Source organism: Salmo salar, chromosome ssa14 (genome assembly GCF_905237065.1).
Source record: "Salmo salar chromosome ssa14, Ssal_v3.1, whole genome shotgun sequence".
Lineage (NCBI taxonomy): Eukaryota > Metazoa > Chordata > Actinopteri > Salmoniformes > Salmonidae > Salmo > Salmo salar.
Genome location: NC_059455.1, coordinates 77,018,275 through 77,132,289, shown reverse-complemented (window position 1 = coordinate 77,132,289; position 114,015 = coordinate 77,018,275). Strand labels below are relative to the sequence as shown.

The 114,015-nt window shown below is 43.6% G+C and overlaps 7 protein-coding genes, 2 long non-coding RNA genes and 1 pseudogene across 22 annotated transcripts in view; 5 read left to right on the top strand and 5 right to left on the bottom strand.

Annotated features, from left to right (window-relative positions):
* LOC106570327 (lysophosphatidylcholine acyltransferase 1) overlaps positions 1-3,148 on the top strand; it is a 38,886-nt gene extending 35,738 nt beyond the window's left edge. For all 4 annotated transcript variants that reach the window (XM_014142524.2, XM_014142523.2, XM_045694815.1 and 1 more), the window contains 3 exons: positions 720-818; positions 1,010-1,151; positions 1,422-3,148. In XM_014142524.2, coding sequence (XP_013997999.1) covers positions 720-818; positions 1,010-1,151; positions 1,422-1,600 — 420 coding nt within the window. In that variant the 3' untranslated portion in view covers positions 1,601-3,148. The remainder of the gene's footprint in view (positions 1-719; positions 819-1,009; positions 1,152-1,421) is intronic.
* LOC123726799 (uncharacterized) overlaps positions 1-4,200 on the bottom strand; it is a 14,072-nt gene extending 9,872 nt beyond the window's left edge. The window contains exon 1 of the long non-coding RNA XR_006758946.1: positions 3,992-4,200. This is a non-coding gene — a long non-coding RNA (uncharacterized lncRNA). The remainder of the gene's footprint in view (positions 1-3,991) is intronic.
* Positions 3,871-21,010, top strand: LOC106570326 (large proline-rich protein BAG6). 4 transcript variants are annotated; one of them, XM_014142520.2, is made up of 24 exons: positions 3,871-4,073; positions 4,399-4,486; positions 4,673-4,790; positions 5,351-5,562; positions 5,758-5,829; positions 8,997-9,119; positions 9,235-9,431; positions 9,577-9,706; positions 9,997-10,203; positions 10,416-10,674; positions 10,940-10,999; positions 11,145-11,467; positions 11,645-11,753; positions 11,865-12,223; positions 12,648-12,930; positions 15,504-15,673; positions 15,832-15,885; positions 15,965-16,067; positions 16,227-16,351; positions 16,609-16,797; positions 17,039-17,251; positions 17,434-17,541; positions 17,876-18,022; positions 19,807-21,010. In XM_014142520.2, the coding sequence occupies exons 2-24, from the start codon at positions 4,406-4,408 to the stop codon at positions 19,903-19,905; spliced, it is 3,741 nt and encodes a 1,246-aa protein (XP_013997995.2). In that variant the 5' UTR covers positions 3,871-4,073; positions 4,399-4,405; the 3' UTR covers positions 19,906-21,010. The 4 variants fall into 4 exon arrangements, with proteins under 4 accessions (XP_013997995.2, XP_013997996.2, XP_013997994.2 ...); XM_014142521.2 differs by having other exon boundaries at positions 3,962-4,165; positions 12,699-12,930; XM_014142519.2 differs by having other exon boundaries at positions 3,962-4,165.
* A 233-nt stretch (positions 21,011-21,243) lies between these two features.
* LOC106570325 (uncharacterized) lies at positions 21,244-28,360 on the bottom strand. 3 transcript variants are annotated; one of them, XM_045694812.1, is made up of 7 exons: positions 28,137-28,360; positions 26,109-26,338; positions 25,280-25,984; positions 25,099-25,187; positions 24,755-24,955; positions 24,539-24,608; positions 21,244-24,395 (listed from the first exon to the last, which is right to left on the bottom strand). In XM_045694812.1, the coding sequence occupies exons 2-7, from the start codon at positions 26,196-26,198 to the stop codon at positions 24,210-24,212; spliced, it is 1,341 nt and encodes a 446-aa protein (XP_045550768.1). In that variant the 5' UTR covers positions 26,199-26,338; positions 28,137-28,360; the 3' UTR covers positions 21,244-24,209. The 3 variants fall into 3 exon arrangements, with proteins under 3 accessions (XP_045550768.1, XP_013997993.1, XP_045550769.1); XM_014142518.2 differs by having other exon boundaries at positions 28,133-28,354; XM_045694813.1 differs by lacking the exon at positions 28,137-28,360 and adding an exon at positions 27,442-28,126.
* A 3,588-nt stretch (positions 28,361-31,948) lies between these two features.
* Positions 31,949-49,805, top strand: LOC106570323 (ATP-binding cassette sub-family F member 1). 2 transcript variants are annotated; one of them, XM_014142517.2, is made up of 24 exons: positions 31,949-32,248; positions 32,860-32,906; positions 33,040-33,111; positions 33,519-33,645; positions 33,778-33,809; positions 33,954-34,055; positions 34,515-34,571; positions 34,905-35,003; positions 35,154-35,222; positions 35,489-35,563; positions 35,685-35,774; positions 40,832-40,954; positions 41,637-41,823; positions 42,009-42,148; positions 42,400-42,548; positions 43,063-43,146; positions 43,314-43,438; positions 45,215-45,327; positions 45,425-45,599; positions 45,682-45,756; positions 45,842-45,912; positions 46,034-46,235; positions 46,380-46,517; positions 48,924-49,805. In XM_014142517.2, exons 1-24 carry the CDS (start codon positions 32,179-32,181, stop codon positions 49,088-49,090), a joined length of 2,589 nt encoding a protein of 862 aa, XP_013997992.2. In that variant the 5' UTR covers positions 31,949-32,178; the 3' UTR covers positions 49,091-49,805. The 2 variants fall into 2 exon arrangements, with proteins under 2 accessions (XP_013997992.2, XP_045550766.1); XM_045694810.1 differs by lacking the exon at positions 34,515-34,571.
* A 1,237-nt stretch (positions 49,806-51,042) lies between these two features.
* On the bottom strand, positions 51,043-59,097 carry LOC106570324 (uncharacterized). Its single transcript, XR_006758944.1, has 5 exons — positions 58,940-59,097; positions 55,732-55,893; positions 55,440-55,535; positions 52,822-52,885; positions 51,043-52,669 (listed from the first exon to the last, which is right to left on the bottom strand). It is a non-coding gene; the product is annotated as an uncharacterized lncRNA (long non-coding RNA).
* Positions 59,098-61,095: 1,998 nt separating this feature from the next.
* Positions 61,096-67,024, bottom strand: LOC106570333 (28S ribosomal protein S18b, mitochondrial-like; annotated as a pseudogene). The gene is made up of 5 exons (XR_006758669.1): positions 67,006-67,024; positions 66,183-66,280; positions 65,892-65,960; positions 65,673-65,739; positions 61,096-61,854 (listed from the first exon to the last, which is right to left on the bottom strand). The product of XR_006758669.1 is annotated as a 28S ribosomal protein S18b, mitochondrial-like (transcript).
* A 475-nt stretch (positions 67,025-67,499) lies between these two features.
* Positions 67,500-81,650, top strand: LOC106570322 (serine/threonine-protein phosphatase 1 regulatory subunit 10). 3 transcript variants are annotated; one of them, XM_014142516.2, is made up of 17 exons: positions 67,500-67,604; positions 67,790-68,086; positions 72,618-72,726; positions 72,917-73,003; positions 73,173-73,360; positions 73,595-73,678; positions 73,792-73,932; positions 74,181-74,289; positions 74,596-74,720; positions 75,236-75,357; positions 75,503-75,821; positions 76,185-76,431; positions 76,549-76,624; positions 76,868-77,104; positions 77,330-77,459; positions 78,900-79,271; positions 79,512-81,650. In XM_014142516.2, the coding sequence occupies exons 3-17, from the start codon at positions 72,620-72,622 to the stop codon at positions 79,685-79,687; spliced, it is 2,520 nt and encodes an 839-aa protein (XP_013997991.2). In that variant the 5' UTR covers positions 67,500-67,604; positions 67,790-68,086; positions 72,618-72,619; the 3' UTR covers positions 79,688-81,650. The 3 variants fall into 3 exon arrangements, with proteins under 3 accessions (XP_013997991.2, XP_013997989.2, XP_013997990.2); XM_014142514.2 differs by having other exon boundaries at positions 75,503-75,842; XM_014142515.2 differs by having other exon boundaries at positions 67,790-69,722; positions 75,503-75,842.
* Positions 81,651-88,305: 6,655 nt separating this feature from the next.
* LOC100136469 (anterior gradient-2-like protein 2) lies at positions 88,306-91,272 on the top strand. 2 transcript variants are annotated; one of them, XM_014142492.2, is made up of 8 exons: positions 88,306-88,388; positions 88,835-88,967; positions 89,269-89,332; positions 89,623-89,675; positions 90,049-90,125; positions 90,334-90,397; positions 90,553-90,636; positions 90,961-91,272. In XM_014142492.2, exons 2-8 carry the CDS (start codon positions 88,844-88,846, stop codon positions 91,008-91,010), a joined length of 516 nt encoding a protein of 171 aa, XP_013997967.1. In that variant the 5' UTR covers positions 88,306-88,388; positions 88,835-88,843; the 3' UTR covers positions 91,011-91,272.
* Positions 91,273-91,902: 630 nt separating this feature from the next.
* On the bottom strand, positions 91,903-97,152 carry LOC106570321 (tetraspanin-13). Its single transcript, XM_014142513.2, has 6 exons — positions 96,900-97,152; positions 95,561-95,728; positions 94,866-94,946; positions 94,345-94,458; positions 93,938-94,048; positions 91,903-93,729 (listed from the first exon to the last, which is right to left on the bottom strand). The coding sequence occupies exons 1-6, from the start codon at positions 96,960-96,962 to the stop codon at positions 93,655-93,657; spliced, it is 612 nt and encodes a 203-aa protein (XP_013997988.1). The 5' UTR covers positions 96,963-97,152; the 3' UTR covers positions 91,903-93,654.
* Between the last annotated feature and the right edge of the window lie 16,863 nt (positions 97,153-114,015).

The window sequence follows — 114,015 nt, the reverse complement described above, 5'->3', positions numbered from 1 at the left end:
CTCTCTCTCCCTTACTCCCTCTCTCTCTCCCTTACTCCCTCTCTCTCTCCTCTCTCTCTACCTTACTCCCTCTCTCTCCCTCTCTCTCTCCCTTACTCCCTCTCTCTCCCTCTCTCTCTCCCCTACTCCCTCTCTCTCCCTCTCTCTCTCCCTTACTCCCTCTCTCTCCCTCTCTCTCTCCCTTACTCCCTCTCTCTCCCTCTCTCTCCCTTACTCCCTCTCTCTCCCTCACTCTCTCTACCTTACTCCCTCTCTCTCCCTCACTCTCTCTCCCTTACTCTCTCTCTCTCCCTCACTCTCTCTCCCATACTCCCTCTCTCCCCCTCTCTCTCTCTCCCTTACTCCTCTCTCTCTCCCTCACTCTCTCTCCTTACTCTCTCTCTCTCCCTCACTCTCTCTCCCATACTCCCTCTCTCTCCCTCTCTCTCTCTCTCTCTCTCTCCTTCTCTCTCCCTCTCTCTCCCTCTCTCTCCCTCTCTCTCCCTCTCTCTCTCTCTCTCTCTCCTCTCTCTCTCTCTCTCTCCCTTACTCCCTCTCTCTCTCCCTTACTCCCTCTCTCTCTCCCTTACTCCCTCTCTCTCTCCCTCTCTCTACCTTACTCCCTCTCTCTCCTCTCTCTCTCCCTTACTCCCTCTCTCTCCCTCTCTCTCTCCCTTACTCCCTCTCTCTACCTTACTCCCTCTCTCTCCCTCTCTCTCTCCCTTACTCCCTCTCTGAAGCATGGAGATGGTCAGATTGACATCAGGGAGTATGTGATAGCCCTGTCTGTGGCGTGTCAACCCTCGAAAGCCATGGACACCCTCAGGCTGGCCTTTGGGGTGAGTGACAGGCAATGAAGCTTTATAACAGTTCCTATGAAGCACTATAAGAACCCAATGTCTACTCTTTGAAACCATTATAATATCTTTGTCTGCTCTTATAAGGCATTTATAATAGAAATGCCTAGACAATATATAAAACGTCTGCTATATAAAACGTTATAACTGTCCTATGTCCTGACCCTGGTCAGATGTACGAGGCGAAGGAGGACAGGGCGATCGTGGAAAAGGATCTGGCATCCATTTTGAGAACGGCGTTGGGAGTAGCAGAGGTTGACGTCACAGAGTTGTTCTCAGCGATCGACACACTTGACGCGGGGAAGATCACACACGGTGATATCACACACTAACGCCCTTTCTTGCTCTAACGCTCTCACTCGTCTTTTCTTACTAGCATTGACTTTGCTGATAGTTGCTTTATTGAGGAAAATGTTTACTTGCTATGATTGTGATATGTGGTTGTTTCACCTAGCTACTTTAAGTTGAATGCACTAACTGTAAATCACTCTGGTTAAGAGCGTCCAACTAACGGGATCACGGCCAACACTGTAATTACAATCTCTCTTTCGCTCTGTCCTTCCCTCTCTCCATATCCGTCTGTAGATGACTTCTGTCGGTTCGTAGAGCAGCACCCAGACTTTGCTCAGGAGTACCTCCTCTCCTCCAGGACAACCCCCTCTACCCCCCACACAGCCCCCCTGGTTAACGGCTTCAGTGTGGACCATTACGACATGGAGGAGCAGACCTGCAGCCTCCCTGGACAAAAGAGGAAAGAAGACTGACTCAAATGGATCTATCTACTGCCAATCACACAGAGAGAGGAGGAGGGAGGAGGGAAAAGATGGTGGGATAGAAGAACGATCGGGAGGTCCTGGGCCTCTATCAAACAAATCTGTCTTTTACAGTTACTATATCTTCTATGTTACTGTGGCCCGTATGTTCTACCAGAGAGGAGGAGGAGGAGGGAGGGAGCGAGGGATAGGATATATTGAGATAAGAAGGGGTGGATAGACAGAGGGAGAAAGAGAGAAGTAAGAAACTATTAGGTGGATAGAGATTGAGACTGTGAAAGGGAGAGATGGAGGGAAAGATGGGTTGGGTATGTTGAGGGAGAGATTTGGTTAGTGAGAGAATATGATGGAGGGTGGAGACAATCTGTTCCTCCGGACACCATCTCACACCAATACTCCCATCTCTGGTTTTGTCTGCTACTGTTTTCAAGGACTTTGTATGCTTTCTGACTTTCCAACATGAGTTAAAGGACCTGGACACCTCTGAAGGTCTTCTGAGTTCATCAAACACTTTGGCTATTTATTTTCAAAAGGGTTTTACTTTTCTGTTATGTACAGTATAGGTATTTATTTATTTCCTTTTTATCATAATGACAATGAAATGCACACTCTGGTAAGATGATTCATATTTTTTTTCAAGATAACTTTTATCAGGTGATTTAGCACCAAACTGAGCTGAGCTTAATCACTGCCGTTCATAACGAGACTGACTGAGATCAATTGGATCGAGCTGAAACTAAGCATCTCACTGCCTTGCAGACCATAGCAACTCACAAGACAAACTGTTAAAATGGGTGAATATGGGACCAAACTTAGACTTCTTATTTTTAAACCACGTTCACATTGAGCTCCTTGTTGCCTTTTAAATTGTTTTAAACATGTTAATGGTTGTTTTAATGTTGCTTGAGTGAAACATCCCACAGCTTAAGTGTATTTACTTTCATAGGCATAAACACTGGGGTCTCAAAGATGAACATTTGTTGTTTTCTCTTTTCTTATTGGAATGAACAGAGAACAGGAGTTGGGTTCCAACTCAAATGGCACCCTATTCCCTAAAGAGTGCACATTTGGCTCTGGTCAAAAGTAGTGCACTATATGGGGAACAGGATGCCATTGGGGGACACATTCAGATGTTTACCTCTTTAAAAAAAAACATTAAAAAAAATGTTTTATTGCCTTTCTCATATCACTCTGGAATGAAGTTGACCTTATACAAATATATATATAGGACCAGCCCACCCTGCTGAAATCCTAACATTTACCGTTATGCAGGGGGCCATCATCAAACTGATCTGGGATTAGTTCTGACTTTATGATAAACCATCAATCTGTTCTGGCTTTTTGTGCTGGTGGTTTTGTTTTGGGAATTCTCTGCAGTTTGACTTTAAATTGACACCTTTTGTATGTTGTACATTTGTGGTATCTACATCTTTGAATGTTTGAATATTCATTTTGTAAGAAAGTGAATTGTAAATTATGAATACCTATGCAGTGCTCATCGCTGCCTTTTATGTTGAATTAAATCATGACATTTCTACAGCTGCGGCGTTATTCTTTATTGCCACTAGTGGGAGCTGTGGAAATACATAGATATTCAGTTTATTAGATGGTGACTATTCTATGCCTTTGGCAAGGATGATTGGAATAAAAAATGTTTTAAGTGTGTGTATATATATATCCATCTCCGTAGTTAATGGTGACTTTCACTCCCCGCCAACCACCCTACATCTGGACTAATTTCAGAACACAGGAAAGGTGAAAGCAATGTCTGTGGAATTTGTTCTCAACTGTCCAGTTATTTCCAATCAGTGTATATGGCCTCTTGTGTTCCCTCTCCTCTCACACCCTCTTTACACAAGCTGAACATTGTGTCATGAAGGTAAGGTTAACACTGTGCCCATTAACACACACCAACCATCCTGGCTTCAGCTAAAAATAGGCAAGATTAAGCTCAAGCTGGGATGAGAAAGAGGTGAAGAAGGAGTGAGGGATGAATAGAGGGAACACTGTGCTCCAAATCTAATTCCCAAGGGCCAGAGGAAGGAAGTAAGGGTCTTGGAGAGATAGAAAGAACATTAGGAGGGAGAGCATACAGTAGAGTACATTAGACACACAGTCAAACTGCATCGGTAAACTGATAATTGGTCAATTTAGTTTAACTGTAGTCAGTTATTACACTCTTTCTCTCACACTCAGACTCACACTAAAACAAACAGGCATTTAAAATGGACACTCGCATTTGGTGCGTCATATGGGTCCTTGCCCGAATAGGTGGTGTCGCACTTTTTTTTTGCAACTATTGAACGGAATATGAACTTTAAATATTTGAAGAAAAGACAAAGTACCTATTTGCTCATGTAATACCATTGCAATTTCACCTACCGTGTATTCCGTTGGATGCAGAGAAAGTAACGGAATTGCCGTGCTTTGACATTGAACGAAGACAAAGAAGTTCCTCTGGGAGGTTAGCTGGCTTCCTGATAATTCCATTTGGATTAGCCAGCTATAATAGCAAGCTAACAACAACCCTGATTCAAGTGAAATTACCCAAAACAGGTACCGTACTATGGTACAGTACTATTAACGATCTGGGTACCAATCGACTTTGTAGCGGGCGGGGCAAATCAAATTGTATTAATCACATACACATATTTAGCAGATGTTATTGCGGATTTAGCGAAATGCTTCTTAAACGTTTTCCGTAATGAATACAGCCCATTTGTCTTCATGGGTGAACATTTTCTGGGAGAAAATAAATTTGCTGACTGTATTTCTCTGTGCTCGAGCAGAGAAACCATGGAGGAGTCAGCAAACACCATAGAGGTCACTGTGAAGACCCTGGACTCCCAGAGCAGGAGCTACACTGTCCGCAGGGAGGTAGGCTGTGACTTCCTGTTGTTGTTGTTGTTGTCTGCTTCGGTCTTAATCTGAAATCAAACGGAACATATCAGTTTAGATTCCAGGCTACTCCTATGTGGCCTATGTATTGTACACTTATGAGTGGGAAATATATTTATTCAGCTCTGTACTAGCAATGTAGTGAGCCTTCAACCTCTCCCTCAGTTGACAGTGAAGGAGTTCAAAGGACACATAGCTGCATCAGTGGAGATCCCAGTGGACAAGCAGAGACTAATCTACCAGGGCAGAGTGCTGCAGGATGAGAGGACACTGAACGAATACAGTGAGTAAAAAAGCCAGCAACTATTCTATTCAAAGGACACAGTAAGTAATATACTACATACATAGTCTCTGCACTGTTGTAAAGCAGCAAAACAGTTAATATTGCTGGACATCTTGTGTTATTGAGAATGTACATGAGAGCACCTTGCTCCAGTAACCCCCGGACTTCTCTTCTCTCCCTGTCTTTTCTCCTCTCTTCTTCTCTGCCCTCCTCTCTTCTTCTCTGCCCTCCTCTCTTCTTCTCTGCCCTCCTCTCTGCTTCTCTGCCCTCCTCTCTGCTTCTCTGTCCTCCTCTCTGCTTCTCTGTCCTCCACTCTGCTTCTCTGTCCTCCACTCTGCTTCTCTGTCCTCCACTCTGCTTCTCTGTCCTCCACTCTGCTTCTCTGTCCTCCACTCTGCTTCTCTGTCCTCCACTCTGCTTCTCTGTCCTCCACTCCGCTTCTCTGTCCTCCTGTCATCCTCTACTCTTATTCTCTGTCCTCTCTCCTTCTCTCTCCTCTGTCCTCCACTCTCATTCTCTCTCCTCCACTCTCATTCTCTCCTCCTATGGCCTCCTCTCAGATGTGGCTGGTAAGGTGATCCACCTGGTGGAGCGTGCTCCTCCTCAGACCTCCCAGTCTGGCGGTGGGGGAGGAGGAGTGTCCTCAGGGGGAACAGAGGGAGGTGCCACCACCTCCACCCAGGGAGGCCCCCAGGACCGCAACGGGAACAGCTACGTCATGCTGGGAACCTTTAACCTGCCCGTCAACATCATGGACCCTCAGCAGATACAGGTGAGTCAAGGTTGTGTGTTGGTGTGCACTGTGCAGCTGTTTCATAGTCTTTATTCAGAAAAAATATTGAGCACCAAAAAATGTATTGAATCAAACAGTTTTAATCGGTACCAAATGTGTCTGTAGGATTTGTTGAACATCGAGTGTATTAACAATGAAGTAATACAAGTGTAATAACTGTGGTTTCCTTGGAAGATGCAAGTGCAGCAGATGATGGCAGGAGTGGGAGAAGCAGGAAGGAATACCAGAGTCAGCACCAGCACTCGAGTCAGTCTTCCTTATTACTGTCATATACAGCGCCTTCGGAAAGTATTCAGACCCCTTGAATCTTTCCACATTTTGTTACGTTACAGCCTTATTCTAAAATGGATTCAATAAATAAAAATCATCAGCAATCTACGCACAATACCCCATAACAACGAAGCGAAAACAGGTTTTTAGAAACGTTTGCAAATTTATTAAATATAAAAAACAGATACCTTATTTACGTAAGTATTCAGACCCTTTGCTATGAGACTCGAAATTAAACTCTTACTCTAAAACTCTTACTCTAAAATTGATTAAATAAACATTTTTCATCAATTTACACACAATATCTACACACAATGGTAAATTCAATTGATTGGACATGATTTGGAAAGACACACACCTGTTTATATAATGTCCCACAGTTGACAGTGCATGTCAGAGCAAAAACCAAGCCACGGGGTCAAAGGAGTTGTCCGTAGAGCTCCGAGACAGGACTGTGTCGAGGCACAGATCAGGGTAAGGCTACCAAAAAATGTCTGCAGCATTGAAGGTCCCCAAGAACACAGTGGCCTCCATCATTCTAAAATGGAAGAAGTTTGGAACCACCAAGAAGTTTGGAACCCGGCCAAACTGAGCAATCGAGGGAGAAGGGCCTTGGTCAGGGAGGTGACCAAGAACCCGATGGTCACTCTGACAGAGCTCCAGAGTTCCTCTGTGGAGATAGGAGAACCTTCCAGAAGGACAACCATCTCTGCAGCACTCCACCAATCAGGCCTTTGTGGTAGAGTGGCCAAATGGAAGCCTCTCCTCAGTAAAAGGCACTTGACAGCCCGCTTGGAGTTTGCCAAAGGGACCTAAAGGACTCTCAGACCATGAGAAACAAGATTTTCTGGCCTGATGAAATGAAGGGAGAAATGAAGGGTATTCCATGTGAGAAATTGCCAAGAAACTGAAGATCTCATACAACACTGTATACTACTCCCTTCACAGAACAGCACAAACTGGCTCTTACCAGAATAGAAAGAGGAGTAGGAAGGAGTAGTACACAGCGTTGTACGAGATCTTCAGTTTCTTGGCAATTTCTCGCATGGAATAGCCTTCATTTCTCAGAACAAGAATAGACTGACGAGTTTCAGAAGAAAGTTATTTGTTTCTGGCCATTTTGAGCCTGTGATCGAACCCACAAATGCTGATGCTCCAGATACTCAACTAGTCTAAAGAAGGCCAGTTTTATTGCTTCTTTAATCAGAACAAACGTTTTCAACTGTGTTAACATAATTGCAAAAGGGTTTTCCAATGATCTATTAGCCTTTTAAAATGATAAACTTGGATTAGCTAACACAGCGTGCCATTGGAACACAGGAGTGATGGCTGCTGATAATGGGCCTCTGTACGCCTATGTAGATATTCCATTAAAAATCAGCCGTTTCCAGCTACAATAGTCATTTACAACATTAACAATGTCTACACTGTATTTCTGATCAATTTGATGTTATTTAAATGGACAAAAAAAATTGCTTCTCTTTCAAAATCAAGGAATATGTATACGCATAGATATCTGTCTATTACATTACTATTAGGGTATGTTTATGATCTGTCTATTACATTACTATTAGGTATGTTTATGATCTGTCTATTACATTACCATTAAGGTATGTTTATGATCTGTCTATTACATTACTATTAGGGTATGTTTATGATCTGTCTATTACATTACTATTAGGGTATGTTTATGATCTGTCTATTACATTACCATTAGGATATGTTTATGATCTGTCTATTACATTACCATTAAGGTATGTTTATGATCTGTCTATTACATTACTATTAGGCATGTTTATGATCTGTCTGTTACATTACTATTAGGGTATGTTTATGATCGGTCTATTACATTACTATTAGGTATGTTTATGATCTGTCTATTACATTACTATTAGGATATGTTTATGATCTGTCTATTACATTACCATTAGGGTATGTTTATGATCTGTCTATTACATTACCATTAGGGTATGTTTATGATCTGTCTATTACATTACCATTAGGGTATGTTTATGATCTGTCTATTACATTACCATTAGGGTATGTTTATGATCTGTCTATTACATTACTATTAGGTATGTTTATGATCTGTCTATTACATTACCATTAGGATATGTTTATGATCTGTCTATTACATTACCATTAGGGTATGTTTATGATCTGTCTATTACATTACTATTAGGGTATGTTTATGATCTGCCTATTACATTACTATTAGGTATGTTTATGATCTGTCTAGTACATTACCATTAGGGTATGTTTATGATCTGTCTATTACATTACCATTAGGGTATGTTTATGATCTGTCTATTACATTACTATTAGGTATGTTTATGATCTGTCTATTACATTACCAGTAGGGTATGTTTATGATCTGTCTATTACATTACCAGTAGGGTATGTTTATGATCTGTCTATTACATTACCATTAGGGTATGTTTATGATCTGTCTATTACATTACCATTAGGGTATGTTTATGATCTGTCTATTACATTACTATTAGGGTATGTTTATGATCTGTCTATTACATTACCAGTAGGGTATGTTTATGATCTGTCTATTACATTACTATTAGGGTATGTTTATGATCTGTCTATTACATTACTATTAGGGTATGTTTATGATCTGTCTATTACATTACCAGTAGGGTATGTTTATGATCTGTCTATTACATTACCAGTAGGGTATGTTTATGATCTGTCTATTACATTACCATTAGGGTATGTTTATGATCTGTCTATTACATTACCATTAGGGTATGTTTATGATCTGTCTATTACATTACCATTAGGGTATGTTTATGATCTGTCTATTACATTACTATTAGGGTATGTTTATGATCTGTCTATTACATTACTATTAGGTATGTTTATGATCTGTCTATTACATTACCATTAGGGTATGTTTATGATCTGTCTATTACATTACCATTAGGGTATGTTTATGATCTGTCTATTACATTACCATTAGGGTATGTTTATGATCTGTCTATTACATTACCATTAGGGTATGTTTATGATCTGTCTATTACATTACTATTAGGTATGTTTATGATCTGTCTATTACATTACTATTAGGGTATGTTTATGATCTGTCTATTACATTAACATTAGGGTATGTTTATGATCTGTCTTGTTTGTAGAGCAACGGTTCAGTGGATGTGCATATCAATGTTGACCAATCAGTGCAGAGCGAGCCCAGGATGAGGCTGCAATTGGCTGAGAACTTGCTAAGGGATACCCAGTCTCTGATCCACAGACTGGAGGTACAGTAACAACTCGCATACTATGCTATGTTATGCTATGCTATTATTCTATACTATACAGAAATCAATTTTCAGTGCCTAATTTACCTTTTAGACAACATGTTTGTGTTTGCAGGGACAGCCCAGTGGTGTTCCATCTCAAGCCGAGCCGGAGACATCTCAGTCCACCTCCTCTTCCTCCTCCTCATCGTCTTCCGCTACAGCTGCCACTGCAGGAGCATCCCAGCCTATGGACACCTCCCCTCCTGCTCCACCACCTCCCCCTCCCACCTCCTCCAGCCAGACAGAGGGACCACCCCACCCCGGGCCCAAGTAAGTGCTCAGGAGGTCACAGCGTAGTGTTTCAAATAGAATCAAAACGCATTCTCCTGTTTCATGCCTACTGAACACACACCTCTTTCTCTCTCTCTCTCTCTCTCTCTCTCTCTCTCTCTCTGCTCCTCTACTCCCTCCCCAGCCACCCCAGCCCAGCAGCGCTAGTGGAGGTGTTGTCAGAGGTGAGGAGGGTGGAGGAGAGGCTTCGTCCCTTCATAGAGAGAACTCACTCCATCCTTGGGGCTGCCACTTCAGCAGACTACAACAACAACGTAAACACTACGACTCCATTATATTCCGTTGCACAGCAACTACCTATTCAACCCGTGCAACACATTATCACACTGTTTTTACTTCAAACTTAAACTCCTGTTACATATTCGTCCTTTAACTTCAATGGTGTCCATGAGAAGAAAAGTTACAACATAAACTGCGCCGCAGAGTTTAGTTAGTCTTTTTGAATAGGTCAGTCACAGTGCTGCTTTGCATGAGTGAAATGGACCCCCAAACAGACTTGAATAAACCACATGTGAATCAATCGCCACTTTATCTGTCTTCACAGACCCAGGAAAGAGAAGAGGACCAGCACGTTCTCAACCTGGTCGGGGAGTCTCTACGTCTCCTTGGCAACACCCTGGTTGCCCTTAGTGACCTACGTTGTAACCTGGCCACTCCTCCCCCCCGTCACCTCCACGTGGTTCGGCCCATGTCCCACTACGGCTCCCCCGTCCTGCTGCAGGGTGGTATGCCACACCACACCCCCATTCCGGTAGGTCACTGTGTGGAGAGATTCTTCCACATATAGTCTCAGTCATTTTAGCACCAGGTTCTAAAACTAAACCTCACTGGTTGGTGGATTCAAATTGAAATCACCTGCCATTCATACCTTTTACCAGGATTTAGCTGTAGGTCTTTTCAAATGTAACTTTGTACATGCGCACCATTTTCTTCGGACGTTACTAACTTGACTTGTGTCTTCAGATAAACCTTGGAAACTTAGGAAACCTGGGGAACCTTGGAAATTTGGGAACCACAGTGACCATGACGTCCAATGGGAGGCATGCAGCCGAGGGCTGGGCCCAACCCTCTCAGGCTCCTGGCCAATCAGAGGGCCAGGCCCCGCTTCCACAGCCCAACGCAGCCAATCAGCAGCCAATTCAGGGCCAGGGGCCTCCGCATGTGATCAGAATCACCCACCAGACCATGGAGCCTGTGGTAATGATGCAGATGAACCTGGATGGTGAGGGAGGGGACACCTTTGTTATTTTCTCTCTCTCTAGCTCTTGGCTCATCTTGGAGTTGTCATGCCCTAACTGTCTTTCATGCGTACCAAATAATCAGTACATTAGATAAAACCGAGAGAGACTGTAGTCATTGTTGATCTCCTATAGGAAACGTATAGGTGTATCTGAGGAGAGCTGGAATGTAGCAAAAACTTGCATACCCGAGTATACATATTCAGAGTTGTAAGGTAATGTCTTCTCCCTGGTTGGTCTCTCTCTTAGAATCTGGCAGCGGCCCTCAGGTCCAAGGACAACAGATCCCTATGGGTACTGGACAGCCTGGTGAGTGCTTTTGACTCCTACATCACACTATGTTCGTTATGGTATATACACCAGACCCCTATACCACAGTCTCTGAACCACCAGTCCCTAGGATGTTGCTGACCGTTATATTAACTATTTATCTCTGTACTCTCTCAATCTGAAGGTGCTACTCCAGTCCAAATCGCAGGCCTTCCTCCAGAGTTCATGCAGGCCATCGTCCACCAGATCTCTCAGCAGGCTGCTGCCATGGCAAACGCTGCTGCCACAGGTCACCCCGGGCAACCAGGAGCAGGCATCCCCAGGACCAGCCCCAGCTCTGACCCCTCTGCCCCCCCTCACCCTCACGGGCCTCTGCCCCCTGGAGCCAGGGTGGTGATCACGCACCCCTCCTTCTCCCCCCACATCCCCCAGCCTGTGGGCACCAGGGGCACCACCATCAACCTCAGGGCTTCAGTGCCCCCTGCTGGCGGGCAACAGAACCTTCAGGTGAGGAGAGAAGTCTGTGAGGAACGAGTTTGGTCTCTTATGTCCTTGTGCTGTTGTACTTTGACAGGGGTGGCCAATCCTCCTGGAGAGCTACTGGTTTTGCAGACTTTTGTTCCGGCCCTGCTCTAACACACCTGATTCAACTGATCTCTTCATCCATTTCTTCTCTTCTTCCAGGGCACACCTCTGGCTTCCTCTCCCCTAACTCAGATGATCAGTGGTCTGGTTGGACAGCTACTGATGCCTGGACAACAGATGCCTGGACAACAGATGCCTGGACAGCAAGGTGAGTGATTGATTGGTTGATTTATTGATTATTATATTGGGTGAATGATAGGTTTTATTTTGTAGTGTTCAAAGAAAATGGACAACAACTCAGAAGTCTTCTCTTTCCCAGTTCCTCCAGGTGACCAGACATCCACCAGCTCCTCCTCAGCCTCCCACTCCTTCTCTTTCTCTACCTCCTCCTCTTCATCCTCTTCTGCCTCCTCCTCCTTCTCCTCCTCCAATCCTGTCCCTCCCCACGCCTCCTGTGGGGCGAACACATCTGGCCAGACCACCACCCACACCACCAACACCACTTCCATGGGCCAGCCACCGGAGGGGGTCGCCGAGGCCAACCTAGCCCAACTCCTGGGCTCTCTGCTGGGTGGAGCTAGTGGGCCAGGAGCCGCTGGTTCTGGAGCTAACCCACACATCACTGTGACCGTACCTGGAGTCCCAGGGTTCTTCCAGGGAATGTCAGACTTCATCCAGGTGAGAGAGAAAATTATTGAACCATATTGGTAACTCTTATAATCAATGTGACTGAAAAGTAACTCTTAGGTAATAATTATGGAATTACTCTTATCACGCTGTAATAGAAATTGAAGTAGTCCTAATTAGTATTAGTTGTAATTAAAGTAGTCCTAATTAGCAATTAGGCCGAAGTTGTCTGAATTTGTCGGAGTTGTCGGAAGTCTGCGAAATTTATAGAAGTCTGAATTAGTCAAAGCTGTCATCATTAGAAGTTGTTGTAATTAGTAGAAGTTGTTGTAATTAGTCAAAGCTGTCGTCATTAGTAGAAGTCGAAGTTGTGGTCATTAGTTGAAGTAGTCGCAATTAGTAGAAGTAAACTCTAGATGACTGTGCAACAAAGTGTCACCCAGTAGTTACCCAATAGTTCCTCTCCCATTTCTAGGCTAACCAACCCATCTTCTCCCGACCCTCACCCGTACCCCCACCTGGCCAGGAGCCTCCCCCTGGCCAAGGCACCCCTACCCCCCCTCCCCAGGCGGCCCCTGGGGGTGGAGGGGACCCATCACTGAGCCCGGAGCTGTTTACAGGTATTGTCCAGGGGGTCCTCTCCACCATGATGGGGTCTCTGGGGGCTCCGCAGGGGAACGGGGAGAGCATTGCTCAGTTCATCCAGAGATTGTCTCAGACCACCAACCTCTTCACACCTGGCTCTGGGGACGCTGTCGGTGAGTCACTGACAACACTTAACTGTGGTACTTGTCTTTCTTGCACTCATACACACTTGTCTTTTCTTACTACCACCAAAAAGATAGCGCCTATTTAGACGGATTTACTTGTAATAATGGGGATATGTGGTTTCCTTACAATATGAGCATTCAACTTAAATAGGTGTCTCTGGTTAAAATCGGCTGCCAAATGACTAGAATATACAGTTGAAGTCAGAAGTTTACATACACTTAGGTTGGAGTCATTAAAACTCGTTTTTCAACCACTCCACAAATTTCTTTTTAACAAACTATAGTTTTGGCAAGTCGGTTAGGACATCTACTTTGTGCATGACACAAGTAATTTTTCCAACAGTTGTTTACAGACAGATTATTTCACTTATAATTCACTGTATCACAATTCCAGTGGGTCAGAAGTTTACACACACTAAGTTGACTGTGCCTTTAAACAGCTTGGAAAATTCCAGAAAATGATGTCATGGCTTTAGAAGCTTCTGATAGGCTAATTGACATAATTTGAGTCAATTGGAAGTGTACCTGTGGATGTATTTCAAGGCCTACCTTCAAACTCAGTGCCTCTTTGCTTGACATCATGGGAAAATCAAAAGAAATCAGCCAAGACCTCAGAAATGTTTTTGTAGACCTCCACAAGTCTGGTTCATCCTTGGGAGCAATTTCCAAACGCATGAAGGTACCACGTTCATCTGTACAAACAATAGTACGCAAGTATAAACACCATGGGACTACGCAGCCGTCATACCGTTCAGGAAGGAGACGCGTTCCGTCTCGTAGAGATGAAAGTACTTTGGTGCGAAAAGTGCAAATCAATCCCAGAACAACAGCAAAGGACCTTGTGAAGATGCTGGAGGAAACAGGTACAAAAGTATCTATATCCACAGAAAAATGAGTCCTATATCGACATAACCTGAAAGGCCGCTCAGCAAGGAAGTGCTCCAAAACCAGCATAAAAAAGCCAGACTACGGTTTGCAACTGCACATGGGGACAAAGATCTGTCACAATCTTCTTCGTCAGATGATAAAGAAAAATCATTGTCGGACCAAAACGCAGCAGGGTTATGTGCACTCATCTTCTTTTATTAAATTGGCAAAGAAGGAAAAACCAAAATAAACACGTACACAAAACACAATGACGAATAACAGGCCGGTAAGGCATAAAAGCTATACCTAGCACAATCTCCCACAAACTACAAACACATACCTAATTATAGGACTCTCAATCAGAGGCAACTAGAAAACACCTGCCTCCAATTGAGAGTCCAACACCCAATACCTAAACATAGAAATACTAATAGGAGAAAGAACATAGAAATACAAAAACATAGAACATAACCCAGAAATAATAAATCAAACACCCTTCTAAACAAACCACCACCCCGAACCACATAAAACAAATACCCTCTGCCACGTCCTGACCAAACTACAATAACAAATAACCCCTATTTCTGGTCCTCTGGTCTGATGAAACAAAAATAGAACTGTTTGGCCATAATGACCGTCGTTATGTTTGGAGGAAAAAGGGGGAGGCTTGCAAGCCGAAGAACACCATCCCAACCGTGAAGCACGGGGGTGGCTGCATCATGTTGTGGGGGTGCTTTGCTGCGGAGGGACTGGTGCACTTCACAAAATAGATGGCATCCCTGTGGCTCAGTTGGTAGAGCATGGTGTTTGCAATGCCAGCATGGTGTGTGCAACGCCAGGGTTGTGGGTTTGATTCCCACGGGGGGCCAGTACCAAAAAAAAAAAAAAAAGAAATGCATGAAATGAAATGTATGCATTCACTACTGTAAGTCGCTCTGGATAAGAGCGTCTGCTAAATGACTAAAATGTAAATGTAAATGGAGGAAAATGATGTGGCTATATTGAAGCAACATCTCAAGACATCAGTCATGAAGTTAAAGCTTGGTCGCAAATGGGTCTTCCAAATGGACAATGACCCCAAGCATACTTCCAAAGCTGTGGCAAAATGGCTTAAGGACAACAAAATCAAGGTATTGGAGTGGCCATCACAAAGCCCTGACCTCATTCTATAGAAAATATGTGGGCAGAACTGAAAAAGCATGTGTGAGCAAGGAGGCCTACAAACCTGACTCAGTTACACCAGCTCTGTCAGGAGGAATGGGCCAAAATTCACCCAACTTATTGTGGGAAGCTTGTGGAAGGCTACCTGAAATGTTTGACCAAAGTTAAACAATTTAAAAGCAATGCTACCAAATACTAATTGAGTGTATGTAAACTTCTGACCCACTGGGAATGTGATGAAAGAAATAAAAGCTGAAATAAATCATTCTCTCTACTATTATTATTCTGACATTTCACATTCTTAAAATAAAGCGGTGATCCTAACTGACCTAAAACAGGGAATTTTTACTGGGATTAAATGTCACGAATTGTGAAAAACTGAGTTTAAGTGTGCTTGGCTAAGGTGTATGTAAACTTCCGACTGTAAATGTAAAAAAAAAAAATGTTTTGTGATAGCGTTCTTAGAAAAGTGAAAGAAGACCAAAGTGTCTTAGTTTTTGCTGAACATATTCTTTGACCTCATCTCTCTGCAGGGTTCTTTGGGGACCTGTTGTCCCTGGTGTGTCACAGTTTCTCCATGGTGGACATGGTGTTGTTACTTCATGGTAACGCCCAGCCAATCAGCCGGATCCAGCCCCAGCTCACTGAATTCTTCAACCAGCACTACCTGCAGGGTCGAGAGCCTACTGACGCCAATATCAACGTGAGTATCTCTGCTCTACTGCCAGCTGCTGTTTTGATGAGAAGCATGACATTGGCACAGTATCCTCTCCATTTGCAGTGAACTTTATTAAGGCCAGTGTTTGTGGCATCTCACCTCAAAAGATTAGAAACTGAAGCTGCTGTGTTTTGTGTTTTCAGGCAGCATCTGTGGACCTCATCAATGATCTGGAGGAATACATAACGGAGAGCTTTGTAAGTCTCCCTCTAACTATTAAATTGTCACTATATGTTGATAATATTGTAATAATACTGTACCCTGTCTCTCTCTCAGGCCACAGTGACCGTGAGAGAGGGAGTGGACATCATTCAAACCAACATCTCTTTCCTTAGACAGCAGTTCACCCGCGTGGCCACGCACATCCTACGCTGCACAGGTAAAACACTCAAACCCCTTGTGTAAAATACAGCTCTTCTATACTGGGTCCTACACATTGTTACCAAACTGCTTCACCGGACTACTGTCAACCCTAGTCTAGTACCAAACAGCAGCAGTAAATGTGTTGTTGGTGTTGTGTGTCTCTACCTCTCTGCAGACCAAACGTTTGGCCCCCGCCTGCTGCTGCTCTGCACCCAGGGTCTGTTTGAGTGTCTGGCTCTCAACCTTTACTGTCTCCGAGGGGAACAGAGAGCTCTCACCCAAGTCATCAACCACCGCATCGTTAGTACACTCCTCCACTACTCTATCCACTCTAATATTTGATAGACTTGAGTGTTTCCCAACCCGGTCCTCAGGACCCATAGCCGGTCAACAACATTTTCCCATTTCAGTACAAGCTAGTTGCTAAACTAGTCAATGAAAGAATCAGTGGAATCCAATTGTATCTGGTAGGTTGTGGGTTGAGTCCTGGTATATCTGCTTGGTGTGTATGATGTAAAGATCTATACATGTTTTCTCTCTCCTCTCTATGTCCACAGAGGAGGATGTCAGCAGAGGTCAACCCCAGCCTGGTCAACTGGCTGACCAGTATGATGACCATGAGACTCCACGTCATCCTGGAGCACAACCCAGTCACTGAGGACCACATCCAGCACTATGTCATCCACACACGGAGCGCAGAGCCTGGGGCACAGGCTGGACAGCAGACAGACACACAGAGTGTGGAGGTGTGTGTGTGGAGGTGTGTGTGTGGAGGTGTGTGTGTGTGTGGTCAGTCTTTCCAGGTGTTGTTATCTGAGGGTTATAAGGACACTGCATGCTTGGGCTCGCCTAGAAAAACATCTGGTAATACCAGGAAATCAGTAAGGAACACAAAGTTTAGACAGCTTTGAGGACATGGTTATCTTTGTCTTCAGACAGTACAGCTGACCTTAGTTAACCTCCTCTCCTCTCTCTCCCTATCTCTAGATGGATGAAGGTCTGTCCCCGGCCCCGGCCACCACAGCAGAGGAGGCCATGGCTTCATCAGGGAACAGACAGGAGGTCGGAGGATCCCCCGGGGTGACCACCCCCTCGCGGAGAGCATCGTCAGCGGAGACCAGAGGAGCTGTTGCCATGGCAGCAGGAGGAAGGGAGGAATCTGGAGGAGACGTGGAGCCCTGGGCAGCTGCAGTGCCCCCAGTAAGGACATAGGACATATGCTTTATTGTTTAGGGGTTAAGTGCCTTGCTCAAGGACACAATTACAGGAGATGGCTTCTAGGATGCCTGGAATTCCCCAGTCAGACATGGGATTTGATCTTGTGACTGTTCGGTTACAGGCCCACCTGTTTAACCACTGAGCTGTGTGTTTGGGTTCATCAGGAGTGGGTTCCTATCATCAGACACGACATGCTGTCTCAGAGGAAGATGAAGGCTCAGCCCCCTCTGTCTGATGCATACCTCCACGGGATGCCTGCCAAGAGGAGGAAGGTGAGCTGTCCATCTGAGCTGTCCATCTGCTTAGAAACCTAATGTGCCATTGTAAATTAGAATTATTTGTCATGAGGACACTATGCCCATTAAGTAATACTGGGCAAAGGAATATTCTCAACAGAAAGTCTGTAGTCTGGATACCTGGTTATTCTAACAGTGTTTCTATAGGAAGTAAGAGTCAAACATTTTGATACGGAAGAGGAGATTTAGCATTTATCATTGGACAATTTTGTGTAATACCTCCCAATTTCAAAACATATTATTCTCCTGTTTCATGCCTACTGAACACAGCTCTGGTTAGTGTTGACCTGTTGTTACCCCCCTCTCGCAGACCCACCAGGGTGAAGGCCCTCACCTGTCCCTGTCTGAGGCAGTGAGCCGGGCGGCCCGTGCTGCAGGAGTCAGACCTGTCACTACCCCAGACAGCCTCCAGGGAGAGCTAGAGGAGCCAGAGCTTCAGGAGGCCTACCAAGAACAGGTAAACTTTGGCCAGTGTTGCTTTCTGGAGGATGCAACATCTTCCCAAATCCAATCACATGTATAGTGCATTCGGAAAGTATTCAGACCCCTTGACTTTTTCCACATTTTCTTACGTTACAGCCTTATTCTAAAATGTATTAAATTAGGTTTTTTTCTTCATCAATCTACACACAATACCCCATAATGGCAAAGCAAAATCTGAAGTATTCAGACCCTTTACTCAGTACTTTGTTGAAGCACCTTTGACAGTGATTACAGCCTCGAGCCTTCTTGGGTATGACGCTACAAGCTTGGCACACCTGTATTTGGGGAGTTTCTCCCATTCTTCTCTGCAGATCCTCTCCAGCTCTGTCAGGTTGGATGGGGAGAGTTGCTGCACATCTATTTTCAGGTCTCTCCAGAGATGTTTGATCGGGTTCAAGTCCGGGCTCTGGCTGGGCAACTCAAGGACATTCAGAGACTTGTCCCGAAGCCACCCCAGCGTCGTCTTGGCTGTGTGCTTAGGGTCGTTGTCCTGTCGGAAGTTGAACCTTTGCTCCAGTCTGAGGTCCTGAGCGCTCTGGAGCAGGTTTTCATCAAGAATCTCTCTGTACTTTTCTCTGTTCATCTTTGCCTCGATCCTGACTAGTCTCCCAGTCACTGCTGCTAAAAAACATGATGCTGCCACCACCATGCTTCACCGTAGGGATGGTGCCAGTTTTCCTCCAGATGTGACGCTTGGCATTCAGGCCAAAGAGTTCAATCTTGGTTTCATCAGACCAGAAAACCTTATTTCTCATGGTCTGAGAGTCCTTTAGGTGCCTTTTGGCAAACTCCAAGCGAGCTGTCATGTGCCTTTTACTGAGGAGTGGATTCCGTCTGGCCACTCTACCATAAAGGCCTGATTGGTGGAGTGCTGCAGAGATGGTTGTCCTTCTGGCAGGTTCCATCTCCACAGAGGAACTCTGGAGCTCTGTCAGCGACGATCGGGTTCTTGGTCACCGCCCTGACCAAGGCCCTTCTCCCCCGATTGCTCAGTTTGGCCGGGCGGCCAGCTCTAGGAAGAGTCTTGGTGATTACAAACATCTTCCATTTAAGAATGATGGAGGACACTGTGTTCTTGGGGACCTTCAATGCTGCAGACATTTTTTGGTACCCTTCCCCAGATCTGTGCCTCGATACAGTCCTGTCTCGGAGCTCTACGGACAATTCCTTTGACCTCGTGGCTTGGTTTTTGCTCTGACATGCACTGTCAACTGTGGGACCATATATAGACAGGTGTGTGCCTTTCCAAATCATGTCCAATTAATTGAATTTACCACAGGTGGACTTCAATCAAGTTGTAGAAACATCTAAGGATGATCAATGGAAACAGGATGCACCTGAGCTCAATCTCGAGTCTCATAACAAAGGGTCTGAATACTTATGTAAATAAGGTATTTCTGTTTTAAAGTGTTAATACATTTGTAAAAATGTCAAAAAAACTGTTTTTGCTTTGTCATTATGGGATATTGTGTGTAGATTGATGATGAAAAATGTTTATTTAATCAATTTTAGAGTAAGGCTGTAAAGTAACAAAATGTGGAAAAGTCAAGGGGTCTGAATACTTTCCGAATGCACTGTACATTAGTAATAACCTCAAAGTAAGGGCAGAACAACAAAGCATTTGAAAAGTATATGAACCAGGCCTAAACCTAAAACATGTTGGGCTCACATTCACTCTGAAACAGCAGGGTGAACGAGACTTTAAAGCGTGGCAACGTGAGACTGACCAACCCTAACCTTGACTCCTATGTTTTTCAGGTGAGGAGTGACATCAAGGAGAGAGTGAGAGATGACCCAGAATTCAGCTCCCAGCGTTTCCCCAACACGCACCGGGCATTTTCTCTAGACGACTCCTAAATATTATTGGTCCTCAGGCCTGTCAACCGCTCCATCTTGTCAATCACATTTTCTCCCTGGATGACTCCTAATCTGATTGGTCACCACACCTGTCAATAATCCTATCTAGCCAATCACTCACAACCATGATGTATCCAGGGGTGTGTTCATCATCATGCATCTCAACATCACATCTGGAATCATGTCAGCTCTATTCATGAAATTTCTATCTTCAACATTCTGTAACACGCCCCAGATTCGATTCTGCAACATTCCCTGTGGGTCTGTCATGTCCAGTGAAGAACAAAGAGAAAAGAAAACACAAGAGTCTTGACTTGCTTAAATCCTGCTTTCGCATTGAAATTACACGTATTTAAAACCGAGAAGAGCTTTACAACCGGTCTGTCATCTATCAATGGAAAATGTCAGTCTCTCTGTGGTATCTCCCCTAAAGCACCGCTTTCTCATTCCAACAAACTCATTTCTAACCGGTTGTCGTCATCTGTATGTCCGGTTGTCCTTAAGGTTTTGCTGTAACTTGTAAATTAGCACAAATTGTACATTGTATTAAGAACGTGATGTAATAATATTCTAGTGATAATGCAACAGCTATTCCTTGTTAAGTAACGAAAACCTTCCGTAGGCTTTTTTGGGGGGCATTTAGTTTGGTATCCTGACTAGAGATGAAAGAAGCACAGATAATGTTTGGCCTGGTTGTTGTCTGTTGTCTGGCCTGGTTAAACCAGACTGAACCGTGCGAACAAGTGAAACAGTGGTGAGCGCAACATTGTCTGGTGTAACCGGGCAACATATTTACATATTTACTTTCAGGATAGAGGATGGTTTAGGTGTTAGGGGTGATTGTCATGTCATCAGTGATATTTTGTGTTTAGCTATTTTAAAGTGAGTGTGAATACGGGGCTCAATGGTGTTTTAGCCATAATTATGTTAAGTTGTAATAATAACTGCCATAATCAAGACCATGATAAAGATAAGTCTCGTTTTATGCCATTGTATTTCTTTCTAGGCGACCACGGCTATCATTTCTAGAACCTGACTGTTGTAAAAAGTTGAATGCTATGTAACTTGTGAACATTGCTTTAAAATAAATTGTCGATGTCGAAAAGCTACAGAAAATTCCTCGAGGAACCACACGCACTTCTACACTGTAGGGCTAACTTTGGGAAATAATGGATTTTTTTAAATATATTTTTTTTCAACAATTGGTTGACTGACTGAGCACTCGGCTCTTGCAGAAATGTAAATATGATTGAAGTTGTCAGATAAGTGTCTGGTGCGGTCCTTTTGAGGTGCTAATGTTGGGTAGGATGATATGACTCAGTCAAGAACAGCATCAGATACATTTATAATCACTAGATCGTTTTATTCACACATACATTGCCAGGTTTCACACAATATGTTGAGTTATTGCAACAACAAAAACGTTTGAGTCAAATCTTAAAGTAGCGAAACACACGGCACTAGACGAGAATGATCCATTCATTTTTTCCATTACGATTTTTGTACTGATTGAATTTTACTGTTACTAAAGAGTTAGGTAACACGTTACTTGAAGGGGTTAAAACCTTAATGAAAGAGATCGTAACAACTTTACAAGTGTTCCAGTATCATTCATAACAACCTTCATAACTTATTTATTCAACGTCATTCATGAGGTGTTATGAATGTCTTACGTATGCCCCCTCAAAGTAAAGTGTTATTGAGTATTAACGGTCATGCTAGATTTAACACATGGCATGCTTTGTCACCTAGTTTAAGAAAGCATATGTATTGTAGTCTCAAACACACACATTATCATGTTGAGTGAAACATATTTTATCAACGATGCAGATGCAAGGATGAGTCGCATTCTGATGACAGGTACTCAATATTCTACACATACTCCTTTTTTTGCAACTTATAATAACCATTAAATTAAAAGTCAACTGTCATTCCAATCAAGAGTATTGTTTACCGTTCAGAAAATAACAGAGAAGTGTCAGTCCCGAACAGGCAAATGCACATGTTTTCAAAAACCTGACTCCAGAGTGCTATATACACTATATATACAAAGGTATGTGGACACCCCTTCAAATTAGTGTATTTGGCTATTTCAGCCACACCCATTGCTGACAGGTGTATAAAATCGAGCACACAGCCATGCAATCTCCTTAGACAAATATTGGCAGTAGAATGACCTTACTAAAGAGCTGTGACTTTCAATGTGGCACCGTCATAGGATGCCACCTTTCCAACAAGTCAGTTCGGCAAATTTCTGCCCTGCTAAAGCTTCCCCAGTCCAGTGTAAGTGCTGTTATTGTGAAGTGGAAATGTCTAGGAGCAACAACAGCTCAGCCACAAAGTGGGAGGCCACACAAGCTCACAGAATTGGATCGCCAAGTGCAGAAGCATGTTAAAATCATCTGTCCTTGGTTGCAACACTCACTACCGAGTTCCAAACTGCCTCTGGAACCAACTTCAGCACAATAACTGTTCGTCAGGAGCTTCACGAAATGGGTTTCCATGGCCGAGCAGCCGCACACAAGCCAAAGATCACCAAGCGCAATGCCAAGTGTCGGCTGGAGTGGTTTAAAGCTCTCCGCCATTGGACTCTTGAGCAGTGGAAACACATTTTCTGAAGTGATGACTCACGCTTCACCATCTGGCAGTCCAACAAACTAATCTGGGTTTGGCGAATGCCAGGAGGACGCTACCTGCCTAAATGCATAGTGCCCTCTAAAGTTTGGTGGAGAATGAATAATGGTCTGGGGCTGTTTTTCATGGTTGCCTTTGTTCCAGTGAAGGGAAATCTTAACGCTACAGCATATGACATTCTAGACAATTATGTGCTTCCAATTGGGGAAGGCCCGTTCCTGTTTCATCATGACAATACACCCATGCACAAAGCAAGGTCCATACAGAAAATGTTTTGTTGAGATCGGTGTGGAAGAACTTGACTGGCCTGCACAGAGCCTTGACCTCAACCTACACCTTTGGGATGAATTGGAACGCTGCCTGCATGCCAGGCCTAATCGCCCAACCTTACTAATGCTCGTAGCTGTATGGAAGCAAGTCCCCACAGCAATGTTCCAACATCTAGTGGAAAGCCTTGCCAGAAGAGTGGAGGCTGTTATAGCAGCAAAGGGGGGACCAACTCCATATTAATGCCCATGATTTTGGAATGAGAGGTTCAATGAGCAGGTGTCCACATACTTTTGGTCATGTAGTGTATGTCATGCAACTGTGTTGCAGTGTCAGGGACATGAGCTGAGGTCAGGTCAAACATGAACTGCAAGCCAGGCAGTCTGCAGCTGTCTCCTCTCCCTGACAGCCAGTTAGCCATCCAACATGGAAGGATATTAGCCGTTTCCAACCAAGGTACAAATGGGGTTGAGTTAAAGGTACAGCAATGAGGACATGAGATTTAAGGCTCTTCAAAATAAGAGTCTTATGAGATTGACATGTACACTTCAAAATAAGTTTGTACAGGGACAGAGAGACCGACACAACATCATGCATTTGGTTGCTTTATGCCACCTCGATGACTTTCCACTGGCACACAGAGATCAGAGGGTCTGTTAGAACAAGGCCCACATTGAGTCATGGCAGGCCATAGATAATAGACTACTTCAAATGGCTATATGGAATGGGGTCTAATCTCTCCATATTAAGACCCCCTGGCCTCAATAAAGGGTTTATTGGGCTGTGTGCAAACTGTTACATCAACAATGCATTCACCAGTGACAACTGTATTCAAAGGAAACCAGTGACAAATGTGTGCCCAGTTCCCAGGCACGCTTGACTGCCCCATAGGCTGAGGACACATGAAACACAAAATGACTGATTCCAATAATGATTAATCGATTTAACTTTAATACTAAGCTTGCATTTTTTTTTTTTGCATTTAACAGTGTCTTCATGTAATGTAGTGAAAATAGGCTTGTCCAATAATATATTCCATTTAGCAGATACTTTTATGAGCAGCAGGCTATGTGCAAGGTGAGCGTGTAGGCCCAGAGAGAGGTTCAACATCCCACAAGCAGTCACTCAGTGCTGGGCGATCATTTGTTTGTGCGTTAAGGTACCAACTCAACTTATTGGAAAAACTGAAGTTCTGGATTGCATATGAACTAAAATATTAGCAGCTATTCTATTGCTGTGGGAGTCCAGAGAGAGAACAGGTTTGGAAAGGTTTATTTTAATGTAATTTTTTTCCAGAGCAGGCATACAATAGGGGGAGATTGTACGGGTGATCAGGGATAAACAAGTTTTTTTCTGGACAACATTGATTGCACGTTTCCCTCTCTCTGTGTGCGTTACTCCTTTCATGGTACACACATGCTCCTTCCTCTAGACCCTCCTTTCTCTCCGTCTCGGCTCTGTCGGAGGGAGGAGAGCAAGGGGGGCAGGAGGTTGAGGGCCGGCCGGTGCTCCTGGACCCCCAGGGCCACAAGGGCCCCCGCTAACAGAGTGGTCACCCTGGGCAGGATGGGCGGCTGGGCCTTCATCATCTGGAAGAAGACGGGAAAACAATACTCAGCAAGTTTGACGTGATCAGTTCAGGCAAGGCAGAGAATCTGATTATATTTCTCAGCAATTTGTAGGCATGTCCATTTCAGAGTCAGAGGAGACAGTACACAACAGGGCCACTCACTTTTTCCACTTTGTGACAGTGTATGAGTCCATCATGGCCAAGGTAGAAGGTGGAGAACGCATCATATGACCTGTTGAAAGACTGTGTTTACTAGAGTATGAATGATCAAAAATAATTCACAATGAAGAGGAACACTTACAGAAACACTATCCATTCCAATACATTTCTATCTGAACATTGTGTAAAGACGAAAAGATCCCAGTCAGGTTTCTGTACCTGTAGAGGTCAGTTTTGTCCTTGCGGTAGAATCTCAGCAGCAGAGAGAGGAAGGGCAGTCCTCTGACCCTCCACCTGGCCTTGATGGTCCCGTCCTCTGGGTGCTTAGTCAGTTTCAGTACCTCTAACCGGGCCTCAGCATAATAACAGAGACACAGCAGCCTCCACAGAGACAGGCTCAGCTGGTACAGAACTCTGCCCCTAGAGGACAGAGACAGTATAACTATTATAATATAGACCTATTATGGGGGTGTAAATGTGTGTAGTTACATATGTATAAATATCAGGGTTCGGGTCAATTCCATTTCAATTCAGAAAGTGAACTGCCATTGAGTAGCATTTACCTGGTCTTGGCATTTAGAATACAGTTGACGAACTCGATATCATTTGTGTACATGGTGTAGTCATGACTCTTCACAAAAAAACTAGGAAGCTGCAAATCAAACAAATGATCATCAATACTAATAACTAAATAGCAGTGTATGCCATCAAACAGCCATCTCCTAACAAACAAACCCTTCTTACCTCAATCCTCAGCTTTTCATACATCAAGGCCAGTTTCTCCTCATCCTCCCTCTCTTTGTCGCTGTGTCCCCCCTCCACTGTCTCTCTCTCTGTGTAGCTACTATACAGAGAGGTGTGGAACAACAGCGACAACTCTTTCTCTAGTCCAATCATATTGCCCGATTTGTCCCCGTAACCAGGCAACGGCTCCATTCCAGGACAGTGGAAGCAGTAAAACCTGGATCCAAACATAAATGGAGCAGGACATCCTTCCGTCTCAAACAGGCGTCGGAACGATCCTCTCTCCCTCTTTTCTGCATCATCATGCAGCCATTCTCCCTCGTTCATCTTCGTCATCCCAACGCTGATGTCGTCCTCTCGGCTCCCATCCACAGTGGTCATGGGGAAGAGGAACTCCACGGGCCTACTGAGTCCTCTCGGAGCCAGGATCTCACTTAATTTAGTCTGCCCAAACAGAGGCACCTCCGCCAGGGTGTGCTGGTCATCACACTCCCCAGGGACAGGCCGCACCAGCAAACACAGGCTGACAGTCTCCTCCCAGGCCTCGTCCAGGCCCGAGGGCCTCTGGCTGTGGCTGGCATGGTGGAAGGGGTGTGACAGGGACGGCTGCTTGATGTTCTGGTACCTCAGACTGTTGGGGGGAACCAGGGCCCATGATGCGCTGCTGAGAGGCCGAATCTGTCCACTCCACTGCACATCCAGCACCTGCAAATTCACATAGGACAAGTAAAGATTTTACATAAGGTGCTCTTATATAGCCTGGTCCCAGACTTAGATCCAGCCTTGCATTTATTCAAATTATTAATGTAGGCCTGTGTCAACACAATACCTGTGCAAGACTCCAGCACTGTTGCTTGACTGGTTGCCTGTTGCCATGGCTCCTCACACACAAGGCGAGGGCCCCTCTACATGCAGCCATTCACGACAGGGGGGAGGGAGGGTGTAACCCCAGTCACCAGGGGACACCCCAGACAGTCACCAGACCACCATGCCACAGCCACCCAAAGGAAGGACCAGCTCTTTATCTTCTTGGTCCCCTCTCAATCCCAAATAAGAAACCTAGATAAGGGGGGGCAGTTGAGGGTGAACAGTTATTTTTAGACCATCGTCTCAATGAAATATCCATATGATCATATGGCCTGGTGTGTGAATGTGTTGGCTCCTCAAGGAACAGTTGAGTTCATGCGTAGGTTGCTAGGCTGTAAATCAAGACCTATATGACCTTCATACTACTGGCATTCACTGCTATGCCAGACAGGTATACATACGGTACACATAACACATACATGCATGCCTATAACCATGACGAAGGTCAGATCTAGCATCCATGGAATTTCACAGATGGGTTTTGTTTTTAAATACTAAATTCTATTGAGATATTGCCAAATGGAAGAGAACCTGAATGAGGTGATAGTGATTCAAGACACATTTTTAAATGTCCCTGGAGTTTGAGTTGTTCAACTTTAAATTCCATATTTAACTGAATTTTCCTAAAACTTTTTGCCAAATTACCATAAATTGACAACACAGACCTTGGAAGTGCTCATCTAGGAGCAATAGATTTGAAGCATGTCCGTCCTCTTTACGTTAAACTTTGACCCACCCCAGTAGCCCATGTCCAGTGTTGCCAACTTAGGGATTTTGTCGCTATATTTAGCGAGAATTCAGACTCCTCTAGCGACACATTTTTAAAAAAGCGACTAGTGACAAATCTAGCGACTTTTTCTGGTGTTACTGGAGACTCTGACGTGAAAGCACGTATCGTTCCTACTCTTCTCAATGAGCAGCGGGTGCTGCCGTGGGCACCAACCCCGTCCCAAAGCACTCAGGCGGCCCAGTCCTCACGCAGCAGTCCCTCCCAGCTGCAGTCAGAGCAGGAGATGTTCACCCCTCCGCATCCAGACTGCAAATTAATCGCGCATGCGGAAAGCCGCTGCTGGCTGATCCCGCCCTGGCTTACATTCAGGGCGGGATGTAAATGTAAAAAACTAAAATAAAAAATTTAATAAAAAACTAACTCAGCCAGAGTGTCTCTTTCGGGTCACTTTTGAAGGTCCCAAGCCCAGATAAAGGAGGGTTGGAATTGTGACATAAAAAAAAAAGAATCGACAGAAGAAAGTTCATTTATAGTTCTAAACATATTTAGGGTGTTTTTTACTCACTTTTTGTCTCTCCCACGACGTTATTCCTCTCTCTCCTACAGCTTCCATCACAATTACATGCACATGGCCAATTTCCTTACTGAAGAGTTGGCAACACTGCCCATGATGACAGTGAGTTGTGGAAACAGCAACCCACGAGATTGTAATTGATACTCAGACGTCTCGTCTTTCCAATAACACAGTAATTTGGTACATTTACTCGATAACTACAGTAGCGAATATCGTGATGTTTCTTCTATAACTATAGAACCGTTATGTTGATACATGACATAGAAAAACCGTACATACCTAACACTGCAGCGTACTGCTTGTCATTAAGACAAGCGATATTTACCAATGATTGCAGTTTATTCTGCCTCTGCAATCAGTTGTTCTGGCAGTTACAATATTATGTTGTAACATTTCACATTCTAGACTTTATTAAACGTGAACTGACATTCAACCTCTGGTAGCCGAGTGGATTGGTTGGACGATGAACAATCTAACAGACACAACCGGAAACAAGTGAACCATGCATCAACGTTGATGTTATGTATGGAAATACAACATTGATTGACAAATATAGGGACCCCTCAATGTAGTTATAAAACGCACGCCAACGTTCTACAACTCGCTAACTTGTTAGTTGATAAGCTATCAGCTAGATCACATGTCAGCACAACATTGGGTTAGCTAGTAGCTAGCATGTTACCTGCCTGTGTCAGAAGCGAATTGGATCGGAATTGCGATGAGTCAGTTTAGCAAGGACCAGATGATAATCCTCCAAATCGGGTATTTTACTTTTGATTTCCCACGTAATGTTACGAACTTGGAAGTTATCAAATGTTACACAAATGTCATTCCATTTCCCAATGTCCTTGTCCAGCAGCAACACGCCTCACGCAAGCGTAGGAACGTTTCTAGAAGAAGGAAAAAACGCCCACACGTCATACACCGGCGTAGCGCCGATTGGTGGAGAATGCAAATTTCAGTCGTTATCAATAAAAGTTATACAATCATTACATTATCAGCAAGAAAATATATATTTATATATTTTTTATGATATAATAGTATTAAATCGAAGTCTGCTGTGAACATTTTGTAACTCTAGACTACCTTCTTTAGCTACATTTTTTAATGAAATTTAACAAACAGATTACCGACCATTTCGAATCCCACCGTACATTCTCCGCTATGCAATCTGGTTTCAGAGCTGGTCATGGGTGCACCTCAGCCACGCTCAAGGTCCTAAACGACATCATAACTGCCATCGATAACAGACATTACTGTGCAGCCGTCTTCATCGACCTGGCCAAGGCTTTCAACTCTGTCAATCACCACATTCTTATTGGCAGACTCGACAGCCTTGGTTTCTCAAATGATTGCCTCGCCTGGTTTACCAACTACTTCTCTGATAGAGTTCAGTGTGTCAAATCGGAGGGCCTGTTGTCCGGACCTCTGGCAGTCTCTATGGGTGTGCCACAGGGTTCAATTCTCGGGCCGACTCTCTTCTCTGTATACATCAATGATGTTGCTCTTGCTGCTGGTGAGTCTCTGATCCACCTCTACGCAGATGACACCATTCTGCATACTTCTGGCCCCTCTTTGGACACTGTTAACTAACCTCCAGATGAGCTTCAATGCCATACAACTCTCCTTCCGTGGCCTCCAACTGCTCTTAAACGCAAGTAAAACTATAAGAACATGCTATTCAATTGATCACTGCCCGGACTTGCTCGCCCGTCCAGCATCACTACTCTGGACAGCTCTGACTTAGAATACGTGGACAACTACAAATACCTAGGTGTCTGGTTAGACTGTAAACTCTCCTTCCAGACTCACATTAAGCATTTCCAATCCAAAATGAAATCTAGAATCGGCTTCCTATATCGCAACAAAGCATCCTTCACTCACGCTGCCAAACATACCCTCGTAAAACTGACCATCCAACCGATCCTCGACTTCGGTGATGTCATCTATAAAATAGCCTCCAACACTCTACTCAACAAACTGGATGCAGTCTATCACAGTGCCATCCGTTTTGTCACCAAAGTCCCATACACTACCCACCATTGCGACCTGTACGCTCTCGTTGGTTGGCCCTCGCTTCATACTTGTCGCCAAACCCACTGGCTACAGGTCATCTACAAGTCTCTGCTAGGTAAAGCCCCGCCTTATCTCAGCTCATTGGTCACCATAGCAGCACCCACCCGTAGCACGCGCTCCAGCAGGTATATCTCACTGGTCAACCCCAAAGCCAATTCGTCCTTTGGTTGTCTTTCCTTCCAGTTCTCTGCTGCCAATGACTGGAACAAACTGCAATAATCTCGGAAGCTGGAGACTCTTATCTCCCTCACTAGCTTTAAGCACCAGCTGTCAGAGCAGCTCACAGATCACTGCACCTGTACATAGCCCATCTGTAAACAGCCCATCTATCTACCTACCTCATCCCCATACTGTATTTATTTATTTATCTTGCTCCTTTGCACCCCAGTATCTCTACTTGCACATTCATCTTCTGCACATCTACCATTCCAGTGTTTAATTGCTATATTGTCATTACTTCGCCACCATGGCCTATTTATTGCCTTAACTTACCTAATTTGCACTCGCTGTAAATAGACTATTTGTTTTCTTTTGTTCTACTGTATTATTGACTGTACGTTTTGTTTATTCCATGTGTAACTCTGTGTTGTTGTATGTGTCGAATTGCTATGCTTTATCTTGGCCAGGTTGCAGTTGCAAATGATAACTTGTTCTCAACTAGCCTACCTGGTTAAATAAAGGTGAAATAAAATAAAAATAAATATGAAACTTTTCAAGCAATTTATTGAGAAAAAATATTATTATGTAATACTTATCCTAACCATTAAACAAAATTATTATTTCACTATCAATTCCTTTTTCACTCACAAGAGACTACAATTGTGTGACAAACCTACTGGTGGCGCTGTGAAATATTGCTTCTCTATCACTAACGAATGAAACTCGGTGGTGCCAAAGATGATGGATATACTGACAAGATACTAGTGTCCACGCCCTGACAATGGGAGTCGTCCATAAAGCGTCTCGGCGGGTTGTCTAGCTCCCGCCTGTCCTTTCTTTGTATTTGTGGATACATTTCATTGTTACTTTTTAAATATTCGAAGAGGGTTGTTGAAGTCAACCGCCTATATTTAATGGAGAGAGTGGCAGAATACATGCCCGCTGTAATTGACCCAAGATTAAGGAAAGCTTTGACTATGTACAGACAGTGACCATAGCCTTGCTATTGAGTCAGACCAGGCTCTCAAGAGAAGACAGGCTATGTACACACTGCCCAGAAAGTGAGGTGGAAAATGAGCTGCATTTCCTAACCTGGCAAATGTATAACCATATAAGAGACACATATTTTCTCAGATTCCACAAAGAATTTGAAAACAAATCCAATTTTGATCAACTCCATATCTATTGGGTTTAATACACAGTGTGCCATCACAGCAGCAAGATGTGTTTAATGGCACAGGCAGGGAGCCCAGCCAACAGCGAGTTGCAATAATCCAGACGGGAGATGACAAGTGCCTGGATTAGGACCTGCGCCGCTTCCTGTGTGAGGCAGGGTCGTACTCTGCGAATGTTGTAGAGCATGAACCTACAGGATCGGGTCACCGCCTTGATGTTGGTGGAGAACGACAGGGTGTTGTCCAGGGTCACGCCAAGGCTCTTAGCACTCTGGGAGGAGGACACAAGGGAGTTGTCAACCGTGATGGCGAGATCATGGAACGGGCAGTCCTTCCCCGGGAGGAAGAGCAGCTCCGTCTTGCCGAGGTTCAGCTTGAGGTGGTGATCCGTCATCCACACTGATATGTCTGCCAGACATGCAGAGATGCGATTCGCCACCTGGTTGTCAGAAGGGGGAAAGGAGAAGATTAATTGTGTGTCATCTGCATAGCAATGATATGAGAGACCATGTGAGGATATGACAGAGCCAAGTGACTTGGTGTATAGCGAGAATAGGAGTGGGCCAAGAACAGAGCCCTGGGGGACACCAGTGGTGAGAGCACGTGGTGCGGAGACAGATTCTCGCCACGCCACCTGGTAGGAGCGACCTGTCAGGTAGGACGCAATCCAAGCGTGCGCGGTGCCGGAGATGCCCAGCTCGGAGAGGGTGGAGAGGAGAGCAGAGGAGAGAGAGTTAGCTTTAGCAGTGCGGAGAGCCTCCGTGACACAGAGAAGAGCAGTCTCAGTTGAATGCCCAGTCTTGAGCATGGTGTGTGCATTGCCAGGGTTGTGGGTTCGATTCCCATGGGGGGCCAGTTCAACAATGCATAAAATGAAATGTATGCATTCATTATTGTAAGTCGCTCTGGATAAGAGCGTCTGCTAAATGACTAAAATGTAAATGTAAAAAAATTTGAGTTTAATGTTTACACCATTCGATTTTTTTATGGACCAAATTCGACACTCATTGACCTCCATACGAAAACTCCTCGCTTGCTGAGAGAAAGAAACGAAAGAATGCCTGCTAGAGAAGACAGATTTTTGGCCGAGTTGGGACAATGATGTGTTTATACACGTCATTGAGTTAGGCCTCTCGCTTTGCTTCTTCCTCTTTGGTGGTGCTCTCGCTTCATCATGTAGAGAGAAGTTCTTAGGCCGCATGTGTTGTGACAAAACACTTGCGCTTCACTGACAGCCACACTTACCACTGCTTTTAAGTTATTTTAAGACAGATTCAGGTATTTATCTGTTAATATACGTATAAATAAATAGACGAAAATGCCCAAGAAAGCAAAAGAAGATGCAGAATGGGAAGGAGAAGAGGGAGCAGCCCCACCAGCGGCGGCAGGTAGCTAATTGTTAGCAGCTAAGCTAACGGTTACAACTGAATCCTTTCCAGCCACTGCACCACAGTTGTTAACGTTAACTATTGTGCATCAATGTCATATTTAATTAACAAGTAGCTGTCCTGGCTGTCATATGATAGGGCTTATTTTGACAACAGTGTGGCATTAGCGATGGTTAACTACCTAGAAACTACGTTAGCTAACTTGCTATCAATGTTTTGAAAATGATGCAATGCCATCTGCGTTCCTTGTAATTGTCAGACAAATGATTCCTTGTTCTCTCTACTTGACAGTCAAGTAGAGACACACTTCAACATGTAAAAGGGGTCCTTTGTGGAAGAATAATCAACACAGGGTCATGGCTAGTTATGAATTTCTCATTCATTGAAGTCATAAAGGCTAGGTTAGCTCTGTCATAGCTAACATGCATTGTTAGAAGAACTGCTGTGTTGCCAAAAGTCATTCTGAAAATGCGCTAGCCCTCCGCTTCCCTTATAACGGGCTTTACCTCCCCTCTGGCTCATTCAGACCCTCTCTTTTGTCACTCAGTGCATCCATATGTTGATGACAAACTTGCTAATTTTGTTACCTACATTTTCTCTCCCCTCTTCAGAAAAATCAGTAAAGAAAGGAAAGAAGGATAAGAAGGGGAAGAAGAGTGTGAGTATACCTCTTTTGGGGATATTTTGAGTAGATTGAATGAGGTGACAAAGAAAACGTAATTGTCGATGTGTGAACACATTAAACAAAATGTATCAACATTTCTCACTGACTGTCACACACTCTCTCACAGTTCTTTGATGAGCTGGCCACAGATAACAAAAAGGAGGATGGACCTATGGCGAAGGAGACTCAAGGAAAGCAGGTAATTGTTTTCCTTGACTAATACAGATGATCATATAGGTCATTTTCAGTTGGATTACTTATTTTTGCAATACTGTATCAATAACACGATGTCCAGTGATATGTTGTCATTAATAGGTCCACCTATTACATAATTGTTATGTTTCTTCCCTTCCCACCTAATTTGCTCTCTTGAAAGACAGAAGATGAGCTTGACGAGGTTGGGGAGGTAGCCACTACTAGCCAGAGTGGTAGCTAGCTTGCAGTATTGAATCTCCAACATAGAAAATCATGATATATATATATATATATCACATTTTAAAAATCGTGCCCTATGTGTTTCGTGTGGTCCCTCCCTGCTAATACCTAACCCTAGTAGTTATCATGTAAACCATCATGCCCATCTAATATAATCTCTCTTGCTCTCAGCCTCAGAAGAAAAAGAAAGACCGGCGGAAAGGTAAAGGTGGAGAGGGAGACGATGATGATGACGAGGATATGATGGAGAAACTGAAGAAGCTGTCAGTGCAAGCCAGCGAGGACGAGGAAGAGGAGGGTAAGTTGACTGCTTAGTAAGTCTGTCAAACGTAAATGATGTATACATTTCAAGCTGGAAATGTGCGGAGTTGATAGCTTAGCTAGCCTTTCATCAACTTCTTGCTCTTGCTTCCTCTCTCTCTTATTTCAGTTGTGGCCCCCAGAAAAGGCAAGGGAAGTAAGGTGAGTGTGTTGTGCATGCAACAGTCTTGATCACTATATCTACAGTCTTTGCAGATTTGATCACTGTCCTATTCTATTACATTTTGAGGGGAGACTACGCTATAATCCACCTTTAAATTGTATTTGTTCTTTTTGTTGTCTCAGGCCGGGAACATATTTGCAGCTCTCAGTCAGGGAGACAGTGATGGTGATGATGGAGTGGCTGGAGGGGAGGATGATAATGATGAAGAAGAGAGACGGATGAAGGTGTGTGGGGTTTGCTTCTTATGTTTATGTATCATGTTCTCTGACTGAATGTTGATTCTATTGATACTTTTTGTTTCAGAGGTCCAGGCAGCTCTAAGAATGTGTTTGTTTATTCATTAATCCATCCCTCCTCGTATCGTTCCTTCCTCTTCCTTTTCTACTGTCTTCTCTTTTGGATTTCATCACACACACACAATAAGACCTGCTACACATGTTCACATCCATATGCTAAGTTATTCCTAAATCATTACCTTTTTTTGCATTTCATCTACATGCTTTGGACAAATTAGCATTGGCCAGAAAGGTTGGGGCTTGCAAGGCACTTAAAATCTAATGATTTGAATCAAGCATGTTATTTTTCTTCATAATGACATGGTGCTCTGGTGTAAGGACATGTCTAATATGAAGGAACTGGTGTATCTGTGTGCGTGTCCGTGCGTCTTTAATACTTTAACACAGGAGGTTGAGAAGGTGCAGAAGGGCAAGAAAAAAGATAAACCTAAGCCAAAAGCAAAGGTGGGTGATGGAATGTTTCTTCTCCTTCTGCACTCTCTTTTCATTCCCTCTCCTTTCCCCTTTCTTCATACCCTTCACCCCTGTGCCTGTCTGTTTCCCATCCAACAGGCTTGATAACAGAAGGCAGCACATTTTAAATGTTCACTAACACATTCCCCTCTCAATCCATTCTCTTTTAATCCACTCTACTCTTTGTTTGACGTCTTTCTCTTTGTACACCTCATATCTCCAGATCTAACCCACTGAGATACTCAATACAATAAAATCGTGTGAGTCTGATCTCACTTGTTCCCAGACGTGGAGCCTCACTCTATTTTTACTACATAATACCAGGCTCCCTCCGATGATGAGGCGGAGGAAGAGAAGAAAGACAAGGATGAGAAAAAAGCTGTGAAAAATAACAAGAACCCAGAGGCTAAAACAGCACCCAAGGTCAGGCTTCTGATTGGCTTGGTGGAATATTGCTTATACCTATCAAATCATTTTAGATCTACTGGAGTACTTAGAGAGTATTGATTTGGGATTCAGCATTATGTTGAGAACTAAATGAGAAAGATCTCTCCTTTTTCTCTTCCTTTGTAGGCAACTGAGGAGGAGGAAGCAGAGGAGGAGAAGCCCCAGCCGAAGAAAGGCAAGAAGGAACAGCCCAAGGTGAGTGAAGAGCTCTCTGGTGTTAACAACACAAACTTTGTTTAAAACTGTTTTCCTTCTGGAATGTAGGGATGGCATTCGATTGAAAAAATAATATTGGGTTAGCGACGTATAGTGTGACCAAGTCCCAATACCCCCACTTGTAAACTGTCAAGAATGCAGGCCAATATAATGCATGGCTACAGTGTATGGGTCACAGTTCCACTTAATGTCTTGTCAAGGTAGTTTCTGTAAAACCATAATGCTGTGTGACTTGTCCCATTCAGAGGATGAACAAACCTGATCGCCCGCCTCGCAGCGAAGATGAAGAGGGTGAAGACGATGAAGATGACACAATGAAGGTGTGTTTTTATAGTCTAATCTGAGTCTGCTATATGGAAGGGTCATACATGGCATGTACAGCCACCATAGAACGTCTAACTCACTGTCTCTCCCTCTGTCTGCATCCCTCTCTACTGTCAGTGTGCTGAAGATGTGATCGCAGAGCAGGAGAAAGGTGACGACCCCTTTGCCAACATGAGCAAGAAGGAGAAGAAGAAGAAAAAGAAAATGGTAACCAGTCTATACATAAACTACAGGTCAAAAGTTTTAGAACACCTACTCATTCAAGGGTTTTTCTTTATATGAACTATTTTCTACATTGTAGAATAGTAGTGAAGATGTCAAAACTATGAAATAACATATGGAATCATGTAAAAACCAAAAAATTGTTAAACAAATCGAAATATATTTGAGATTCTTGAAATAGCCACCATTTGCTTTGATGACAGCTTTGCACACTCTTGGCATTCTCTCAACCAGCTTCACCTGGAATGCTTTTCCAAAAGTCTTGGAGTTCCCACATATGCTGAGCACTTGTTGGCTTCTTTTCCTTCACTCTGCGGTCTGACTCATCCCAAACCATCTCAATTGGGTTGAGGTCGGGTGATTGTGGAGGCGAGGAGGTCATCTAATGCAGCACTCCATCACTCTCCTTCTTGGTCAAATAGCCCTTACACAGCCTGGAGGTGTGTTGGGTCATTGTCCTGTTGAAAAACAAATGATAGTCCAACTAAGTGCAAACCAGATGGGATGGTGTATCGCTGCACAATGCTGTGGTAGCCATGCTGGTTAAGTGTGCCTTGAATTCTAAATAAATCAGACAGTGTCACCAGCACCCCCACACAATAACACCTCCTCCATGCTTTTACGGTAGGAAATACACATGCGGAGATCATCCGTTCACCCACAGCACATCTCACAAAGACACGGCGGTTGTAAACGAAAATCTCAAATTTGGAATCCAGACCAAAAGACAAATTTCCACCTGTCTAATGTCCATTGCTCGTGTTCTTGGCCCAAGCAAGTCTCTTCTTCTTGTTGGTGTCCTTCAGCAGTGGTTTCTTTGCAACAATTTTACCATGAAGGCCTGATTCACACAGTCTCCTCTGAACAGTTGATGTTGAGATGTATGTTACTTGAACTCTGTGAAGCATTTATTTGGGCTGCAATCTGAGGTGCAGTTAACTCTATTGAACTTATCCTTTGCAGCAGAGGTAACTCTGGGTCTCCCTTTCCTGTGGCGGTCCTCATGAGAGCCAGTTTCATCATAGCACTTGATGGTTTTTGCAACTGTACTTGAAGAAACTTTCAAAGTTCTTGTTATGTTCCACATTGACTGACCTTCATGTCTTAAAGTAATGATGGACTGTCGTTTCTCTTTGCTTATTTCAGCTGTTCTTGCCATAATATGGACTTGGTCTTTTACCAAATAATCTTCTGTATACCCCCCCACCCCACCTTGTCACAACACAACTGGCTCAAAAGCATTGAGAAGGAAAGACATTCCATAAATTTACTTTAAACAAGGCACACCTGTTATTTGAAATGCATTCCAGGTGACTACATCATGAAGCTGGTTGAGAGATTGCCAAGAGTGCAAAGCTGTCATCAAGACAAATCAATGTTTGTCACGTGCACCGAATACAACAGGTGTAGACCTTACAGTGAAATGCTTACTTACAGGCTCTAACCAATAGTGCAAAAAAGGTATTAGGTGAACAATGGGTAAGTAAAGAAATAAAGCAGCAGTAAAAAAGACAGGCTATATACAGTAGCGAGGCTATAAAAGTAGCGAGGCTACATACAGACACCGGTTAGTCAGGCTGCTTGAGGTAGTATGTACATGTAGATATGGTTAAAGTGACTATGCATATACGATGAACAGAGAGTAGGAGTAGTGTAAAAGAGTGGGTGGCGGGACACAATACAGATAGCCCGGTTAGCCAATGTGCGGGAGCACTGGTTGGTCGGCCCAATTGAGGTAGTATGTACATGAATGTATAGTTAAAGTGACTATGCATATATGATGAACAGAGAGTAGCAGCAGCGTAAAAAGAGGAGTTGGGGGGGGGGCACACAATGCAAATATTCCGGGTAGCCATTTGATTACCTGTTCAGGAGTCTTATGGCTTGGGGGTAAAAACTGTTGAGAAGCCTTTTTGTTCTAGACTTGGCACTCCGGTACCGCTTACCATGCAGTAGTAGAGAGAACAGTCTATGACTGGGGTGGCTGGGGTCTTTGACAATTCTTAGGGCCTTCCTCTGACACCGCCTGGTATAGAGGTCCTGGATGGCAGGCAGCTTAGCCCCAGTGATGTACTAAGCCGTACGCACTACCCTCAGTAGTGCATTGTAGTCAGAGGCCGAGCAATTGCTGTACCAGGCAGTGATGCAACCAGTCAGGATGCTCTCAATGTTGCTCTCAAAGCTGTAGAACCTTTTGAGGATCTCAGGACCAATGCCAAATATTTTTAGTTTCCTGAGGGGGAATAGGCTTTGTCGTGCCCTCTTCACGACTGTCTTGGTGTGTTTTGACCATTCTAGTTTGTTGTTGATGTGGACACCAAGGAACTTGAAGCTCTCAACCTGCTCCACTACAGCCCCGTAGATGAGAATGGGGGCGTGCTCGGTCCTCCTTTTCCTGTGGTCCACAATCATCTCCTTAGTCTTGGTTACGTTGAGGGATAGGTTGTTATTCTTGCACCACCCGGCCAGGTCTCGAACCTCCTCCCTATAGGCTGTCTCGACATTGTCGGTGATCAGGCCTACCACTGTTGTGTCGTCTGCAAACTTAATGTTGGTGTTGGGGTCGTGCCTGGCCAGGCAGTTGTGGGTGAACAGGGAGTACAGGAGGGTACTGAGCACGCACCCCTGGGGAGCTCCAGTGTTGAGGATCAGCGTGGCAGATGTGTTACTACCTACCCTCATCACCTGGGGGCGGCCCGTCAGGAAGTCCAGGATCCAGTTGCAGAGGGAGGTGTTTAGTCCCAGGATCCTTAGCTTAGTGATGAGCTTTGAGGGTACTATGGTGTTGAATGCTGAGCTGTAGTCAATGAATAGCATTCTCACATAAGGGTTTCTTTTGTCCAGGTGGGAAAGAGCAGTGTGGAGTGCAATAGAGATTGCATCATCTGTGTATCTGTTTGGGCGGTATTCAAATTGGAGTGGGTCTAGTGTTTCTGGGATAATGGTGTTGATGTGAGCCATTACCAACCTTTCAAAGCACTTCATGGCTACGGACGTGCGTGCTACGGGTCTGTAGTCATTTAGGCAGGTTACCTTTGTGTTGTTGGGCACAGGGACTATGGTGGTCTGCTTGAAACATGTTGGTATTACAGACTCAATCAGGGACATGTTGAAAATGTCAGTGAAGACACCTACCAGTTGGTCAGCACATGTCCGGAGCACACGTCCTGGTAATCTGTCTGGCCCTGCAGCCTTGTGTATGTTGACCTGTTTAAAGGTCTTACTCACGTCGGCTACGGAGAGCGTGATCACACAGTCGTCCGGAACAGCAGATGCTCTCATGCATGCCTCAGTGTTGCTTGCCTCGAAGCGAGCATAGAAGTGATTTAGCTCATCTGGTAGGCTCGTGTCACTGGGCAGCTCGCGGCTGTGCTTCCCTTTGTAGTCTAATAGTTTGCAAGCCCTGCCACATAAGACGAGCGCCGGAGCCGGTGTAGTATGATTTAATTTTAGCACTGTATTGACGCTTTGCCTGTTTGATGGTTCGTCGCAGGGCATAGTAGGATTTCTTATAAGCTTCCGGGTTAGAGTCCCGCACCTTGAAAGCGGCAGCTCTACCCTTTAGCTCAGTGCGAATGTTGCCTGTTATCCATGGCTTCTGGTTGGGGTATGTACATACAGTCGCTGTGGGGACGACGTCCTCGATGCACTTATTGATAAAGCCAGTGACTGATGTGGTGTACTCCTCAATGCCATCGGAAGAATCCCGGAACATGTTCCAGTCTGTGATAGCAAAACAGTCCTGTAATTTAGCATCTGCTTCATCTGACCACTTTTTTATAGACTGAGTCACTGGTGCTTCCTGCTTTAATTTTTGCTTGTAAGCAGAAATCAGGAGGATAGACTTGTGGTCGGATTTACCAAATGGAGGGCGAGGGAGAGCTTTGTACGCGTCTCTGTGTGTGGAGTATAGGTGATCTAGAATTTTTTTCCATCCGATTGCACATCTAACATGTTGATGGAAGCTTGGTGGAACTGATTTAAGTTTCCCTGCATTAAAGTCTCCGGCCACTAGGAGCGCCGCCTCTGGGTGAGTGGTTTCCTGTTTGCTTATTTCCTTATACAGCTGGCTGAGTGCGGTCTTAGTGCCGGCATTTGTCTGTGGTGGTAAATAAACAGCCACGAAAAGTATAGCTGAAAACTCTCTAGGCAAGTAGTGTGGTCTGCAATTTATCACAATATACTCTACTTCAGGCGAGCAAAATCTAGAGACTTCCTTAGATTTCATGCACCAGCTGTTGTTTACAAATATGCACAGACCGCCCCCCCGCCCCCCCCTCGTCTTACCGGAGTGTGCTGTTCTATCTTGCCGGTGCAGCATATATCCCGCTAGCTGAATATCCATGTCGTCATTCAGCCATGAAACATAGGATATTACAGTTTCTGATGTCCTGTTGGTAGGATATTCGTGATCGTACCTCGTCTAGTTTATTGTCCAATGATTGCACGTTGGCGAGTAGTATTGACGGTAACGGCAGCTTTCCCACTCGCCTTTTCCGGGTCCTGACCAGGCATCCGGCTCTTTGTCCTCTGTACCTGCGCCGCTTCCTCTTGCAAATAACGGGGATGATGGCCCTGTCGGGTGTTTGGAGAATGTCCTGTGCATCCTGCTTGTTGAAGAAAAAATCTTTGTCTAATCCGAGGTGAGTGATCGCTGTCCTGATATCCAGAAGCTCTTTTTTGCCATAAGATACGGTGGCAGAAACATTATGTACAAAATAAGTTACAAATAACACCAGAAAACCACATAATAGCACAATTGGTTGGGCGCCCGTAAAACTGCTGCCATTTCTTCTGGCGCCATTGTCAGGGTGGCTATTAGAAGAATCTCAAATATAAAATATATTTTTGGTTACTACATGATTCCATATGTGTGTTGATGTCTTCACTATTATTCCACAATGTAGAAAATAATATAAATAAAGAAAAGCCCTTGAATGAGTAGGTGTTGTAAAACTTTTGACCGGTAGAGTATGCTCGACCAGACACAGAAGAAGCTTTGTATTCATTGGAAGTGTGTGTCCATGCCTCTGTGTTTCTAGATAGAATATGAGAAGCAGGTGGCCAGTGTGCGTGCTGCCAACGCCATCGAAGGTGATTTCTCAGTGTCCCAGGCTGAGTTGTCTTCCAGGCAGGCCATGCTGGAGAACGCATCAGATATCAAGGTGACCTGACCCTCTCAACTTTTCTACTGTTACTTGATTCTGAAGAATTAAGTGAAAACTTAATAGAACATAGTTCTTGAATACTGAAGAAAATGTATTAAATGTTTCTTTGTAATTAGAGAGTATGAGGTAGTTCCTTCAACCATTCTATACTTTAGAAAAGGGATGGGCAACTTTGATGGGCAGAGGTTTTTCAGTTTTATAACTAATTTCCTGTAATTCTACAGATTTTGCCATAGGGTGGAGAGAAATGTTTTCAGTTTTGAATATGATATCTGATTGGGACTGACTAACAAAATCAATGGGGGCTCCCCGGACGTTAATTCGACCATGATAGTACATTTAGATTGCTGGCCGCTAAACTAACTTAGCCCATGTCTGCTAACATTTTTTTAGATTTGCTGACTGACTTACTATCAGTGACTGACATAACAAGAGAAAAACTGCTGGTGCACAACCAAATTTCGAAATTGCACCTTGTGTATTCTACTGCTCTAACGTGTGACAGTAAGTTCACACCCCAATTGAGTTCCTAATTAAAAACAAAAATGGAAATTGATCTGAGGGCCTTCGGGCCGCCAGTTGCCCATCCTGCCTGTACAATGTCAAGTGGGAATCCATGAAGTTCTATGAGTATCAGAGTTCACCTGTAGGGGTTTCAGTGTTTTAATGTCTCCCCCAGCTGGAGAGGTTCAGTATATCAGCTCACGGGAAGGAGCTGTTTGTCAACGCAGATCTCCTGGTGGTAGCAGGAAGACGCTACGGTCTGGTTGGACCTAATGGGAAGGGGAAGACCACTCTCCTGAAACATATCGCCAACAGAGTTCTCAGTATCCCTCCTAACATCGATGTGCTGCTCTGTGAGCAAGGTATGTCACTTGCCCTCTGAAGAATACCCCCCCACCCCATCATACCCTTCTCTCTCTGTCTCCCTCTCATCATCTATCTGTTTGCATGTCTTTTGTCCCTACCCCCTGTCTCAACACTCCTCTCTTCTCCCTTCACCCCCAACCCTCTCTCCCCCCTCTCTAACACCCTATGTCTCTCTCCATAGAGGTGATAGCTGATGACACCCCGGCGGTCCAGGCTGTGTTGAAGGCAGACACGAGGCGTCTGAAGCTCCTAGAAGAGGAGAGACAACTCCAGGCTCTGCTGGAGAAAGGAGAAGACAGCGTGGCTGAGAGACTGGACAAGGTATGGTGAAACATTATAATGAAACCCTAATACCTAGTTAAATAAAAACAATTATAAAAGTTAGATCTGCCAGGCGAAATATCCACCTCCTAATTTCTATGATAATGTATTGGATACAGCGTTTTTTAATTCAGACTGTGGTAACAGACTTTGGAGTTATTGTCTCTTAGGCTGCATTGAGACAGAAATGTAATATCTGTCAATAGACTAAGCCACTGCTTGTCTACATGTTGTGTGTCCGTCTCAACCAGGTCTATGAGGAGTTGAGGATTATTGGGGCAGCAGCAGCGGAGGCGAAAGCCCGTCGTATCCTGGCTGGTCTCTCCTTCACCCCAGAGATGCAGAATCGAGCTACCAAGAAGTTCTCTGGAGGCTGGAGGATGAGAGTCTCACTTGCCAGGTAAGACTTTTTTGGAAATCCAGGTGTAGGATCTTAATTTGATCACTCTTTTGTTGTTGAGAATTTGAAAGGCAGATGAGTTTCATGATTTCAATAAATTCACTGAAAACCCACACTACCACATGGTTATTAATAGTATCGCACTTTTCATGTAACCTACTTTTGGCCAGCTAATGGCATAACCACCAATCAAGCAACATTATGGACTTAACATTCAAATCCTGTTGCTGCAGGATTATTTTACCATGACAACATAGGTCAAATGAAGATCCTATATCTGTAGACCCCCCTATGCCTGCATAGGCACTTCTATAGATCTGAATGGATTTGATTTAGAGGTTTTAGCTATATGAGAATTGCTTCAATAGTTTTTTCTTTAGCTACTTTATAAGTGCATTTTTGCAGTCACTTTTAGAGATAATAAAACAAAAGCATAACAGAGATAGAAACAGCAGAAATAAAAACAGCAGTGAAAACTGTAACCTAAGCTTCCTGTGGCTGTCTCTCCTACCAGAGCTCTGTTCATGGAGCCCACCCTGCTGATGCTGGATGAGCCCACCAACCATCTTGACCTCAACGCTGTCATCTGGCTCAACAAGTAAGGGCACACCACACAGTCTTTTACTTAAATATCATTTGTTTCACAGGGACAGGACACAGTGATAGGCCGCACAACATGCAGCTGCTTACTCAATGGGTCTCCTTTCAGCCCTGCATCTGTGAATGATACACTACAGTGGCTAATATATCAATCTCTCCACCTAGCTACCTTCAGGGCTGGAAGAAGACTCTGCTCATCGTGTCTCACGACCAGAGTTTCCTGGACGATGTGTGTACTGACATCGTTCACCTGGACAACCAGAAACTTTACTACTACAGAGGGAACTACTGTGAGTATTAGCTAAGTACATTCTTTCTCCTTCCCCACAAACTGTTTGCCTGGAAATACTTCAACACAACAAAAAACAAAAATGTGTGTTTTTGGTTATTGACGTACTACACTGAACAAAAATATAAACGCAACATGTAAAGTGTTGGTCCCATGTTTCATGAGCTGAAATAAGATCCCAGAAGTGTTCCATGTGCACAAAAAGCTTATATCTCAAAAGTGTTTACATCCCTGTCCTTTGACAAGATGATCCATCCACCTGACAGGTGTGGCATATCAAGAAGCTGATTAAACAGCGTGATCATTACACAGATGCACCTTGTGCTGGGGACAATTAAAGGCCTCTCTAAAATGTGCAGTTTTGTCACACAACACAATGCCACAGATGTCTCAAGTTTTGAGGGAGCGTGAAATTGGCATGTTGACTGCAGGAATGTCCACCAGAGCTGTTGCCAGAGCATTGAATGTTAATTTCGCTACCATAAGCCGCCTCCAACGTCGTTTTAAAGAATTTGGCCGTACGTCCCACCGGCCTCACAACCACAGACCACGTGTAACCACGCCGGCCCAGGACCTCCACATCCGGCTTCTTCACCTGCGAGATCGACTGAGACCAGCCACCCGGACAGCTGATAAAACTGTAGGTTTGCACAGCCAAATAATTTCTGCACAAACCGTCTCAGGGAAGATCTGCGTGTCCTCACCAGGTTCTTGACCTGACTGCAGTTCGGGGGCATAACCGACTTCTGTGGGCAAATGCTCACCTTAGATGGCCACTGGCACGCTAGAGAAGTTTGCTCTTCACAGATGAATCCCGGTTTCAACTGTACCGGGCAGATGGAAAACAGTGTGTTTGGAGTCGCATGGGCAAGCGGTTTGCTGATGTCAATGTTACGAACAGAGTACCCTGTGGTGGCGGTGTGGATATGGTATGGATAGGCATTAGCTACAAACACAATTGCATTTTATCGATGGCAATGTGAATGTGCAGAAATACCGTGACGAGATCCTGAAGGCCCATTGTCGTGCCATTCGTCCACCACCTCATGTTTCAGCATGATAATTCATGGCCCCATGTCGCAAGAATCTGTACATAATTCCTAGAAACTGAAATTGTCCCCGTTCTTCCATGGCTTGCATACCAGACATGTCACCCGTTGACCATGCTTGGGATGCTCTGGATCGACGTGTGTTCCAGTTCCAGCCAATATCCAGAAACTTCGCACAGCCATTGAAGAGGACTGGGACAACATTCCACAGGCCACAATCAACAGCCTGATCAACTCAATGCGAAGGAGATGTGTCGCTGCATGAGGCAAATGGTCACACCAGATACTAACTGGTTTTCAGATCCATGCACCTACCTTTTTTTTTTTTAAGGTATCTGTGACCAACAGACAGTCCTGTGAAATCCATCGATTAGGGCCTAATGAACTGTAACTCAGTAAAATCTTTGAAATTGTTGTATGTTGCATTTTTTTGTGTGTAGGTACATATTCTATTAATGTAGAACATGTATCTGATCTCTCCAGGAGTAGCATCAGTTGTTGTCTTTTGCATGCTAGGGGCATCTAACCCTCGCACTTGTGTTTTTCCATTGGCACCAACTTCGTTGATAACCACTTTATTGACAAAATGTACTTCATACAACTGAGATTTGGTTATTTATGACTGAGCTGTCTCACCTAGCTATCTTAAGATGAACTGTTGCACTACATCTGGATACGAGTGTCTGCTAATTTAATAAAATGTCTTTTTCACTCTGTCTCCCTCTCAGTGACGTTTAAGAAGATGTACGTTCAGAAGCAGAAGGAGCTCCAGAAACAGTACGACAAACAGGAGAAGAAGCTCAAAGATCTCAAGGCTGGAGGGAAGTCCACCAAACAGGCTGTAAGTTTAGTTCAGCTACCTCTGTTTAGACATGGTTCTACCCGGATCTGTCTCTCTGTACTTCTCCCATCATCCACTGTTTTCTGTCTCTCTCTAGGAGAAGCAGACTAAGGAAGCCTTGACCAGGAAGCAGGCAAAGGGAAAGAAGAAGGGAGGAGTGGAAGAGGAGAGTCAGGAAGCAACAGAGCTGCTCAAACGACCCAAAGAGTACACTGTCAAATTCACCTTCCCCAACCCCCCTTCTCTCTCTCCTCCCATCCTTGGACTGCACAGTGAGTTCTCCCTCTCTCTTTTTTTCTCTTCCTCTCTCTCTTTGTATATCCCTGTTAACCCTCCGCTCTCTGTCTGTCTCAGGTGTGGACTTTGCCTTTGAGGGACACAAACCTCTCTTCAAGAATGTGGACTTTGGTATCGACATGGAGACTAGAAGTATGGAGAAATTATTTCTGTTTGAAAACCTGGGCCATGTCATTAGCCTCCATACTATACCTGACAGCTCTTTATCCTTGTTCAGTTTGTATAGTTGGTCCCAATGGAGTCGGGAAGAGTACGCTACTACTACTTCTCACTGGCAGGTTAAATCCAGTGAGTTTGCCTCCAAACAAAAACAACAAAAGTATCCTTACAAATGCAAATACGGCATCTGCTTTTTCACTGATGGGTGTAACTGTGTGTCAGACTAAATGTGTGTTGATTTGCCTTTCAGACCAAGGGGGAGATGAGAAAGAACCATCGGTTGAAGGTGGGCTTCTTTAACCAGCAGTATGCTGACCAGCTGAACATGGAGGAGGCAGCTACAGAGTACCTCCAGAGGAACTTCAACCTGCCCTACCAGGACAGCAGGAAGTGTCTGGGCCGCTTCGGACTGGAGAGTCACGCACACACCATCCAGATCTCCAAGCTATCAGGTTAGGATTAGAAACCTGCATGCGCACACACACCATCCAGATCTCCAAGCAATCCGGTTAGGATTAGAAACATGCATGCACACGCATGTGCAAACACACACACGATCATCCATCGTCAATCTGTTTATGTTCCTCTCCATCCAGGTGGTCAGAAAGCCCGAGTGGTATTTGCTGAGCTGGCCTGTCGGCAACCTGACGTTCTCATCCTGGATGAGCCTACTAACAACCTGGACATTGAGTCGATCGATGCCTTATCAGAAGCGATCAATGAGTACAAAGGAGGTATGTACACAAATATAAGAGGCTGTTTGATATTGAGGGTTTATTTTGTTTAAATGAAGGATCAGAAAGTAGCCTCAGATATGGGGTAGTGGTGGCCAATTGTTTTCGGCACTGAGCAAATTTCAGGTCTGCTGAGCACAAATTTGAACGTTGTGAAAATTGTGTAACTTCTGGTGGGTGTTTACTGTGAACTCTGAGGCTGTACCTGCTTTAAGTTACAATTTTAATAGTGGCCAAGTAGGCCACTGTGGCTATTTGATCATAATGTGGGCCTATCAGAGTGGCCTACCATTAAAAAAAAAAATGTAGAAAATGCATAATATCCCATAATATATTAACATGGAAATAGCTGTTCTATCATTCATTCTACAGAAGCAGCCAATGTGTGGTGTTAAAATGTAGGCCTACATTCCATGAGACTTTTGGGGGAAAAAAACATGTAGGGATTGACATGAACCTGTTTATCCACTTGTCCTTCAGACAAGGTGACTGAAAGAAATTGATGCAAGAAACAACTTTACAAAAATCTAAACGCAACATGCAACGATTTCAAAGATTTTACTGAGCTATAGTTCATATTAGGAAATCAGTCAATTGAAATGAATTAATTAGGCCCTAATCTATGGATATCACAGGACTGGGAATACAGATATGCATCTGTTGGTCACAGGTACCTTAAAAAAAAAGGTAGGGGCGTGATAAGAAACCTAGTCAGTATCTGGTGTGTCCCGCTGCATGAGACCACATCTCCTTCGCATAGAGTTGATCAGGCTGTTGATTGTGGCCTGTGGAATGTTGTCCCACTCTTCAATGGCTGTGTGAAGTTTCTGGATATTGGCGGGAGCTGGAACACGCTGTCTTACACGTCGATCCAGAGCATCCAAAACATGCTCAATCGGTAACATTGGTTAACAATAGGTAACAGAGTATGCAGGGCATGGAAGCACTGGGACATTTTCAGCTTCTAGGAATTGTGTACAGATCCTTGAGACATGGGGCAGTGCATTATCATGCTGAAACATGAGGTGAGGGCGGCAGATGAATGGCACGTCAATGGGCCTCAGGATCTCGTCACGTTATCTCTGCATTCAAATTGCCATCGATAAAATGCAATTGTGTTCATTGTCTGTAGCTTATGCCTGCCCATACCATAACCCCATCCCTCCCATGGGGCACTCTGTTCACAACATTGACATGAGCAAACCGCTCGCCCACACAACACCATACACCTGGTCTGCGGTTGTGAGACCGGTTGGACGTACTGCCAAATTTTCTGGAGGCAGCTTATGGTAGAGAAATGAACATTCAATTATCTGGCAACAGCTCAGGCTGACATTCATGCAGTCAGCATGTCAAGTTGAGGGAGAGTACAATTGGCATCTGTGGCATTGTGTTGTGAGAAACTGCATATTTGAGTGGCTTTTTATTGTCCCCAGCACAAGGTGCACCTGTGTAATGATAATGCTGTTTAATAATCAGCATCTTGATAATCCATCCACCTGACAAGTGTGGATTATCTTGGCTAAGGAGATATGCTCACTAACAGGGATGTAAACAAATTTGTGCCCAAAATGAGAGAAATAGGCTTTTTGTGCGTATGGAACATTTCTGGTATCATTTATTTCAGCTCATGAAACATGTTGCGTTTTATATTTCTGTTCAGCCTAAAATTCATTATTACCATACTATTTATTACCACACTATTATTAATCAGACAAGTTATGCTACCCTCTGCCGACAGACTACTTAGCTTATTCAAGCCTGTCTCAAAATACAACACTGCTCTTTACCTAACTTGCTTTTCAAAGATGGCTAGAAATGCACACTTTTGTGCTCTTGAAGGAAGCAACCACTGCCCCATTGTTGACCAGAAAATAGCTATAACTATTGTTTTGAGCTCAAAGCAAGAGCTGCATCTACTCTCGACCACTCGTGCTGTAAACACAGTCCAGTTCAAAGTAAATGGCACAGATCCATATGGCAATGGTCTATTTGCATATAGGGATACTGAGGGCTGATTGGTTATGGCACACCGGTTTCTATAAAGTATGGGCCTGAATCGTGCCTGTCAATGCAGTAGAATCCGACTGCAATGTGCTCTGCCTACAATAAAATCTATTGCATTGTTTGTTTTGTTTTGGTATGTTGATTTGATCACAATTTGCACAGTAGAGGGAAATGTTGTGTTAACTAGTTTTCCCCTTTCAACTTAACTAATCTCATGCTTCTCTGCGCGTGCTGATATTTCTCCTGCGGGAGCTGCACACAGCTTAGAGGGAAGTGGTGGTGGCATAAATAAAATGTCTGTCAACATCAAGCATGCTGCTGATGGTGCCTTTTTGTAGATACTTCTGACAGTGTTTCTCATATGTAACATGTTTATTCCTTGCTGTTGTCCCTCCATAGCGGTGATCATTGTGAGCCACGATGCCCGGCTGATCACTGAGACAGCCTGTCAGCTGTGGGTGGTGGAGGACCGGTCTGTCAACCAGATAGACGGGGACTTTGAGGACTACAAACGGGAGGTCCTGGAATCACTGGGGGAGACCCTGGTCCACAAGGTCAAAGAGTGACCTACCTACTGCAGAACCAGGGCTCTATTGGCACTCTATTCCCTGTACTGCACCATTTTTCACCAGAGCACTATGGGCCCTGGTAAAATGTACTGCCTATGTAGGGAATAGGGTGCCATTTTGAAAAGACCCCAGGAGGAAATAGAAATGTAATGCAAAATAACCTACCACTGAAGCTGGCCATGTCATCAGCTCAGTGCTGGAGTGAATCTCGATAGTCTAAAGTGGCTTTGTTTCCTTGTCTCGCCTGATCGTTCACCACTTATTTGAATAAGCATCATGGCTGAAGTCTCTCCCAAATCAGTTTATTCAAAGAAAGGTGTGGTGAGGAAGCCACGTTAAGAGTATTGAGAATACACCCCTGGTGTACTGCAGTATCCTCTCGGCCTATGAGATGCATACATTTTCTTAAGTTCAATTTGCCACCTTGCCCCTCTCCACACAACTGTAGATCTGAAAAGATAGGGTGTGATTTGGAATTCAGAATTTGACTGGACAAGTGGGCATGTGTCAGTCAGCCAGGTGACAATGGGACAGAAAGAAAGCGTAATATGCTGAAGTATTTCTATTGTAGAGGAAATGGCAATACATTACCACTGGATTCACACGTAGAAACCACGCTCTTATTAACTGGGAATAAACATGTTGACACCTGTATGATCAAGTATTTACTACAGCCAAAAAGGCAATTAAATAAATGGATTTTGCATCTTAATGTCTTTATTGTACAACTTGTCTCTGAATATTAAACATTGAGCATAGATATAGAACAGATTAGACATCAGCTCATGTACATGAGAAATCTAAATCACTTATCAGTCATCCTGTTGTAGTCACTTTACCTCTACATATACAGTAGAAGTCGGAAGTTTCCATACACCTTAGCCAAATACATTTAAACTCAGTTTCAAAATTCCCTGTCTTAAGTCAGGATCACCACTTTATTTTAATGTGAAATGTCAGAATAATAGAGTGATTTATTTCTTTCATCACATTCCCAGTGGGTCAGAAGTTTAGACACTCAATTAGTATTTGGTAGCATTGCCTTTAAATTGTTAAACTTGGGTCAAACATTTCAGGTAGGCTTCCCACAATAAGTTGGGTGAATTGTGGCCCATTCCTCCTGACAGAGCTGGTGTAATAGTCGGGTTTGTAGGCCTCCTTGCTCTCACACGCTTTTTCAGTTATGCCCACAAATTTTCTATAGGATTGAGGTCAGGGCTTTGTGATGGCCACTCCAATACCTTGACTATTTTGTCCTTAAGCCATTTTGCCACAACTTTGGAAGTATGCTTGGGGTCATTGTCCATTTGGAAGACCCATTTGTGACCAAGCTTTAACTTTCTGACTGACGTCTTGAGATGTTGCTTCAATACATCCACATAATTTTCCTCCCTCATGATGCCATCTATTTTGTGAATTGCACCAGTCCCTCCTGCAGCAAAGCACCCCCAAACATGATGCTGCCACCCCCGTGCTTCACGGTTGGGATGGTATTCTTCGTCTTGCAAGCGTCCCCCTTTTTCCTCCAAACATGGTCATTATGGCCAAACAGTTATATTTTGTTTCATCAGACCAAAAAAGTACGATCTTTGTCCCCATGTGCAGTTGCAAACCGTAGTCTGGCTTTTTTATGGTGGTTTTGGAGCAGTGGCTTCTTCCTCGCTGAGCGGCCTTTCAGGTTATATCGATATAGGACTCGTTTTACTGTGGATATAGATACTTTTGTACCTGTTTCCTCCAGCATCTTCACAAGGTCCTTTGCTGTTCTGGGATTGATTTGCACTTTCCGCACCAAAGTACGTTCATCTCTAGGAGACAGAATGCGTCTCCTTCCTGAGCGGTATGATGGCTGCGTGGTCCCATGGGGTATATACTTGTGTACTATTGTTTGTACAGATGAAAGTGGTTTGGAAATTGCTCCCAAGGATGAACCAGACTTGTGGAGGTTTTAAAAAAAATTCTGAGGTCTTGGCTGATTTCTTTAGATTTTCCCATGATGTCAAGCAAAGAGGCACGAGTTTGAAGGTAGGCCTTGAACTACACCTCCAATTGACTCAAATGATGTCAATTAGCCTATCAGAAGCTTCTAAAGCCATGACATTTTCTGGAATTTTCCACGCTGTTTAAAGGCACAGTCACAACTTAGTGTATGTAAACTTCTGACCCACTGGAATTGTGATACAGTGAATTATAAGTTAAATCTGTCTAAACAATTGTTGAAAAATTACTTGTCATGCAAGTAGATAAGCATTTCACTGTTAGTCTACACTGGTTGTTTACAAAGTATGTGACAAATACAATTAGATTAAGTTGTAGCCTGTGAGGAGAAGGGGCTGGAATGAATCAGTGATCTGTGACATGTTTTAGCAAAACTCAACCAAAAGCAATATTGGCATGAAAACAATATTTTATAACTTGTTTTAAAGCTGCAATATGTAACTTTTAGTGCGACCCGACCAAATTCACAGAAATGTGAGTTGTAGATCTGTCACTCGTGGAAAGCAAGTCCAAGAAGCAGTAATATGTTCTGTGCACTATTTATATGCTTAAGTTTACTTTTAGCGTCTTGTTTTTGTACACCATCTGAAAATAAAAATATTTTGGGTTATGGAAAAGATTTCACACTGCGGTTTAGATGGTACAATGATTCTTTACACTATACTTGCTTGTTTTGTCACAAACTGAAATTGGACAAACTATTAGAATTTTAGCAACCAGGAAATGGCGGAGCGATTTCTGCATACATCTTTAAAACTTGCTCTACTACTTCCAGAAAGCCCAAATTAAATCACAAAAAATAAATTTCACCATGATTCCTCTGGTAGGCCCTAGTCTATGTCAAATAGGCCTCGTTGGTCTTCTTGACTTCAGTCTCGTCTAGCTGCATGGTGTGGTACCATCTGTACCAAGGGGTCATGGTGGGGGAGGAGGGGTTGAACCAACTGCGTTATGGGAGTTGGAATAGTCCTCCCCTGTGAAGTCCACATGAGGAACCTGGAAGGGTAGTAGCCCTGGAAATATGGACAATATTTATGTATTGTAGAGAACTGCAGTTTCTCTTTTGGTGGCATTGTTGAACCGCTGCACTGGTCACAAAAAATGTCATTCTTCATTACTGTTCTGCTCCTTAGTCACAGAGGCTGAACTTACCCTGGGCTCTAGCAATGCCAATTGCCTGATTGAGTTACTTTTTCTGTTTCTGACACTCCTGGATAAAAATGTAGAATAACAATATAAATGTGGCACTTTAGTTACCTCAAACCTCACAAAAGGTGTTGGTCTTGAACCAGATGTTACTTTATGCAGGACTGTTTTCATCACTTAAACACCTATTGGCAGCCTCTCAGATTCCTGGCTGTGTCAACTGTAAATTCATCATTCATCAAATCAAAGACAACTTATTTTGATGAAACCAGCAAGTATTTAGATAACACCTGCTGAATTCAGCATGGTTAATTCAGATTCATTCATAGAATTCTATACACATTACATAAATAGAAACCATCTTACCTGTCCGTGTGGGGTCATTTATAAGCCTGTATATAGGCTTATAAACATTTGCAGCAGCTTCACATTCTGCAAAAAGACAATGGTCCATTGCTTACCAAACATAACATTGAATAGCTTGTTAAATCAACCTAACGAAATCAAAGGTAATACCATCTAATTTTCCATCTCTCATAATGATTGTGTGTGTATATTCCATAAGTCAATGTGAGAGACCAAACCTGATAGTGGATGATGATGGTGTCTCAACAAATTGGATGGGGGTTCCCACATATCGTGTCTCCTCTGAAGAAAACAAAACAGAAATAGTGATTAGAGGTTTTTAGTTTTTTTTCACCTTTATTTAACCAGGTAGGCCAGTTGAGAACAAGTTCTTATTTACAACTGCGACCTGGCCAAGACAAAGCAAAGCAGTGCAACACAAACAACACATGGGATAAACAAATGTACAGTCAATAACACAATAGAAAAATCTATATACAGTGTGTACAAATGTAAGATTCGGGAGGTAGGGCAATAAATAGGCCATAGTGGCGAAATAATTACAATTTAGCATTAACACTGGAGTGATAGATGTAGAGATACTGGGGTGCAAAAGAGCAAAAATAAATAACAATATGGGGATGAGGTAGTTGGATGGGCTATTTACAGATGGGCTGTGTACAGGTGCAGTGATCGGTAAGCTGCTCTGACAGCTGATGCTTCAAGTTAATGAGGGAGATAAGTCTCCAGCTTCAATGATTTTTGCAATTCGTTCCAGTCATTGGCAGCAGAGAACTGCTGGCGGCCAAAGGAGGAGTTGGCTTTGGGGATGACGAGTGAAATATACCTGCTGGACAGCGTGCTACGGGTGGGTGTTGCTATGGTGACCAGTGAGCTGAGATAAGGCAGGGCTTTACCTAGCAAAGACTTATCGATGACCTGGAGCCAGTGGGTTTGGCGACGAATATGAAGCGAGGGCCAGCCAACGAGAGCATACAGGTCGCAGTGGTGGGTAGTATATGGGGCTTTGGTGACAAAACGGATGGCACTGTGATAGACTGCATCCAATTTGCTGAGTAGAGTGCTGGAGGCTATTTTGTAAATGACATCGCCGAAGTCAAGGATCGGTAGGATAGTCAATTTTACGAGGGTATGTTTAGCAGCATGAGTGAAGGAGGCTTTGTTTTGCGAAATAGGAAGCCGATTCAAGATTTAATTTTGGATTGGAGATGCTTAATGTGAGTCTGGAGAGTTTACAGTCTAACCAGACACCTAGGTATTTGTAGTTGTCCACATATTCTAAGTGAGAACCGTCCAGAGTAGTGATGCTAGCGATCGGTTGAAAAGCATGCATTTAGTTTTACTTGCATTTAAGAGCAGTTGGAGGCCACAGAAGGAGAGTTGTATGACATTGAAGCTTGTCTGGAGGTTTGTTAACACAGTGTCCCAAGAAGGGCCAGAAGTATACAGAATGGTGTCGTCTGCGTAGAGGTGGATCAGAGAATCACCAGCAGCAAGAGCGACATCATTGATGTATAGAGAAGAGTCGGCTCGAGAATTGAACCCAGTGGCACCTCCATAGAGACTGCCAGAGGTCCGGACTACAGGCCCTCCGATTTGACACACTGGACTCTATCAGAGAAGTAGTTGGTGAACCAGGCGAGGCAGTCATTTGAGAAACCAAGGCTGTTGAGTCTGCCGATAAGAATACGGTGATTGACAGAGTTGAAAGCCTTGGCCAGGTCGATGAAGACGGCTGCACAGTACTGTCTTTTATCGATGGCGGTTGTGATATCGTTTAGGACCTTGAGCGTGGCTGAGGTGCATCCATGACCAGCTCGGAAACCAGATTGCAGCCAGGTGGAAAGCATGGCCAGCCGTAGAAAATTGCTTATTGAAATTCTCGGTTATCGTAGATTTATCGGTGGTGACAGTGTTTCCTAGCCTAAGTGCAGTGGGCAGCTGGGAGGAGGTACTCTTATTCTCCATGGACTTTAGTGTCCCAAAACGTTTTGGAATTTGTGCTACAGGATGCAAATTTCTGTTTGAAAAAGCTAGCCTTTGCTTTCCTAACTGACTGAGTATATTGGTTCCTAACTTCCCTGAAAGGTTGCATATCGCGGGGGCTATTCAACGCTAATGCAGTACGCCACAGGATGTTTTTATGCTGGTCGAGGGCAGTCAGGTCTGGAGTGAACCAAGGGCTATATCTGTTCTTAGTTCTACATTTTTTGAATGGGGCATGCTTATTTAAGATGGTGAGGAAAGCATTTTTAAAGAATAACCAGGCATCCTCTACTGACAGGATGAGATCAATATCCTTCCAGGATACCCAGGCCAGGTCGATTAGAAAGGCCTGCTCGCTGAAGGGTTTTATGGAGAGTTTGACAATGATGAGGGGTGGTCATTTGACCGCGGACCCATTACGGACGCAGGCAATGAGGCAGTGATCGCTGAGATCCTGGTTGAAGACAGCAGAGGTGTATTTAGAGGGCAGGTTGGTCAGGATGATATCTATGAAGGTGCCCGTGTTTACGGATTTGGGGTTGTACCTGGTAGGTTCCTTGATTATTTGTGTGAGATTGAGGGCATCTAGCTTAGATTGTAGGACGGCCGGGGTGTTAAGCATATCCCAGTTTAGGTCACCTAACAGTACGAACTCGTGTGACTGTCTGTCTGGTGGAGAATATAATAATAATAATATGGAGTTACATAGCCTAACACAGCAGACAGCATCATGGTAGACATCCTCTGATTATCTGTGCACTCTCCAAAAAAGCCTAGACAATAGCTCGGAGAGCTGCCACAAGTCTTCAGGTCTCAGGCAAGATTACAGAACCACCACTGTTACACCTACAATGCAGGTCTTGCATGTCTTCTGAGGGGGAATCCCTCCTTTCTGGTTCCTCCTGTAGTCAGACCACACTGGACTGGTTCCATAGCGCTCTATGTACTATAGAGATAGGAGAGGTAGACGGACACAAAGTCAATGGTCACAGATATGGATGGATTAACAGTAATTAATTACACTCCATTGAGCATGCTTTCTAGTGCAGGAACAAGGAGTAGACTTAATCTGGGTCCGAGGAACCATTCCTTAGAAAACAGCAGAGTGCATAGAAAATACATACAATCTCTAATCTCCATACCTTTGCTCTCCAGGTAGCCCCATGGTCTGTCCTTGCAGCGGTTAAATTCTCCACTGCCACAGCAGCGTCACTGGGGAGTTCAGGTTATGCTGCAGTGCACAGAGAGAGACTGGACTTCACACTTGGAAACACAGCCTGGGTCCAACGCATGACAGGTAACCTCTTTGGAAGATAGAAACCAAACAAATACAGTGACTGTCAGTCAAGTCATCAAGTGCAAAACTTGCAAATACAGTGTGCTGTACAGTACACAAGACAATGACGCTGATACATTTGCATAGACTATGGTTCTGTGACACATATTACGGCGGTTGCATTGTGTAACCGATGTGAAATGGCTAGTTAGTTAGCAGTGGTGCACGCTAATAGCGTTTCAATCGGGTAACGTCAATCGCTCTGAGACCTGAAGTCGTTGTTTCCCTTGCTATTCAAGGGCCGCTGCTTTTGTGGCGCGATGGGTAACGATGCTTCGTGGGTGTCAGTTGTTGATGTGTGCAGAGGGTCCCTGGCTCAAGCCCAGGTTGTACTCATGGATAGGACAGCTTATGTAAATGAGTGTCATAGACAACTGCTTGACAACACCTTTTACAAGAAACTCAGAAGTGACCCCACTTCCCAATTTCAGAATACTATCTTTACTGTCCTAGATGGGTATTTAAATTCTGGTCAGATAACCAAAAAAGAATATGACTTTCTGGCCATTCAACACCCTAAAATTGCCACTTTCTATACTTTGCCGAAATTACACAAGAATGTTACAAACCCTCCAGGGCGCCCTATTGTAGCGGGCATTGATGCAGTAACGGCCCCTATTGTAGAGGGCATTGATGCAGTAACGGCCCTTATTGTAGCGGGCATTGATGCAGTAACGGCCCCTATTGTAGAGGGCATTGATGCAGTAACGGCCCCTATTGTAGCGGGCATTGATGCAGTAACGGCCCCTATTGTAGCGGGCATTGATGCAGTAACGACCCCTATTGTAGCGGGCATTGATGCAGTAACGACCCCTCTATCTACTTTTGTTGACTTTTTTATTAGACCACTCGCAGAACAGCTCCCCTCCTTTGTAAAGGACACCAGCAGTATGATCTCTATCATTGAATCTCTTGATCCTCTGCCTGAGAACACCTTGTTAGTTACTTTTGATGTTGAGTCGTTATACACAAATATTCCACACGAGGGCGGTATTGAAGCCATGGAACATTTTCTTCTGCAACGTGACCCTAATGAATTAATTACCTTCCAGTGCCTGCATTATAACATTGGCTGAAATAGTACTCACACATAACTATTTCATGTTTCTAAATGATTTCTTTATTCAGACGAAGGGTACTGCTATGGGATCCCCCATGGCTCCTAACTATGCTAATTTGTATGTTGGTTACATGGAGAAACAATCCATTTTCAACCCTTTCAAAAATGTTTTCTTGCCTAACATCATTATTTGGAAACGGTATATTGATGATATTTTGTTCTATGGAGGGGTGATGCAGAACTGCTCCAGGCATTCCATGCTTTTCTTAACTCCTGTTCTGAACATTTGAGATTTACTATGCAATCTGATACACGTCAAATCAGTTTTCTTGATCTTCTGATCTTCTGTGAAGATAATGTTCTATACACTGATCTTCACAGGAAACCTACTGATCGTAACAGTTTGTTGAGGGCTGATAGCTGTCACCCACTTCCCTTGAAAAATAGTTTGCCCTACAGCCAATTCTGTCAATCAAAATAATTTGTATAAAACAATCAGATTTCGACAGAAATATGGCTGAGACGCAGAATAAGTTCAAGGAGAGGAGGTACAACAAGGATCAGATTAATATTGCCATTGAGAAAATTCAAAACAAAACGAGACATGACCTTTTTCAAGGTCAGTCTCGCAAAAAGACGCATTCTTGCGTTCTCACTACCCGCTATTCAAAGTGTTCTGAACAAATTAAAGGAATCGTTCACAAACATTGGCACATTCTGAAATATGATGATAGTCTCGGTAATGTGTTTTCTGACCTTCCCCTGGTCGTATTCTCGCGGGGCAGAAATCTCAGAGACCAATTGGTACACTCTGATTTACCACCCCAAGATATTGCTGAACGTCTATTTGCGCCCATACTGGATGGAAATTACAAGTGTAATGGCTGTGCTCAATGCAATGGCACTTATAAATGTAGATCCTTCAAACACCCCCAAACAGGGAAATCTATCCCAATTAAAGGTGTTATTACGTGTTCCACTAAGGCAGTTATTTATCTTATAACTGGTCCTTGTGGTAAAAATTGTGCGTAAAACAAAGCGTGAATTAAAAGTACGCATCTCAGAGCACCGTAGCACCATTAGGTGCAAAAACTTGACTTACCCAGTTGCGGCCCACTTTTTGGAAGCAAACCATTCGATTTCGTCTCTGCGTTATATTGACATCGAACATGTCACCCTCCCGAGGAGAGGGGGTGACCTTGATAATTTATTGTTAAAACGAGAGGCTGCCTGGATCTTTAAATTTAAAGACCCTTGCTCCCTTCGGTCTCAACATAGACTTTGATCTGAAGCCATTCTTGTGATTATTGTGATTTTGCCATTGTAATTGTTTGTTAGATACATTTTAGACTACAAATGCTATGATCGTATGCTATCCATTTGTTTGGCATTTTGTATGTTCTTTGTATGCCATTTTTTTTTTAAATATTTGAGTTAACCAATGATATTAGGCCACAGTTGGCCATGATTACAAACACCTGTGTGTCTCTTGACACTATATAAATGACTCATCTCGCAGTGTTTGTGATGATACCCTGATGAAGACAGCTTTGCTGTCGAAACGTTGGTTATTCAATTTTTGCATCTGAGCTCTTAGAGTGTGCGGCTTTCCCTTATTTTCTAGTTTTCTACTCCGCTAGCCAGCACCTCGCCTTTATAGGTGTGCGTTTCTTTTTTCTAGATTGGGGCGAGGAGAGGGACGGAAGCTAAACTGTTACAATTGGATGATGTACAGTGAAGATGCAATCTCCATACACAGTACACAAAGGCAGGTTGCATAGCGGAGTAACTTAAATCTGTAACTTCGCTAACTTTAACTGGCTAGTGTTTATTAACCGACAGTAACGTTAGCTCGGTCACTGTTTAGTGATCTGATATTCTTGTAACGTATGTGTACAGTGGAAGTCCTAGCTTTCGCTTATCTGGCGCACTATAGAAAATAATTGTCAAATACCTTATTCCGCAGAAAAATCTGTAAAAGTAGAGGATACACACGGCATAAAATTCTTCCAATACTTGGTACGGACGCTGCCATTTTGCCTTTCACAACTGAGGGTTGAAAGGTTACAGGTGAAAGGGCAACATTATTTATTGTTGTGCATAGCCAAAGACTCTCCTTTTGGACTTCAATTCATTTATTTTATGAATTTTAGTTAACTATTAATTGTATATTAAACGCAAGGTTTTGATTGTGTCCGCGGGTGTGGCAGGCCACCCGATTTGCATCGCAGCCATTTTGTGGAAATATTATAATCGAAATTATTCCCAAATGTGATATTATAACTCAATACAAGCACCATATTTTGTGAGTTAGCACTGGTACTCATTCAACTTTGTTTAGATAAGCAACAATAGACTTGGGACGTGAGGTAAATTGAAAAGAGAATATACAAAACGTGCAGCGTAATCTTTCTGTCCTGATGGACAATGAAAGCACAGATGGAAAACTCTTTAATTAAGGTGTTCTACAACAGCGCGTCACCAAAAACTCAATGTTGTTACCATGAAAAACCCAGAAAATGCATGCTGGAAGACGCGTATGACGTCAAAAACGTCACAGGGTATAAATATCAAGCCTCTCCCCTTCCAGTTCATTCCTGGATTTGTTCTGGGGTGAGTAACGTCGAAAGAAACACTGCTAGTTATTTATTTTTAAACAAAAACGACTGCGCAATTATTTCTTTTAACATAATCAATAATAAGAAAGCTATATTAAGATGCAGGCGTGTATGAACACACGAATAAAATAAGCGAATATCTTAAATGTGTTTTTCGTTTTGTGTGCTCTTTTTTTTTTCAGGTATTTTGTCTCTGAAGAGTGGCCGTCGAGGAATTTGAGCACCCAATAAAAAAACGTTTTCTTCAATTAATTGACATTTAATTACTAGTTTTGCCTGCAGTTTGTTCGTCGGAATAGCTATATTTTAGCTGCCACAACCCCGCCCCAAACATTGTCAGTAGAATGGCCTGTACTGAAGAGCTCAGTGACTTTCAACGTGGCACCGTCATAGGATGCCACCTTTCCAACAAGTCAGTAAGTCAAATTTCTGCTCAGCTAGAGCTGCCCAGGTCTACTGTGAATGCTGTTATTGTGGAGTGGAAACGTCTAGGAGCAACAACGGCTGAGCCTCAAAGTAGTAAGCCACACAAGCTCACAGAACGGGACCGGCAAGTGCTGTAGCGTGAAGAAATTGTCTGTCCTCTGTTGCAACACACACTGTCTCTGAAAGCAACGTCAACACAATTGTTTGTTGGGAGCTTAATGAATTGGGTTTCCATGGCCAAACAGCCGCACACAAGCGTAAGATCACCATGCGCAATGCCAAGCGACGGCTGGAGTGGTGTAAAGCCAGATAGACGGGGACTTCGAGGACTACAAACAGGTTCTGGAGATCCTGGTCCACAGGTTCAAAGAGTGACCTACCTACTGCAGAACCAGGGCTCTATTGGCACTCTATTCCCTGTACTGCACCATTTTTCACCAGAGCACTATGGGCCCTGGTAAAATGTACTGCCTATGTAGGGAATAGGGTGCCATTTTGAAAAGACCCCAGGAGGAAATAGAAATGTAATGCAAAATAACCTACCACTGAAGCTGGCCATGTCATCAGCTCAGTGCTGGAGTGAATCTCGATAGTCTAAAGTGGCTTTGTTTCCTTGTCTCGCCTGATCGTTCACCACTTATTTGAATAAGCATCATGGCTGAAGTCTCTCCCAAATCAGTTTATTCAAAGAAAGGTGTGGTGAGGAAGCCACGTTAAGAGTATTGAGGATACACCCCTGGTGTACTGCAGTATCCTCTCGGCCTATGAGATGCATACATTTTCTTAAGTTCAATTTGCCACCTTGCCCCTCCACACAACTGTAGATCTGAAAAGATGTGATTTGGAATTCAGAATTTGACTGGACAAGTGGGCATGTGTCAGTCAGCCAGGTGACAATGGGACAGAAAGAAAGCGTAATATGCTTAAGTATTTCTATTGTAGAGGAAATGGCAATACATTACCACTGGATTCACACGTAGAAACCACGCTCTTATTAACTGGGAATAAACATGTTGACACCTGTATGATCAAGTATTTACTACAGCCAAAAAGGCAATTAAATAAATGGATTTTGCATCTTAATGTCTTTATTGTACAACTTGTCTCTGAATACAAATGAACAGTTTAGACAGATTTATCCCATTGATGGTCCATATTGTAGCATGTACTGTACATGATAATTCACTTATCATTCTGTTACACGCGTATCTCCGGGCTCCCAAGTGGCGCAGCATCTCAGTGCTAGAGGCGTCACTACAGACCCTGGTTCGATTCCAGGCTGTATCACAACCAGCCGTGATTGGGAGTCCCATAGGGCAGTGCACAATTGGTCCAGCGTGGTTAGGGTTTGTACAGGGTAGGCTGTCATTGTAAATAAACATTTTTTCTTAACTGACTTCGCTAGTTAAAGATCAAATAAAAAATATCTACTTCAATTACCTTGTACCTCTGCATATTGACTCGGTACTGGTACCCCGTGGATATAGAAAAGTTATTGTTACTCACATTTATTTTTTTAATTTTTTTTATGCCTTGTTGGGAAGGGGCCTGTAAGTAAGCACGTCACTGTTAGTCTACATATTGTTAGCGAAGCATGTGAGAGAATTTTCACCATGATTCCTCTGATATGCCCTAGTCTATGTCAAATAGGTCTTGTAGGTCTTCTTGACTTGAGCCACTTCAGTCTCGTCTAGCTGCATGGTGTGGTACCATCTGTACCAAGGGGTCACGGTGGGGGGAGGAGGGGTTAAACCAACTGCGTTATGGGAGTTGGAATAGTCCTCCCCTGTGAAGTCCACATGAGGAACCTGGAAGGGTAGTAGCCCTAGAAATATGGACAATATTTATGTATTGTAGAGAACTGCAGTTTCTCTTTTGGTGGCATTGTTGAACCGCTGCACTGGTCACAAAAAATGTCATTATTCATTACTGTACTTTTATTTTTTAAATTCACCTTTATTTAACCAGGTAGGCCAGTTGAGAACAAGTTCTTATTTACAACTGCGACCTGGCCAAGATAAAGCAAAGCAGTGCAACACAAACAACACATGGGATAAACAAACGTACAGTCAATAACACAATAGAAAAATCTATATACAGTGTGTGCAAATGTAGTAAGATTAGGGAGGTAGGGCAATAAATAGTCCATAGTGGCGAAATAATTACAATTTAGCATTAACACTGGAGTGATAGATGTGCAGAAGATGAATGTGCAAGTAGAGCTACTGGGGTGCAAAGGAGCAAAAAAAATAAATAACAATATGGGGATGAGGTAATTGGGTGGGCTATTTACATATGGGCTGTGTACAGGTGCAATGATCAGTATGCTGCTCTGACAGCTGATGCTTAAAGTTAGTGAGGGAGATATAAGACTCCAGCTTCAGTGATTTTTTGCAATTCGTTCCAGTCATTGGCTGCAGAGAAGTGGAAGAAAAGGCGGCCAAAGGAGGAGTTGGCTTTGGGGATGACGAGTGAAATATACCTGCTGGAGCGCGTGCTACGGGGTGGGTGTTGCTATGGTGACCAGAAGGCTGAGATAAGGCGGGGCTTTACCTAGCAAAGACTTATAGATGACCTGGAGCCAGTGGGTTTAGCGACGAATATGAAGCGAGGGCCAGCCAACGACAGCATACACGTCGCAGTGGTGGGTAGTATATGGGGCTTCGGTGACAAAACGGATGGCATTGTGATAGCAAATTGGATGTAGTCTGAGTAGAGTGCTGGAGGCTATTTTGTAAATTACATCGCCGAAGTCAAGGATCAGTAGGATAATCAGTTTTACGAGGGTATGTTTGGCAGCATGAGTGAAGGAGGCTTTGTTGCGAAATAGGAAGCCGATTCAAGATTTAATTTTGGATTGGAGATGCTTAATGTGAGTCTGGAAAGAGAGTTTACAGTCTAACCAGACACCTAGGTATTTGTAGTTGTCCACATATTCTAAGTCAGAACCATCCAGAGTTACTATCACTATGCTTGACAGGCGGGCGGGCGGGTGTGGGCAGAGATCGGTTGAAGAGCATGCATTTAGTTTTACTTGCATTTAAGAGCAGTTGGAGGCCACAGAAGGAGTGTTGTATGGCATTGAAGCTTGTTTGGAGGTTTGTTAACACAGTGTCCAAAGAAGGGCCAGAAGTATACAGAATGGTGTCGTCTGCGTAGAGGTGGATCAGAGAATCACCAGCAGCAAGAGCGACATCAATGACATATACAGAGAAAAGAGTCGGCCCGAGATTTGAACCCTGTGGCACCCCAATAGAGACTGCCAGAGGTCCGGACAACAGGCCCTCCGATTTGACACACTGAACTCTGTCTGAGAAGTAGTTGGTGAACCAGGCAAGGCAGTAATTTGAGAAACCAAGGCTGTTGAGTCTGCCGATAAGAATGCGGTGATTGACAGAGTTGAAAGCCTTGGCCAGGTCGATGAAGACGGCTGCACAGTATTGTCTTTTATCGATGGCGGTTATGATATTGTTTAGGACTTTGAGCGTGGCTGAGGTGCACCCATGACCAGCTCGGAAACCAGATTGCATAGCGGAGAAGCTACGGTGGGATTCGAAATGGTCGGTGATCTGTTAACTTGGCTTTCGAAGACTTTAGAAAGGCAGGGTAGGATAGATATAGGTCTGTACTGCTCCAGCATTCTGCTCCTTAGTCACAGAGGCTGAACTTACCCTGGTCTCTAGCAATGCCAATCGCCTGATTGAGTTACTTTTTCTGTTTCTGACACTCCTGGATAAAAATGTAGAATAACAATATAAATGTGGCACTTTAGTTACCTCAAACCTCACAAAAAGTGTTGGTCTGGAACCAGATGTTACTTTATGCAGAAAGGTTTTCATCACTAAAACACCTATTGGCAGATTCTTGGCTGTGTCAACTGTGTAAATTCATCATTTATCAAATCAAAGACAACTTATTTCGATGAAACCAGCAAGTATTTTTCTTATTACCCTTTATTTAACTTGGCAAGTCAGTTAAGACCAAATTCAAATTTTCAATGACGGCCTAGGAACAGTGGGTTAACTGACTTGTTCAGGGGCAGAACGACAGATTTGACCTTGTCAGCTCGGGGATTTGATCTTCCAACCTTTCGGTTACAAGTCCAACGCTCTAACCACTAGGCTACCTGCCGCCAAAATGTAGATAACACCTGCCGAAATCAGCATGGTTGATTCAGATTCATTCATAGAATTGTTTACACATTACATAAATTTAACACATACATTGCATTCGGAAAGCATTCAGACCCCTTGACTTCTTCCAAATTTTGTTCGTTTACAGCCTTATTCTAAAATTGACTAAATTGATGTTTTTTCTTCATCAATCTACACACAATCCACACCCCATAATGACAAAGCAAAAACATGTTTAGGGACATTTTTGCTAATTTATAAAAAAATATATATCACATTCACATAAGTATTCAGACCCTTTACTCTGTTGAAGCACCTTTGACTGCAATTACAGCCTCGAGTCTTCTTGGGTACGGTGCTACAAGATTGGCACACCTGTATTTGGGGAGTCTTTCCCATTCTTCTCTGCAGATCCTCTCCAGCTCTGTCAGGTTGGATGGGAGCGTTGCTGCACAGCTATTTTCAGGTCTCTCCAGAGATGTTCAATCAGGTTCAAGTCCGGGCTCTGGCTGGGCCACTCAAGGACATTCAGAGACTTGTCCCGAAGCCACTCCTGCGTTGTCTTGGCTGGGTGCTTAGGGTCGTTGTCCTGTTGGAAGGTGAAACTTCACCCCAGTCTGAGGTCCTGAGAGCTCTGGAGCAGGTTTTCATTAAGGATCTCTCTGTACTTTGCGCCGTTCATCTTTGCCTCGATCCTGAATAGTCTCCTTGTCCCTGCTGCTGAAAAACATCCCCACAACAGGATGCTGCCACCACCATGCTTCACCGTAGGGATGGTGCCAGGTTTCCTCCAGGCGTGATGCTTGGCATTCAAGCCAAAGAGTTCAATCTTGGTTTCATTAGACCAGATAATCTTGTTTTTTATGGTCTGAGAGTCTTTAGGAGCCTTTTGGCAAACTCCAAGCGGGCTGTCATGTGCATTTTACTGAGGAGTGGCTTCTGTCTGTCCACTCTACCATTAAGCCCTGATTGGTGGAGTGCTGCAGAGATGGTTGTCCTTCTGGAAAGTTCTCCCATCTCCACAGAGGAACTCTTGAGCTCTGTCAGAGTGACCATCGGGTTCTTAGTCACCTCCCCGACCAAGGCCCTTCTCCTCCGATTGCTCAGTTTGGCTGGCCGGCCGGCCTCATGGCTTGGTTTTTGCTCTGTCGACTGTGGGACCTTTATATAGACAGGTGTGTGCCTTTTCAAAATCATGTCCAATCAACTGAAATTACCACAGGTGAACTCCAATCAAGTTTCTGAAACATCTCAAGGATGATCAATGGAAACACGATGCACCTGTGCTCAATTTCAAGTCTCATAGCAAAGGGTCTGAATACTTATGTAATTAAGGTATCAGTTTTTTTTTTTTAATACATTTGCAGAATATTATTTTTTTTTAAATGTTTTTTCTTTGTCATTATGGGGTATTTATTTTTTTAAATCCATTTTAGAATAAGGCTGTAACATAACAAAATGTGGAACAAGTCAACGGGTATGAATACTTTCCGTAGGTACTGTATCTTACCTGTCCGTGTGGGGTCATACACAACGCCTGTATATGGACTGATAAACTGTTGCTGCAGCTTCACATTCTGCAAAAAGACAATGGTCCATTGCTTACCAAACATAACATTGAATAGCTTGTTAAATCAACCTAACAAAATCAAAGGAAATGCCATCTAATTTTCCATCTCTCATAATGATTGTGTGTGTATATTCCATAAGTCAATGTGAGAGACCAAACCTGATAGTGGATGATGACGTTGGGGTCTCGACAAATTGGATGGGGGTTCCCACATATCTTGTCTCATCTCTGATCAAAACAGAAATAGCGATTAGAGGTTGCAGTCACGTGTCTGTCTGGTGGAGAATATAATAATAATAATAATAATATGGAGTTACATAGCCTAACACAGAGCAGACAGCATCATGGTAGACATCCTCTGATCATCTATGCACTCTCCAAACCTGGACAATAGCTCAGAGAGTCTCCAGGTTTCAGGCAAGATTACAGAACCATCTCTGTTACACCTACAATGCAGGTCTTGTGTGTCTTCTGAAGGGGGGATCCCTCATTTGTGGTTCCTCCTGTAGTCAGACCACACTGGACTTATCCATAGCGCTCTATGTACTCTAGTGATAGGAGAGGTAGACGGACACAAAGTCAATGGCCACAAATATGGATGGATTAACAGTATTTAAATTACACTCTAATGAGCATGCTTTTTAGTGCAGGAACCAGGAGTAGGCTTAATCTGGTTCCGAGGAACCATCCCTTAGAAAAAACAGCAGAGTGCATAGAGTAGAAATTCTAACTCTAATCTCCATACCTTTGCTCTGTAAGTGGCAAGAGCCTCCACTGCATCACTGGGGATATCAGGTGAGGCTGCAGTGCACAGACAGGCTAGACTGCACACCTGGAAACACAGTTATTATTTTTTACCTAACCTTAATTTAACTCTGCCAGTCAAGTGTGAAATTTGCAAATACAGTGTAGTGTACACAAGACAATGATGCTGATACTTTTTCATAGACTATGGTTCTATGTGAAACATATTACTGGGGTTGCATTGGATGATGTACAGTGAAGATAAAATATGCACAATGTATATAGTAAGTACCGGTTGTATATAGCTATGTTGCTAGCTCTGTAACTTCGCTAGCTGTAGCTGGCTAGTGTTTATTAGCCGACGGTTACGCGTTACTTTAGCTCGGTCACTGTTTCGTGACGTATGTGTGCAGCAGACGTCCAAGCTTTCACTTATCTGACGTACTATAGACAATAATTGACAAATACCAGCTTCTGCCGAATATTCTGTGAAGTAAAGCGAACACACGGCATAAAATCCTTCCAATACTTGGTATGGACGCTGCCATTTTGCGTTTCACAACTGAGGGTTGAAAGGTTACAGGTGAAAGGGCAAAGCACATTTATTTTTGTGCATTGTCAACGACTCTCCATTTGGACTCTAATTCATTTATTTTATTAATTTTAGTTAATTATTCATTTCATCATTTTAAATTAAACGGCAAGGTGTTGATAGTGTCCAAGGGTGTGGCAGGCAGCATGCTCGAGTGCATCGCAGCCATTTTGTAAAAATATTACAATCGAATTTATACCCAAATGTGATATTATAACTCAATACAAGCACCATATTTTGTGAGTTAGCACTGGTACTCATTCAAATTTGTTTAGATAAGCAACAATAGACTTGGGATGTAAGGTAAATTGAAAAGAGAATGTACAAAACGTGCAGCGCCATCTTTCTATCCTTGAAGGCACATGTCGAACGACCTTCATCAGTGTTTTCTATAACAGCGCGTCACCAAAACTCCATTTTGTTACCATGAAAAACCCAGAAAGTGCTTGCGCGAAAACGCGTTTGACGTCATAAACGTCACAGGGTATAAATACCAAGCCCCTCCCCTTCCAGTTCATTCCTGGATTAGTTCTGAGGTGAGTAACGTCGAAAGAAATACTGCTTAGTTTTGGAACAAAAACGGCTGCGCAATTATCTATTTTAATCATAATCCATCATAAAAAAGCTTTTTAAGATTAAGATGTGTATGAACACACGAAGAAAACAAGTGAATATATCTTAAATGTGTTTTTCGTTTTGTTTGCTCTTTTTTTCCCTTCAGGTATTTTGTCTGAAGAGTGGCGGTCGAGGACTTTGAACATTTATTCAAAAAAAAAACGTTTTTTCTTCAAGTAATGGACATTTGATTACTATTTTTGCCTCCAGTTTGTTCCAGAAGGAAAAGCTAGTTTTTAGCTACCACAACCCCGCCCATAAACCAGTTTGTTCCAGCCATAGATTGTTAACGTTATAAAAACATGACGGTTAACGATATAAAACTGATGTAACAAGAGATCTGTTGCTGTACAGCACAATATACAGTAGTAATATAGCTACTCGAGACGCTGAAGTATTTATAGTAAGTGTTTATTTTCAAAGCAATCTGAACCTAAATTCATGGAATTATTGTTTAGTCGTAGATTTAGGCTAATGTCAAGTATGCTAGTTGGTCTCCGTACGTGGTTAGCTAGCTTTTTTTCAGTTCAAATGCAGCGAACGCTAACGATAGTTTATGAGCTCACACAGGAAAGTGCAGAGTGGAAACGCTCCGTTTCTTTGTGTGTGAGACTGATACAAATAAACTAACACATGTTAAGTTAATCATAAGCAATCTACTCATAAAGATTGCCGTAGGAAATATTTTTTGCATATGAATCTGGATGTTTTTTTTATTTTTAAATCTACTAAATAGGGGAGAGATCCTTGGAATTTACACCTACCGCAATCTATACATAAAGATTGCTTAGATTGAAGATTACGGACTTCACTGGATAAATCGTTCATTTGTGGTAATTTGCGACACAACGTATCGTCGATATAGTTAGAGCAGGAAATACATTCCCCAGGTGTACGATATGTATACGGCAATCTGAGGATAAAGATTGCCTTATTGAAATGCGCAAGGGAGGGAACCTCCATTCGAAATATTGCACAAGGCAGACAGACCGGTGTTGTCGGAATTATATCAAAATGGCGGGCTTGTTGTCGTTTTGTCCTTACAGAACACGCAGCAATAATGGCTGCTGTGTTTATATGGAGCGACAGTCGTGTTGGTTTCCCAGAATAGCGGAACGACTTTTCTTCTCGCTGTGTCCTTATCGCATGTGTAGCCGTTATAGCTAGATACCTTCTCGTTGTTTTTTGTTAATTGTAAATGATTCTCCGGCCGTGCAAATGTGATAGTATGCTAGCTGTGTTGTGGCCGGGTTAGCTGGCTGATACATTGTTCTTTATGTTCTCGAGGCTGTTGCAGCCACGAAGCAGTTAACAAAAGAGGGCAGGGCCTAGATTTATTTTCGGTGTATCACGGGTTAGTTTTTCCCTTTTAACGGCGAACTCCCCTAGCCTGGTCATTGAACGGGATCTCTATTCTGGTGGTATGGTAGGGCGTGCATTGCAATGACATGCCATTTGTCATAAAGGGCTCCCGGCTGCGTGATATTTAATTATATAACCATCATTAACATGGTGCGTTTGTAAGGCATATACAGATTCAGTAATTTGATTATCTACAGGCTTTTCCCCCATTATTTGATATTTGTGACTAGTCATTTTAGGAATATCTGCTTGGTCTAGGCTACAAACAGCAGTACCTATAGGACAAGTGTTTTTTATTTTATATAATAATGATTGTGGACAGGGTTAAAACTAATATTATGTAAACAAAAAATGGCTTGCTATTGGCAGGGGTTTGTGCAAGTGTGACAAGTATTTGTTACATTGTAGCTAAATGATAACATGTGATACCCTTTTCAACTGCATTGCTATATATTTGAGTAAATACAGCAAAGCAATTTTGTGTGTGTTTGAATGTTAATTTACTTGACTTTTCCCCCATCGAGTTATTCTTTACTAGGCTGTCTTATCAATAACTTCATTCTATTGACTGTGTGTGCGCGTGTGTAACAGTTGTGACATTTTCAGGAGTTGTGTGTTATGTCCCGTGTTGTGGAGTTCTGAGACTATATAAAACTTCTACTACAACAGTTAAACGGGTAAGACCAAACTGATTTCCTCACATGACATTTCAAAATGAAATACTTGGATATTGTCCAAGCAATACTTGGATACAGTAATTCAAAGTATAGGATAATGAACATAGTCATAAACATATTATAATGACTTTTAAAATATTTACATGAGAAGGGTTCAGTTGTGCACTGAACAATGAGAAAAATGCATGCAGAAGTCCCGCCCCTACTGTTAGTGTTATGATTTATGCATAGATTGGGTTTGAGCAAGGCCAAGCCAAAATTCTAATTATATTTTACTGCAATGGTTTAATAGGTTAGTGGAGATTTGACTTAGTTTTATACGTAAAGGATCCAGCCATAGTCAGTTTTATACGTAAAGGATCCAGCCATAGTCAGTTTTATACGTAAAGGATCCAGCCATAGTCAGTTTTATACGTAAAGGATCCAGCCATAGTCAGTTTTATACGTAAAGGATCCAGCCATAGTCAGTTTTATACGTAAAGGATCCAGCCATAGTCAGTTTTATACGTAAAGGATCCAGCCATAGTCAGTTTTATACGTAAAGGATCCAGCCATAGTCAGTTTTATACGTAAAGGATCCAGCCATAGTCAGTTTTGTACGTAAAGGATCCAGCCATAGTCAGTTTTGTACGTAAAGGATCCAGCCATAGTCAGTTTTGTACGTAAAGGATCCAGCCATAGTCACTGGATCCTCAACTGAGGTCGTTCTAGTGTTCTCTTTTTATATGGCATTGTAATATGACGTCGGTATTTTCCGTTAACTATTGTTCTTGTTTTAACCACCCACTTGTACTTGAGCCAATCTCCTGCTCAGCTTAAGTATACATTTCAAATATATTCAAAGCCAAATTAAATTACTTTCGTTTGGTGAATTTGACATTTTTTTTATATATATTTGTATAAATTTGCTTTGATACATGTATTCATTAATTAGTAGTTTGAAATGTGTGGATTTCTTTTGTCCACATTTGCATGGAGGTGTAGTGCTTGTACATTTGATACAATTTGTAATTCCTTGTACTAAGCTATAGGGGGCAGTAAATGCTAAGAAACGTTCATCCACTACTCCATGGGGGGAGACCATTGAACCAAGGGGGTTGTCATTGATAATGCTTCAGATTAAATATTCCCTTTATTTTAATGTTAATCATAGGCAATTAACATAGTGGCTCCACAGTGGTCCTATACACTTTTAAGGGATGTATGTGCGAGGTCAACCACTTACAAAACCAATACTTACAATATCATTTCAATTACCTTCAAAATAATTATTTATACTTACACACACAAAATAGGTTCCTTAGATAACTGAAATTAATAGTACTATGCATTTGTCATAGAATAGGCTTCTTCTGTGCTCTGTTCAATCAACTGTATTCCTTGGAGTTCCTGTGCTACCTGAGACTGACTACTGGTAATATGACTGCACACTTCTCTGTCAGTGAAGGAGCTGGTCAGTCATTCCAACCACCAGTTTAGTGCACCGCAAGCCTGAAACTGAATACCAGTAGACTTTCAGTTTGAGGGCCTTCTGTGTGTGTGTGTGTGTGCGCGCGCGCCTCAGTGTTTAGCTTCCAATATGTGTCCTATTAGTAGAGGGGGAAGCTACTCATGGTATTTGCCACCCATACACACGACGTAGACTAGCATCCTCCTCTGTTACCAGAACAGCATCACTAGAGTATTCTAGCTTCTACAGCACTCATCACCTTTGAAATTCAATAGGTTATTTTTGTGAGACTAGAACAGTACAAATGGCAGGTTGACAAGGCTGCTCCTCCAGGCCCAATGACTCATTTCCCTCCACTGTAGCTTGTAGGTTTACTAGTTGTTTTGCTCATATCCAAGCCTAATCACTCATGTTTTTAAGTTGCACTTACCATGAACTTGTTTGTTGTACATATTATGAAGGCAATCATGAGTGGAAGGTTTTGTTGAAACTTGTTTTGTAATGTTTTAATAATCTGAATAAAGCATAGCTACTTGAATGTGTTGCGCTGCCCTTGGGGGAAGTCCACATGAACCTATTCTAAACTACAGCCCAACCTGTCATTTTCTCATAATGTGTGGTGTTGAACTGACTCCTTGCATATTTTCTCTCTCTCTCTGTTCTATTGAATTACTGACACAGAAAATGAACTAGCAGCATGACCTATAAGCAGTCTTTGTATTAGGTCTACCCTGCTGTCTTAGGGGAATCCCACCGGAGCTACTGGGAGAACAGGGGCAGTAGGCTCTGTCAGTCATTACCTCTTCTCCCTCAGCTATGAGAATAACCCCACAGAACAGACCAATCCATCCCTCTGGAGAAAATGAAATGAACATATTTTAATTTTTTTGAAGAATGAGGCAACCCATCAGTGAGTCATGGTGTTCACTGTGGTACATCATTTGGAATGTGAAGGCAGCACCTTGGCTGAGGGGTTAGTTGGGACTGTCACTGCCCTCCTTTTCCATGTTTTGACAGATTTCAGTGTGGCTGAAGATCTAGCAATGTGGGTATTTTTGACGTAGGCCTCGGCCCATTGTGATGTTGCTCTCGGCTTTGTAGCTAGAAGGAAAGAGTACAATCTATGCAGTATGGATTTCAGCCTTGGTCGGTCGTGTGGTAGAGTGGAGTTTGGAGATGTCTTATGGTTTAGTACCTAAGTTGAATTGTCTGTAAGCCGTTACTTTTTGCAGGATTTAGAGATGAACGGATGGTGTTAGTTCCAAGGAGTCCTCCCAAAACAAAGTCAAATCTGACATGCCTGGGTGCAGTTCAGTGCGAACATCACTTTAGCGGCACATTGAAAGAGACTATAACAATTACTGTTTAGTAAGCGCCAGAGTTATAAGATTTGATTTGACGATATCCTGTATGTTAAGTATGTTTGTCTCTTCCTCTCTGAGCAGAGATGGCGGTGGGCCCAGTGGACCCCAGAGAGGTCCTGAAGGGAGTAGAGAACCTGCTGGGGAAAGATGGAGAGCTCCGTAGCCTGGAGGGAGTCCCCAAAGTTTTCAGGTAATTAACACTGCCGTTTTTTTACTTTTTATGATGTGCTTTCGAACTTGTATACCATTTTTCCAGCTTTTACTGTTTAGTGTTTTTATTGAATTATTTTGACATTATTCTGAGTTGCCAGTGTAGACCGGACTGTAATGGTAGCATTCTTTTGTTCTGACTGTTGGTTTTCTTGGTCTTTTTTCCACAGTCTCATGAAGTGCTCTTATAAGATGGTGAGCAGGTGTATGTACCTGAATATTCTACTGCAGACCAAGTCCCATGACATTCTCAACCGGTAAGATCTACTCCCATTTTATGTCATTTATTGTTTAGTAACTTCAGTAGGGAGTTTTTTGCTACTGCTTGTTCTTTGGGGGGTTGGGGGTCTGGGCCGGATTACTGTAACACGCTTTGTAAAAATAGGCCATTTAGATTCAATTTGACTCTTCCATCCCTTCATCCAGGTTTATCCGAGTGGGAGGCTACAAGCTGCTGAATGCATGGCTGACCTACTCCAAGACTAGCAACAACACCCCCCTGTTACAGCTCATCCTGCTGACGCTGCAGAAACTGCCCCTCACTGTAGACCACCTGAAACAGAACAACACTGCCAAACTGGTCAAGCAGCTCAGCAAGACTGGAGAGACTGAGGGTATGTTTTTAAACAACTTTCATTTCCCTTGCGGTCCACCCTCTTCAATACCCTGAGCTGACTAAATAGACCTCTGTGAGGAACTAGTTTAGCATTGTATTTGTAACTCACTTTCTCACAAACCCAAAGTCAAGATGATACAGTTCCTAGTGGTGGTATCTGTGCAGTAGATGTAAATAGTTTTATGATGGTGTCTGAGGTTGATGTGTAACTAATGCTGTCTCTGTCTCTCAGAGCTGAGGAAGCTGTCTGCTGGGCTGGTGGATGGCTGGATGGCTACCATCCGCTCCCAGAGTGTCTCCACCACCTCTCCTGCAGGTAACTACTACTCTCCTATCCCTCGTTCCCTCATTTTTACTTTTTTCCTCTCTTTAACTCTCCGCTCCCCTGTAATCTCTTCGTTTACATAACACCCTCTCTCTTTCTCTCAGATAAGAAGCGGAAGAAGGAGGAGGGGAAAGTGCCAGTCCGAGAGGTGAAGGCGGCTGATGGAGGGAAGGCAGCAGAGGAGGAGAGGAAGAGGGAGAAGCCCAAAGCTCACGCCCCCAGCCACGCTAAGATCCGCTCCATAGGTACACTACGCTCCCTTCACCGCCATCTGGTCAAACTACACACACACTCTGTCCTCACAGTTTATCACAAAAAAGTTTAATTTACTAAATATGATTCTGTGTATAAGGTTGTCCTTCGATAGAAGACGGCAAATGAAGAAATCATTGTGTTTCTGGCTGTAGGGATGAAGCTCCTGCTGTTGCAAAAGTGCTGGATGTAGGACTATATAATACCCTGGTCTGACCCTGTCCTGTTTGTTGTGTTCCAGGCCTGGAGATGGATGCTCCCACCCCTGTCCCAGTCAAGAAGCCCCCCGTGGCCCTCCAGCTGGGAGACAAGTACAACATCAAACCAGCCCAAGTCCTCAAGAGACCCAGGTAACCTACACTTCAGACAGTAATAACAGCTTTGTTCATATTGTGTATATTCATCGTCAATCTGTGTTTTACCAGGCAATAACAGGATAAAAATTGCCTAACCACAGCATAAAACACTGCTCAGTGCTTCCCCCTAGGTGGTTAATGAGAGTATTGAACAAACCTGTCTTTGGAAAATGTATTTGCCATTTGTAATGAATATATTGGAACTCTTACTCACTGAACCTCTCCCATGTATCTCTCTCTACCAGTTTGGGTCCTATGGAGTAAAATTGAACATGTTTCTCTTGTCTTTCTCTCTACCAGTTTTGGTCTTCTGGACCCTCCCCCTGTGGAGAAGAAGTATAAACCCCTCAACACCACTCCTAACCAGACCAAGGAGATCAAGGTGAAGATCATCCCGGCACAACGTAAGACCTCAACAGAAATTGGTATGTACTTTCTTTTTGACCCCTTCACTGCATGTACAGTAGTAGATGAGACCTAACCCCTCAACATGGAGAAGATGAGACCTAACCCCTCAACATGGAGAATATATCAAGGTTGAGGTCAATTCCTTTTCAATTCAGGGAGTTAAGTGAAATTACAAGTATCCTAAGTACTTGTCTGAGAACATTTTGGAATTTGCTTACTTCCTGAGTTGACTGGTTTGAAATTGAATTGACCTCCTCAACCCTGGTAGATACCGACACACTGCTGTAAATGTTCCCCTACTGGAAGGTCTTAAAGACTGAAACATTGCAGTAAACTAAGAGAGCATACAAACAGTTTCAGAGCATAAACAAACATTTGTTTCTTTCACATGATATGTTGTTTTGTACCCTACCCCTGAGAAAATAGTGTGATGTGTGTAGTACACACTTTGAAACCCCTCTCCCCCTCAATGAAACCTGCAGTATTTTGACTGTTAGTGACATCACTAAGGTACCCTCCTCTCTCTCTGCAGCCCTTGAGGGTACAGGCTTCCTGGATGCCCTAAACTCCGCCCCTGTTTCTCTCATCAAGATCAAGAAGAAGAAAGGAAGGGAAGGGAGAGACCCCAAAGCTGTCTCTCCCACGTCAAACAAGGTAAACACATACCTTCCTGACCAGACAGACAGCACAGACTACTCTCTCTGCTATGCTGACTCTACACCTGAATCTATGGGAAGGCTGTGCAAATGGAATTGAGTATTCACCCATCTCTCTCTCTTTACATCCCTCCTCCTCTCAGCCGTGTCCATTCGAGGGTAAACCTCACTATCCGTCACCTCAGGGCGGCACCAAGCCCTCGTCCCCAGAGACCCAGGTGGCCTCCACCACCCCTCCCCACGAGGTCCCAGTAGACCTGGAGCAACCCGGCACACCCGTGCCCGCCGACGACCCAGAGGCCATGGACACGGGCAGCGAGAAGCCCAGTGCCCTGGCTGAACCCCGCGGCGAAGAGGAGGGTCAGCTGACCAAGAAGGGCAAGAAGAAGAAAAGCGTGCGCTGGGCCGAGGAGGAGCAGCTCACACAGTACTTCTACTTCGACCTGGACGAGACCGAGAGAGGTGAGAGAACAAAAACTAACGGTAACTTCAATTTAATTTCTTCAGTCGGTGTTGTGTGTAATTGCACGTTAAACTGTGGTTGTATAGTCAAACTAGATAGCCAACAGCCCAATAAAGACATGCTCAACACTTTACATTTGACTTTTCTGTTAAATTTAGTCTTTGGGCAGGGATGTGATTTCCCCCCCCCCCTGCTTTTCTGTAATTTATCTTAAATCCCCCCCGAAAAATACCTATTCCCTCGTCAAAATCCAGCTTTTTCTGCTTTTCTATCTTGTCGTGATCACATCCCTGTTGTGTGCCATGGCTAACCTCATTCTCCACCTCTCTCCTTCGTCCTGTTCCTTCTATCCCCCTCTCCAGTCAACGTCAACAAGGTCAAGGACTTTGGCGAGGCGGCGAAGCGCGAGATGATGATGGACCGCCACACGTTTGAGATGGCGAGGCGCCTGTCCCATGACTCCATGGAGGAGCGCGTCCCCTGGAGCCCCCCGAGGCCCCTGGCCCTTACCGGCCCCCTGGTCAACGCTGGTGCCAATAGCACAGAGAGACTCACACAGAGGGACCGCGAGACGGGCATCCTGCAGGAGATCTTCCTCACCAAGGAGAGGTACAGATTCACACATGCCTTAAAATGATATGGATTTCTATAGCCTAGTAGGTTACCAGGTGCTCAAAGTGCCTCACATTGTATTGCGGAAGCTCACCTCTTGTCTCTTCTCCTCAGTGTTCCTGACAGCCCCCATGAACCAGAGCCTGAGGCCTACGAACCCATGCCTCCACGCCTCATACCCCTGGACGAGGTGGGATATACCCTTTTCTGTCAATCACTTTGGTGCCGTTTGAAAGATGTGTTCAACTACAATGAATGCACAACCAAACGTTTTGAACATAAAATAGGAAGCATTACAAGTGTTATCAGTTTTGACTTTTACTCTAAGAGTTTTGCATCTGAAAAAGTGCTAAAGTCCTGTAATGCATAAAGATAACGCTAAAAGCTCCAAACATCCTCTGTGTCCAGTGACCTAACTCCCGCTCTTCTCCAGGACTCGACCATGATGGATGACAGCTACATGGAGCCCATGGACACATCGTCCCAGCCTGGCTCTGGTGTGGGCCCCGGGGGGGTGGAGGGCTCCAAGCTGCCCCCCGTCCTCGCCAACCTCATGGGCAACCTGGGGGCCAACAACCTTTTGAGTAACCTAGGCAACATTGCCCAGGGCACGCCTGGTGCCCCCGCTAACCCCTCCGTCAATGTACAGGAGTTACTCACCTCCATTATGGTAAGCGATATAAAGCATGAACTAATCCTGTTTTTGTAACCCTGCCATTATGTAATCTCACTGAGAAACTTTATGATTGGATGATTTCAAGTATTAATGTGTTGTCTACCGTAACTGTTTTAAAACAGAACTTCTGAACCCCTGGAAAAGCCCTGGAACCAGTGTATCTGTGATGTTTATTTTAGTCTGTCATGATTTGGCTTAACCCCTCCCTCCCTCCTGTAGGGAGCTAGTGGTGGCCAGTCTACTGAGGACCTGATCAAGCAGCCAGACTTCTCTGAAAAGATCAAACAGCTGCTGGGCTCTCTACAGCAGACCCAGAACCAGGGCCCCCCCACCGGACCCCCGCCCGGAGGTACACACACACCTTTACAACACACACATAAGCACACATAGACCCCCTACACAACACACTATCGATCATAGTCTGTTACTGGAAAAAGGTATGTGTTATGGCTTTACACCCTCTGCTATATTGTGGATAAAGTGTTAACTGTCTAACAGAACACAGAGGGTGTTCTTTAATGGAAGCCTCTCCAACAAAATCCAGGTACAATCAGGAATTCCCCAGGGCAGCTGTCTAGGCCCCTTTTTCCATTCTTTACTAACGACATGCCAATGGCTTTGAGTAAAGGCAGTGTGTCTGTATGCGGATGACTCAACACTATACACGTCAGCTACTACAGCGACTGAAATGTCTCCAACACTTAAAGTGCTGCAGTTAGTTTCAGAATGGGTGGCAAGGAATAAGTTAGTCTAAATATTTCTAACTAAAAGCATTGTATTTGGGACAAATCATTTACTAAACCTCAACTAAATCTTGTAATGAATAATGTGGTAATTGAGCAAGTTGAGATGACTAAACTGCTTGGAGTAACACTAGATTGTAAACTGTCATGGTCAAAACATATTGATGCTGTAGTAGCTAAGATGGGGAGAAGTCTCTATAATAAAGCGATGCTCTGCCTTAACACTATCAACAAGGCAGGTCCTACAGGCCCTTGTTCGGTTGCACCTGGACTACTGTTCATTTGTGTGGTCAGGTGCCACAAAGAGGGACTTGCAATTGGCTCAGACCAGGGCAGCACGGCTGGCCCTTGGATGTACACAGAGAGCTAACATTAATCATATGCATCTAAATCTCTCGTGGCTCAAAGTGGAGGAGAGATTAACTTCATCACTACTTGTATTTGTGAGAAGTATTGACATGTTGAATGCACCGAGCTGTCTGTTTAAACTACTAGCACACAGCTCAGACACCCATGCATACCCCACAAGACATGTCACAAGAAGTCTCTTCACAGTCCAGAACAGACTAAGCGAGGCGCACAGTACTACATAGTCATGACTACATGAAACTCTATTACACATCAAGTAACTCATGCCAGCAGTAAAATGAGATGTAAAAACCAGATAAAAAATACACCTTTTGGAACAGCAGGGACTGTGAAGCAACACAAACATAGGCACAGACACATGCATACAAACACACAATAACAAACGTACTATACACACACTTACACATTGATTTTGTGTGGTAGATATGCCTGAGGGTACACATTTAATCTGTTGTGAATGTAATGTTTTTTAAAATGTAGAACTGCCTTCATTTTCCTGGACCCCAGGAATAGTAGCTGCTGCCTTGACAACAGCTAATAGGAATCCATAATAAATACACACCTTCCTCTCTCTAGTTCTAACACAAACCAAGTATTCTTACATTTCCTCCTTCTCTTAACTGTATATGATGATATGCGTACTAGAATGGTTGTTAAAGTATGTCTTTCCTCCTCAGTGAGCCAGGGCCTGTTGGGCCACGGTCCAGGCATGAACAACATGCCCAACATGGGTATGCCCATGAACGGAGTGGGGTACCCTCCTGCAGGCAAGCCCCTGGGCCCCGGAGGCCCCCACTACAACCATCCCCCGCCCCCACACAACCATGGACCCCCTGGCTTCAACGCCAACCCCCGCATGATGGGGCCCCCGCCACCCCAGGGCCACGGAGGAGACAACAGCAACTACTGGGGGGACGACTCAATGAGGGGGGGGCCACACCGGGGCGGAGGGGGCCACTTCCACCGTGGGGGCCGAGGGAGAGGAGGGGAACAGGTGGGCTTCAGAGGGAGGGGACGAGGGGGGCCTAGAGGAGGACACAACATGGGAGGTGAGTTGACTTAGAAAGGGAATGTTCCTTCTACTAATTCTATTTCTTTTAGACATATAGGGCCAGTCTGAAACACCACCCTGTGTTGCCCATGTAGGACTCTGCCCCACTGTAGTGCAATAAAAGTAATGACGAAGTTGATTTCCGTTTGCCATCTTCTAGCCTTGATGCAGTCAGTACAGACGTTTGGTTTGCCTGGCTAGTTGTGTACTAACGCTGTTCTTTTCTCTCTCCTCTCAGACATGTCCAAGAGGCCAGTGTGTCGCCACTTCATGATGAAAGGAAACTGCCGTTACGAGAGCAACTGTGCTTTCTACCACCCTGGTGTCAACGGTCCTCCACTGCCCCCCAACCACCCCGCCCACAACCAGTACAATGACCACGGGCCCCAACACGGGCCCCAACACGGGCACTAGACCACCGACACACCTCAAACACTAAGACGTGACAATACCCTGATACTACCACTAGGTGGCAGAACTCTGAATTCATGAGCTGCTGGTTTAGTTTCACCACTGGAACAGAGACAGACAGCCCACCAGGCTAGAAAGACAGTCGGATGTGACCATCAATGTGAGAGACAGACAGGGCTGTGTCCTGCAGCCTTAACAGCTGCTCTGGTCTGGTAATCTCAATGTGATTTTTCTGCAGGTCTGTTGAAGAAGCAGCTCCACTGTTCTCCTACTGTGTGACTGGGACTTTGATATGAAGGCTCACCAGTAGCAGAGGAAGATACTGAATATAGAAGGCAGAATCAGACATTTATCTACTACTTCCTCTTCCTCTCTCCCCACACCAACCCAATATATCCCCCCAAGAAATTCTCGACTTCCTACGTCCATTTTTGTTTGCCCTGCTCGCTCAAACTCCCTTGATCAGGGACAGAGGACATTGCTTGTACACCAGAATACACAGATGCTCATGCCCTGGCTTTGTAAAAGTATAGGTACTGCTATAGCTGTGAGATGATCATTTAGTATGTTTGTATAAATGTTTTATTGTGATCATTTTTAACACAGTTGCTTCAGGTTGATGATGTACAGTAACCAGACACTATGACCACTATGACTTATGGTTGCGGTCTGTCACTTTCCCATATAGCCTATCAGCCAGCCCTGTCTAATGCACTAGTCTCTACATCTTTGTCTGCTACTTCAATAAGCACTGAGCTTAGAGGTCAGCAATGAAGATGGCAAATCAATAGAAACATCTCCAGGATCTCCCCAGTATTGAGTCGGACTTCTTGAAGCTAAATTACTCTTCCATCATTCTGCTCTGTAGTTGTGTAGCGTCACTCCTGTCCTGGCTGTGCCTATTGGACCATGCTTCCCTGACAGACAGGATCTTTAGCTAACCGTCAGCTCCAGAATGAGTCTAAGCCCCACCCCTCTCTCCTGAATGACTGAATGTAGCGCTGTGGTCCCCTGAGTTTTCAAACTGTAGTCAGAAAGACGTGGCCAAATTACAATGTTCAGTACACCATTTTAAAACCTATTTACGGCCAAGTGGCATGCAAGAAAGACATGCCACTTTTTCTACCGTAGGATTTCAACAGAAAACAAGACAATGAATGTGAAGTCGACCAAATAATTGTAATATTGTTTGATGTTGTTTGCCAACTTCCCCATAGGCAAGAGCGTTATCAGTTAGGAAGCACTTTAAAAGGAAAGATGAGGGCCAAATCCAAGTTGTTTTCACCAGGCAGCCTGACTGACAGAACAGGACCCACCACGTTGCTCCTTCTACTACTATATAGCTCCTGCTTTAGAAAACCCTGCCTCAAACAGTTCCCCTCAAGATCAAACCAATGAAACAGTATTAAGAGAACGTTTAACTGAACCACCCATAGAGGAATGTCTAGGCACTGAACGAACAAACGTGTTGCGTTTTCTGATAGTGAGTACCAGTACTCACTATCACAGGAGAGGGAACAACAGGAATAAAAGAGCACATTATAGTGAATGAAGTTCAGGTCTAATGGAAGCCGCTGTGATTTTTATATTTCAACAACTGTGACAAAAATGATGGTTGGATGCCCTGTGGCAGACATATAGTCCCCTTTTATATAAGTGCTTCTTCACACACAGGCCTGTATTAGCTTGTATGGGCTTCAGTGTTCGGTCAGTGTTAAATGTCCATTGGGGTAAAACTAAGGAATCATTCTCTGGGTCAACTAATTCAGTGTTTTCTGTGAAAACCGTGGCCTTAATGTCTCTTGTGGGACTATAATTATGTCAAATTTTGTTTTGGGTTGGATTTATTGCATTTTTATTTTGATATGATACTGATGAGTTGGATCTCTCCAATAAGGTCCACGTTTTTGTTAAATTCTTGTATCCATTTATTTTGTACATGTATTAATAAATGTCCTAAAATGAATGTATCCGTGTTGTCTCTGTGCTGCTATACTGTTTGTTGCTTCTTGGCTACGTGCCAAACTTTTAATAACCGTTTAATGAAGAATCTGCAATTAACAAATTTACTACTGGCTTGATTTTGTTCTCGCTCTCCGTTTTTTTATTCAACTTTCTCACCCTGGACAGTTTCTGGGCATGGTTCTACAGGACCTCCAGCAGAAAAAGTAGTAACATTAACCAATGCCATCTAATTGCAGTCGCTGTACTCATAATATGCAGGAGAACTATCGCCTTATGGGTAAGCCGAGTTGCAAACCCAATTTCAGACGCAATCGTTAGGAAAGGATAAAACCGCGTCTGTGCCACCAGTAAGTACATAATTCTGGAGAGGAAGAAAATGCTGTCGGCATGCTCAACCGGTGTCACTCATTCTGCAGACAAACTTTCAACTGGTTCTCCCCATTTAAGTTACGAGTTCAGAGGTCGAACCTTCTCATGTCTCCTACCGGGTCTGAGCTGCCAAACATCCCACCATTAGCTCAGACAAATTGAAACCCCTAGTCATTGGCGACTCCATTACCCGCAATATTAGATTTAAAAAGAATCATCCTGTGATCATGCACCGTTTACCAGGGGGCAGGGCCACCGATGTTAAAGCTAATCTGAAGATGGTGCTGGCTAAGGTTATAGCTGGTGAGTGTAGAGAGTACAGGGATATTGTTAACCATGTGGGCACCAACAATGTTAGATGAAACAGAGGTCAGACGCGTAATATTGCTACACTGTGTAAATTAGCTAGAAAGATGTCGACATTGAGTATTGTCTCTGGCCCACTGCCAGTTAGGGGAGTAATGAGCTCACAACTCAATCGCTGGTTGATCATTTTTCTGCCCCTCCTAAAATATATAATTTGTAGATAATTGGCCCGCTTTCTGGGACTCACCCATAAACAGGACCAAGCCTGACCTGCTGAGGAGTGATGGACTCCATCCTAGTTTAAGAGGTGCTCTCATTTTATCTATCAACATAGACAGGGCTGTAACTCCTTTAGCTCCACAATGAGATAGGGTGCAGGCCAGGCGGCAGGCTGTCTGCTGCTAGCACAGTCAGTGTAGTCAGCTTAGTTTCCCCCATTGAGACAGTGTCTGTGCCTCGATCTAGGTCGTGAAAATATAAACATGATAGTGTTTGCTTTAGCAATCTCACTGAACATGATTTTTGAAAGATACTGTGATAATGCCTCACCTCAAAATAGGACTACTTCATGTTAGATCCCTCTTCCAAGGCAGTCATAGTCAATGAAATAATCACTGATCATAACCTTGATGTGATTGGCCTGACTGAAACACGGCTTAAGCCTAATGAATTTACTAAGTTAAATGAGGCCTGTCCTCCAGTGACCATATCTCCTCTCCTCCAGTGGCCATATCTCCATGCGCAACCCGCAAAAGCAGAAGAAATTCTAAAAATGTTTTGCTGCAAATTTAAATGTATAAAAATAAAAAATAAAGATTTTTTAAATCTTTTGAGTTTCTAGTCATGAAGTCTATGCAGCTTACCCAAGCACTTTTATAGCTACTGTTTACAGGCCTCCTGGACCGTATACAGCATTCCCTGAATTTCTATCGGACCTTGTAGTCATGGCAGATAATATAACCATTTTTGGTGACTATCCACATGGAGAAGTTCACAGACTCCAAAAGGCTTTCTGAGCCATCATTGACTCAGTGGGTTTTGTCCAACATGCCTCCAGACCTATGCATTGCCACAGTCATACCCTGGATCTGGTTCTATCCCGTGGAATAAAAACTGTGGATCTAAATGTTTTACATCACAATCCTGGACTATTGGAACACCATTTTATTACGTTTGCAATCACAACAAGTAATCTGCTTAGACCCCAACCAAGGATTATCAAAAGCCGCATTATAAATTCTCAGACAACCCAAAGTTTCCTAGAAGCCCTTCCAGACTCCCTCCACCTACCCAAGGATGTTGGAGTACAGAAATCTGTTAACCACCTGAGGATCTAAACTGAACCTTGCGTAATACCCAAGATGCAGTCGCACCTCTAAAAACCAAAAACATTTGTCACAAGAAATGATCTCCCTACCTAGCTCCCCACCCGAGCCCTGAAGCAAGCTTCCAGAACATTGGAATGGAAATGGCGCTCCACCAAACTGGAAGTCTTCCAACTAGCTTGGAAAGACAGTACCTTGCAATATCGAAGAGCCCTCACTGCTGCTCGATCAGCCTACTTTTCGAACTTGATTGAGGAGAATAAAAACAATCCAACATTTATTTTTGATACTGTCGCAAAGCTAACTAAAAAGCAGCATTCCCCAAGAGAGGATGGCCTTCACTTCAGCAGTGATGAAGTCATGAACTTCTTTGACGAATAGATCCTGATCATTACAAAGCAAATTACAGACTCCTCTTTGAATCTGCGTATTTCTCCAAAACTCAGTTGTCCTGAGTCACTCATGTTTTTTAATCCTGTATCTCTCAAAACATTCACGAAAATAGTCATGGCCTCTAAACCTTCCAGATGCCTGCTAGACCCTATTCCAACTAAACTACTGAAAGAGCTACTTCCTGTGTTTGGCCCTCCTATGTCGAACATAATAAATGGCTCCCTATCCTCCAGATGTGTACCAAACTCACTAAAAGTGGCACTGAAAAAGCCAAACCTTGACCCAGAAAATGTATCAAATCTCCCATTCCTCTCAATAAAAATGGTAAAAGCTGTTGCGCAGCAACTCACTGCCTTCCTGAAAACAAATGATGTATAGGAAACGCTCCAGTCTGGTTGTAGACCCCATCATAGTACTGAGACTGCACTCGTGAAGGTGGTAATTACTTTTTAATGACGTCAGACCGAGGCTCTGCATCTTTCGTCGTGCTCCTAGACCTTAGTGCCGCCTTTGACACCATCGATCACCACATTCTGTTGGAGAGATTGTAAACCCTAATTGGTTTACACGGACAAGTTCTTGCCTGGTTTAGATCTTATCTGTCAGAAAGATATCAGTTTGTCTCTGTGGATGGTTTGTCCTCTGACAAATAAATGGTACTTTTCGGTGTTCCTCAAGGTTAGGACCACTATTGTTTTCACTATATATTCTACCTCTTGGTGATGTAATTCAGAAACACAATGTCAACATTCAATGCTATGCGAACAACACACAGCTATACATTTCGATGAAACATGGTGAAGCCCCAACATTGCCTACTCTGGAAGCCTGTGTTTCAGACATAAGGAAGCGGATGGTGGTAAACTGTATGCTTTCAAACAGACAAAACAGAGATGCTAGTTCTAGGTCTCAAGAAAAAAAGAGATCTGCTGTGTCATTCCCTGATCTGTTTCACCTGTCTTTGTGATTGTCTCCACCACCCTCCAGGTGCCGCCCATCTTCCCCATTATCCCCTGTGTATTTATACCTGTGTTCTCGGTTTGTCTGTTGCCAGTTCATCTTGTTTGTCAAGTCAACCAGCGGTTTTGTGTCTCAGCTCCTGCTTTTCCCAGTCTCTCTTTTTCTCAGACTACTGCAATGCTCTACTCTCCAGCTACCCAGTTAAACCACTAAATAAACTTCAGTTAGTGCTAAATACGGCTGCTAGAATATTGACTAGAACCAAAACATTTGATCATGTTAGTCCAGTGCTAGCCTGTCTCAGGCTTCCTGTTAAGACTAGGGCTGATTTCAAAGTTTTTACTGCTAACCTAAAAGCATTACATGGATTTGCTCCTACCTATCTCTCTGATTTGGTTCTGCCGCTCATACCTACATGTACACTACGATCACAAGACATAGGCCTCCTTATTGTACGTAGAATTTCTAAGAAAACAGCTGGAGGCAGGGCTTTCTCCTATTGAGCTAAATTATTATGGAATGGTCTGCCTATCCATGTGAGAGACACAGAGTCGGTCTCGACTTTTAAGTCTTTACTGAAGACTCATCTCATCTGTAGGTCCTATGATTGAGTGTAGTCTGGCCCAGCGATGCGAAGGTGAAAGGCAAGGCACTGGAGTGACGAACTGCCCTTGCTGTCTCTGCCTGGCCAGCTCCCCTCTCTCCACTGGGATTCTCTGCCTCTGACCCTATTATGGGGGCTGAGTCACTGGCTTATTAGTGCTCTTCCATGCCGCCCAAGGAGGGGTGGGTCACGTCGTACCAGGCTTTTTTCGCTATACTCAACTTGAGTGGGTTGAGTCACTGACGTGATCTTCTGTCCGGTTTTGAGCCCCCCTCGGGCTTGTGCGGTGGAGGAGATCTTTGTGGGCTATACTCAACCTTGTCTCAGGTATCCCTCTAGTGGGGCTGTGATTTGGCAAAGTGGGTGGGGTTATATCCTGCCTGGTTGGCCCTGTCCGGGCGTATCGTCAGATGGGGCCATAGTGTCGTCCGTCCGTCCGTCCCCCCCCAACCCCGCCCCCTTCGCACCTCTAATTCTCTCATCTCTCTCTCTCTCTCTCTATTGTAAGACCTGAGCCCTAGGACCATGCCTCAGGACGACCTGGCCTGACGACTCCTGGTTGTCCCCAGTCCACCTGGTCGTGCTACCGATCCAGTTTCTGCTGTTTTACCTGCGGCTATGGAACCCTGACCTGTTCACCAGACGTGCTACCTTGTCCCGGATCCGCTGTTTTCGACCCTCTCTCTCTCTATCTCTCTACCGCACCTGCTGTCTCAACCTCTTAATGCTTGGCTATGAAAAGCCAACTGACAATTACTCCTGAGGTGCTGACCTGTTGTACCCTCTACAACCACTGTGATTATTACTTGACCCTGCTGGTCATCTATGAACGTTTGAACATCTTGAAGAACAATCTGACCTTAATGTCCATGTACTCTTATAATCTCCACCCGGCACAGCCAGAAGAGGACTGGCCACCCCTCAGAGCCTGATTCCTCTCTAGGTTTCTTCCTAGGTTCTAGGGAGTTTTTCCTAGCCACCGTGCTTCTACATCTACATTGCTTGCTGTTTGGGGTTTTAAGCTGGGTTTCTGTATAAGCACTTTGTGGTGACATCTGCTGATGTAAAAAGGGCTTTATAAATACATTTAATTTGGGGTGTGAAAATGAGATGTAATCCATTAACAGTTTTGTTTCAAGTTCCTGTCTAACAGATGTTTCATTATATGAATGGAATTCTTACCTCGGTTTCTTTGAAAATAACTGCCATTATTTAAACTTGTTTATTTGGAATATAAATGAAGAAGGTTTCATATAATCAGAAGACCCCAAGAAAGGAACATACAAACGTTTCAGGGGATCTTTAAACAATCTCAAGCATCATCATGCACATCCACAACCTAATCTAAGCTCCTACGTCCTATTACCATAGTAGTGTATGGTAGAGCCTGGTAGAGTGTATGGTAGATCCGTGTTCTCAGGGCGAGGCTAATGACAGGTGGCCCAGGTGGCAGACGATGCAATGTGTGACCAGGAGTGGCTTTAACCCTGCCCTACACTGCAAATATTGACCCGGGGACAACCCACGTCAGGAACAGAGAGAGAGAGAAAGGAGGATAGTCAGTGCCTTAGGAGCTAAGGACACCTCAGCATTCTGAGAGAGCAAGAAAGAAAGAAGCAAATAGGAGTACCAAGCCTTAGTTAGGGTCACCTCAGCATTCTGAGAGAGGGAAGTATCAAGTAAGAAAGAGAGAAGGCTAAGGACAGCACAGCATTCCACTGCTCCATCATCCACACTAGAATTCATGGCAGCCTGATTTCCGGTCCAATGTGATATACTACGTAGCCCTATCCTTTTGCATTTCACATAGGTTAAGTAGCAAACACTCCACACCAACTCATATTACATCAGAATCCCATAAATCCAGATTTGCATCTTGTAAACAGCATCATTCAAACATGGATTTATGGCACAGTGGAATAAATGGGATTCAGAATGGGATACGGATGTAATATGCATTGGTGTGGTGTGTTTTAGAGTGTTTCCTAATATGCTTTAGACACATTTCATATTGCACTATAGTCAATGGCAAGTGATGATTCAGCAAAATGTGACAGCCAATTATCTCAGTAATGAAACAAAATATATGTTTTTAAACTAAAAAGTAAGCTAAAAAACTAAAAGCACAAAAAGAGTGAAAATAAGGCCACAAAAAATGGGTTAACTTCCCCTTCAATCTGTTAAATCTTTTTGTTTACTTTATGAAAGGTATTATTTATTACAATTTAATTATTATTATTTTTTCTTCATATTTTATCTTTAACTGCGTTGTTGGAAAAAGACCTGTATGTAAGCATTTCACTGTAGTTTATTTGATTTTATTGAGAATGATGTCAATCTTACAGATCTGACCTGATCCATGAACTGACTAATAGCCCCGATATCAAATCAGATTGCTAGATTTAATGCTGACCTGTCCTTGGATCTGTGCCAACTATTACGATTCAGCAGTTCCGTTACCCATTCTTATTATAAAAGGAAAACGTACATAACAACACTATCAAATCCTACTTTAACCAAACTTAATGATATACCTTAAAATGTCTGTCTGATAGTGAAATAATGGAGAGAAAGTCAAAATTCTAGAATCAATGGAACTGTCTGCCTCTACACATTCCATCAGAGCTTTGGGGGGAGAGAGGGAGAGGGTTGGTGTGTGGGAGGGGCCATCAGGTGAGCTTGGGGCCGGTGTATAAGAGCATGTCCAGGTGATAGAGAAGGGACACGGCAGTGCGAGTAGCAGCAGAGAAAAGGAGACATACAAAGGTGCCACGGAGAACAGGTAGGAAATATATCTCTCCCTCCACCATAAATCTATCTCCACTATCCCTTATCTCTCAATCTGATCCTTTTCCTGGTAAATGTGCCTTAAATGCTGTGAACTTTTCCAGAATCTTTCAGTCTATAAAAACGTGAACAACTCTGAATAGATGTGCAATTACTTGTAATTCTGCATGGCAGTTATTTATTCATTATTGTTTCCACTCAGCTATACTTTTGAGTTATAATAATATGAGGACAGAAGCAGATTATCTGTGCAGTTTTGTGACATGCATGTGGTATCTGGGTCTGTATTCACAATGATTCAGAATAGAGGTGCTGATATAGGATCAGTTTTGACTTGTAGATCACAATAATTAAAATGATATGGACAGGGGGAACATGATCCCAGATCAGCACTGCTACCTACTCTGAGATGCTTAATGAACTCTGTTTCCTTCCAGAAAGGTAGTAATCATGATCCGAGGTCTGCTGTCGGTGTTGTTTGTCCTTGTGGCCGTAGCCGTGTCGTCATCTCTGGCCAAGCCTGAGAAGAACATCGCCAAGAGGGGGAAGAGGATCCCTCAGACTCTCTCTAGAGGTAACTCTCCCTCCCCTTACTATTTTTCAAGGCTTATCACAGTGTAGTGTTTGAATGAATGAAAGAAAGAAAGGTTTTAAGAGTACAGTACGCTTTCTCCTTTTCCTCATTCTCAAAGCGCTGGTCAGTGTGGTCTGAGATCTCTAATGAATAGAGCTGACATACGATTCCTTATTCTACATGTCAGTGGAGGCATGTCTGTTCTACGCAATATATCTCTACCTGAATGTTCTGTGATGTTGCACCTTCCTGAGCAGACCCCAGGTATTCTGACACTGTTCTTCCTTTCGGCCTCCTGTAGGCTGGGGTGATCAGCTGATCTGGGCTCAGACCTATGAGGAGGCTCTGTACTGGGCCAGGGCACAGTGAGTGAACAGACTTTTATGACTACATGCGAAATGCCATCCTATTTCTTATGTAGTGCACAATAGGGAATAGACATTTACATTTACATTTAAGTCATTTAGCAGACGCTCTTATCCAGAGCGACTTACAAATTGAATAGGGTGTTATTTCACATACATATAATAGATCTGGATAACTGATGTGTTGTCTTTGCAAAAAAAGCAAATACATTTCAAGGCATTCCTTGGCATCTCCTTTCTATTCTATTCTATTCTATTCTATTGTAACCAGAACTACTTTGTCTCCACAGGAACAAGCCTCTGATGGTCATCTTTCACCTGGAGGACTGTCCCCACAGCGCATGTAAGACCCTGATCTCTAACCTCTGACCTACAGCAAATAAACTGCCACTTTATTGCACCTTCCTGAACAGACCTCAGGTCAAAGTCCCTCCCTTGGCTAGTTATGCATCCTGGCATTCTCCAAAATTGTGATACATCATTCAGTTGTATTAGATGCCAGGACTTGTTTAAACAACAATGATCAAACTCGTAGTAGAACAAACAGGACTCTGTTTGCCAAGGTGGTATATACCTCTAGCATCCTACTGCCATGTATGGAATAGGACAATAAAACAACTATGTGGGTATGTTACTCAACTGTTAATAGATGGAGATCTCTTAAGTCAATATAACGTATTCCATCATTTCTTTCATGATGTCTTTCGTGTATCCAGCCATGAAGAAGGCCTTCGCTGAAGACAAGGACATCCAGAAGGTACTTGATGAAGACTTCATCATTCTCAATCTGGTGGTGAGTTTTAAATTCAGAAAACGTTACTAGAATCATGCCAAGCACAATACATACATTAATTATCTTATGATCTTTTTTAGGATTTTACTTTATAGTATATATACTTTTTTGTATTCATATTTTACTTTTCTTTTTGTTTTTTAAACAGACTTTTAGTATTTAGAAAGACATAAATAATTATTTTGTGTTTCTCTCCCTGTGTTATCAGTATGAAACCACAGACAAGCATCTCTCCCCTGATGGCCAGTATGTCCCCAGAATCATCTTTGTCGGTGAGTGATGAGGTCACGTTTTCCATGCAGCATTCCATGCTAATGCATTTCAATATTTTGTCTATGATGGCATCAAACAAAAGTGACAGATTTGAATCAATAGTTCTCTCTCGCTCTCTCTCTGCCTCCCCCCCTCCCTCGCTCCCCCCCCTCAGATCCCTCTATGACAGTGAGAGCTGACATCACAGGACGCTACTCCAACCGCATGTACGCCTATGAGCCTTCTGACATCCAACTCTGTGAGTACAACTTGATCTTATCTCCCTTTTGAATGTTTGATTGCATACTAACAGTTTACATACTGTTAATAAATTAGTATTTAGGAGATTATAAATATTTAAGCATTTATACATATTTATAAGCTTTTATAAATGTAAGGTATTACAAATTGTAACCAGACATTGTTTTATAATTTATTCAAATATATTACATTTGGCCATTAGTGCCATCATCAACAACAACAAATTATTCCTCTGTGAGAAACAACCTGCTCTTGAGCGACTCTTGTGTGACTTAGTCTTGACTTCTCTTGAGTGACTCTTCATTTTCCCTCCTCCCTACAGTGTTGAGCAACATGCAGAAGGCCAAGAAGCTGCTGAAGACTGAGTTGTAAGCACTGACAAAGCATGTGACCCGTTGACCATTGTCCTGCGACTTCAGAGGTTTTCTGACCATTCTCAGAATGTTCTCTGGAGCCTAGGAGTCAGACAGTGGCATACTGTCACCATGTAAACCTAAGCACTGGAAATAACTAGTCTTTACTTTCACAAACGAATTTCAATTTTTTTTATGATTTTCCCTGAAACTCTCTGTCTTTGTAATGTATTGCTGTACATCTAAGATGTATTTTTATTAAATATAGTGCAATTCTTAAATGATGTGTGTATTATTGTAAAATGTAACCAGATTATCTGTATTATATTTTTTGACTGAAGTTAAAAGAGCTGTTAAAAAGAGAGAAACTGTGTGCGCATGAATGTGTGTGTGTGTGCATGTTTATGTGTGTAGCTAGAGAGTGAGTGCTGACATACATCCTGGTCACATCCTGAATGGGCAGGGCCGTTGAGGGTATGAAAGGACTTTTCCTGAGTCACTCCTGGTTGCCTGGTTACTGAACCGTCACAGCCTGGTTGCCTGGCTACCGAACCTTAACCAATGCCTTTGTTGTATAACGGGGCTTCCTTCTTAGAAAATACATTTAAAAAACACACACACACACACGACCTGAGTAATTATCTTTGCTCTTCATGGGAATCTATGCAAATGATATGCCAGAAAGCAAATGAAAGCATTACTTACTTACAAAACAGATTTTAGTTCCTTGGAAATGCTTAGGCTTCTGCTGTGAGCTGAGCTCAACATTTTGCAACTTCACTGGTTGTTTCTATTGAAACAGAGCACAACTAACCCAGTGAATGTCAACTGGTCAACTTGACTGGGCATTGATGGAAAATGGGTTACTATCATCGTTGAAAGGAAAGCCCAAGAACAGAAACGGGATGAAATTGATGTAAAATATCAATTTTATTGTGATTTCTTGTACAAAGGCTCGGGTACCTAGTTCACAGAACCATCAGTAGCAGCAGCACATACCAGCAGAGACATGATGCAGCAGCACATACCAGCAGAGACATGATGCAGCAGCACATACTAGCAGAGACATGATGCAGCAGCACATACTAGCAGAGACATGATGCAGTAGCACATACCAGCAGAGACATGATGCAGCAGCACATACCAGCAGAGACATGATGCAGCAGCACATACCAGCAGAGACATGATGCAGCAGCACATACTAGCAGAGACATGATGCAGCAGCACATACTAGCAGAGACATGATGCAGCAGCACATACCAGCAGAGACATGATGCAGCAGCACATACTAGCAGAGACATGATGCAGCAGCACATACCAGCAGAGACATGATGCAGCAGCACATACTAGCAGAGACATGATGCAGCAGACATACTAGCAGGACATGATGCAGCAGCACATACTAGCAGAGACATGATGCAGCAGCACATACCAGCAGAGACATGATGCAGCAGCACATACTAGCAGAGACATGATGCAGCAGCACATACCAGCAGAGACATGATGCAGCAGCACAATCGACTGCCAGTCTTTGAAACACTGTCAGCAGAACAAAGTGGATCATATTTGTTTTCAGGTCAGTCTTCCCCAGAATTTCATTGTGTTGGTATTCAGACGGCATAAGCAATTGACTCTTACATTAATGCATTTGGTTTAGCAGATTTCTAATAATTAAGAATGTTTACACAGAAATATACATAAAGAACAACTTTTTTTGTTGAATACTGTGTAGCATGATGACTTAAAGGCAACAACAAGCTGCTTAAATAGCTGTAGTTATGTAGTTACAGCACACAACTGTCAACAGCACGCTACAGTCCTGTTATTGAGTGTTAAAATCAAATGTACAAATATTCAATGATATCGTCAATCGCCATGCGCTCAAAATAATACAAACTGTTCTTCATTATGTCAGTCATTGTTTGTAATACAGGAGTCATTCAGTAGTCACAATATCACAGTTCACATGCTCTAATACTGGTCTGAGCATACTGAATGCTTGCCCATCAAGGGTGTATCAAATATCAAATGTATTCTCTGAAAACGTTGATTCCAAGAGATTTGTCATCGGAAGCAGAGCCATATACGTATGAGAGGTTAAATACAGGACATGATTCGGATTGGGAGTGGCCTCAGGTGTCCTATCAGGGTAATAGACTCATGCAGCATTTTAATATACAGCCAGGTCTTGTTCTTTAGGGCACACAACAGAAAACATTTTGCAACTGAAAATGTAAAGGAAAATGTAGTTCCTCCTGTCTCAGTCAGTTTTCTCCTGTTTAGTGCCCTAATGAACATGACCCAGTTCTTTTCCAGACACACACCTTTATGAAACACCACACAAAGGCCTGCCGCTTCGCTCAGCTGGTGAAAACACACACAAGTCACTCGCTTATTTACAAACACAGCCCCTAAAACAGGCGGCAAACCCACCTCCACCAGGAGAGCTACTGCAGGCTTTTGCTTCGGCCCCGCTTTAACTATCACAACCGATTCAGCTGAAAATGGTCCCGATGAGCATCTAATTCGTTTAGAATCAGCTGTGTTAGTGTTAGAGTAGAGCTGGAGAAAAAGCCTGCACATCCAGTAACTCTCCAGGAGGAGGGTTAGCCACTTCCAGGGTGTGGGATGAGGGGGGCGGGGCGCAGAGCAGTTGCCAGCAGTTACAGGAAGGCACTGGGATTGGCTCGAGGGTCTTTCTGGTTCCTGTATTGATACGTTAGCCACACCCCCAGGATCTGAAACAGGAATAAAGAATAAACATTACTGAGCCCAGTTTTATCATATTGACCCTACAAATAACAGATCATATACTGTAAATATATATTTTCATTCCCTATTAGATTTCATAAACTGCGGTTTACTGTAAGTCAATAAGTTCAATTGATTGAATGCTTGATTGACACACCAGAACATTCCCTGACTGTATATAAAGGGAGATCTCACCTCAGTGAAGCTGAAGAAGAGGCCTATCCCGCCAACGAAGCGCAACACCTCTCCTGCATGCGCCTGGATGTGCTCAGCACACGGTGAACAGGAGTGGTTGGGGAAACAGGCCTGTAGAGGGACACAGAGAGGCACCGCACAGATGGACCAGTTAGTCAGGAAATCTGCTTTACAGCCACAATACTGAATATACAGCTGCTGATATCATCAGAACCAGTTTGCTAAAAATATCAGAGCCATATCAACACAGATGTATGTGTTAAAACATGTTTTTTAGACAATCCCATTGGTTGTAATGATAGATCTTGGTATGTACCGACAGAGCTTGTGACCTGAGATGGAGAGGTCAAAGACAACATACTGTACATTGATTCAGTGCACCAGAGGGTTCATTTGTTAATGCTTACAGCGTCACAGGTCCCGTTGTTGTCTACATGGTAGAAGCCACAGCAGTTGAGACTCTTCTCTACGTCTCTCTGGGTGGTGTGAGAGTTGTTCCATCCCACCTCCAACAGTTGTTCCTAAAACAGGGGTACAACATCAAGCACTGACCACCATAGATACACCCATATACATATACATTAGGTGCATTACAATGCCTGTATACACAGGACCAGACATTTCTAAGGTAGTCTGCTGTTCTTGAACCAGATGGAGGTAAGTCTGAATAAAAAAGTGATTTTGAAATGTACTCCATAGTGCATGGAACCGGAACACCCCGCAGAGCCGAGACATGAGAGGTCCATAGATCTGAGATTTCACCACAACATTAACCAATAACAGACACATCCTAATTCATTAGCATATGTTGTCTTGTGTCTATCTAGAATTGAATCACAAGATTTCTGTGATTTGCCTGAGAAGTCGTTTTTGTTCCTCTAGAACTTAAAGGAATGTTGTTGTGATTGACAGGAGGTTGTGTTCCTACCTGCTGATCCTTGTTGATGGCCAGACAGGCGCTGGAGACAGAGAACTGGACGATGAACACCATGAAGAGGATGATCATATACTGGGCTCCACTGTCAAGGAATAACACTCCAATACACACATTGTCAACACAGAGCTTTTGTAGTTTTGAACCAGTTGGTCACACTTCCGAAGGCGAAGGTCACTTATTTTCAACAGTCAACTGTTTTATTTCTCTAAACTTCTGTATTAGTAATATGGAATATTATAGATTAATACTATAATAATGTAAACTAATAATGTAATAATAACACTGTAATAATGACTGAAAGCCAGTCAGTATTATGCCCTGATGACTAAGCCAGAAGCAGGGGTGGGCAGTATCTACGCAGGCTGACTACAATGTGCAATACGATACTGGACCTGGTCTCACAGATGTTATTGCGTGTGCATGCCATGCATGAATGGAAAATCAGCAGGGATTTTCCCACAAAATACAGTAGGGTAGGGGTAAGATATCAGTACAGCCTGGAAAACAAGTAATGGATAAATAACAAGGGGCTATGAGTCCTAACACATAGCCAACCCAAGGCCTCAATCTACTTGACCTGAAACTTGGCCCCAAACCTGAACTCAAGACATAATTCAAATTCTAGAGCCCAAATTCACTTGGGTCTTGGGTCAGGTCAAGTCTGCCTTGGTGGAAGGTTGGGATACGAAGAAGAGTAGGACCTGGTGGTGCTTCACGGCGCCGATGAGGCCGACCAACGCCACGAAGAACAGGAATACGCCCACTCCAATGACTCCGCCCACCACCTGGAAGCTGGACACCAGGCCAAACCACTTCCCCCACGCAGCGATGCCGATCATCAGCAGACTCACCATCTAGAGAGGGAGGGACGGATAGACGGACCGACAGAAAGACGGATAAATAGACAGGCAGGCGCAGACACAAACACAGAGACAGACAGCCAAGATGACCCTAAACAACAGATATCTTATGTCATTGTATGAAGTATGAACTGTATGAACACTCCACAGTCAAAGAGTAAAAACTGCACTGTGTGTGTGTGTGTGTGTGTGTGTGTGTGTGTGTGTGTGTGTGAGAGCGAGAGAGAGAGAGAGAGAGAGAGAGAGAGAGAGAGAGAGAGAGAGAGAGAGAGAGAGAGAGAGAGAAAGTGAGTGTGGACATTGACCGGAAACTATCAGATAGGCTTACAGGTTATGGTATGTAATAAAACAAAGTGAGTGGTGTTATTGCAGTGGTATAACCTGTCAGAAGGACACAGGCTACACCTCAGACTGTGTGCTTTTATAAATAGACAGGGGCGCAATGTCCCCAGTGAAATTTGCGCCCCTGGAAATAGAAGAAGCAACAGTCAAAAGTGTAACATCATTTTCTATCATTAAAACATTTATCTGCCTGTAAATGTATATTCAGTTTAAATATAGGTCACCACTGGTCTGTTTTGATGCCACAAACACTCCGGCAAAACATTGGGTGGTGTTGTGGACATTTGAGGGTTATGTTAAGGGACATGTTAAGGGTTTGTATAGGAATGCTATGGAGTCTACACACACGGTATGGCCCATATAATGTTGTTTTCAGTAACAACCACTTGATAAGAGATATCAGGAATGGTTAGAGCTGAACAAAGGCAGGATACACCCTTGCATTGGAAAGTGTCAGGACTCAGGAGAGAGGAAACGAGATAGGAAATGGAGAGAGGAGATAATATATATAGGCCATTTTAAATATTCAGTTGCCTAAATACTGAATATAAATGTTAATATTTTTACGTGCTGAGGTTACCTTTGTCAAACAGGAGACGCAAATCGTATTCAAGACAAAGGTTCAGTTTTAATTATTTATAGCAGCAGAGCCTGCTCTGACCCAATGTATTTTTTAAAACAGGCTGTACCGCAACAATGTTTCTTACACACCCGCACAGACCGCATAAAAAACGTCATATAGGCTACCGAACCAACGCCCAAAACCTGTTACAGTATAGCTTAATAATACTCCATATGGTCAATTCTGGAATCGCATACTCACAACATAAAGGATATTGAGCGCACAGAGGGAGTGCTTGGAGCAGGTGAAACCCGAGCAGGCCATCGTTGAGATTTTTGATAATAAGCCAAACGAATAATAGGATAAAGCAATTCCTTGTCAAAACTAAATAAAAATGGAAATATCCCAAATCAAGACGGTTATGATTGTCCCCACTACAAAGTCTGGTCGCGAGATGAACTAGTATTCTGCCAGCAGCACAAACGTTGACGTCATTGATGTATGGTAATGAGGAAACCTTAAAAAAATAAAAGCCTGGATTTCAAAACATTGCAATGAGGATAACTCATTCAAATGATATTGCATTTTAATCATTGGCCACTTTTATTGTGCCAACAAGAAAATGCAACAAGTAATTTATGAAAACAAATTACAAATAATATGTTTAAAAAAAATGAATAATGTTTATAATGAAAGAAATACAATGTTGACACTGGTATATTGACAATATTGGGCTGTAGGGAGAACACTTTTCTACCTTTCTCAGCTAAAGTGTGGTGAAAAATACTCAGCAGGGTTTCAACTAACCAAATATGGCTAGTTTTGGAGGGGAATATTTTATAGACATATCAAATCAAATTGTATTTGTCACGTGCTCCGAATACAACCTTACAGTGAAATGCTTACCAAGAATGCGGTTTTAAGAAAAATAAGTTTTAAGTAAAAATAGATGAGTAAAAAATATAAAATAAAAGTAACAAATATTTAAACAGCAGCAGTAAAATAACAATAGCGAGGCTATATACAGGGGGTACCGGTACAGAGTCAATGTGCGGGGCCACCGGTTAGTCGAGGTAATTGAGGTAATATGTACATGAGGCAGAGTTAAAGTGATTATGCATAGATAAAAAACAGAGAGTAGCAGAAGTGTAAAAGAGGGGTCTGGGTAGCCCTTTGATTAGCTCTTCAGGAGTCTTATTGCTTGGGGGTAGAAGCTGTTAAGAATCCTTTTGGACCTAAACTTGGCGCTTCGGTACCGCTTGCCGTGCGGGAGCAGAAAAAACAGCCTATGACTAGGGTGGCTGGAGTCTTTGACAATTTCTAGGGCCTTCCTCAGACACCGCCTGGTATAGAGGTCCTGGATGGCAGAAAACTTGGTCCCAGTGATGTACTGGGCCGTACGCACTACCCTCTGTAGTGCCATGCGGTCAGAGGCCGAGCAGTTGTCATACCAGGCTGTGATGCAACCAGTCAGGATGCTCTCGATGGTGCAGCTGTAGAATCTTTTGAGGATCTGAGGACCCATGCCAAATCTTTACAGTCTCCTGAGGGGGAATAGGCTGTGTCGAGCCCTCTTCACAACTGTTTTAGTGTGTTTGGACCATGATAGTTTGTTGGTGATGTGGACACCAAGGAACTTAAAGCTCTCAACCTGCTCCACTACAGTCCCATCGATGTGAACAGGGGCGTGCTCGGTCCTCCTTTTCCTGTAGTCCACAATCATCTCCTTTGTCTTGATCACGTTGAGGGAGAGGTTGTTGTCCTGGAACCACACGGCCAGGTCTCTGACCTCCTCCATATAGGCTGTGTCATCGTTGTCGGTGTCATCGGCATCGTTGTCGGTGTCATCGGCAAACTTGATGATGGTGTTGGAGTCGTGCAGTCATGAGTGAACAGGGAGTACAGGAGGGGGCTGAGCATGCACCCCTGAGGGGCCCCTGTGTTGAGGATCAGCGTGATGGATGTGTTGTTACCTACCCTTACCACCTGGGGGCGGCCCGTCACAAAGTCCAGGATCCAGTTGCAGAGGGAGGTGTTTAGTCCCAGAGTCCTTAGATTAGTGATGAGCTTTGAGGGCACTATGGTGTTGAACGCTGAGCTGTAGTCAATGAATAGCATTCTCACATAGGTGTCCCTTTTGTCCAGGTGGGAAAGGGCAGTGTTGAGTGCAATAGAGATTGCATCATCTGTGGATCTGTTGGGGCAGTTTGCAAATTGGAGTGGGTCTACGGTTTCTGGGATAATGATGTGAGCTATGACCAGCCTTTCAAAGCACTTCATGGCTACAGATGTGAGTGCTCCAGGTCGGTAGTCATTCAGGCAGGTTGCCTTAGTGTTCTTGGGCAAAGGGCCTATGGTGGTCTGCTTGAAACATGTTGGTATTGCAGACTCAGTCAGGGACAGGTTGAAAATGTCAGTGAAGACACTTGCCAGTTGGTCATCGCATGCTCAGAGTACATGTTTCAGTGTTACTTGCCTCGAAGCGAGCATAGAAGTAATTTAGCTCGTCTGGTAGGCTTGTGTCACTGGGCAGCTTGTGGCTGCGCTTCCCTTTGTAGTTGGTAATAGTCTGTAAGCCCTGCCATATTCGACGAGCATCGGAGTCGGTGTAGTACGATTCAATCTTAGTCATGTATTGGCGCTTTGCCTGTTTGATAGTTCGTCGGAGGGCATAGTGGGATTTCTTATAAGCTTCCGGGTTAGACCCCACTCCTTGAAAGCGACAGCTCTACCCTTTAGCTCAGTGCGGATGTTGCCTGTAATCCATGGCTTCAGTTGGGGTATGTACGTACGGTCACTGTGGGGACGACAGCATCGATGCCCTTATTGATGAAGCCAGTGACTGATGTGGTGTACTCCTCAATGCCATCGGAGAATCCCGGAACATGTTCCAGTTCTAACAAAACAGTCCTGTCGCTTAGCATGTGCTTCATCTGACCACTTTTTTATTGATCTAGTCACTGGTGCTTCCTGCATTAGTTTTTGCTTGTATGCAGGAATCAGGAGGATATAATTATGGTCTGATTTGCCAAATGGAGGGCGAGGGAGAGCTTTGTATGTGTCTCTGTGTGTGGAGTAAAGATGGTCTAATTTTTTCCCTCTGGTTGCATATTTAACATGCTAGTATAAATGAGGTAAAACGGATATGTTTCCCTGCATTAAAGTCCCCGCCCACTAGGAGTGCCGCCTCTGGATGAGTGTTTTCCTGTTTGCTTATGGTCGTATACAGCTCATTGAGTGCTGTCTTAGTGCCAGTATCGGTTTGTGGTGGTAAATAGACAGCTACGAAGAATATAGATAAAACATATTTCGGTAAATACTGTGGTCTACATCTTATCATGAGATACTCTGCCTCAGGCGAGCAAAACCTCGAGACTTCCTTAGATTTAGTGCACCAGCTGTTGTTTACAATATACATAGACCGCCACCCCTTGTCTTACCAGAGGCCGCTGTTCTATCCTGACGAAAAAGCATAAAACCCCCCAGCTGTGTGTTATTCATGTCGTCGTTCCGCCCCGACTCTGTGAAAAATAAGATATTACAGTTTTTAATGTCCCATTGGTAGGATATACGTGATCATGGTTCGTCTATTTTATTAACCATAGACTGTACAGTCGTGGCCAAAAGTTTTGAGAATGACACAAATATTAATTTCCACAAAGTTTGCTGCTTCAGTGTCTTTAGATATTTTTGTCAGATGTTACTATGGAATACTGAAGCATAATTACAAGCATTTGTCACGTCCTGACCAGCAGAGGGTGTTGTTGTGTAGTTTTTGGTCAGGACGTGGCAGAGTATGTCTGTGTATGTGTGTTCTGGGTGTTGTGTTTCTACTTGGGTCTGTGTGGCTCCCGATCAGGGACAGCTGGTTATCGTTGTTCCTGATTGGGAGTCATATAATTAGGGGTATGTTTGTCACTTGGGTTTGTGGGTGGTTGAGTTAACACTGCTGTTCGTTTGTTTGTAAGTATTAGCCTGTCAGCCTGTCACTTTATTTCATTCGTGTTTATTTTGTTTTTCCGTGTTCATCACATTTAATAAATATGATGTGGAGCACGCAACCCGCTGCGTATTGGTCGTACAGTGATTTTGAAATATCTTCAGACGAAGGAGAAAACCATGACAGAACCCCCCACCAAAACAAGACCAAGCAGCGGAAGAAGGAGAGGAGGAACGCTGAGAAAATGGACTTTGATATGGACAATAGTGAGAAATGGACCTGGGAGGAGATCTTGGAGGGAAAAGGCTCATACACTTGGGAGGAGATCCAGGCTGGGAAGGATCGCCTTCCATGGGTACAGGTGGAAAGAGAGATGGAGGAACGGCGAAAGGCTGGTGAGGACCGAGAACACTACCGGGGTACACGACTGGTGAGGAAGCTGGAGAGGGACCCCCAATAAAAAAATTGGGGGGGGCACACGGGTAGTTTGGCTAGGCCTAGGAAGAGCCATAAGCCAGCTACCAGTGAGTACATGGAGGAGCGTATGGAGTGGAGGGTGCCGTGTTTCGCTGAGGTGCGCACTATCTCGCCCATACATACGCACGCACAGTCCGGTGCGCGCCATTCCAGCCCCTTGCAGATGCCGTGCTAGAGTGGGCATCCAGCCTGGTAGGAGGATGCCTGCGCAGCGCGTTTGGTCGCCGGTACGCCTCCTAGGACCAGGCTACCCTACTCCCGCTCTACGCACGGCAACCATCAGGCCCCTGCACAGCCCAGTTCGCCTGTACCAGCATCCCGCTCGTACAGGGCTGTTAGTTCCATCCAGCCAGGACGGGTTGTGCAGGCGGTGCGGTCACGGCCACCTGTGCGCCTGCATGGCCCAGTCTTTCCGGTTCCCGCCTCTCGTGCTATCCCGGAAATGAGTTCCTCCAGTCTGGCACGACCAGTACCAGCAACCCGGACCAAGCTTCCCATGAGTCGGCCTAGTCCTATTCAGCCTGTTCCCGCTCCTCGCACTAGCCCTAGGGTGCGTGTCTTCAGCCTGGTACCACCTCTACCAGCCCCACGCACCAGGCTTCCAGTGCGTTGGCCCAGCCTCAAGAGCCCGGCACCAGTGTGCAGTCCAGAGTATCCGGCACCAGTGTGCAGTCCAGAGTATCCGGCACCAGTGTGCAGTCCAGAGTATCCGGCACCAGTGTGCAGTCCAGAGTATCCGGCAACAGTGTCTAGTCCGGAACCAAAGGAGTCTGCCTGCGACCCGGAACCAAAGGAGTCTGCCTGCGACCCGGAACCAAAGGAGTCTGCCTGCGACCCGGAACCAAAGGAGTCTGCCTGCGACCCGGAACCAAAGGAGTCTGCCTGCGACCCGGAACCGAAGGGGTCTGCCTGCGACCCGGAACCGAAGGGGTCTGCCTGCGACCTGGAAATAAATATAATTAACTGTGAACTAAAAGAATCTGCCTATGACCCAGAACCCAATGAGTCTGCCTACAGCGTTAACCGGAGGGAGTATGCCTACGACCTGGAATGGAAAGAGTCTGCCCATGAGCTACAACGGAGTGAGTCTGTCTACGACCCGGACCCCAATGAGTCTGCTTACAACCTGGAGAGCAGGAGGCCGGAACCAGAGCCACCTCCAGGATAGGTGGGTTGGGGAGGGGGGGTGTAGCACAGTGCCGTCGTTGACGGCAGGGCCGGAAATCCCGGGGGGGATGGGGGGGACACGACCCCCCCATCCTGGGAAAAATATGATTTGTCCCCCCCAATATATCACTGAAACATAACTATGTAATTTAAATAATATTAATAATACGCAATGAAAGCAATTGTGCTGATTATAGACACTTAATAGCGCGTTTTTAAGTTTCAAAAGATTGCGACCCCCCCCCACCCTTTGCCTCACAATGGTTTGATCCACTGCCAGTTCCTTAGTAGGCAAGGTAACAGAGGGGTCGTATCTACTGTAAGTTAGTGCTTCAAAGTCCCTGTGATAAGGTTAGCGATAAACTGAAGTCCAAACTGAACAGAACTACACACTCTTCTACCATTGTCTTAAATATATTTAATGGTCTCGTTGCAAAAGCTAAATTGTCGCAAGGGAACTTTTATTTATTTATTTTATTTCACCTTTATTTAACCCGGGTAGCAAAGATTATAGCAAACACCACTGAAACTGAATTGGTGCTCGCTAGCTTTGCAAATTCAGCTATTGTTAGAAGCCAGCCAATATGAAACAAACTATTAAAATTACAAAAGGTTGCAGCATATGTTGTGTAAATGGTGAACTCATACAGCTGTCAACTCTTGTCATTTTAATCCGTTTCACATTTGCTAGCTACCTTTTAGATCGAAGCCCAAATAGAATGATAGAAGATGATAGAAGCCCATCTCCTACTGTAAATAACCTACACACTGTGTGTGTGTGTAGCCAGCCAGCCAGCCAGGTAGAAAAATGGCAGAAAAATAAAAGACGGACATCAGAGTATTTTTCAATACACCAAAACGCATAGTAAGAACCCTAGTAGCCTAATATCTCAAAGACTAGTTGATAAAATGTTCATAAGAAAGAAATGAAATTCTAATGGAAATGTTTCACAATGATGTCATTAGGCAGAGCAGGCAACAGATGGCACACAGACAGCAGAGATGGGGACAGATATGCAGGGACAGACTGGCAGAGACAGGGAGTCTCAGGTAAGTTTGTTGAGTCTTTGTTTGGCAACATTATGAAAGGTTCTCAATTTTTTTGACTTGTAAAATAGGAACATAATTGGAAAATGCCATGGATACCCCCACTCTCAACTTAAAGTGGTGACTGAACTAAGATTTGTTAAAGGCAATGGTATTGCTGTTGTGATTAGTTGTGTAGTTTTGGGTACCGGTAGTTAGGATTACGGCAAACACCTTATTTCTTTGGTTCCTCAATATACATTTACCATATTACAATGTAGGCTATGTGTTACAGCACTACTTTTGGTGTCCTCCTCAGGAATTGCTCTTGAGAAAATTTCATGTAATTGTCCCCTCCAAAGTTGATATCAGATTTTCGCCCCTGGTTGACGGCAGCCACCCTCCCTTCCCTCCCTTATTGTTTAGGGGGGTATTTGTATTTGTTTTTGTTGTGGTTTTGGGGGAGTTTGTGGTTTCTTTTTTTAGGTGCATTCGGGGTATGCACCTTTTGGGGGGGTGTATTGTCACGTCCTGACCAGCAGAGGGTGTTGTTGTGTAGTTTTTGGTCAGGACGTGGCAGAGTATGTCTGTGTATGTGTGTTCTGGGTGTTGTGTTTCTATGTGGGTCTGTGTGGCTCCCGATCAGGGACAGCTGGTTATCGTTGTTCCTGATTGGGAGTCATATAATTAGGAGTATGTTTGTCACTTGGGTTTGTGGGTGGTTGAGTTAACACTGCTGTTCGTTTGTAAGTATTAGCCTGTCACTTTAGTTCATTCGTGTTTATTTAGTTTTTCTGTGTTCATCACATTTAATAAATATGATGTGGAGCACGCAACCCGCTGCGTATTGGTCGTACAGTGATTTTGAAATATCTTCAGACGAAAGAGAAATGAAATGCTGTCATGGTTAAGTGTCAAAGGTTTTATTGACAATTACATCAAGTTGATGCAAAGAGTCAATATTTGCAGTGTTGACAATTCTTTTTCAAGACCTCTGCAATCCGCCCTGGCATGCTGTCAATTAACTTCTGGGGCACATCCTGACTGATGGCAGCCCATTCTTGCATAATCAATGCTTAGAGTTTGTCAGAATTTGTGGGGTTTTGTTTGTCCACCTGCCTCTTGAGGATTGACCACAAGTTCTCAATGGGATTAATGTCTGGGGAGTTTCCTGGCCATGGACCCAAAATATGGATGTTTTGTTCCCCGAGCCACTTAGTTATCACTTTTACCATATGGCAAGGTGCTCCATCATGCTGGAAAAGTCCTTGTTCATCACCAAACTGTTCCTGAATGGTTGGGAGAAGTTGCTCTTGGAGGATGTGTTGGTACCATTCTTTATTCATGGCTGTGTTCTTAGGCCAAATTGTGAGTAAGCCCGCTCCCTTGGCTGAGAAGAAACCCCACACACGAATGGTCTCAGGATGCTTTACTGTTGGCATGACACAGGACTGATGGTAGCATTCACCTTGTCTTCTCCGGGCAAGCTTTTTTCCAGATGCCCCAAACAATCGGAAAGGGGACTCGTCAGAGAATTACTTTACCCCAGTCCTCAGCAGTCCAATCCCTGTACCTTTTGCAGAATATCAGTCTGTCCCTGATGTTTTTCCTGGAGAGAAGTGGCTTCTTTGCTGCCCTTCTTGACACCAGGCCATCCTCCAAAAGTCTTCGCCTCACTGTGCGTGCAGATGCACTCACACCTGCCTGCTGCCATTCCTGAGCAAGCTCTGTACTGGTGGTGCCCCGATCCCGCAGCTGAATCAACTTTAGGAGACGGTTCTGGCGCTTGCTGGACTTTCTTGGGCGCCCTGAAGCCTTCTTCACAACAATTGAACCGCTCTCCTTGAAGTTCTTGATGATCCGATAAATGGTTGATTTAGGTACAATCTTACTGGCAGCAATATCCTTGCCTGTGAAGCCCTTTTTGTGCAAAGCAATGATGACGGCACGTCTTTCCTTGCAGGTAACCGTGGTTGACAGAAGAAGAACAATGATTCCAAGCACCACCCTCCTCTTGAAGGTTCCAGTCTGTTATTCGAACTCAAGCAGTATGACAGAGTGATCTCCAGCCTTGTCTTCGTCAACACTCACACCTGTGTTAACGAGAGAATCACTGACATGTCAGCTGGTCCTTTTGTGGCAGGGCTGAAATGCAATGGAAATGTTTTTTGGGGATTCAGTTCATTTGCATGGCAAAGAGGGACTTTGTAATTAATTGCAATTCATCTGATCACTCTTCATAACGTTCTGGAGTATATGAAAATTGCCATCATACAAACTGAGGCAGCAGACTTTGTGAAAAATAATATTTGTGTCATTCTCAAAACTTTTTGCCACGACTGTACATTGGCTAATAGGACCGATGGTGAATGGAGATTACCTACTCGCTGTCAGATCCTTACAAGGCACCCAGACCTTCGTTCTCTATCTCCATCTCTTTCTCCTGCGAATGACGGGGATGAGGGCTTTGTCAGGCGTCTGAATGAAATCCTTCCCGTCCGACTCGTTAAAGAAAAAGTATTCCTCCAGTACAGGGTGAGTAATCACTGTCCTGATATCTAGAAGCTGTTTTCGGTCATAAGACACTGTGGCAGAAACATTATGTACAAAATAAGTTACAAATAACGCAAAACAACACACACAATGGCACAATTGGTTAGGGGATCGTAAAACGGCAGCCATCTCCTCCGGCACCATTATCCATATGCATTTAGTCCTGCATGTATATTAATTCCAAAACAATAAATGAATGTAATGTTGTTGTGTTCAATATTAGTTGTAAAGACAAAACACTTTAACACTCTGTTTGCTTCCAGTGTGAAATAAAATGTAAACAACAGTGGAATGGCATACCTGTTAACAGCCTAGATTAGCCTAATGGTGATGGTAGTGGATGCACCTTTACAGATTTAAATCGGCCCAAGGCCAGCATTGATGTGTGCCAAAAAAATGCATCAGGTAATTTTCTAGGCATTATCCTAGTAAACTCATGTTGCTATAGGTTTAGCCTTCCAACAATTTTCTTAAACCCACCTTGGTCGCAATCAATCCAAAGGTTGGCCTCTTGGACAATCCAAATTGTAATTTGTGAGAAAATATAAAATATTCTTACTTGGCCTTTGTCTTATTAGAAGACTTGTCTTATTTAAAGTCCTAAGCAAGCACAATATCAGCATTAAATACCTTTTCACCTGTTTTATATTTCATAAAATAATGGTTGTTTTAACTTGTGCTCCTTCCACCTCGCTCCCTATTGCTGGGTAGCATTTCCTGCAGGAAATGCTATCATTTGATAGGCCTATTTGTTAAAGGGGAGGGGTGGCATATCCCCTCAACCAGTATGAAAGAGACTTAAAGCATACCCTACTTTCACCAGTTTTAAAATGTCTGTAGTAAATTGAGTTACAATACCATGATGCATCTACAAATCTTAGATGCATCTGTCTTATTTTTTTAAATTGTAAAATTTCCCCTGTATTTTTTACATTTTCACTCCAAATTCCCATTAGCGAAAATCAAATTAAATATTGGGGTCATTTTATGAAAACATTTATTTTGAAAAACCTAACTTATTTGAATAAAACACAAAATATGTTTCCTGCAGTTTGTCTATAAATCATAAAAATTGTATAATAGTTGAAGTTTGCATTAAACTACAATATTTATTACGTACCAACACAGTGTCTGTGGACATGCAGTACCAGACAAAAGTTTGGACACACCTACTCATTCAAGGGTTTTTGTTTATTTGAACTATTTTCTACATTGTAGAATAATAGTGAAGACATCAGAACTATGAAATAACACATGGAATCATATAGTAAGCAAAAAATTATTAAACACATCTAAATATATTTATATTTGAGATTCTTCAAAGTAGCCACCCTTTCCCTTGATGACAGCTTTGCGCACTCTTGGCATTCTCTCAACCAGCTTCACCTGGAACGCATTTCCAACAGTCTTGAAGTAATTCCCACATATGCTGAGCACTTGTTAGCTGCTTTTCCTTCACTCTGTGGTCCAACTCATCCCAAACCATCTCAATTGGGTTGAGGTCAGGTGATGTGGAGGCCAGGTCATCTGATGCAGCACTCTATCACTCTCTTTCTTGATCAAATAGCCCTTACACAGCCTGGAGGTGTGTTGGGTCATTGTCCTGTTGAAAAACAAATGATAGTCCCACTAAGCGTAAACCAGATGGGATGGCATATCGCTGCAGAATGCTGTGGTAGCCATGCTGGTTAAGTGTGCCTTGAATTCTAAATAAATCACAGACAGTGTCACCAGCCCAGCAACCCCACACCATCACTCCTTCTCCTCCATGCTTCACGGTGGGAAACACACATGCAGAGATAATCTGTTCACCTACTCTGCGTATCACACAGACATGGCGGTTGGAACCAAAAATCTCAAATTTGGACTCATCAAACCAAAGAACAGATTTCCACCTGTCTAATGTCCATTACTCGTGTTTCTTGGCCCAAGCATGTCTCTTCTTATTATTGGTGTCCTTTAGTAGTGGTTTCTTTGCAGCAATTCGACCATGAAGGTTTGATTCATGTAGAGTCCTCTGAAAGTTGATCTTGAGATGTGTCTGTAACTTGAACTCTGTGACGCATTTATTTGGCCTGCCATTTCTGAGGCTGGTAACTCTAATGAACTTAGCCTCTGCAGCAGAGGTACCTCTGGGTTTTCCTTTCCTGTGGCGGTCCTCATGGGAGCCAGTTTCATCATAGCGCTTGATGTTTTTTGCGACTGCACTTGAAGAAACTTTCAAAGTCCTTGAAATGTTCCAGATTGACTGACATTCATGTCTTAAAGTAATGATGGACTGTTGTTTCTCTTTGCTTATTTGAGCTGTTCTTGCCATAATATTGACTTGGTCTTTTACCAAATAGGGATATCTTCTGTATACTACCCCTACTTTGTCACAAGCTGATTGGCTCAAATGCATTAAGAAGGAAATGCATTCGACAAATTAACTTTTAACAAGGCACACCTGTTAATTGAAATGCATTCCAGGTGCCTACATTGGCGAAAATCTGATATCAACTTTGGAGGGGACAATTACATGAAATTTTCTCAAGAGCAATTCCTGAGGGGGACACCAAAAGTAGTGCTGTAACACAGCCTACATTGTAATATGGTAAATGTATACTGCTCGAAAAAATAAAGGGAACACTTAAACAACACATCCTAGATCTGAATGAAAGAAATAATCTTATTAAATACTTTTTTCTTTACATAGTTGAATGTGCTGACAACAAAATCACACAAAAATAATCAGTGGAAATCCAATTTATCAACCCATGGAGGTCTGGATTTGGAGTCACACTCAAAATTAAAGTGGAAAACCACACTACAGGCTGATCCAACTTTGATGTAATGTCCTTAAAACAAGTCAAAATGAGGCTCCGTAGTGTGTGTGGCCTCCACGTGCCTGTATGACCTCCCTACAACGCCTGGGCATGCTCCTGATGAGGTGGCGGATGGTCTCCTGAGGGATCTCCTTCCAGACCTGGACTAAAGCATCCGCCAACTCCTGGACAGTCTGTGGTGCAACGTGGCGTTGGTGGATGGAGCGAGACATGATGTCCCAGATGTGCTCAATTGGACTCAGGTCTGGGGAACGAGCGGGCCAGTCCATAGCATCAATGCCTTCCTCTTGCAGGAACTGCTGACACACTCCAGCCACATGAGGTCTAGCATTGTCTTGCATTAGGAGGAACCCAGGGCCAACTGCACCAGCATATGGTCTCACAAGGGGTCTGAGGATCTCATCTCGGTACCTAATGGCAGTCAGGCTACCTCTGGCGAGCACATGGAGGGCTGTGCGGCCCCCCAAAGAAATGCCACCCCACACCATGACTGACCCACCGCCAAACGGGTCATGCTGGAGGATGCTGCAGGCAGCAGAACGTTCTCCACGGCGTCTCCAGACTCTATCACGTCTGTCACGTGCTCAGTGTGAACCTGCTTTCATCTGTGAAGAGCACAGGGCGCCAGTGGCGAATTTGCCAAACTTGGTGTTCTCTGGCAAATGCCAAACGTCCTGCACGGTGTTGGGCTGTAAGCACAAGCCCCACCTGTGGACGTCGGGCCCTCATACCACCCTCATGGAGTCTGTTTCTGACCGTTTGAGCAGACACATGCACATTTGTGGCCTGCTGGAGGTCATTTTGCAGGGCTCTGGCAGTGCATCTCCTGCTCCTCCTTGCACAAAGGCGGAGGTAGCGGTCCTGCTGCTGGGTTGTTGCCCTCCTACGGCCTCCTCCACGTCTCCTGATGTACTGGCCTGTCTCCTGGTAGCGCCTCCATGCTCTGGACACTACGCTGACAGGCACAGCAAACCTTCTTGCCATAGCTCGCATTGATGTGCCATCCTGGATGAGCTGCACTACCTGAGCCACTTGTGTGGGTTGTAGACTCCGTCTCATGCTACCACTAGAGTGAAAGCACCGCCAGCATTCAAAAGTGACCAAAACATCAGCCAGGAAGCATAGGAACAGAAGTGGTCTGTGGTCCCCACCTGCAGAACCACTCCTTTATTGGGGGTGTCTTGCTAATTGCCTATAATTTCCACCTGTTGTCTATTCCATTTGCACAACAGCATGTGAAATGTATTGTCAATCAGTGTTGCTTCCTAAGTGGACAGTTTGATTTCACAGAAGTGTGATTGACTTGGAATTACATTGTGGTGTTTAAGTGTTAAGGTGTTTGCCGTACTCCTAACTACCGGTACCCAAAACTACACAACTAATCACAACAGCAATACCATTGCCTTTAACAAATCTTAGTTCAGTCACCAGTTTAAGTTGAGAGTGGGGGTATCCATGGCATTTTCCAATTATGTTCCTATTTTACAAGTCAAAAAAATTGAGAACCTTTCATAATGTTGCCAAACAAAGACTCAACAAACTTACCTGAGACTCCCTGTCTCTGCCAGTCTGTCCCTGCATATCTGTCCCCAACTCTGCTGTCTGTGTGCCATCTGTTGCCTGCTCTGTCTAATGACATCATTGTGAAACATTTCCATTAGAATTTCATTTCTTTCTTATGAACATTTTATCAACTAGTCTTTGAGATATTAGGCTACTAGGGTTCTTACTATGCGTTTTGGTGTATTGAAAAATACTCTGATGTCCGTCTTTTATTTTCTGCCATTTTTCTACCTGGCTGGCTGGCTGGCTACACACACAGTGTGTAGGTTATTTACAGTAGGAGATGGGCTTCTATCATCTTCAATCATTCTATTTGGGCTTCGATCTAAAAGGTAGCTAGCAAATGTGAAACGGATTAAAATGACAAGAGTTGACAGCTGTATGATTTCACCATTTACACAACATATGCTGCAACCTTTTGTAATTTTAATAGTTTGTTTCATATTGGCTGGCTTCTAACAATAGCTGAATTTGCAAAGCTAGCGAGCACCAATTCAGTTTCAGTGGTGTTTGCTATAATCTTTGCTACCCGGGTTAAATAAAGGTGAAATAAAATAAATAAATAAAAGTTCACTTGCGACAATTTAGCTTTTGCAACGAGACCATTAAATATATTTAAGACAATGGTAGAAGAGTGTGTAGTTCTGTTCAGTTTGGATTTCAGTTTATCGCTAACCTTATCACAGGGACTTTGAAGCACTAACTTACATCATCTGCATGCTGATTCCATCTTTGACGACGCCACATAAATGGAATAGGTACTAGCTAGTGTAACAGTGTAGGTTCCGTCCCTCTCTTCGCCCCAACCCGGGCTCGAACCAGGGAACCTTGCACACATCAACAACTGACACCCACCGAAGCATCGTTACCCATCGCGCCACAAGAGCCACGGCCCTTGCAACGCAAGGGGAAACCCTACTTCAAGTCTCAGAGCGAGTGACGTCACCGATTGAAACGCTATTAGCGCGCACCACCGCTAACTAACTAGCCATTTCACATCGGTTACACTAGCTTAATAGTTAATATTTGCGCGCTAGCTCTGAATATTCAGCTAGTGTGTGTGCGCGATTGACTGGATTAACCTCAAGTCAGTTACGTAGCAAGCTAAGGAACTGGCAGTGGATCAAACCATTGTGAGGCAAAGGGTGGGGGGGTTGCAATCTTTTGAAACTTAAAAACGCGCTATTAAGTGTCTATAATCAGCACAATTGCTTTCATTGCGTATTATTTAAATTACATAGTTATGTTTCAGTGATATATTGGGGGGGACAAATCATATTTTTCCCAGGATGGGGGGGTCGTGTCCCCCCCCCGGGATTTCCGCCCCTGGGTGCCTACCTCATGAAGCTCGTTGAGAGAATGTCAAAAGTGTGAAACGCTGTCAAGGCAAAGGGTGGCTACTTTGAAGAATCTCAAATATAAAATATATTTTGATTTGTTTAACACTTTTTGGTTACTACATTTTTCCATATGTGTTATTTCATAGTTTTGATGTCTTCATTATCTCGACGTCAACAGTGAAGAAGCACCTCCGGGAGGCTGGCCTTCTAGGCAGAGTTGCAAAGAAAAAGCCAATAAAAAGAAAAGAGAGGCAAAATAACAGACACCGGACAGAGGAACTCTGCCTAGAAGGCCAGCATCCCGGAGTCGCCTCTTCACTGTTGACGTTGAGACTGGTGTTTTGTGGGTACTATTTAATGAAGCTGCCAGTTGAGAACTTGAGGCGTCTGTTTCTCAAACTAGACACTTTAATGTACTGGTCCTCTTGCTTAGTTGTGCACGGGGGCCTCCCACGCCTCTTTCTATTCTAGTTAGAGCCAGTTTGCGCTGTTCTGTGAAGGGAGTAGTACACAGCATTGCACGAGATCTTCAGTTTCTTGGCAATTTCTCGCATGGAATAGCCTTCATTTTTCAGAACAAGAATAGACTCACTAGTTTCAGAAGAAAGTTATTTGTTTCTGGCCATTTTGAGCCTATAATCGAACCCACAAATGCTGATGCTCCAGATACTCAACTAGTCTAAAGGCCAGTTTTTTTATTGCTTCTTTAATTAGCACAACAGTTTTCAGCTGTGCTAATGTAACAGTAAAGCTTCCGTACCTCTCCTCGCTCCTACCTGGGCTCGAACCAGGGACCCTCTGCACACATCTGCAACTGCCTCCCACGAAGCATCGTTACCCATCGCTCCACAAGGGCCGTCCCTTGCAGAGCAAGGGAAACAACTACTTCAAGGTCTCAGAGCGAGTGACGTCACTGATTGAAACGCTATTAGCGCGCACCCCGCTAACTAGCTAGCCATTTCACATCGGTTACACTAACATAATTGCAGAAGCGTTTTCTAATGATCAATTAGCCCTTTAAAATGATAAACTTGGATTAGCTAACACAACATGCCATTGGAACACAGGAGTGATGGTTGCTGATAATGGGCCTCTGTATGCCTTTGTAGATATTCCTTTAAAAATCAGCTGTTTCCAGCTACAATAGTAATTTACAACATTAACAATGTCTACACTGTATTTCTGATCAATTTGATGTTATTTTAATGGGCAAAAAAAGTGCTTTTCTTTCAAAAACAAGGACATTTCTAAGTGACCCCAAACTTTTCAACGACTTTTGAACGGTAGTGTATGTTTGTCGTTTATTAAACATGTATTTATTAAATATAGCCTACACAAGTTTTCAACATACCAGTTTTGTGTAAACTTTCAAAATAAATGCTGGTATAAATAATACAATATTATAAATAAAATACTTCAAATTATCCATTTATTTTTTCAAAGGTGGTTGCAATGCTGTGTAATACAGTTTTACTGCACTAGAGTCCTAAAATACATCGACATTCCCAAGATTTAGCATGTCTTTGCAGGGGGGCTATTCAAATAAAAATGTGTCTGCATCGTGCTGCCAGCATAATATCCTGCTGCTAGGTGAACTGTAATGCGAGATGACATGCCTAAAAGGGAGGTTGCTCCGGAGCTTCCACAGTGCTCTGATTGGTTAAAGGATCACGTTTGTAATTTATATATAAATAATTGCGGTGATGTGGTGGCAGTGATGATGGTAGAGGGTTTCAGGCTGTTGTCTCACCGCCAGGCAGCTCTTACTGGTGCAGGTTTAGGGTGCGTTCCAGATAGCCCATATTTATGTGGTTCCTTTGCCAGTGCAGGATGTCCAGTATGTGTCTGGAACTTACCCAATCGCTCGCCTTTAGTCTGCCATCATCTAAAGTTCCAAATCCAACTGTAGGCCTCGACTCCAACTAACCTAATTTCTCAGGACACATGATAGCCTCCTCTATATCTGAATACCCTCATGAGAATTGGAGCTGGCTAATTAGTTGAGGTTCTCAGTGAGAGTGCATGTGTGGAAGTGCATATAAGGCCAGAGTCACATTACAGATATAGGAAGGCCTAGTTCATGAATAATTCATCATTCTCTGTTGGTCAATCAGGCCCTGCATGGCTGGGATCTCCATGCTCACCTAAACACAGACAGACAGAGACAGGAAAACAAATACAGACAGACAGGTTGGGGTATGGGGACATGCGTTACAAGTGTGACCAGTTTTGGTTTTGTACTAGAGTTGTGAAAATGTACCACAAACTTGTGAAAATAGTTACAAAGCAATAAAAAACCCCTGTAATATTCAATAGAGCCATAACCTGATTTCAGACTGTTTTTACCTCGTCCAGGGCCTGAGTCCACTCTCTTTGGGGGTTTCAGCTTATTGGTGCATGTAGGTCTAGTAAATGCCTGAACAGCTTTCACTCTGACATAGATATTGTTTGTGTGTGTGTGTGTGTGTGTGTCATTTCTGGGTATC

What these genes read in the sequence shown, in the direction of transcription:
- LOC106570326 (XM_014142520.2), top strand. Translation starts at nt 4,406, where the DNA reads ATGGAGGAGTCAGCAAACACCATAGAGGTCACTGTGAAGACCCTGGAC. An exon ending in GAGGACACTGAACGAATACA is followed by an intron (nt 4,791 to 5,350) that starts GTGAGTAAAAAA and finishes GCCTCCTCTCAG; the next exon opens with ATGTGGCTGGTAAGGTGATC. An exon ending in CACACCACACCCCCATTCCG is followed by an intron (nt 10,204 to 10,415) that starts GTAGGTCACTGT and finishes TTGTGTCTTCAG; the next exon opens with ATAAACCTTGGAAACTTAGG.
- LOC106570321 (XM_014142513.2), bottom strand. Translation starts at nt 96,962, where the DNA reads ATGGCCTGCTCGGGTTTCACCTGCTCCAAGCACTCCCTCTGTGCGCTC. An exon ending in CGCTCAATATCCTTTATGTT is followed by an intron (nt 95,729 to 96,899) that starts GTGAGTATGCGA and finishes CTCCCTCTCTAG; the next exon opens with ATGGTGAGTCTGCTGATGAT. An exon ending in CCATCAACAAGGATCAGCAG is followed by an intron (nt 94,459 to 94,865) that starts GTAGGAACACAA and finishes CCCCTGTTTTAG; the next exon opens with GAACAACTGTTGGAGGTGGG.
- LOC106570322 (XM_014142514.2), top strand. Translation starts at nt 72,620, where the DNA reads ATGGCGGTGGGCCCAGTGGACCCCAGAGAGGTCCTGAAGGGAGTAGAG. An exon ending in GGAGTCCCCAAAGTTTTCAG is followed by an intron (nt 72,727 to 72,916) that starts GTAATTAACACT and finishes TTTTTTCCACAG; the next exon opens with TCTCATGAAGTGCTCTTATA. An exon ending in CAAGACTGGAGAGACTGAGG is followed by an intron (nt 73,361 to 73,594) that starts GTATGTTTTTAA and finishes TCTGTCTCTCAG; the next exon opens with AGCTGAGGAAGCTGTCTGCT.
- LOC106570325 (XM_045694812.1), bottom strand. Translation starts at nt 26,198, where the DNA reads ATGGCTGCATGTAGAGGGGCCCTCGCCTTGTGTGTGAGGAGCCATGGC. An exon ending in ATGAAAAGCTGAGGATTGAG is followed by an intron (nt 25,188 to 25,279) that starts GTAAGAAGGGTT and finishes TTTGATTTGCAG; the next exon opens with CTTCCTAGTTTTTTTGTGAA. An exon ending in ACTGTCACAAAGTGGAAAAA is followed by an intron (nt 24,396 to 24,538) that starts GTGAGTGGCCCT and finishes GTCTTCTTCCAG; the next exon opens with ATGATGAAGGCCCAGCCGCC.
- LOC106570323 (XM_014142517.2), top strand. Translation starts at nt 32,179, where the DNA reads ATGCCCAAGAAAGCAAAAGAAGATGCAGAATGGGAAGGAGAAGAGGGA. An exon ending in AGCCCCACCAGCGGCGGCAG is followed by an intron (nt 32,249 to 32,859) that starts GTAGCTAATTGT and finishes TCCCCTCTTCAG; the next exon opens with AAAAATCAGTAAAGAAAGGA. An exon ending in TCACTGGCAGGTTAAATCCA is followed by an intron (nt 45,913 to 46,033) that starts GTGAGTTTGCCT and finishes TTTGCCTTTCAG; the next exon opens with ACCAAGGGGGAGATGAGAAA.
- LOC100136469 (XM_014142492.2), top strand. Translation starts at nt 88,844, where the DNA reads ATGATCCGAGGTCTGCTGTCGGTGTTGTTTGTCCTTGTGGCCGTAGCC. An exon ending in CCCTCAGACTCTCTCTAGAG is followed by an intron (nt 88,968 to 89,268) that starts GTAACTCTCCCT and finishes GGCCTCCTGTAG; the next exon opens with GCTGGGGTGATCAGCTGATC. An exon ending in GGACTGTCCCCACAGCGCAT is followed by an intron (nt 89,676 to 90,048) that starts GTAAGACCCTGA and finishes TCGTGTATCCAG; the next exon opens with CCATGAAGAAGGCCTTCGCT.